Source organism: Leptosomus discolor, chromosome 19 (genome assembly GCF_034619465.1).
Source record: "Leptosomus discolor isolate bLepDis1 chromosome 19, bLepDis1.hap2, whole genome shotgun sequence".
In the NCBI taxonomy this organism is placed as follows: Eukaryota; Metazoa; Chordata; class Aves; order Leptosomiformes; family Leptosomidae; genus Leptosomus; species Leptosomus discolor.
In genome coordinates, this window is record NC_141409.1 from 14056882 (window position 1) to 14199468 (window position 142587).

At 48.9% G+C, this 142587-nt stretch overlaps 1 protein-coding gene across 2 annotated transcripts; it reads left to right on the forward strand.

Annotated features, from left to right (window-relative positions):
• Nucleotides 1-20995: 20995 nt before the first annotated feature.
• On the forward strand, nucleotides 20996-121404 carry LMX1B (LIM homeobox transcription factor 1 beta). 2 transcript variants are annotated; one of them, XM_086475736.1, is made up of 8 exons: nucleotides 20996-21134; nucleotides 21501-21687; nucleotides 112861-113093; nucleotides 116802-116980; nucleotides 117990-118067; nucleotides 118465-118531; nucleotides 119379-119540; nucleotides 121247-121404. In XM_086475736.1, exons 1-8 carry the CDS (start codon nucleotides 20996-20998, stop codon nucleotides 121402-121404), a joined length of 1203 nt encoding a protein of 400 aa, XP_086331862.1. The 2 variants fall into 2 exon arrangements, with proteins under 2 accessions (XP_086331862.1, XP_086331864.1); XM_086475738.1 differs by having other exon boundaries at nucleotides 119379-119519.
• Nucleotides 121405-142587: the final 21183 nt, after the last annotated feature.

Consider the following 142587-nt stretch of genomic DNA (forward strand, 5'->3'; position numbering starts at 1 on the left):
TGTTGCTACGTATTTTATGGCCTTGTATTGCTTTAAGACTGTCTGTCTGTGAAATACATTCCTAAAGAGAACACTGAATAAAAAAAATATGTCTGAAATAGAAATGCATGAGTTACAGAAAAATCCTGTTTTACTACCAGAGGTTTGCAGATTATTGTTTGGGTCTGTTTTCACTTGATTTCACACTATGCAGATTTATTAGGTTACAATTAAATATTGGGGTAAAATAATTCTGCAAATGAGTGATGTACTGTGTTTATAACACAGTGCTCTGTATCTATAGCAATTAGTATGCTACAATTTAAGTATTATATTTAGCTTTCTGCTGAATGCAATCAAACCCAAATTCCAGCATCTTTCACAAAATAAAATCTGTCTACAAAGGGCAATAGAAGTGGCTAACCTTATCTAATTAAAAAATGGACTACAACTTGACACTAATAAGAAACAACCCCAGCTTTTCAAAGTAGAAAATATGTTATTTTCCCAAGCATTAGCACTTCTGAACTTCAGGTAGGATTAGAAGACGTAGCGCCACTAAAAAACTAGGGAAGTGTGTAACAAAAGGGCGTTATTTAGGTTTCAGGTACGCAAGAGGCAGAGTGCCCTGATAGAGACACGTGTGTGGTGTGCTCTTTGTTCAGAGGATGTTATGGCAAGGACGGGCTTTCGTCTTGTATTCCCATCTGCGTTGTCCATCCTGGACCATTTCACCCTGGCCCAGTCTCCTCCACACATCCCTCCTGCACCTCCCGCTCTGGCCCGTCCCGCTGACCCGTGGCGACACCCGAGGTCCTGTGCCATGAGCCGTTCACCCGCTGACCTCCAGCTGAAGCTTCAGCGAGACGGTTCTTGTGCTCTGTGGCGCCTCAGCTCTTGCTGCCATCAGCAGCTTTCAGTGCCAGCCAGGGAAACACTTCACCCTCATTCCTGATGGTGTCGGGAGCCCTTTGCTTTGCAACAGCGCGTTCAGCAAAGCAGGGAGGAGAGCCGGTCCAGCAGCTCACAGCTCTACATTTAAGTTTATGGGTCAGCAAAGGAAATGGGTCTTTGTGTCCTTACCGTGACCAACAGCATCCTTCTTCCCAAACTCACTTTCCTCTGGCTTAGGCCCTTTGCATCTTTGCATATGAATTCCCCCCCCCCAAATTAATTCTGATACCCCGTTTCCTTCCCTCCACACTTGCACAGTGCAGAGGAGCAACCCCACTTCTGCATCGCTTGCCAGCCTGCTCTGCCAGCCCCGCATCCACAGGGGGGCCTGGGACTCCCAGGCCAGGGGTCGGAGCAGGCTGTGGAGCTGTGACAGGATGCGTTATCGATGGTTCACTTAAAACCATCAGAAGTTAGCTGAAAACTGGCAGCTTTCTGAAGCCAGCGCTTCTCCCACATCGTCTTCCATATATATATACATTTCCCATGTTACTGTCTGTTTGCTTCTCAGTCATAACTGAGCCTCTGCTATCATGAACATGTTTTGCTGGGGTTTCCTCCTCAGATGACTCTCTTCTCTTTGTGAGGGGCATCATAGAAATCATTTTAGAGCCTGCATTTTAACTAAGCTTTTGCTTTTACTCCCTTTGGGATACAGGTAAAGAGTCACGTGAGTTAGACTGGCCCTAATTAAATGTCAACATGGGCTAAGGCAGTCTTCCTCCTGGTCCTGTAACTTCTGCTCAGGGGCGGTAACTTCATGCCTGCCCCTTCCCTGCCCCTCCAGACCCATGTAGCTCTAGGCTGTGGCTGGAAAAGGCAGAGGAAGCAGCGTGCAAAACAGATGCTGCCCTGGGTACTACAGAATGCTTTGACTGGGGGCTCCTCAGCACGGTGGGTGCCCAAATGAACGGCCTGTGCCGGAAAAGGGCTTTTGCCAGATGGAGGGAGATTACATTGGCAGAGAAAACCCCATACTTTCGAACTTCAAAGCCCGTTTTGCCAGTTCTGAAAGCTGTTGAAGTCGGTCGCTAGGAAGCGTACCAGAGCGGGGCTGGGTGTGCCCTGTGCCGGCGGAGCAGGCAGGGATGCAGAGCGGTGCCGAGCGCTGGGTCCACCTGGGCTGGGTGGGCCGGGAGGAGCAGCCTCTCCCTGCCAGTCTGCTTTTGTTTGCAGAGTGGCGCTTCACACAGAGCCACAGCGTAGACAATGTGTAAACTGTTGGGAAAGAGGAAAATGATTTTGGGTTGAGCGCTTTGTCTGAACTTTGTCCTTTTCTCAAGCAAAAGAAAATATTATTTCACCCTTTAAAGAGCCACACATAATAAGAGGCAAAATGTCAAGACCAATGTTGATATAAACCCCCAAGGAAAACAAACATCTATGTGGCTTCTCCAAAAGGTCTCACTTCCTCACCCCTCTCCCCTAGTTTAAACAGATTTAGTAACTGAGGAGGAAGGGGGGAGGGAGGGCGGGCTTCTCCTCTGGTCGGTGCTGAAGGTCATCTGCACGGACCCAGCTCTGCAGAGTCCGCGGTGTCAGGTCCAGCCCTGCATGCAGCACCTGGCAGGACGTGTGTCTGGAGTGGTAAAATCTCCGTCTTTCCTGGGAGAAGCCGGGTGCGCGAGGCAGGGAGGGGAGCATGGCGTGGGACAAAGCTGCGGACCCGTTTTACCTCACAGGGCAACACAGGCTCTGCAACAGAAAGTGTCTGTTCTGGCCGGGAGGACGAGTGCTTACCGCTGTGCCCGGCTCCTACAGCGCTGCAAAACGCCCTCGTGGGCGGGAGCCTGCCTCGCCAGAGCAGCTGGGCGCGCCGAAATTGCCACTGTGACCTGTTTGGCTCTGTTGGCTTTTCCAGAGTTACATGGGGTTCGAGCTGTTGGCAATGGCACTGAGCAGTAAAAACTTGATTATACATAGCGTCAGTCTTTCTTGTGTTATCTTTAGAGAGAGGTCTTGTGAAGCGTGGAGCAACTCGGAGGGTGTGCTGCATGTTTATAGAGCAAGTCGCCCTTCTGCTTCCACCAGATATCTTCACAGTTCCTGTTGGTCCCGTCTTTCCCCTTGAGCTCTGCGCTCCTCAGCATCGTGATGCTGCAAAGGGCCTAGTTTTAAATGACATTTGTTCCATTGCTGGGGACAGGTCCAAGCTATTCCAAACCCATTCAGCAGTTAGCCTGGAATATGAAATTCGCAATGACAATGCTGTTACCAGAAAGCACAGGCACAGTGATTCCCACCCACAGCAGCAATAACTGTCACATGGTGCCACACAAAGTACAGAAATTAATAATTAAAAGCTTCAAACAGGCTTGGGAAGAGCTGTGCTATTATGTGCATCAGAAACAGGATAAATCACAAGCAATTCAGAAGTATATTCCCAGGTCCACTCATAACCATCGTGGTATTTGGAGTCCCTTTGGGAGCAATAAATGACAGAGAGTCCATATTATAAAAATAAACATGAACTTAAGTGGCAAGGATTCATTTAAACCAAAAGGGAAAAGACTTTACTACTTACACTATCAGTTTAACATAAGTAGAGCAAGTTTTACCTTGGAGTCTATGCCCAGTGCTAGGAGGAGGGGACCACAGTGGAGGGAAATGGTTGACAGTGTCCGCTTCTCCTTGAAGGTCTTTGCCCCAATAACAGCTATGGCTTTTCTAACTAAGTTCTGCAAAGTATGAGCCCTTCAAGTGCTGTTCCAAAGTGAAAATAAAATGCAAAATGCAGCTGTTTGTGATCCCACTGCACTTTTATTCAGCCTTTTCTTAAATGAATGACCATGCCCCCCCCCTATAAAATACTGGGTGTTTATCACAGGATTATCACAATACTGCCTTTAAAGCCCCAGCTCCAGGAGCCCTCGGGCTATATGGGAGTCCTAGTGCTTATTCTAAAATGTGAGATTCTAGTCCTCACGCTCACAGCTAAGAACTGACAGGGTGACTCGTGGTACTCTGAGAGCAGGAGGCAAACCCAACCATTATTTATTGCTCTTAATGGTTTTAAGCCACCTGAGTGGATTTTAAGAGCCCTATTTGGAAGCTTTTTCTGAATAAGGATTTCCACATTTTGCCCCAAAGTGCTTGTTTGAGTTTCAAGTACGGTGGGCTTTTCCAATCCAACATTCCTTTTTTTTCTTTTTCTCTGTGGTAAAACCAAGCTTAGAATGTCCTGCAGCAGAGACCAACGAAATAATGAGAATCCAGCAATGCCACCAGACCAAATGTGAGATGCTGTCACATCATCTGATCAGTCTGCGCTGGGGGGAGGGCAGCTTGGCTCAGTGGTTAGAGTCTTAGCAGAACGGAGAAGGGACTCAGAAAAGCCAAGAGGCAGAGAGAGTTTGTGAAAGCAGACCTGCATCACAGCCCAGGAAATCACCCAGAGGCTTGAGCTAACAAGCCTTTCCCTGGCCAACCCCCTCGTGACTTAACCCGTCCCGTTCAGGGGGAGCTCTGCCGGGGTGAGAGCTACCAGGTTTGGCCTCGTACACACTCTTCACTATTTCTGCCCACAAACACCGCCCTCTCTCAGATCTTAACTGCATCTCGCCTCTGATGTCAGCTCCTCCTTACAGGCTCCGTTTCAATTAGCTCCCTAAATAAATGCAATTCTGATGTGTGGTCTCATGGTGGGTTATTGAACTGGCTCCAAAATGCTCTTCACCAAGCAGCAGCTAACTTTCCACTGGGTTATCGTACCCTGTAATTCACTTCACACTTCTGATGTAAAAACCCCGCAGGGTGAACATACACAAGCTCTTGTCTTTCACTTGATAGCAGGGGTTTTTTCTAATCTCTTGAAGAATTAACCTTAAAATTATTATCGGTGGAAGACAAAGCACGTCTGGTATGTGCAGCAGAGCTCTGCAACTCTGTGCAATCTGCTGTAGTATCAGTAGATGGAGCTAAGTGAGAAAAGAAAGATTCGAGTGTTTGAGTGTTTCTCCCACGGTGCTGGTTTAGCTCTCGATTTGACCTGATCAGGAAAAAAATCTCTCATTTAGTTCTGATGCTTTGAAAGTAATATAGGGAATAGTTATGTGTAGCTCTGCCAGCATGTTACCCAGTGGAAAACAGTGACTTTTGGAAAAGTAAAGACTTGGAGGCAGCTTTGCCTGAGGGATGAAGTATACAGGGGAAGGGAAAGAGGATAGTTTTGTTATTTTTCTGGGAAGTGGGAGATGAGGAGAGTAGTCTGTGAGGGCAGCAATAGGGTTTTGAGTGCTGAAATATTCGTTCCTCTTCAGTGAGCCCTGGAAAGTTACTCAACTGGGCATTAATAATCCCCACATCTCAGAGGAGGCGCTCTTGATGTGACAAGCCTGGTGTGCAGATTCAGAGAGTAGGTACAGCATCAGTGCTGTCACCCACTGTCACAGGGCTTCCCTGGAGAAGCTGTCCTCTCGACAGCAGCAGGTGCCTGGAAGGTGAAACTCATCTTCTGCAGCGCGCTTGCACAAGCTTGCTATGGGGACGCCCAGTTTGAGCAGACTGAGGTTGATGGACGGTGACGCGACGTTGTCTGACAGTGGACCGCAGGATTCACCAAGCTGCGGAGGGTGGGCAGTGTGCTCAGCAAAGCCCTGTCGCAAAAGGCTTAGGGTGTCGGCACATGGATATGGAAGCTCTTCATACTGCTTGCATCAGTAAAGATGCTCCCACGCCAACTTATACTCCAAAGTCATCCGTCATTTTTGTCATATTTTGTGAAGTCTGATAATTTTTTCCAACCTCGTGATGGTGATTTTATTTGCCTGTCCCTTCTCAGCAACACTGTTGCTTTAGCATATTGACCATATGAAAACCTCAGCCAGGAGCCCAGGAGGAGCCCCTGCTGCTAGCGTGCAAGGCGCACTACAGAGAACACAGGATTAAAAGGCAGGAAAAGTGTGACTGAGCTCCAGGAACTGCAAAGCTTTTCTGTTGCTTCTTTCTCCTACAATATAACAGTAGTAGTCTGTGAGGAGAAAGGATTAGAATCGCTAGAAAAACAGAGGAAATTTGCTTTCTGCACACTGAGTAAACCGTACATCAGTACCTGTGACAGCAAGAGGAAAGACCACATTCACACTGACAGTCAGCCTGCCTCGTTAAGAAAGATGTTGGAACGGTAACATTTTGCCCGAGGCATATTCTAGAGTATGTGCTTACACCAAACCATCTCTGTGCTTGTGGGAAAAAACCTTTACTTACCCACAGAAATGGAAAACCTGTGGAAAAAACCCTCAAGTGCTCCCGAAAGTCTGTTTTCTGTGCAGGATAGTTGCCAAAAGCATTGGCAGTTTCAGAGCTCTGAGGAGGCCGTGCTGCCCCCTCCCAGCCCAGGGCTGCCCTGCCTAGCGTTGCCCGTGCTGCCGGCTCAGCCGCCCCAGAGCTCGGGGCATCAGGGCAGGTGAATGCCCAGGTGAGAGCTTGGCAGAACCACCAGGAGCCTTTGCCCCCGCTGCCCTTGTGCCAGGCAGGACTTGTCCCAGCCCCGGGGGCAGCAGGGTGGCTGGACAGGGCGAGGGCAGAGCGGGAGAGGAGCACCGGCACCTGCGTGCCCCCGAGCAACTCCCTGCAGTGTGTTTAAGGCGCTGTCGTTGCAGCTGGGGTAGTAAAGGACAAAGGAGAGAGTGTTGAACCCTCCCGCAATGCGAAGAAACTGAGAAGATTTCTTTGTTCAACATCTTTATTTTTAGCGCCTGCTGAACGCTGCTCTATGCAGATGCCGTTTATTTTGGAAGGTGCTGCATTCGAGCGGTCAGCAAACACTTCTCTGCATGTTTCCAGGTTCTCGTGAACGTCGTACAGTGAAAGGTGATAAAGAAAGGCAAGATGTACTTTAGAACAGTTCTTTCTGTTTCTGCATTTGGGTTTTTTGCAGCATCCAAAGTTTAAAACCTTACCAGGAATACTTCTTATGTAAAGAACAGAGAAAGAAAAATAGCTTAACGTTATTCCAGGCTTCCTCTGATATTACCTGTCTTCCTCCCTTCCTGAGACAAGGCCAGCACCACGCCACAGGCTGGAGGTCCGAGGGCAGAGGCTGGCAGGCGTGCCTTAATTCTCACACAACACTCTTTCACACCTCTAGTGTACAACCAATGGTACCAACAGATGTGAAAGAGGTGGATCAGATGTTTTGAGGCGGTATAGAGAGCACACGATCTACACAGCTTAATGAATCGTTAAGGCAGGTTTGGGTGGATACTTTGGGCCCTTCGGTTGCAGGCGTTGCGGGGGAGGAGGAGTGCGGCAGCGGGAGGGTGCACACCTGCTCTCTCTTCATGATTCCCTGGGAAGAGCCGAGGCCTCCGGGCAGGCGGCTGAGAAGGGCTGGCCATGCCTTGCTCCTCTTGGCGCCTCTTCTCTGTGGGCTGAAATCATTGCAGAGGCAGAATGAAAAAGTGAGATCTTTTCCTGCAAACAGAGAAAAAGTCTGAACATATTCTATTTCTCTAGAAGTACTCAGAAGGCAAATAAAAAGAGTAGAAGGATGGTTTCAAAAAGCCCTCTAAAACTCCAGCCTTTTTTACAGCCCATTACTGCAAACAAATTATGCCTGTCGTGCTCAAATGTCAGTCAATGCAACTGGCAAACAAACGGATGCTTTACAGTTGTAATTATCCAAATGTTCTACACTCAGCATATAAATATTAAATCCTCATAAATAATGCTGTCACATCTATTTGATTTCAACTGTGTTGTATTGCTGTTAAATGAAACAAACACTATATTTAAATTTATTCCACTTGCAGTTCTATTGTTCAGCTTTATTTTGATTTCTTTTAAAAGACAAAGAGAAAAGCATATCCATCCTATAGAGCAGGCTACAACCAAAATAAATGCACATCAAATAAGTTCATTTAAACAGACATGCTCGTAAAATGTTAACAAGGGACCAAATAATTACAGGAAAAGGCTAAAGTCCAACTCTGTATAGAGTCCAAAGGTCTGATTTTGTCTGTATTTAAGACAGAGATTGAATAAAATATGTGTCAACAGTACAACACCAAGTCTTCTGTCATCAGTGATGCATCCATTTTTTCAAGGCCAATAAACTTTAATGTGCTAGTGGAGCTGCATCCAAATCACATAAAATGTCCTGCCATAGAGCATGTAGAATAGACTAAAATGGGGGTTACACTTCAAAATATTACCCTATAACTTTTTTTTTTCCTTCCCACTTCCATTTTGACACAGGGACTAAGTTGCTTACTACTTTGTGGTGCTTTAGATGTTAGTGCTCCCACTACAGAAGAAAACACACCCTTATTACTTGCAAACCCGTTATCTTAATCCACCTAAAGCAGCCCCCAGGCTATGCTGATCACTTGGGTCCCACCCAGGGTTTCTCAGCAGGCACCTGGTGGACCCTTTGCTCTCCCGTGTCACCTGTGAGGGTCTCGGGTTGCCATCCCCAGAACAAGTAGGGAGAGGGTTGAGGTCTTGAGGAGTGGAGCACTGCAGGATTTAGGTTGCTTGCGCTGCCTTTTGTCCCAGAGCATTAGCAGTGCTGGTTACCAGTGCTGGTTAGCAGTTCTGGTGACCAATGCCGGTTACCAGTGCCAGTTAGCAGTGCTAGTTAGCAGTACCAGTTCATTCTGCTATTTTCTTGTACGTAGGGTATCCTAACGTTAGCGTGGTGGAAGCTTAAGGGCCAAAGAGCTCCTTTGCACTTGAGGCCTCTGAGGTCTCCATAAATGGCCTATTTGCTCTTTATTTCCGTTTCCTTCCCACGGCGAGGGTGAAAGCACTCGCCCCTCAGCAGACCCTCCTTCAGCTGTCCTCCGTGCTCTGCCAGATGCAGGCGGGTATGGGGCCTGGCAGAGGAAGGGAGAGGGCCGGGGTGCCCCCTGCTCATGGCGCGCAGGGGCATGGGGTGCCCAAGGCTGGAAGGGGACAGCGCGTCCTGCTGAGGCCAAGGGCTCTGGCTGGCGCAGGCAGCGGCCACCCCGCGAGCGCAGGCGTGAACGTGGGCTCTGGCTCCGTGGCACGGCACCTGTCTCCTCTCTTGCTCTGCACTGAGCCCGCCTGGGATGCTCGGTGGAGAGACGTTCAGCTCTTCCCTGGCTGCAGGCACATCCCAAGCAACGCTTTACCTCTGAGGTTAGGAGAGGTAAAGCTCTTCTTGTTCTGGCTGCAAAGAAAAACTTACAAATGGGACCAGAAGGTACCCTCTGCTTTAGCGACCAGCAACAGGAATAAAGGGTGGTTTAAGAGCTCATGCTTTTAAACTGCTCTTATGATAGCTTTAAAGCTAAATGGTGGATTTTGAACAGCTTGGCTCAGTGACACCGAGATCAGCTGCCCTTTGTTGATTATTTTATTATTATTATTTAAATAAAGGATGCCAGTGTTCTTGTCTCCACCTGCTGGAGACCTCAGCTGTGTCATGCTGGAGAAATTTGGTTACCATTTTAATTTTCATTCCAAATTACAGATCCAACAGATATTATTTGCACGTAGTAGTGTCTGTAAATATTCTAGGTGTATTGGGGTTGTAGGATGGTGGCCAGAATGTAGATGTTGGCAGATGCCCTTTTTTAAGTATTTCACTGTACTGAAACCAAGGGTGAAATTCAGTCTTTTTTTTTTTTTTTTTTTTTTTTTTTAATGAGATGCCTGTATGATTCTATATCATTTTAGAATATATAAACAAGCTTTAAATTGTTTTCCCTGGGCACTGACAGGATTAGAACAGCAGTTTCAGAGGTGAAAGACCTGTAATTAATACAGCATGCCAATCAAATCCCATCAGTGAAACACGTTTCATTAATATTTGTTTTTTTACTGTTAAGCCACGTTATAAACATTTTAGCAGTTCACATCTGTCTCTCATAGAACAATTGTAGTTGAAATTAAAATGCTATATTTTCCAAGGTAATTATATTTTAGAAGCATACATTCTTGCTGGTGGACATATGATGTTTTCAGCTGTGTACCTCAGAGTGCTGAAAACTGTTTAGCCACCAGTAACAACTGCTTTGTATGTCTTCCACCTGCCAAAAGGAAACAAAATGTTACCCTGAAAATTATTATTCATCTTTACCATGTTTTGCCCTTCATACATCCTGCTCTCTGCCTCTTCCCGCCTTTCCAGCGTTTGAATTCAGGCAGTTGCAGCCCATCCTCGTCCTGCCCTCCTCTCTCCCCTTCGCCTGGAGCCCGGTCCTTGGCAGGGCTGGCCCCCCGTGCCCATGGCAGGCAGAGACAGCGGCAGCAGCGGGGTCCAGAGTCGTCACAGCCATCCCCAGGTGACGGGTCCAGAGATGCTTGAAACCAGCAACAGTGGCAGAGGCTGCTCTGGCGGCAGAGGTGCTTCAGGATTTCCCAGCAAAATGTTAATGCTCTGCAATGTTTCTCCATCTTCTTTGGCGAATTGAGCTTGAAAATTCAAAGTCTTACAGGCTTCGCAACTGCCTTTTCCCACATGAACAGCAGCATTTTAATACTTCTCAATAACTTATATTAATATTTCTTATTAATATCTTATTTTAATATCATATTCTACTAATTAACCACACTTTTTCTTAGCAGCTTTGATTGCAACTCCTTCTTCCCGCACAAAGGCAGGAAAAAGAATATCTAACATAAAAGGTGTCAGAAACAAAATTTTAGAAATACTGCCCGCTGTCCAGCGTATGACGATAGCTTGAAATTGGCTAATCGAGGTTCCTGCTTTCCTTGTGATCTGCTGTGCAATTCCTCCATGCGATAAAGGGATCCTGAATGTGTATGACCCCTAATCCTATCACTTCGCCAACTTTCACGGCTGAGGAAAACAGGACGTGAGAGCCCTTTAACGTGCTGTATTGGCCTCCTGAGTAATCTTATAACCTGTCATATAAAAACCGGTATAACAACACATCAACATACTCAGTCTTCCCCCACTTTTATGAGCAATGGGTTTATTCCTTGACACTAGTAAAAATTAAGACCCGGGCGCTGGAGTGCTATTGGTGTTTAAGCATCCGAGCCTAGGTGTCCGTCCCAGAGGACCCTGGCTCCGCGGCCGCTGAGGGGCTGAGCCCGCTGCCGCAGGCAAGGGCAGCCCGCTGGGGCTGCGGGGGTCCCGCACCGCCGGCCAGGGGCTGCCGCGACCGGGACCCCCGCCGGGAAGGGCGGAGAGCCGGCGCAGGCAGAGGGGCGGCCGCTCTCTCGCCCCCCCCCCCCCCCCCCCCCCGTTCCCTCGCCCCGCGGACCGGCCGCGCTCGGCGCCGCGGAGCCGCGCGGAAGGGCCGAGCGGTGCCGGGGCGTCCCGAGCGGGGCTTCCGAGGGTGCGGGGCGGTGGGGACGCCTTTCCTCTGGCCGCGCCGCCGCAGCCAGAATCACAAACATGAGTGCGTTTATGGATTAGTTTGTGTGACGGGCTTTTGGGGCTGCGTATGTGTGTGCGGCGTGTTTTGTTCCTAAATCGGGCTGAAACAACGCTGCGGGTTGAACAGGAGTTTAACTCTCGCTCGTGTGGACAAGTGGCTGAACTGAGCCGAATTTACGCTGTGAAACTCGCTGCCTTCAAAAGCATAAGATCATCATCGGGGGGGTTGGGGGGTGGGGTGGGGTGGCGTGCTATCCCCCAAGCTTTCAGGTGTCCGAGACTGCAACCGAGTGCATTCACGTCTGCAGGGACCATGGAAAATCAGACTTTGAAGTTCTCCGTCCACTGTCCCAATTATCTGCTTCACAGTCGGTTTTCACCCAGGTTGAAAGGGTGCTCCAATTCTGTGGTAAATGTCCCTGTTTCGGAACACTTTTATCGGATAACCTGGCTGCTCTCGGGGCACACCTTTCCCCGTGTATTGTACAAACATTGAATTTCGGAAATACCCGGGGAATCTCTATGGGAAGAGCAAAACCGAGGCTTGGGCTAGAAAGGGGCGAACCAGCCCCAGCACCCTCGGGCTGCTCTCTCCCGTTTTCCCCATGCGGAGCTACGAGGAATCGAAACGTGCAACAGCGGCAAAACCGGGCACGGCGGCTCCGGCGAAAACGATGTGTATCCCTCATCCTGACCAAAACTAAACCCGCTAAAATAATTAGAGGAGCAAATCTGTAGTGCGGGGAGGAGTGTCAAATTGGCTCATCCGTCATCGTCTAAATGAGGCTGAGGGTGAAAGTGTTTATCGTTCGTGATAACCTTTGAGCCCCGGGATCAGAGGATTTCTTTTAGGAAAACACCTTTATGAGGGATTCCTCTTCTATCCGATGCCATAGCTGGGTTTATATAAACTTACGTTCCGAGATAACTAGAAATAGTAAGCTTTCTGCTTATCGATAATGGGAGAAAGAACCACCGTGTTCCTCCGTGCCTGCCGGTGTCCCAGAGAGGGCAGGAGTGCAGGCAGAGCGGGCAGCGGCGGGAGCACGGCGGGGGCAGCCGGTGCAGCCAGCGCAGCCCCGGTGCTGAGAGATCGGAGCCTCCACGGCTGGGAACCGCCCCCCCCCCGGCTGCTCCGAGACTCGCCTCGCCGGCACCCGGCACGGCAGATAGAAACGCAGACGTGCATGAGAAAGAGAGAGGACAAGAAAATGCTGCCAGAAGAGCGTGCAGCTTCGTGTGCATCTTCAGAGCGATCAGTTGGCATCAGGTGAGAACATGTCATGCCGGGGAATTACACCACGCAAGCACTCTGCGTGACAAGCTGCCAGGCATGTGCGGTAGGGAGCTGGGCGGCAGAAGCCCGTGAGCAAGATGGATTGAAGCGGAGCGAGGCAGGAGCAGCTCCGCAGGGCTGGGGCTCTCGGCGGGTCCTCCCGCCCAGGCTCTCCTGCCTTCGGCTCTTCTCAGGCTTTGCTGAGCGTTATCCCACTGTCTGGGCGGCACGCTTCGGCGTTCTGCATCCCTCTTGTTGGACCGCGTGTGCCGAGAGTCCCGCAGCAAATATTTCCACCCCTGCATTCCTTAATGACAGTGCAATAATCACTAATACAAACCAGAAATGAGCTTTCCGCTCCGCTCTTCAACGGAGTACTCAGCCCGGCGAGGTTAGCAGCACTATTTATTTGCTCGGCGTCTGATAGTTCCCCGTTTTACGTGATCGTTTTCTATTTACAAAGGCGCTCAGGAGAGCCGCAGCAGAGGAGCCCAATCAGATAATGCAGCACAATTACCTACCGACTGCACTTTCTGCTGTTGGTATCTGTGCGCAGAAAGCGATACCGTCTTGCAGGCAAAGCCCTCTCCTCTTTCTCTCCGAACTCTTTGTTTTTCGTTTCTCCCTTCGAGAAGCACCGGGCAGAGCAGCCGCGCTGGGGGGGAGCGGGACTCGATCCATCCCGCACCGCGCCGGGGACGGACCCCAGCTACCGGCGGTCCGCTGGGCCCGGGGCTCCGGGGGCCTCAGGGCAGACCTGTCCGGGGAGAAAGGTCCCCGCCCCGGACCCCTCGGGAGTGGACCCTCGGCCCTGCTGCGCCCCGGCCTCTTGCCAGGAGGGGACTGGCCGGGGCCCAGGCTCCTGCGGGAGGGGATGCTCCGGGGAGCGGAGAGCGAAGGGTCTGGCCCGGTCTCCTCGGGACGGCGGGGCAGGACGGGGGATCCGGAGCACGCTGCCCCGGTGCAGGCTCCCGGCCGAAGCCTGCCCGCGGGTAGCGCGGCGCTGCACCAGCGCGCAAATAGCGCGCCGGCTGAGCGGTGTCTGCACGGCCCCAGGGCAGGGCTGGCTGCTTCCCACGGGCCAAGTCGCGGCCTTGCCTGTCCCACGCACCCGCACCGGCCCCACGCGGGGCTCTGGGTGATCGGGGACGGTCTGGGAGAGGAGAAGCGTCCTGCGGCGGCGGGATCGGCGGGTCGGGCCCCCGCCAACGCGCTGCCCCGCGCTCCCGGCGCAGAGCCGGGCGCGGAGAGGGCTCGGCTGCCAGAGGCGCGGGAGGGCCGCGGGCACAGGCGGGGCTCCCTCTGCGCAGCGGACCCCCGCACCGCCGCCCGGTTTCGATGGGGCCCGGCGCCGTCTTTGCCGCGTTCCGCCGGCTCGGTCCTGCGGGGGAGGCAGGAGAGCGGCTCGGGGCGGCCGCGGTCCGCGCTCCCGTCGGCACGGCGGGGGTAAACGTTAGTCGTAGCCGAAAGGCTGCCCAGCCCCTGTAGGAAACGATTTCTCGTTGTTGGAATTTTGGAGGGGTGTTTTGTTCCTGAAAATCGATTTTTATTTAGATTCCTCGATTAAACGGATAGGAATGGTCCCGCAGCGCGTCGGAAAAGCAGAGAAGCGGCCAGCTCCCTCCCCTCTGACGAGCAAGCCCCCTCCAACGGGAACCCCCTCCCCGCCGGGTGAGCGGCCCCGCCGCCCCCAGCATCCGCACAGGCGCTCCCGCTGTCGCCCCGGCCCGACGGGCTCCAGCGCCGCTCGGCACCGCAGCCCGCGCGCACTGGGAGCCGAGGCTGCTGCTCGGGGGGCGCCGGGACCTGCGGGTGCCGGGATCCTACCGGGCAGCCTGTTGGGGCCGTCCGCACCGGCGGAGCGGGCTCTGGGCGCGGTTCCCGGCGCCGCCCCGCAGCACCGACCTCCCGGCGGCAGTGCCGGCGCCGAGCGCTCGCCGTGCCCGCCGTGCCGGGCCGCTACTGGCGGTCCCTCCTGCCCGGCTAGCGAGGGCCCAGCCCGGCCCGGCGGTCAGTGCCGGCCCAGTGCCCCCGCCCGGGCCGCCCCACGCACCTGCCAGTTCGCGGGAGAAAAAGCGGAAGGTTGGAGGTCGCCTCATCCCTTCCTTTCCCGTTCCTCCGACGCACCGCCCCGTTCACGCCTGAGCGGGAGAGGCGGCTCTCCGGAGCGTGTCTCTGCGGGAGCGCGTCCGGCCCGGCCCGGCTTGCTGGAGCTCCCGGCCTCCGCCCGCGCCCCCGGGGCACCTGTCGTATGGGGTTTCCCAGCCTCCGGGGGCTCCTCGGGGGCTGCGGAATGCCGAGGCCGCGGCGGGAGCCCCGAGGGAGCGGGCGAGAGCGCGGGCGCTTCGGGGCCGGGCGGGCAGCACGGGGAGAGGGCGGGGGGGGGGGGGAGCGCCGCCGCCCCCTCCCGCTGCCGTCCGTCGGGGCCGGTGCGGCGGCCCCGCAGATGAAAGGCTGCGCTCGCAGGCGCGCCCCGCGCTGGCAGGTCCCCCCCGTCCCCCCCCCGCGGGTGCACATGTCAGAGTTCACAGACCTGGCTGCTGCCTTTACAACGCTGAGCTGTAAAAGAGCGGATATTAAACCCGTATAATGGATCCAGCTCCAAGGAGAGGTTAAATTTACCAGTGAAACGAAGGTATTTGCCCTGAACTGGGAAAAGACAGCCCCCCCCCCCCCCCCAGCCCCCCGGGCTGGGAAACCCGCGGAGCCGTCAGAGCCTGGCGGTAAACTCTGCCCCCAGCCCCGCACCTGGCACCGGCCGCCGCGGGGACACATGTGCGCCCCACGCCGCTGCCAGCCAGCCCCGGCCTGCCCCGTCCGCCCTGTCGGGGCCCTGCCCGCGCCGGGAGGGCGAGCCGCGGTGGTGGGGGAGGAGAGCCGGTGGGGAGCGAGAGTGCTTCGGTTTGGGCAGAACTGGACCCGGAGCGGGGGGACCAGGAGAGGGACGGGGCTGCGCTGGTCACACTGGCCGTGCCCGACGCGGGGCCGGGGGAGCGGGGCCGGCGGGGTCAGGGTTGTTCCGGGCAGCGGGAGCCGGGGCTCCCGGTGAACGCCGCCAGCGCAGCCCTCTCCGCGGGCGCGGTCTTTGTGCCCGGCGCCGGGCGAGCCACTGGCCCACGGCGAGAAGGAGGGACAGCGCAGAGCCGTGCCTGTCGCCGCAGGAGGGACCGGGTGGCGCAGCGGCACCGCTCTGGGGCAGCGCAGCCCCGACGAGGCCCTAGTGCCGAGGCCCATCCCGAGGCTCCTTCGGGTGGGCGAGGGGCCCGAGATCTCCAGTCCCCGAGGCCGCACGGCGAGGCGCTCCGCCGGCGGAGGGGGACGCGGAGCCCAAGCCTGTCTGCCGCGCTGCCCTCAAAAATCCACTTAAGAAAGATGAAGGCGCATGCAAATGCGTGGCGCCTCCTTGCTGGTGCCTTTAATCATGGTAAATTGACTCTTGTTCCTCCGGGCCCCCCGAAAATGCACACAGCGCGCACCGCACCGCGGCAGAGCTGGAACTCCCAGCGCGCCGCGCACACACGCGCACCCGCCGCCTTCCCCGGGGCTTTTTGGCGCTGCTCGGAGCGGCTCCGGCACCCCCAGTGATCCCGCTTCCTCAGCACTTTTCCTCCCCAAAAGCTGCCGTGGAGGGAACAGCGCGCAGAGATAGCATCAGGCTGCCTATATCAAAGAGACCCTGCTTAATTAAAATACCGGCTCGGCGTTCGCCGCCTTCCACGCGGCGCGGCCTCCGACCGCGGCCTGCTGGCTCGCTCCCTCCCCGGGAGGGCGCGGGGGTTCCCCGGCTCCCCGGGCGAGGGTCGGGCCCTTTGAAAGGCCGCGCCGGCACCGAGCGCGGCGGGTCCGGGGCGCAGCCCCCGCCGGCTCCAGCCCACCCACCCAGCCGGGCACCTCGGCGGCCTCGCTGCGGTGCGGCCGGCCCCGGGCCCTGGCGCTGGTCTGAGCCCGGCGCGGCCCCGTCACCTGCTCCGTGAGGCGGCCGGGCGAGCAGGGACCCTGCCGTCGTTGGGGCGCAGCCGGTCCGGCGGACGGGCCGGTTCCCGGGGGGCGGCTGCGAGTCGCGGGGAGGCTCCGCGTGGTTCACGGCAGGCGTTTGTTTGCGCTACCGAGCAACAGCCCGATAATTTATTGTTATTGTTATTAGTAACTACACTTTGCAGCTCGCTTACATTTATCCTTCCGAGGGAGGGAGAGCGGGCTGAATCAGTCATCGCCGAGAGCACCCGGCGGCGGCTCTTCCCGGGCAGGAGCCGCTCCGCCGCGGGTCCTGGGCCGGCGGGGCCAGGCGGTGGGCTGTCCCGGCCCGCTGGACTCGGCAGCGGCGGCGGCGGCCCGGGGCAGAGGGCCGTCGGCGCGGAGACACGGCCGCCGGGGACTCGGTCGGAGCCTCGGGCTGCAGAGCCACTCTGGGGGGCGGGGGGGAGCTGCGCGCGTCGCCGGCAAGCGAGGTCGCCCGAGGGACGCCTGCCGGTCTCCGTCCTGGTGGCCGCACCCGCGAGAATCTCGGCCCGTGCCCGCGGTGCAACCGGGCCGGTGCCCCCCGCGCATCCCGAGCACCGCCCGCCGCGGGCCGGTTCCCTGGCAGCGGTGCTTCGGCGTCGGCCGCTGGCGGGCGGGGGGAGGCCGGGACTCCGCGGGGCAGCGAGGCGCAGGGTCCAGCTGCGGGTGGAGAAAAACAGGACAAAGTGAGCTGGTGCCCCCGTGCTGCCTCGCGGGGCACCCCCCGCCGCCGGTGCGCCGCAGACGGAGCCGGGGGCCGGCGGCCACTCACGACGAGGCAGGAGGCCGGTCCGCCCCGTCGGGGGGCGGGCAGCGCCACCGGCTCCCAGAGGGGCAGCACCCGGGACGGCCGGCCCCGCTCCCGCCCGGCCCGGGCCGCCCGGCCCCGCGGGCACCGCTCGCCCCGGCTGACCCCGGCCCTCTCCGGCCCCGCTCCCGGCCCGGCCGCGCCGCGCCCGCGGGAGCCACGGCCGTGCCGCGGCGCGCCGGCAGGGGGCAGGCTGCGCCCGAGGCCCCGCCGCACCGGACAGGCGGGCCGGGCCGGGCCGGGCCGGGGTCAGCCGAGCTGGGCCCGGCCGGACCGGAACCGACCGGGCCGTGCGCGCTGCGCGGTCACCGCCTCCCCCGCCGGGGCTCACCTCCGCACCCGCGGATCCGGCAGCGCACCCCGCGGGGCTGCACGCACTGCGCGGCGGGACCGCGCGCTCCGCACCAACGCAGCAAACACCGCCGCCTGCGGAGCACCCTTGGCGTCCCGCGGGGTGCGGGCACGGTGCCCAGGGCAGCACCCCCGGCACACCGCGGGGACGCCCCCGCCGCAGCCGCTGTACGTCGGTACCGCGTCCGGCGGGGGTGCCCGCTCGCAGGCGCCCTGGAATGCGCGGGCAGAGGCGGTGATGCACACCCGGGCAGGCGGGCAGGACGCACAGACACCCGCGCACCCCGCCGGGACGGCATGCTTACGCGGAGAAAGCGGGGAGTTCCTCTCTTCTCGCGGTCGAACAGCCCCTCGCCGCCCCGAGCGGGCGAACGCGCGGGCACCGAGCGAGGCGGTTCTGTCGCGGACACGTCTGCAGACCCACGGGGGAGGGGGTTCCGCCGCCCACCCTCAGCTGAGCCCCCGCAGCGCCCGGCACACGCCTGCGGGCGCACCGGGCGGGACAGACGGACGAGGAGAAGGGACTGGGGCGTCCCGTCCCGCGGGAGCGGCACCGCCGCCCGCAGCGAGGGTCGGTGCGAGCGCCCGGACCACGGCGGCGGCTTCTCGGACGGGCGCAGCCCGTTGGTACCGATTCCGGTGCTCAGTTCTTCCCTGCCTCGTTTAGGAAACGCGGGATGGTGACTGCCTGCATTTCTTGTTCGACTCGCAAAATTAAAACAAAGCACCTCAAAACAAAAAGGTTTGCCTTGCAAATAAATAGAGAATTAGAACCAAGCCACGGGGAGGTGGGGTTGCGTTAGTCTTGGTTTGGTTTTATTTCTGTGATGGTTTTGCGCGTGGGTGTTTTAATTGTATTTTGTTTTTCGTTAAAAGCACTACATAAACCGAATATAACACCTCATCGAATTGTTCTCGGGGTAAGAGGCAGGGATCGTAATTACCGGTGCAGTGTTCGTACACACACAGGACAAGAAGCAACAAATCTTTAGTGTGATATTTGTGAGTAAAAGCCCACGAACAAAGATTGAATTATTGCTGCGGATGCGAGTTTGGGAGGGTTCCCGCTCCGTGCTCAACTGTCCCGCCGCACAGCGTTTCTTTTCTTTTTCTTTTTTTTTCTTTCTTTTCTTTTTTTTTCTTTCTTTTTTTTTTTCTTTTCTTTTTTTTTTTTTTTTTTTTTTTTTGTTAAACGAGAAGTTATGAAAACTACCGAGGAAAGAGGGGCTCCAATGTTCCTCGCAATTGTAGAAGATAATTTGACGGAAGCCCTGTGTGACGGAGAACACCGAGTCCTTACACGAAAATAGGAAGGGAACATAAAAAATTAATGTAAACTAGAAGCTTTTTCTCCACTGATTGAACTCTGAAATCTAAGCAGCTTTTATCTTGATCTCAGAATTAAATAATCATATATTATTTTTTCAGCATTAGCTACAAAGGTTTTCAGATTTGTACTGTCCAGAATAAAAACCAAACGAGCTCTATTACTGAAAACCCTTTCCAAAATATTTAACTAAAACGTAATGACGAATTCCTTTCAGAGATGTTTCTGTACGAAAACGGCATAAAAAGGCGGCTTTATCTTAAGACCCAGAAAAAGAAGCATTAAGTAATTCAAGTTAACACTTGTCCTGCTTATTAAATATCAATATTTTGGGAGCATTACAAAATAAACTCCCTTCCTTCGGCAGGGTCACAGCATATCACGGGTCACATTAAGAAACTCCGCACGGAATCCTTTCCGGATTTTTATTTCCTCAGATTTAGATTTTTAACGGTATCGGCGAAAAAAACAAAAACGAAAGGAAAGCCCGAGCCGCGGGATTTCAGGCGCTCTCCCCCCGGCAAGGGGAGATCGGTGGGTATAGCTTTTCTCGCTTGGATGAGAATTCTCACGGAACACAAGAGCGCAGCGGGCCCAGACACGGCTGTTTCTGCACGCGCAGGGGGTGTGCAAATCCCCGCATCGCGCACGTACACGCACACGGAGCCTCTCCGCGTTCAAACGCTTTCGCGGTTCAGCGCTCCGAAGCGCAGCGCTCCCCAGCTCCGCGGCGCTCCCGGTAAGCGCTGCCCAGGGAGCGGCGCGGGGCCGCCGCTGATCGCTCCCGGGCCGCCGCCGCGGGAGGGGCCCGCAGCCCTCGGGCTGCTGCTCGGCCCGGGCGGGACGCGCGGGGCCGCCGGCCGCCCCCCCGGGGCCGCGCCGCCACTGCCCGTCGGCCCTGCGGCCGGGTCCCTCCCGCGGGCGGCCCCGCCGCGACGGTGCGGCAGCCGAGGGCGGGCGCGGCGCGACTCCCCGCTCCCCGTCCCGCGTCCCCGCCGGGGCCGGTCGCGCCGCCACCGCCCGCGGGACCAGACCTGTATCCCCGCCGGCTGCCCCGAGGGAGAGTCCCGCCGCCACCTGCCCGGCCGGGGACCCGCGCTGCTACCTACCCCGGGCGGGGCAGGAGCCGGGAGCCGCCGTCGGGCCGGGAGCGGCGCGGCCGGGGCCCCGCTCCGCCACGATCCTCGGCGGCCGCGCTCGCTCTGCGCGCCCCCCCCCCCCCCCCCCGCCCCCGCCCGGGCCCCGGCACCGGCTTCGGGCCCCGGCCCGCGGGGGCGCGCCCCCGGCCCGCGCTGCCTGCGCCCGCCTTGCCGCTCGCCGCCCCGGGGTGCGCGGAGCCCGCCCGCCCCGCGCCCCGGGCGCCGCCGTGCTTCGGGGGCCGCGGGGGCCCGGCGGGGCCAGGGCACTATTTGACGTCGAGGAGACGGATCACCGCGGCGCAGCGATACGGCGCGCACCAATGGAGTTCAAATGTCAGCAAGTTTGAGGAGGGGTGAGGCGCCGGGGGGTGTGTTCCTCCGCCGCGGCCCCTGCTCTAAACGGCGCGGCTCCTCGGGACGCCGCATGGCACATGGGCTGCGGAGCGCCGGGGAAGCCCCGCCGCCCCGCCCGGCCCCGCCGCGCCGCTCCGCCCGGCCCGGCCCGGCCCCGGGAGGGCCCTCCGCGGAGGGCGTGGGGCTCCGGCGCTGCCGGCGAGCAGGTGACACCGCGGGCTGCCCTGCGCCGTGTGCGCGGCATGTGCGCGCCCGTGTAGCGCGGGCTGCCCCCATGGGCAGCGGCGCCGGCTCCTTCCTCTGCCCCCCGTCTCTGGAAGTGCAGGCAGGAAACGCTCCTCATGTCTCCCAGATAAAAATAAAAGCGACTCCCTCCTCCCGGCCGCAGAGTGTCCCCGAGCTCGGCCAGACGCGGGGCTGAGCCGGCCCCGCCGCCCGGCAGCGCCTCGCCCCCCGCCGCCCCGGAGCGCCGGGCCGCGCCGCCGCCCGCCCCATGGATATCGCAACAGGTCCCGAGTCCTTGGAAAGGTGCTTTACGCGGGGCCAGTCGGACTGCTCAAAGATGCTGGACGGTATTAAAATGGAAGACCACCCTCTGCGCTCGGGTCCGGCCACGTTAGGAGTGCTGCTGGGTGAGTTGCCGCTCGCTTCTCGGCCGCGCCGAAGCGGTCCCCGCGCTCCGCTCGGTGCCCGGGGCTGCGCTGTGGCGGGGCCCGGCCGGGCTGCGGCGGGGTGCTGCGGGTTGCTGCGGGCTGCGGCCGCCTCGCCCCGGGCCGCCGGCCGGCGCGGAACTTTCCCACCGACGTTTGCGGGGCGCGGGCTCGGCGGCGGCCGTCGAGCTCGATGTCGCCGAGCGGCGGGGCCGAGCGGGCTGCGCTGCCCGCCGGCGGGGCCGGGGGAGCGGGGCCGGGGTGGGGAGGGGTCGGGCCGGCTCGGGGGAGCGGAGGGCCGGGAGCGGGGCTGGGGCAGGCGTTCACGCCGCTGTCTGCCATCCGCAGGGTCGGAGTGCCAGCACCAGGCCGTCTGCGAGGGCTGCCAGCGGCCCATCTCGGACCGGTTCCTGATGCGGGTGAACGAGTCCTCCTGGCACGAGGAGTGCCTGCAGTGCGCGGCGTGCCAGCAAGCCCTCACCACCAGCTGCTACTTCCGGGACCGAAAGCTCTACTGCAAGCAGGACTACCAACAGTAAGAGCGCGCCGCGGCCCGCGGGGCTCGCCGGGGCAGCCCCGGCCCGGCCGCCGCCGCCTCGGAGCGCGTTTCCGAGCGGGCCGCCGCCCGGAGCTCAGCGGAGCGGGGACATGCCGCGCCGGGGCCCGCGGCTGCGCGGGTGGCGGCCCCGGCGAGCGGGGACCCCGGCTGCGGGTGGGGACGGGCGGGACTGTGGGGACACCGTGAGCCGCGGCGGCCGCCCCGAGCAGAGAGCTGCCCCCCCCGTCCCCGGGCTCCGCGGCGCTCGCACCCGCCGCCGTCCGGGACCCTGCTGCGCCGTCGGAGCGGGGCGGCGGGGCGGCCCGTTTCGGCTCGGCGCGGCCCGTTTCGGCTCGGCGTCGCTGTGCCCGCTCGGCCCGGCCCGGCTCGGCCCGGCCCGGCCCGGCCCGGCCCGCCGCCGCCCGGGCAGCGGCAGGCTGCGCCGCGCCCGCAGCCGCCCCGCGGGGCCCTTCTGCCCGCGGCGAGCCCCGTCCCGCCGCGTCGGCAGCCCCGGGGAGCGGCCCGCCGCCGACCCCGGCCGCGCCTGGGCGCTGAGCCGCCCGCGGAGCGGGGCGGCCGGTGCCCGCTGCCCGGCGGGGCCGTCGGTGCGCTGCCGCGGGCGGGCGCGGCGGGGCGAGCCCGAGTGCGGGGCCGCCGCCGCCCCGCCGAGCCGCCGCCGGGCGCGGAGGGTGCGCAGGCGGGCGCGGCGGTGCGGCGGGGCCCAGCCGCGGGGACTGGCGCCGGCCGTGCCTCCACGGCCGGCCGCGGCAGGAGGAACCCGGCGCTGGCTCCGTCCCTCCCGGCCCGGGCGCTGCCCGCGCTTTATTTTATTTCGGCTTTATCCCCAAATGTCAGGCTTTGTCGGGAGGCGGCCCCCCGCCGCGCCGCGTCCCTGCGCGGAGACAGAGCCCCTGCCCCGCGCCGCGTTTGTCCTCCCCTGCAGAAGCCCACTTCATGCTTGTCACCGAAATTGAGGATCCTTTTTGTGCCGGGAGGGGGGCGAACATGGGCACTTCAATCACTAGGACATAATATGGCTCTGCTAGAAGTCTGGCAACAAACAAAGAACAACAACTATTGGTTTGCATCAACTTTTGTCAGGCATTCAGCAGGCTTCCAGAAAGGCCTGAAGTGGCTTAGTGGCAACAATGTGCATTTCATAGCTACAGCATGAAAATCCATCTCCATGGAAACTGGTAGTAAATGCTAACATGACATGCTGAGTATAAATATTGTTAGGGTTATAACTCTTGTATAAATGGCCCAGATAAATGTCCCCCTGTTTAGGAATTACAACAAAATGTGTTATTTCATACTGCAGCCCTCACCAGCACGCTACCAGAGAGTCTTCCACGGGCCCGGGCGCTTCCCATGAAAATAACCCGGAGCTTTCCCTCCGCTGGGCCGCCGCACTCCTGCCCTCCCCGGGGCCGGGGCTGCTACATGGGCTCTTGTTTTCTCATACCCCTGTGCGGGCAGCATGGCCACGGACTCTGTCTTTTTACTTCTACGCAAAATAAAACGCCCCGTGGCAGCCGTGGTTGTAGATCAATGAAACTTCTGCCTTTGTAGGTAGTGCTACCTTAGGTATTTTTGTTAATTAGGGAAGAATTTAGAATAGTCTTTAGGCTACCCAAAAAAGCAATTTTGGCAATGTAAATATTTACATTAATTACAAACAAACATACCCTCCAAGTCCCATCTTTAGTTTCTGTAAAATAAAGGATCGCGCTTTGAGACTTAAAAAGCGAGGTCGCAGGCTGTCGCTTTGTTAAAAACAAAAATGCTTTTCTGACCGAAAATAGAAATGTCACCGCTTTGGGACTTTCCGTGTTATCAAAGGTGTCCGATTGTATAGGGGGGAAATGGGGTAACCAGGCTGACGAGCAATAAAAAGATATCAACATGTTAGCCTTTGTTGTATCCCAGCACCTAGTGTGACATGACATGGTAACCTGCTGTGTGTGCCCCTACGGACTGACAGCGGCAGCAGCTCATGGAAAGGGGAGGGGAGACACGGTAAATCAAAATTTGTTTTCTCTGAAATTTTATTAGCCCCGAAGAGCAAACACGAAGCTACGCTGATGGCGTTTGTGTGCTTTCCCTGCCTGCTGCCTTTTAGACTCGGAGAGACGCTCTTCCATGACAGCTAGAGCTGTCTGTATGTCTCTATCGTAAAAATGGCTGTGGGTACATGCAGGCAGTACTTGTGAGCAGTGCGATGGGGTGATCGGTTTTATCAGTACGAGTGTGCAGGGAGGAGTGAAGCCACGAGCAAGTTGTGCAAGTCATCGCCAGTGCGCTGGTGCGGCCACCGTCCTGGGCTGTAACGTGCCGGGGTGCCAAGAGCCCCTGCGCTCGGTGAGCCTGCCTTGGGGCAGCGAGGTGGAGCGGTGTCGGTCCGGAGGAACACCGCTGTCAGTCAAACCAGATGCTTTTTGTTGTCCTAAGTCCTACTGACAGATCTCTGGGAAAAAAAAAAAAAAAAGAGGGGGAATAAAGACTACTTAAATATCTTAGTTACTGAAATTTGCTTTAAATAGATTTTTCTGTACATAGTAATGTAATTTAAAGGTCAGATTTCTCCAGAACTCCCAGGACTATAATCAAGTGCTGTGTGTATATCTTTGGAAAACTGGTGTCTCGTCTTTCTAATGAAAGCAAGCTTCTGATGGGTCAGATATCAGACCTTAAACCTTTCACTGGGTCAGGAATGATCGCTGCCCATCCTTGGATGAGGGCATTTCACATTAGGGGGAAGGGAGAAAACATTTTTCTGTTGTTTTTTTTTTTTTTCTTCTTAATAAAAATGTTGGCTGTTTGAAGCTACCCTTATGCTTGGAATGTTAGAATAAATCCTAGGGGAGATGGATTAGTGGCCCAAGCACAGTTTGAAGTAGTCAGAGGTGCCTGATAAACGTAATTTATCACAAAAATATCGTGGGTATGTCAGTGGGACAAGCTGTGAGTGTATTTTAGACTCTTTTTGTACAAGAGATTCAACATTTTTTTGCATGAGTACACCCTGATCTTTTGATTTAATGCAAAGTACTTGTTTTGCTAAAATTTAAGATTTTGAGGGTACATTTCATTGCAAAGTTTTCAAGGGGAGAAAAAATAGAGTAGTACCGTGGCACCAGGGAGGCTGACTCTTGCAAGCCCAAGTCAAACAAGTCTCTTTGATTTTAATGAGAGCTTTGCCAAACTGCAGGGTTGTTGCATGTTTGGAACCTCACCCTTACACTTTTTTTTCTTTAAAAGGAGTTTTCTTTCTGACAAACTGAAACCTTCAGAACGAATGTTTATTAAAAATAGGCAGTTTGCTGTAGTTATATTCCGGTTCTTTGCTTAAATGAATTTATTTATTGTACCACTCGTAACAGTGCTTCCTGCTATAAAACATTAATAATTATAAATATTACATTTCTTTCCCGTTTGTATGTTTTCTTTTTTTTTTTTGTAATTGTGCTTTTCTGGTGTGTTTTCCTCTCACTACTCAGCGTTACGTAACGATTTGCCCTAGTTATTGCTGATATTTAAAAAAGATATGCTGTGGAAAATAACCGTTTCGGGTTACCTATTTCATATGTAAGAAATGCATATAATTTCTGGAAAGATCCATATTCCTAGTCTAGCTTTGGAAATAAAGGCTGTAAAAGAGGTCATTTATTCTAGGGGTGGGATAGCACACAGTCACAGCTGCTATTTTGTAATTTTTCATTAATGCATTCTAAGTTTTACTTTGGGTGGGAAAGCGAAATATTTAGATTTTTGTTAGATTCTCCAAGATATAGGTCAGGCATTGTTTTAGCATCATTGTGGATGCTATTAAAAAAGACTTACGGTGTATTTCTGTTATGTCTTTGCACTGTTTTTCATCTTTGAGTCCTTCTTGTCAGTGACTGGGCTTATTTTTTATGTGCAGTCAGCACGGAGCAGCGTGTGCCTCGCAGGAAGGAAAGAAAACGCTGCGAAGCCTCGTTGCTGTAGGGAAACGTTTCCCACTCCAGATTTTGGAAATTCTTTCACGTGGGTATAATTCTGAGGCTGATGTTTCCCAGCTCAGTTGCATTTTGTATTCAAAATAAGACAAAAGCTTCCTGTTAGTAAACGTCTCTTGTTTGTGTGAATGTTATTTTTCTTCCAGAGAGCGCGAGCTCACGTCTGTGGCAAGCGCAGGCTGTGGAATGTAGGCAGGGTCCGCGGTGCAGGAGGTGACTTGAGCTCCCAGATTCTGCTGGCTGCAGAAGGGGTAATAACTGTTGGCTAACGGGAAGGTTTTATTTGTTTTCAGTGTTATGTTTTTTCTTTTAACTGAGGGGCACCAGACGTGTCGTTACGCTCATCAGTGCGACCGTTCGTCATGGGAACTCGTCAGAACTGTGCGGGCTCTGCTGTCCCCTCCCTTCCCTTCGCCTCTCGTGTCAGACCGGCGCTGGTCCGTGTGCCCGTGGCATTAGAAAACAGCATAAAAACTGGTGGAAGCTTAGAGATGAGGAGTAGCCTAGCACATGCCCAGGACATGGAGTAATGATTAAAGTTATGTCATCCGCTAAAAATGCTTTAAAAGTCGCCGAAATACTCTGGCGTTTTTGCTGAGAATCCAGCCAGCCCTGCGCTATCGGGCACGTCAGCCCGCTGAAAAATCCTCTGCGCGATCGGGCTTTCGTAGCACCTCGAAACAATTCCAGAAGCGGGAGCATTGAGGAAACGTAGCTGTTATTTCTGCCAATGACGTCAGCAGAGTAGCGGCGATCAGGCAGAGCCCCCGCAGGTCCCCCCCGTGTCGCAGGAATCCATCTCCGCGGCAGGCAGGGGGGCTGCGGGGCAGAGATCGGCTCGGGCGATGGAACGGCACCGGCCACGGGCCATGAGCTGGTTCCGAGTTGGGCTGAGTCAGTCCTAGCGGGGAGCTGGAGCGGGACGTGTTTTAGGAATTTGGGGAGACATTTTGGTTTTCTGCTACAATCATGGTAACCTTATTGGACAAAATAATTGCAATGGTAATACGTAATTTGCACTAATCCGTGGTAGAAAATGATAGGGAGGATCTTTTTGCAGTGTAGGCAGTATGCAATTAGATTAATAAGAGGATAATTTATAATACTTAACTACTAACCTGAGGAAAAATTAACCAATAAATGCGAAATACACTGCAAAAGTTTCTTCGCTGGAATACAGAACAAACAGGAACATTTTGTATTCTGTTTAGAAATCACGTCTATTATTTTTTGGCTTAAACTTTTGCACTAGTTCAAAGGCTTACATCACACCTTTTCAACTACGAATAATGTATCATGATAAAATAGCTGGATTATAATGTCTCTTCTCTTAGGCTAATTATGTTATTAGTGTATTTCAGTTGTAAATACGTGCCCCTCTTGCTCGCCTCCGTTGTGGAGCAACCTGTGAAGCTTGGTACATCTCACAGCGCTTGCTGCTCTGGCGAGCCTGGGAGGTGGGAGCATATTTAGTAGCAAGAGGAGGCTGCTTGATGCAGTCAGGTAGCTGGGAAGAAATATTTAGGAGAGAAGGAGTATGCTTTTCATCATGCAGCCGTGTCTTTTATTTTTAATTCCAGACAAAATTCGAATTTACTGTAGATCTGCCACTTCTTGTTGTAGCAGGAGTCGATGTCATTTTGTTTAGCGTTTCCTCCTGCTGGGGCGAAGGGTCCAGCAGCCACAGAGCGTTGCTGGAGCAGAGCCTGCGTCCCTGCACGCTCGGTGCGCCCGTCAGCAGGAGGTTTCAGCGACACGCCAGCACGGGGCCCTCCCGGGGCGCGATGAAACCCCGACTGGGAGCCCCCACGCCGTCGCCTGGCGCTGGAGCGAGCGGCGGCCTCGGGCACCCACCTCCCGCCCCGGCCCACGTGCGCCAAGCACCCCACGACGTCTGCTGACGTGCTCGGTGGGGTGCGTGGGGGCAAGCAGAGGGGTTAGTGAAACGCTTTGTTTTTCTGGTGGCTGGGCGAGGAGCGGGCAAGTACATTTTCTGTCCGGTTGGTTCGCATGATGCTCCTTGCGCTGTTCGGTTCTCGTGGCAGTTTTGGAAGAACGTGGTGTGTAAATATAACAGCAATTTTTCATGATAATAATGTTAGAAAGGGGTTTTCTACTGCTTGGGCCAGCTTGGACCATGCCACGGGTTGCATGAAATGCAGATTCACAAAAAGGCCGTGAATTTTAAACCCCTGCGAGATGGAAAAAGACCGTTACAGGATCCTCTATAAAGGGGGTACTAGGTCAAACGACATACTTGCAGAAAAAACAGGGATAAGTGCTTCTTTTTGCCTACGTTTTTTTTTGCCTGCATGATATGTCATGTTATTGCTCAAGTGAGGTAAGAAAGCAAGCAAGTAAATAAATAAAACTGTGAAGTGAATTGTACCGTAATCTCCAGTAAAGGTAAACAAACCGGGTATTGCTCTTGGATGGTTTAGTGTGGTAGAGAGGGTTTTTTGGCATGATTCGGGGAAGATTGCATTACTCACGAGGCAAAGACTGACTCATACTGAAATGACAGTTTCTTGTTCGTTACAAAATATAAAAACTCAACGTTTGTTCCGAAACAAAGGATAAGGTTAGTTATAGGTAACAGTGTGATGTGAACCCTGACAGCTGAGTCTGGCAGCCAAATCATGAAATGAGAGGAGTTACTCTGGATTTGGATGGGCGCAATTAAGAACAGAAATTTCCTTTCTTTAAGTGAATTGGAGTAAATACATCAAGTGGGCAGGGAGCGATTATCAAATATACACCTTGCGGACTGTGTAATTGTGGTATGCTGTATCTAAAGCTGTGAATTAAAACTGATTTTTCTTTGATAAAAATGTATTAGATTTTTTTTTAGAAAGCAGAGGTGTTTTATGAGTTAAGATGCTTTTAAAAATGTAACAGGGAGATAAGATGGTTTTGCAGCAGTGAGAGCTTTAACAGCACCAGTAGCATTTAGGGGAGGAGACACCACTTCTCTCTGTTAGTAACCAAGTGAAAAAAGCACGTAAACAACTTCATATCCAATTTAAAATGAATGTTGAAGGTAAAGCTGGGCTTCCAAGTTTGAGAATAGGGACCATAAGAGAGAAAAAAATGGTAATACTTGTAAGGTAAAATGAGGTGACTTTTGGTTTTAAATGTAATGCTCTTTGGTGTTTGTAACTGCATGCTAATACAGATCTAAATCTTGCGTACTGTGCTCAGGCAAGTTATTCACTGTTTCTAGATGCCTCTTTAAATTCAATGTAAAATTGAGGCAGATTTTTTTTTTTAAATACTAACCTTACATTCACGTTGAGTTCCTGGACTTGCTGTGGCTGGACTGATACTCCTCAAATGAAGTATCGCCTTACTCTTGTGTTACTGTGGGTACGTCTGCAGTTGCTGTGAGCGGACCTTGGCAAACTTGTCCAATCGCTGTGGCCAGCGTGGTCACCCAGGCCGGAGCCCGCCCCGGCATCCCGGGCGCAGTGAAAATGAGGGCGAGTTGTTGCTGCGAGAGGGGGTGAGGAGGGGACGGGCCGCCTGCTCCCTGGGCCTGAGCAGGCTGTTCCCACAACAGCCGTTTTGCAAAATGGGCTCTGCTTGTTCCCGAACAAATTACTGCATACATATGTTTTCTCCTTTTATACGACCAACACATGCACAGAGTATATATGCTGCCCTTGCCCATTACTGGATGCTAAATGTACCTTACAAGTAGGAAGCACCATGTGTGGCACGTTACGCAGTTTTAATGCAGATTGTGTAGAAGCAAAGCCCTGAAAATGAAGTGCCTTGTATACAACATGAAGCATCCACCGTCTTGAGAAGGCAAAACACTCGTGTCGGTGTTACCAGAGGAACCCAGGGTCTGTTACACCAACTTTTCCAGACTGAGATGGAAATCCAGCAGAACCCACCTGCCTGCTCCTTGTGGCGATGCTCGTGCAGAACAGGGTACTTTACTCACCTTTCAAAAACTATTTGCCTGTGGGCAACTGAACAAGCAGACGTTTGCGAGATTGTATTACAGTAAAGGACTCGTCAGTATGATTAATCCCTGTTTGTTACTTTGTCAGTTTTGAATTTTTTACAGTAATCTTCTTTATAGGTGCAGCAGAACTGCTACGGCCCAAGTTGGTTAAATGCCCTTAATAGCAACAGAAACAAGGAATAACGTATTTCTTGGGAACTTTAAAAGGGCTTATACTCTGATGCTCCTGTAATAAGCCAGTACATTTGCAGAGAACACTTGTTGTGGAGGTCATTTGCTTTGCTTCCAAAACATAATATTTTTTTAACATGCACAAAATTTCCCTTTGCAAGTGTTGACGTGGATTTGTGAACATGCAGTTCCTGGTGACTTCAATGAGAGCCATCCTCGCTCATCAAAGGATAGAATTTGGCTCTTGATTTTACTGCAATCAGTGTATTATTTATAATGCACAAGAGCGCACGTGCACTCTCCCAGTAAGAGCTAATGGAACGTATGCGCACATGCTGAGGACCAAATCCTCCTGGTGGCTGTTAGGAAGTTTACTTTCATGTGTTTGTTCCTGCGTGTAACCTGAATCACCATTCACTGGTTACAAAACCAAACCAAAAAAAGAATAGTAGCATTTTTTTGCCATGGTTACTCCTGTTGCAGGCTATCCCTATCGTAGGAACCAAGCAAATTTGAATTTGCAGAAGAAACCGTTGATACAGTTTTAAAGCGTTGCTAATTACAGCCAGTTACAGCCAGTGGTTGCTACTCGTTCTCTCAGACTGATAGAAACATCATCACTTCTGACAGTTGTTTCTCCTTACAAATTGGGCACTGGTGCATTCCTTGCGTATTAGCGAGGAAGCCCGTTTCTTGTAGAGTGTGGCTGTGGCCAGTGTGACGGGGACAGCGTTTGCTGCCCGGAGGTGGGGCTGGGCAGAGCGCCGGGCACCGGTGCTGCCGCAGCTGGAGCCAGGCTCACCGGGAGCTCCGTGGGGCTGGACCCTTGGGCTGCAGCATGATACCTGCCAAAACTCATTAGTGAGAAAGGTTACAGTTCTCATTAACATCCACTCCACAGAACAGTTGTTTCCAGCCTGTGGGATCCTATCCTTTGACATAATCAGCTTGCCTACAGCCAGCATTTTTCTATCACCTGATAGAGCTGTTCCTGCAGCTTCCCAATGGAAGCAGCTTCTCCAGTTTCTAATTTTTTCTCTCATGTCACAACTTTAATCCAGTTTCATGGGGGGGGATGTGGCTGCACTTGCTGAGGCTTCTTTTGATAGTGCATGTGAAATGAGACAGATATTTAATTCTGTTTATTAACAAGTCACAATAAACCATTATAGGAAATCATGAAACTTAAGACAAAAAATGCACAACGAAATGACCCCAGAAGGAGCTCCCTTCGGTTAGAGGGGAGCTTTGGTACAGTAAGGTCCAGCTGTATGTGACGGTCTGGTAGCCCCAGCGCTGCTCATAACTACTCAGGATCTTCTGCAGATATTTCTTTGTGGTTGATGATCTGTGCTAAGCCATCTCTCGTGCAGCAGCGCCTCAGCTGTTTACCGTAGTGGTGCTGTGCCCTCCGTTCTGCGGTAGACCTTGGCCGGGAGCAGGCCTCCCTGCCCAGCTCCTGAGCCTTGCGTGAGCTTATCAGATGGTCGGGAGCCACAGGAGAGGTACCAGGTGCTGTGGGGAGCTGTGGGAAGGTGGTGAGCAGGGCGGAGCGAGGGTTGGACCAGCTCCCAGGGTCCCACTGCAGCCGCAGAGGCTGGAGCTGGCTGGGCACACAGCCCCGTTTCCACCTCGGTCGCTTCTTCGGGCAGCTGGGGATCCAGGTTACCTGGTCCGTCCTCCTGCCAGGTGGGTGACTTGTTCGGGGTATTGGAGCTGCGCTGGTGCTGCTCATGAGCTCACCCGGGTCACAAGCCATGGGCTGGCTCCTCCTGGCTCTGGTGGGTGAGGGGGGCGAGCTGGGGTTCCCCGCGTGTGTAGGGTGGGGTCACGCAGGTGGGTCTGCCTAGGCATCAGGAGGGTGGCATTTCTGACTTCATTGGGAGAGAAAGAGCAGACCCTCCCTCCTCCTCCTCCTCCTCCTCCTCCTCCTCCTCCTCCTCCTCCTCCTCCTCCTCCTCCTCCTCCTCCTGCCCCACTGTTACTAATGGCGGTGTGCAGGCTGAGCATCCACGCCGGGAAGGTTGGTGGGTACGCGCAGGCTGGAGTCGGAACCTCCCTGTTGCAGTTCGAGGGAGCTGTCGTCAGCTCTGCGGTGCGCGCAGCGGCTGCGAGCGCTGGCAGAGGTTGGCAGCACATTCCTCCCGCAGCAGTCACCAGCGCCGGGAACACTCCCTGCGCAGAGGGGCTGGCGCTGCCAGTTTGTGAGCCCCGGCGGGCGCCTGAGCCGGCAAATCCCTGCTCCCAGGGCTCCCATGAGTAATGCCATTGAAGCCAATTGCCCTGGCGTGCAGTGGCTTGCAGTGTCATGCGAGGTCAGTTTACTTACCTGACAGCGAGTGTCTAGAGAGAGCTTGGCGGGGCCGCGCACTGAACTTTTTGGGGATGGGCTCTTCATAAGCAAAACCCACCCTAAATAGAAGTCACAGTTTAACGTTGTGGGTTGTCTTTGCAGTTGGATCTTGACATGGGCTTCGTCGGATGACAAGGAAAGTTTCACATGTGGAACGTGACCCTGTGGGTCAGCTCCCACTCACACTGGCGTTCGTGAGGAAGTTGTGGTGGGGCCCTACGTGAACGTTAGTACCAGCAGTGAGGCTTTAGGAATCCCTTTCCTTCATGAAGCCTTCTGACAAAGCCAGGCATGTGCTCCTTGCTCCGCTGGTGGCTCTGTGGTCCTCTGCAAGCCACTTGGCTTCTCTGTGCTTGCAACTGCACTGGGGAAATGCAAATACGGTATTTCGAGTGTTTCCCAGTCACATTCTGGTCATTGATAATTAGAGCCCAGACTGAGAAAGGAAGAGGGCAGGGAGGGAAAGAAAGGAACAGGGAGCAAGACCTACCTCTGCAGAGGTCAGTGCAGAGCCAGTCTACCCTAAGTCCCAGTGAATGAGTTTTGCATATTGTGTGCTGCTCTCTTGAAATCTTAAGAGAAAACCTTTTTCTGGAGTGATTCTATTGATGCTAACTTTGTTACATGTCAGTCTGTTTTTTATTACATGCAGACAATCGCACAGACTCAGCATCTCTGCTTTGTAGCGGTGACAGAGGAGACTAATGAAGGCTCAGTGAAATTTGGGGGACCGAAGCTGTTCAGAGGAAGCCCCCCAAGCTGTCCTGCCGGTAGAATTTGCGTTTGCCGCTGAGAAGGGAGCAGTGCAGAGGCTCCAGGGCTGCTGTCAGCCCTGCGGGTGAGGGCGCAGGCCCTGCCGGGCGGGCGGCAGGGTGCCCGGTACCGCCTCGCACCGCTGGGGCTCGGCAGTGGCTGCTGTTAGCCGTGCCCAGCGCACGCGGCCGTGAGAGGACTGGAGCGACCCTGCGTGCGCCTGCGGAGCTCGGGCTAGACGTCCCACGCGGCCCGTCCGGCTGACGCTGCCCCAGCCCCAGGCAGCTCCCGTTGCCGAAAGGAGAGGGTGGGAGCACGGGGGGCAGCTCCCGCTCTGCCGTCGCTGCGGGCAGGCGCGTGCCTCTGCTGGGGGCTCACGTTGTGCTGCCAGGCATCGAGCGGCTCCCGCGCTGCGCCCGCAGGCTCCGGCTGGGCGAGGGTCTGCCCTGCGGTCGGAGGTGCGCACCGACACACACGGGCTCCAGTGCCGTCACCCACCGGTGCTGAGAGCCGGCTGGGAAGCCTCGCTGCGGTGCTGGTGCCTCTGCCCGCCGGGGGCTGGGGGAGGCAGCTCCGACAGCCTCAGCCGCCTGGGCTTTCGTAGCTTATTTGGGTCTCGGGAGGGAGAGCTCCCGTGTTCTGGGCCTCGCTCTGCCCTGGTGGCGATGCTGCTCTTCTAAGGATTCCCTCTCTTGTCAGCCAAACGTGCGGCAGCTTTGCAATATCTGGATATTTTCTCATGTTTATTTACTTGCACACACATATGAGAAATCATTTACTGTGTTACTTCATTTACCAGCATTTTCCCAAGCTGCAAGGAAGCTGTCTGCACATTTTCCTGTGAAAGTCATGAATAGGTGACACTTACAGTGTTGTAGCTGCGTGCTGGTGGTGCTTATTGTGGCATTTGTATGAGTGCTGGTGCTCACAGCAGATACCACAGTGTCCTGCATGTGCCTTTTGGTTTGTGTGTGTGGAAAAAGAAAAGCAAGACTGGTTTTTTACAGGTGAGACACAGTGATGGGAGTACCTGTAGTACAAAAGACGGGTTATTGTTAAGAGCAATTTACGAAATGTTGCAGAAGTACAAATGGAGTAAAACTATTTGAGGGAATAAACGGCATGTGAAATGCTGCAGTGATACTATCTCTACTTGGTATCATGGGTTTGAACCTGCCAGGCTTGGTGGTTGGAGCTGCAACAAACAAGTGATTCAGCTGACAGGAGCAGAAGGCGTTACAACCGGCATCTCCTTTGTTAGTGGAGGAACAGGCGGAATCCCACGGCTGGGGGGGTGCCCTGCTGTAGCCACTGCCCCCTGGGTGCTCCTGGCTGCAGCCTGGCAGGAGCTGCCGTGGGAGGACGTGGCAATGGAGGGGGCAGGGTTTGTATTTCAGCGGCAGCTTTCCATCGTGTCCTGCACTGGGGGCTGCGGGGGCACACGCTGCCTTGGAGGGGTCCCTGAACTCCTGGGTGGGTGGCCTGAGCCGGAGGGAGCTCCCGGGGGGTACATGGCTCCTGCTGGCTTGGTCCTCGGCGTCGTGCTGCCTCGGCCTCGCTACCCGTGCCCGGGCCAGTTCCCCAGCATGGTTTTGTGGGTGTGGAACGAATTAGCCTTGATGGCGCCTGCATTAATTTTATGTGGGAGAATCCCCAGAGACTCCAGGGCAATTACAGGGAGAGCAGCCTTGCCCAGCGTGGCGTCCTCCCCGTCCAGCCACTGCTCCCCGCGGAGGGGACGGGAGGACTCGGTGGGGCAGCGCTGGCGCTCCGGCAGTGCCCGCTCCCTGCGGCCGCCCGCCTGCGGCATCCCCCGCGGCAGAGGCCAGAGCAGGGTGGCCCGTGGTCCCACGAGCCACCGTGCTCCACGGCTGGCCCAGGCTGGGACTGAGCGCTGGGCGGCAGCGGAGCGCGCCGTGCCGATCCGTGCCTCTCGGAAAGGTTGGCGAACGAGCCCAAGGCAAGCAAGCTGTCTTCATTTTGTACATGTCCTATGCATCTTGGTTGTCTAGCGTAATTGAAGCCTGTTCCATTTGTGGCTTTTTTTCTTACTTAAAAATTCAGCTCGTATTTTGGCAGGGGTTTGTCTGAGCGCGTAGCGGATACATTCAATGACAAGAGCTATAACATTCAATTTGTTGGATGCCACAATTAAACCTCAGCTTTTTCACCCAGCCATCTGAAAGCCAATTGCGAGTTGTCACTCAAGCAAGAATACATACAAACAAGGGCAGTCCATAGCCCCGGATCCTAACAATGTGATTTTCATCGCCTGACCAGTCTTTGGGGAGTCTTCAGCTTCCATCTGGAAGTACCTTCAACCCTTTCCGGCTACGGATCTTGAAACAGCTAGAACAGAGAGAAAACCAAAATTACATGGAGTTTATTGCCATTTCAGAAGGAAAAAAGTGTTTGAAAAAGTTTATTCAGGAAGCCAGGGGAAGTTAAGTGGGAGACATTTGCCATTTCATCAGTCTGTTGGTGATAGCCATTCATGTCATAAATGGCTTGTGTCATTTGATGCCAAAAATAACACAATTTTCCTCCCCAAAGGCCTATAGGGTTTTTTTGCAATAAATGTTTATTTGTTAATAATATACTTTAAACAACCCAGTCCTGACCTCAAGTCTCCAAAAGAATCCATCTTCTCTCTGAAAAATCCTACAAAGTTTGTGTAATTTTTTCTGGGAAGGTGTAATTGATGGCGCAGTGAAGGGTAGTGTGTTTGCTTTAACTACTGCAGCTGCGTGGATTAACTGTTTATAAGGGCCTACTGTGCTTTGAATGGCTACTTTCTTAGATTTCAAGCTTTAGTTGACAGCACTTCCTAATGGTTCCTTGGATTTGCTCGAGTCCGATCAGTAAAAATAAATTTCTGTGCTTAGCTCCCCCATTGTTCTTTCCTCATCGCTGCTTTGGAAGCTTTCAAACATTCGGTTGCAGGAGCTGGGTTTCACTGGTTAGCCTGCACCCTGCAGCAGTTCAGATGGGGATGACCAGGACAACTACCAGGCCGGGCTGACCTCGTTCCACATCTCGGGTGGATTTCAGAAAAAATGTAAAGGGAATCTGGGTGCATAGCAAATAACCTGTATGCAAATGTCTTTGACAGGCTTTCTCAACTTAGTAATTGGAGTCTCTGGCATCTAACACAGAACTGGCATGTATGAAATATGTGGGATTAAATATTTGAAAACATAATAGAGGATTTTGTAAATATGCACAGTATAGAAACTGCTGTTTTGAGAGAAAACAGTAAATCAGGTAATTAATTTATATTATGTTGCACCGATTTGAAATTGCCTTCCCAAAAGCTGGAGTTAGATTTCCACTGGCAAAGCGTTTGTGGAATGCCAGGGACATGTGATCAGCAGCCCAGTAATGTAACAATTGTCTTTTCACTAAATCACCAACTACCACTGATTTAACCAATGTTAAATCACATTTTTCAGCTGCTTTGTTCTGCCATCAACCACTCTGATCCTTCTCTCTTACGATTTTTCATGCATACTTTTACTAAAAAAGCAAAGTATTAAGACATTTGTCAGATTTTCTTTGTTAGTCCTAAATGCAAATGTCGTTTTCTTGAAGAACTCTGGAGGACTTATTTTCTTTAAGATCATCTGAGTTGTGGGAGAGAATTACACATCTAATTTCTCAAAGCATTTCAGCTTAAAGTGCTAGTTTGTTCTCACTCAGTCAGGCACTTGGATAAAATAAGGAACAGTATGTGTAAAATGAATGGAATTCATTTTTTCTTTAAACATTTGTGGAGTGAAATTATTTGGATAATATTCACACTCAGGTGCTTTGTGTAAAACTTATTTTAGTGGGACTCTGGCACAAAATGGCGCTAGTCGTTTACAGAGAACATGTTTGTAGTTTATTCATGGTGACAATTACATGATGCTTCGAAAATACAGATTTTGAGAAGCGTAGCTTCTAGCTAGGGCTGTGATCCTGCGTTAGTAAGGGGGTTAATTTTGCTCAGTCTCTTTGGTAGCTGTTTACAAGGTAGAGGGACTACCCCTGCCCCTACAGTTGAAGAACTGGGGGCCTTAGGGTGACTAAACTGTGTGGTGAATGCTCATTTACTTCCCAGAGGCATTTTCTGGGGCAATCTGGGCCATGGCAACCTGAGCAACTCTCCTCTGCCGTGCCAGCAAAGGCTTGGCTAATCTTTGTGTCCATTTTGATTTTTGCAGGACAGACTTCTTGACCTTCAATTTAGCCTTTGTTGGATTAGTCCTGTTAAAGCAAGATCACATCCAAGCTCTCTTTCCCAGACTGAAAATATTTGGAAAATAGCTTTAAAACTTTGCGTGGCTCCCTCCTATCCTGCTGCTTCTGGCACTGCTGGGGAGTTTGAGCCAGACCAAATAGTCCCGCTGCCACTCGGCAGCGGCCGATCCCCGCCGGGCCCCCGGCCGCGGGCAGAGAGCAGCGACTGCCCCGCGCTCACGGCAGCGGGGGCAGCTCATCCCCTCGCCCCCAGCCTGGCCGTTTCTGCGTGCCGGACCGCGGGGTGCGGACAGAGCGGTGCAGGGGAGCGCCTGTGCCGGGCGGCCAACACGTGTACCGTGGCAGTGGGCGATGTTGGGCCACCCACAGGGGTGACGACTTGCCCTTCCCAGTCCATCTGCGAGCATGATGGCCTCCTTTGGCTCAGCGTGGTGGCTGGGGTGTCTTGGGAAGGTTGGGGGTCCACGGCTGAGGACGCGAGTCCTGTGTTTGCCTGGGGGCTGTGTTCGGAGTGCCCGGGGCAGGTGCGTGCATGTGGGTGCCCAGGGACAGCGGCGGTGGAGCCGCCTTTCTGCACCAGGGTCTGGGGTCTTCTGGTCGGGCAGAGGATTCTGTCCTCCTCCTCTCTCCCCAGCAGAGGCGACTGGGCAGACCTCGCGTGTGCCCTCTCAAGCCGTCCTCTCGGCCACGGGAGAGCTTCCGCGCTGCCAGGGCTCCTCTGGTCACCCTGGCCTGTGTGACACAGGCTGGACCTGACGTGCTCCCGGCTGAGCCCACGGCGCAGCACGGCAGGTCCCGGGCGCCGCGGCGGGCACGCAGGGGATGCAGGCGCTGACGCTCCCCAACTCGCCCCTCTGGGCTCTGGTGAAGTTGCTCCTGATTCATTCCCGGCGGCATGCGGTGATTCATGCTATCAGCATCGGCTGCCTGTTTGTGAAACTGAAAAGAAACCACCTGAAATTGGCTGAAAGTGAAGCAGTCACATTACTAAGGCTAATATGGGTTTGCTCCTGTAAGAGGATATTAAAAGTCTCCCTTTGTCGCACAGAGACTGAGCTTTACCATTTTTCAGTCTTTTTGTCGGCTTACTTTGGTATTAAAGCAACTGACATAACATTTAACTTTATCCTTGCGCGTGAGCACTCCTGCTAATTAATTCAGAAACTCTTTTGACCTTCTGTTTAAAAGATCACAACTGATGCTGTGTCTGCACGGACACAACCGTCCTTCAGGATCCGTGGCTGTTCGTGTATTATGAGCATGGCTGCCGCGTAGACGGCTTGCGTCTTTGTGCCGTTTTATTCTTGTAATAGCCACCATTAACAAAGTTAAATGGACAAATGAACAAGAGAAAGAGAAGGAAAGCAAAGGAGCAATTAAATGTAACTTTTCATCATGAAAAGGATTTCACTGGTTTATCTTCTAATAAGATTATGTCACCGACACAAGTACCTAGGAGCCCTTGATTGACAGCCTCCTGTACTTTTATCAGGCAGTGTGACACTAAACCTCGGGGCCTTTTGTCCGATAGAGTGAGCTCACGGAAACTTGCCGTCCTAATCCCCTTATTCATGTCAAGCACAGAAAAGAAGTCCTGATCAGATGGCACCTTACAACAGTGTCACCTCCACCCCCTCGTCACTGGATGGACATGGGACATCTCCTGCTTTGTTCGCTGTCCGCGCCTGGCTCCGGAGCCGAGCTGCTGCCTGCTGTATCGCACGGCCCTGTGCCCGGTTCCTGGGAGCGGGGCTATTGCCCGGGTGTCACGTCCCCTGCCTTGCCCTGCCCGTGCGCTGGCCGTCCTGCCCCCGCCCCGGGGAAGCTGTGCATGCGGTGCAGAAAAATCCCAGGGAGAGGGAAGGAGGATTCGCAGGGTAACTTTTTTTTGTTCGGATTTTCTTTTTGTTTCTCTAAAGAAAGTAAGGCCTCTAAAGGCAGTATTTCCTTTTGCATGGTGTGTGTGAGACCATGTAGTGAAATGTACCACTAAGCTTCCTCAAACCTTCCGTCCAGAAAAAAAGAGTCAATGGAACTAAAAAACCCCTGTCTTTTCAGAAGCAGGGGATCAACATGAAGTGCAAAATGCCGTTGTTGCTCAGTGGTAATTGTTGTCGGGTATAATACTTCCCGAAGCTCAGAACAGATTTTTATGTCCTCCTCAAAGCGTGGGTACCTATAGAATCCGCTCCTAAGTGTCGTAGAAGTCAGCAATTCATCCCAATCGCTGGTATTATAAGTTTCATAGCTCCAGCCCTTTCTGTGTTGCAGGAATTCCTTTGTGCATATCCCTGCGGTAACCTATTTCAACTAGCGGTTCCCTGTGGTGCTTTATTTACTTGTCCAACTGTTTGGAAGTCTGTTAGTCTAAAGATCAGATGCTCTGAAACAAATCTTATTACTTTAACCAGCTCTGCAAATTCTTCTTTCTCCATTTTTATTGACTTCTCTTCAGCTAGAACTAATACACATGCAGCAGGTGGGCAAGTATGTCTCTCAAAGTTTAGCCTCTCAGATTTAACATGAGAAACTATAAATCTTTTTGTTTTCCTTGGAAAATGTGGGAAACCACAGGTATTTGAAGAGTTGCCTCCTCGGTGGATTTGTGAAGTTTATTCTGGTTGCTGTAATTTTTGAAACAGAAGTCTGGGAAATTTTAAAAGAATGCTGCATTCTGGGGAATAGACTAATTATTTTTTTTCTTGTGTTAAGTATTTGTTCAAGCTGTAATCAAAAGCAGGGGAATGGGAAAGTTTCAAGACTTTTTTCCTTTCATCCAGCCTGGCACTACTGGTAGAGATACTGCGTAAAACTTCCTTCAGCTAATCTGCCACAAGCTGGTTCAGTCGGCACTACTCACCAGTCCTAGTTTAGAAGGCGTGTCCAGCTCCTCTGTATTTTTCATCTCTATGCACATTTTAAAAGTAATTTTAGATGTTAAAAGTCAGTGCTAATTAAATGTTTGAAGAAATTATCTTCCAGGAATTCCCCTTTCTCCTCCCCGTCCCCCCACCCAGTCTCCTGGCAACCTCATGCTCCCCAGTTTGAGCACACATCCCATCTCCAGGAGATGCATCTCTCGTGGTACTTCCCCCAGCAGATATCAAAGTCCTTTGCAAAGCGACCTGCCCAGGGTTCCTGCATGCTGGGGCCTGTCCTGGGCGTGCTCATCCCTGGGACACACCGTTTCTTCCCATGTCTTCTGAGGACCGGGCTGCACCAGGAGTTGGGACGGGAGAGTTCTCATGTCTGGGGTGTGCGGAGCAGTTTGCTGCTGCTTCGCCTGGATTTGTTTTTCCACCTTGAGCACCAGTGGCTGCCATCATGCAATGCAAACGAGGGAACATACCCACTGCTTTATTTTAAAAAAAGCAGCAAGCGAAGGAGCCTGCAAGGTAGCGGCTTTCCTTTAGCAGAGCACGTTTGCTTTAAGCACGCAGCTCTGCTTCAGTCTCAGGATCAGTTACTGGGTGTCAGTTCGGCAGCAGTCTCTGCAAAAGGACAGGGCTGGAGGCAGCGAGCTGAAGACAGTGTTAAATACCCAGCTGATCGGTGAGGCTGGTGAAGGAGCCCATAGAACGTCTATAAACTTATAAGGTCGGTTAACTAGTAGGTGAATTGCAGCAGCCAGCGTGATGTCAGGGTGTGCTTGGGGACGAGGTTCAGTAAAACTGTAAACAGCCATTGAAACATCAGACTTTCAAAGAAAGTCTCGCTAAAACGCAAGACCAGGAGTATTTTAACACGTCGGAAATGTGAATGCAAACCAAAGCGATGTGATATGAGGCTGCACGTGTTTCAGAAAAGGTGACTTCAGAAAGCAGCCTGGGATCCCATCGATCTCATGGGTTTAAACTTCAGGGCTCTTCACCGCTCCACTTGGTGCGTAGGAGGCAGCAGCTCCATTGGCCACGGAGCCTGTGTAGGGTGTCCTGCAGTAACAACCAACAGGTCTGTTTTTCGGAGGGACGTGGGCAATGCAGCACGTTCTGCACCTCCAGAGGGAACCCAGCCCTGTCCTCCCAGCGTGCCCTGAAGCTTTACACAACAGCTCCTCAGCTCCTCTCGACGTGCCTTGCCCTTTGCTGAGCAAGAGGGTCAGTAAATGGGGGGAACAGCCATCCACCCACAGCGAATGGTGTTTCTGTGTTAGCAGCACTTGATGCTGAAGTGTTCTCGTTGAAAGAAAAATAACTTTTGTTTGGCCCAAAAAAAAAAAGAAAAAACCTTTGGGGATTGAATTTCAGAGCCTCCCTGCCTTCCTCTCAGCCCCCTCCGAAGGCTGAAATGATTTGTGTGTGAGGGCCTGTGACCCAGGGAGGCATCGAACAGCAGAGAAGGGAAACATTTGGAGTTCAGAGGGACAGTGGGTCTTGGTGACCAGTGTAAGACAATGCAGATGTTTCAGTTCATGAGGTCCCTGATGATGATGAGAAAATGCCGCCAACAGCCTAAAGGCTGGGCTCTTCTCTACAGCCCTTTTTTGTTTTCCTTGGTGTAGTGATGCCGCATCTCACAGGGTTAAGTTTTTAGGATTTGTCATGGAAGAATCTTTGAGGTTTTTGCATTAGGTAGCTCTGACAAGGAGGGTGGGATTTTAATTTCACCCTGGGGAGTCTGTTACAGGCTCTACCCCGTGGGTGTCAGCAGTGGCAGAGGACACCCAGACCAGTGGTGGCAGGGCTGGGCTGTGTGTGCTGCAAGCCCTGGCAGTGGCCCGTGGAGGAGGGTTGTCTGCAGAGGAGCAGAGCCAGAGGAGCAATCGTTTTTAGACAAGAGTCCAACAAAAACTGCATGTCCCATTGCCTTGTCTGATATAAACAGAGATTTCCTGGAAGGAGGACAGATTCTGGGACAAGGAAAGAAAAATACAGGCGGAGGAGAGAAGGAGGAGAAATTGTTCAAGATCCCAATTCAGCAGCAGGGCTGCCAAGCGGCTGTGACACTGACCGCTCGCCACACCGGCTCTCTCTGCCTGGTGCCTGCCTGTCGATCTCGGCGTCCCTGCACTCAGGAGGAGCAGAGAGAGACTACGGGGCAGCACCAGACCCTGCAGATGGGAGCTCTGAGACCCACCCCTGGTGTGTGGATTTGAACCTACATTGCAGCCAGGGCAAAGCATCTCTCAGCATCACGGCCGCCGGGCCAGGGAGTCGTATGAATTTTACACCTCGGCTCTGCTGTGAAAAAGCGTACCCGCATCATAGGCATAACGTACATATGAGCAGCAGGAGAACGGTGTAGGCTGCGGAGTCCAAGTTGGGGACACAACCCCAGTTGTACCTGGTTTAAAGCTTTTTACACGAGAAACAGCAGGTAGTGGTCCTGCTGTGCTTGGGTGCGCGCTGGGGTCTCTGCCGCACAGGGCCCCTGTCCGTACCCCCCCCAGCGCGGGGCTCTGGTCCCCAAGGCCGCGTGGGGCTCAAGGACGGCTCCTGGCCATCGTCCCACGGGGCCATGGCCGTAGCCCCAGGCGGGAAGGGCGGTGGGAAGAAGCCCCCGAGACCGCTCTGCGGCACCGAGGCAGCGCGGGCTGCCAGCACCTCGTGGCCTCGCCAGGCTGTCCCCGCCGCGACTGGAAGTGGCGGTGGGCACCCTTTCCTCGGGGGGCTCCCCGAAGTCGTGGAGGAAAGCCCCGACCGCCGCTGCCGCTGGAGCAGGGTGAGCAGTGGGGCTGGGCATGGGCTCGCTTCACCAGCTCCGCTGCAGCCACCGCCGCACCAGCAAATCCCGAATTACATGTTGGCGGGGAGGAGAGAGGAGGCGAGATTTTAAAATATTGTTTGCTTAAAAAAAAAAAAATTGTCTGTTGGCTTGAGGGAGTGCAGAGGCCGTGCAAGGTCTTCCCGGCATCTGTCGTGCTGGGAGGAGGACGGCTCCCCGCGCCCGCTGCGGGAGGGGGTGAAGAAGGGGCTGCAGCAGAGTCGGCTGGAGCTGCTGCCCTCAGCGCGAGGCCCCAGTGCCCGATCCTGCCCAGCCCCTGGTGCCCGATCCTGCCCAGCCCCTCACCGCGGCTGCGGGCTCGGCTGCGGAGCGCCACGAGCGCCGGGGAGAGGCGGCAGCGGCGGGTTTGCATCTTGGCACCTCTGCGAGGGGGACTCTGGCTGGAGCGACTCCCGTGGACGCTGCCAAGCTGGAGCCTGGCAGAAGAGTGAGAATTTCCTAACTGTGACAAACGCCTGCTGAAAAAATGTGTCTTTATTTACCAGCGGTGCGTTCAATTAGCTGTGTTTTGGAAAAGCTATCTCGTCCCTCTGACGGTCTCCCCTGAGATTTGAACCACCTCTTCTCAGAAAAAGGCTAGAAAATGTTTTGCTTTAAAAAGATTTAGGAACCCCGTGTTTCTGGCGCTCCACTTCGCAACCCAGCTTTGACTTCTGATGCTAACTGACATGGGAATGTTCCTTCCTGGCTGTATATGCTACCGAGAGCGCCTCATAAGTGAAGCTTTTCATTGCCTTTTATATCTGATGGTAAGTTACTGTTTTCTTATCGGGTATGGCTAAAAAATGAAAACCAGAACACGATCCCCAGAGAACGTCTGCCACGAGGGGCTGTAATTAAGAAACCGCTTCCCTGATCTGTTGTGATTTTGGGAAAGGTGACTACCGCCTCGGCGTGATTTCTCACCAGTGAGATGGACACAGCTTTGCTTTGTGATTCTGGCATTCAGAGCTGGGCTTATAATGGAAACTGAGCATGGGCTTTATTATCATTATGGTTGAAAGAGCAGTATGAAGGGCACAACTGAAGTTTTGTAAGCATATGCTGGAACATACACTTAAAATATTAAAGACAAGTTTTCAATAACAATAGTGTTTAGAAACAAATGATCTTGGTTTTCCATTTCTGGGCTGTTCTGTGTGAAGCCAAATGATCGCTGTTCCAGGGATACAGTCTTTCTGCAGCATTGAGTTTGGGGTTTCACACACAAGAGAAGCAAACTGCCTACTTTAAAATGGTGCTGAGCTAGCAACAATGCTTCTGAGTCCAAAACAGCTTCACAAAGTACCATCTCTGGTAATCAGCTGATTTTTTTAGGTCATATGTAAATTAAGAACACATCTGCTTTCCATATGTCCCACATAGACAGCTTACATATGTTTTTTGGATGTATTATCTTAATCATATTTATTGGCCAAAGCAAAAAAATCGAACTTTAAAATATTTTGGATTCATAATATTATAAAACCAACAACTATAAAGCAAATGAGTCATGTACTACACTCCAGTTATAGTGTACAATTACGACGTGTATTTAAGGGCTGTATTTCGTAGGTGGAGCGAAATCTATAGGCAACAATAGTATCTCTCCTGTATTTTTGTCTAACAGAGATCTAAAGAAAAATTAATTACACTTCTTTGACTGATTGTTATTCTGCTGAAGTATGGTTCTAATCCTTATTAACATTCTCTAAAGTCATGCATGAAATATGAGTTTTGCACCACACTCTGTGGCATATGTTTTCTCTTTCCAGCGTATTTTTCAAACTATCTTCAACCCTCACTGCTGTTCATTATTTTAAGATAGGTTTAAAGTTTGCCACAGTCTCAAAACTGATCCAGTACAGAGCGTTGCAAGGGAAAAAAATGACACATCATTCTGCTCATGAACACAAATTGCTTCTGATTATTTAGCTTTGAATGTTCTCCTCATACTGTTTTTATTAAAAGCCCCAGTATATTTACTCTTGATAGTGTCTTCAATTAAGTTAAAAAGAGTCCCTTTTCTATAGCAGTATGTAAAGAAAATAGTTGTTACAACCGCAAAATTACCGAAAAAACCTGGTTCTAGTAAAGTACTACTTCAGTTCAACAACCACAGCACGAAGTTTGCTGTTTTCTTGTAAACTTTCCAACCATTAGATAAACAGTGTCTGTATCTTCACATAGAAAGAAGCACCCTCTCTTTGTTTTCCTGCAGCTCTCTGCAAAATGTGTACTCCATTAATCCATTTATCAATGTGGAAAACTTGTCCGTTCAGATTTGGAGTGACTCTTTTTGACCAGTGGTGAGTAGGTCTTTGCTCCGGGAATGGCTTTGGTAACAAATTGCTGAACGGCTTAGGCAGAGCGCTCTGGTTCTGTTCATTCGCCTCGTGAGCGCAGTTAATTTAGGCTGTGACAAGGGGAAGGAAAGTTGTTACAAGTGGGATCCTGTGACTTCAGCACACATTGCACACAGCCAGGAATGTTTTCCTTTTCCTTTTATAAAATAGTCATTTAGGAAAATGGTCTAAGTTTAGCAGTTTCTGGCGCTTCCACTCTGTTGGCTTCACAATAACTGATTTTTCTTTTGAAAACATTGTCTTTTAGTGCTGTGATGTCACAGCCTAATATTGTACAAAGGCGTAACTGGACTAAACATGTCAGGAACATGTCAGTAACTTTCCATAAATTATTCAGTCTCTTTGGGAAAACCCCTAATTATGTGTTAACTCATTTTCTACTTCAGAGAAGTTTTGTCTTGAACTTCGGAGTCCAATTGCTGGGGAGCTTTTATTTCTTTTTTTGTTTTTTTGGGTTACTGTATTTCTGCTTAAAATTCTTTGTGTGTGAGCTCTGACAGAGAACTGCAAGGGTCTGGCAGAAGCGGGATGGCAGAAATCAAAGAACAGAATTGGCTTTAAACTCCCTTAGAAAAAGTCCTGGAAGCGCGCGGGATGCGAACGTCTCCGCAGAGCCGGGCTCCTTCCTCCGCCTCAAGCAACTGCCGTGCATCCCTGAGCGACTGCTTTGCATGCTCCAGGCTATAAAGCTGTTTGTGCTTTGAAGGCAATGGGGTACGGAGGAAAGGACTGTTTGAAACATGTCACTTTGAACTGTGTTGGAGGGTCCCAGGGAGCTGGCCACCTCCGTCCGCCCCTGTTCCCTCGGAGGTCTGGTTCCAGTCTGCGAGCCCTGGAGCCAGCCCCGTAGTCTGGTCAGGTGGCCCCACTGTGAGATGTCAGGCTGATAAGTGAAAGTAGAGACTTTCGAGGGAAGATCAAGAGTTTACTGCTTGAACTGCATCTCTTGCTCTGTGTAACAGTTCAATATGGCAACAAAAGGGTTTTCCTGCCTGCAGAGACAGATGCTGCCTTTTCAAAATGTTGCTTTAGATTTGAAGCCTCAGCATATGCTGTAATAAAGGCCATCCTGAAACTTCAATGGATTGCATCATGAGGAAATTCAGAGAGGAAGGAGCTTTAGGTGGATCTGCAGGATCTTTTATGAACTAATACCCCCTGAAAAAATGGGCCTATCAAGTAGGGGTCAGTCACGGCTCAGGATCAGTGCTGTCTTGTGTTTTAGCTACGCTAGCATTCCTGCCAGGATGACCGGGATAGGGGATCGGGTGCTGGGATGCTGCTAAAACACCCAAATTGCAGTGGTGTGGGGGGGAAAAAAAAAAAAAAAAGAGAAAATCTTGATCCTGCCTTTCCTGCCTAAAGGGTGCATCATTCCTATTAGCTGGTACGCAGAAGTTATGTAGGTACAGGACAAAGCCACATTTAGCATGTTGCTGTACCAAGAAGTGGGAAATAATTGAATCTTCCTCTCGGAGCGAACCTGTGTGCATATTCTGTATTATGGAGACTCGGCAGGCAGACGTGAGCATACTTCTTCGGCCCTTCTGAGCGTACCTCTTCAGCCCTTTGCATCGCCTTTGCAGTTTTCTCTCTCTTTCTCCTCAGCATCTCTGTTCTTCCAGACAAGCCAATGACTTGCAGCTTAAGATGGCAAGTGACCAGAGGCAGGGGCGTTATTCTGGCTCCCTCCCCGGGGGATGTTAGGGCGGCATTCAGTGTGTCTTGTGAGCAGGGAAGGGTGAGAAACGTTTCCCTTGGCTTTTTATTGGAAAGCTGTTGTTTCCAATGTGGTTTTGCCTGTCCTTTCTGAAACGGCCTAGAAATTAAGCTTTACTTGCAGATGTGTTTGTGAAAAACAAAACAAATAAACTTTTGTTTATTCTTCAAAATTAATCTCACAATGTGCATTTAGTAATGCCATGATGGCTGGGAACAGAAGTTGTCCAAAGCAATGTGTGGATGCAGAGTGCTGTGACTGGTGGTGGATACTAAACAGGGTACAAATGCTGGGGTTAGAATACAGAAAATGTGCAAAAAAATATAGAGAGTAATTTTGATAAGGAGGAGGGGTTACAAAGAGGGATGTTTACTCTGCTTACCTATTATGAATAAATAGGGAACCCTCAGGCCTGCAGAAAGGGTGTAATCAACAGATATGCTACTTGGGTTTGGTAATTTGCTCTGTGACGATTTTGAATGGAGGAAAGGCTGTAAATTTGTTTGTTTTAGTACTGACAGTAGGGAGCAGTACTAAGCTGGCTGCTAGTGAGAGTCACATGGGCTGGAATGAATTCGTGCTTAAAAACACAAGAATTTTTAAAAGAAAAATATTTTGTGCCTGGTATTTGAATTCAGTTTGTGTTATGCTGGGATTTTGTAGAGGTTGGATTTGTAATTTCACATTTTTGCAGCCAAATTTTTGTCTCACAGCAGTGTAAATCTACAATACTTTTACTGAAGCAAGACAAAGCCAGTGTGAAGTTTATGCAGCTTTTTCTAGCCCAGACCTTCCAGAAAAGGGCTGTCAGATGAGTGTGAACTCTCAAGCCCCCAATAAAGATGCTGTTATTAAGTATAAATACAGAGTAGCTTTTAATAGCTGTAATTAACGTGTGCGGTTGTTTTAAATGAATAGAAACTGGTTTTGTGTTTCCATTTTGAAGGCAGGAGATTTGCTTGATTCATTTGAAGAACATAAAAAGTGTGAGAGGCTGTGAGGGTCAGAGCAGGGCAGGTGCTCCGGCAGCAGCGAGGCACAGTGCTCAGGAGAAGATGGTGAGACAGGACGATGGGGGGATGCCGCCCCACGACCTCTCCCAGCTGTTGGGGATTTGTGACTTGGAGATTTCCAGGGTGGGAGATCGAGTCTTTGGAAGCTTTGGACTGTACAGTTTCAATATTTAAATATTTATTCTAAAGGTTGGCTTCAAATCCATTTTTCCATCTCGTACTCATGAAGAACATGCATGCAGGCAGTAGTCTGGGTATGTCTGTTACTGATACAACGTCCCCGGGTGTTGTTCTCTTGCCCCGGCACAGGACCGAGGGGCCGGGGTGGTTTTGGCGGTGGTGGTGCCACAGGGCAGCGTGAGCTGTGCCGCATGGCACTGCGCTTACCAGCCTGGGGGCAGACCGCGGTCCCTGGTCCTTTTTCTGCAGACTCCTCAAACGCAGTTTCTTCTGGAAGAGGCGGGGAGGTCGGGGCAATAAGGCTCGTCACCCTGCCCGCTGCTCACGGCAGGGGGATCCCCGCAGAGCAGCCGCCGCGGAGCCTCTGGTGGAGGTGGATGGTTCGGCCCAACTCGACGCCGAGCCCGAGGCGTGGGGCAGGTCTGGCGGCAGCGCGTTCTCGGCCTACCCGTGCGAGGTGAGGGGCTGCCGCCCCTCGCACCCAGCCCGCTGCCGCCAGGGCCGTCGGGGCTCTGGCTCGCGCCCAGCTGACCGCGCTCCAGCAAGGGGGTGCTCCTCCGCCCGGGCCCTGCGGGGCTCGACGCGGTAGGCATGCCGAGAGCGCACCGCGCACGCTGACAAGATCAGGTTTCGCACAAAATGCAGCGGCAGCCAAAACCTTCTCCTAAAGCGCTGCCAGAGGAGGAGCTGGTGGTGCTTCTCCCTCTCCCCCTTCCTGCCACAGCCTGGAGCGCTCGCGGGAGCCCGCGCCCTGCTCCTCTCGGCAGCCCCGGGAGCAGCGGTGGGCAGCGCTGGGTGGGGACTGGCACCCGCGGGCCTTGGCCGGGCGACTGCCCTCGCTGCTCGTCTGCCCAGATCACACCGGACGCTCGCCCAGCGACTCCTTCTCTGCGCGGTGGAGGGTGGAGATGGGACCTGCCCCAGACGCCTTGTAGCTTGCAGGTGAGAGTGTTCTCCAGGGTGGTGAAAGGTGTGAACCCCCTCGAGGAGGGAGGAGGATTAAACTGACATCTCCCACTTCCTTAACCCACAAACTTGCAGCCCACAATCTCATTTTTGCAGCCCGCGGGTGAAGGCCTCACCGTAGTACCATGCAGTTGAGCCCTAACTGCTTATTGCATTGTTGTAGGATAACGTATCACAGAATACGTTAACTGTGTCCCACGATGGAAGCAGCAATGTCCTGTACGGCCTCAGCACCTGCAAGGACATCTTCACACTCACCAGCGAAGCTGCTCTGCGTGTTTTGTTCTGGGCATCTTGGCGGCCTGTGGCGACTGAGAGCACGGACGGAGCCTGAGCAGTCCGTTTTCACTGTTCTCTTCTCAGGTCCGTGGTGGAACTGGCACCGCTCGGTATGAAGGCAACATCATCTTGGTAGAGGAAGCGTTAATTTGCTGCGTGTTGTGAGAAGGCAGATGCACACGCCCACATGCTTGGGCACGGATGCCTACAGTGGAGAAGGAACGGTAGCCCCGTGTAAAGCTTTTCCCTTCATGAGGGCTGAGGCCATGAGGCTGTGAGGAGGTGATGAGGCAGGCTGGCCTTGTGCAAGCTGGGGGCGACTCTCCACTTGCATCAACACTTACACCGGGACTGCTCCCACGTGTGAGGTGACGGGATGTTGCTGCTGCTTCGGTCCCAGGGCAAACAACTGGCGCACACGTGTGAGCCTGCCAGGCTGATCCCTGCACGATACTGAGCACGAAGGCATTCCTGAGGCTTCCTTGGGACAGGTTCAGTGTCAACCAGCCTCTGTCAGCATTTCCCAAGCTGTTTTACCCCCTGTCCCACTTCCAGGTGAACTTGACTCTTACGCCCCCACTTTTCTCAGCCCGGGCACAGTGCCGTGCTGACATGGCTGTTCCAGCTCCAGGATCTAGTCCAAAGCCCCCAAGCATTCCTTGCATCCTGTCAAGAGGGAGTACCCACAGTTGGAAAGTATTGGCATGTGTGGAAGATACTGGTGCTGTGGCCTGTGTAGCTCCTGGAAGTTGTTCCTCCTGCTGATGCATGCCAGCACCACGCCGGCAGCCTGTTGGGAGAGGTCCTGGTGAGGTGCCCAGGGGACAGCCATCAGCCTCACTGCTTGACCGTGCCTGCTGGCGTCCGTGAGAGCCGTGAGCAGGGCCCTGGCTGTGGACACAGGAGTTGTATCAGTCCAGCCGTGTCTGTGCATCCATGCCGTCCAGCTGGTGCACCCCCTTTCACCGGAGCCCCGTTACGTCCCTGGGCAGTTTTCTCTCTCCGGCTCCTGCTCCAGCACTCAGTGCTGCAGTGGCTGAGGTGCAGGGCACGTGGAGCCCACATAGTCCTCTCACCCTCCTGGTTTTCATAGTTAAATGTCTCTGCGTTTAGAGTCTCCAGACCCAAACATCACCTAGGTATGTGTAAGCACTATGACTAACATCTGTCACATGCTGTTTGCTCTCCCATGTCTTTCCCACAAGGAGAGATATGGCTGCTCTGTGTCCTCTTTTGATGAGGTTCTTGGGCTACTAGCTACACACTCAAAAGAGGCAAGGTTCCTTCCCCCTCTCTTGTTCATTGACATCACCTCTGCCTTATTCACATATGACATGGCCCGGCTACTGACAGAGTGTGAACTGACAACATCTGAGCACTGAGTTCCTCTGGACACAACACACATTAAGTTTTTAACTTAACTGGCCTCTTTTTTTCAAGCCATCAATTGTATTCCATATGCAGAGGCAACTAATAGCTGCATGTACCACATACAAAAGATGTCAGAGAAGGAGCTGATCTTTGCAGGGACTTTAAGCAAGGGATCCAGTAGTGTATCATCACTGCATCTTGGAATTGTCCTGGAGACAATGATCTAGGCCATTTTATTAGTCTTCCCTGAGCCTCTGCTCCTTTTCTGCCAGGAGGCACAGGTGAGGTCTGTAGATCCTCATTATGAGCTTCCCATGCTGCCGACCTCTCCAGAAGCTTGAAAATGGCAGCTTGCCCTCTGGGGTGTTCCCTGGTTGATGTGCTGGGCTGCAGGACTAGAGTGGCTGCAGGCACAGGAGTGGGGCTGCTCTTCACGGTGCCCCAAACTTTTGGACAGATGAATGTGCTCAACTCTAAGAGTGCAGAGAAGTTATTTTTGTGATCAAGTTACAAGCATTTCTTAGGGCCTGTGGGCTTGTAGTTGTTTGGCTACTGTAGTAACAAGGTGGATCATCTGTCCAGACAGCATCAGGCATAGAGCGTTCTCCTTACCTCTGCGTGGGCAAAGGTCAGTTCCACAGCGCGACTGAGGATGCGAGCAGGACTGGTGGAGGAGACGAGCCCTGGGAAGGAGCTGAACTTCGGGCTGGTGTGCAGTGGAACCTCCCAGGAGAACCAGTCTGTGGCACTTCACTCCCCTTGCAGAGAAGGTACCTGTGAATTTCTTGGTGAATCCTTTAGTCTCTGGTGGTCTGTAAATAAGCATAAAATGCATGTTAGTTTTGGCTCAGGTTTCTATTCTCAGATGAATGAATTTGAATGAACTTGTCTTATCTGTGGAATCTCTCTTGGAACTGATGTTTGCAGAGAAGATAAATGTGCTGCTGCCTGCCTGCTTGTCCTGACTTAATCTGTGATGCACTGAGCAGTGTCCTGGGGGGATTAGGGGAGCTGGAAGAGAGCTTGGGATGTCAGGCTGCCAGGACCTGGTGCTGTGACCTGTATTGGTTTCTCCATCAATGATAAGGCTGTGGATGGCATGTTAGCAGTAGAGTGTCACGGTTGCAATGTTATCCAACATGGTTTTTTTGTAGGGAGGCATTATCCATTGCTGTCCTGTTATTGCAACATCCAAATGAAGATACGTACTGGAAAAAAGAAATGATTCCCCATTCGTGTGTAGGGCAGGACAGCATACCTGTCCAGTGCAGCACATACTGCTAGGGAAATCCACCTTCAGACGGTAATGTTTTTCAGGCTGGTTTTAACAAACGTTAAATCAGCTTCGGGTTGACTGGATTCTCTTTCCAGTTCTCTGCACAAGTTTCTGCTTCCAAGAGCTTGTGAAAATCCGAAGTGAGAGCGTGCTGTAAGCTGCAAATGTCAGTAAGTTACATTCGTAAAATGCAAACCGCAAAGATACTATTGGAAGTGTCTTATAATAGGGGTCCTTAACTGTGGACTCAAACTTACTTAGTAACAATGTCCTTAGAGGGGTGCAACATGGTCTCAAAATTTCATTGTCCTATAAATGAAATGTTTTACCAGAGAATTGCTTAAGCATCTTTTAGACTAAGGATTCATTCAAGGTGGAAATAAAATGAACTGAAAATGACTGAGGGGTGAGCAATGAGCAGTCCCCATAGGCCAAATCTCAGTAGGAGAAAACACTTAAAGTTTCTTTAGTGCTGGCAGGTTCAAAAGTCAGGGCTGGTTTCAATTAGCCTGGGAGAGTCTCAGTGATAAACAATTCCTGTGGTCTTGAAGCAAAGGGGCTAGCTGCATGCAGCCGTTCTAACTACTTGAGCTGGCCCTATTCCCTCTGTTCTGGGAGTAACTGTCTCTTTGAATGAAGTATTTGTCATCGTTTGTATATGAATTCTTCTGAGTTTTTGAGAGCAAGGAAAATACAAAGTTTTCTGGTTAAGGCATTTTTGGTCTGAAAATCCCCCAGGGTATCAGCTTAAAATATGCGTGACGTTCATGCAATTTATTTTCTTTAAGGGGCTGGAAAAAGTGAGTGTGTGCAGATGTGTGTGTGTGCACATGTGTGTACGGCTGTGTGATCCCCCAAGTTCTGCCTGAAGGATAAGCCCGTGGGAATGCCTGGTCTGCAGTTGGGCAGAGCCGCAGGTGGAGGAGGGCTGCTGCTGCCTGTGACACACCGTCCCGCAGACGGGCTGGCCTCTTGATCGTACCCTGCTCTGGAAGCCTTCTTCCCTTCTGCCCGTGTTATTTCAAGGGAGGGGACAGGAATTTCAGGTCATTCCAGCTGTGTGTGTGGCATAGGAGCCTATTCAACGCTCCTGGAGCATCTCCACGTTCTGTGGTTGCGCGCCCTGACAAAGCCCATTGTTACAGCTCTTCTGGCAGGCGTGCTCAAGCACTGCAGTGCCGAGATGCATCGTTTCACTGGTGCTCACAGCTCGCAGGCTGTTGAGAAAATACTTTTACGTCCTGTACATGTTATATGGGGGTAAAGTGAGAAGCTGGGATTAGAAATACTATGCCTCTTATTCAAAAAGATCACACCCTCAGTGTGCAGTGCTACCTAGGCAGTAGGAAGGTCATAGTTCATCTGATCATTGCCTTGAGCCTCACTCAGAACCCATGTCAGTCACTTTTTTCCAGGCCTGCCAAGCCTGTGGTGGCTGGATGCGCCTTGGCATGTGCATTTTCAGACCAGGACAACCCTCTTAAAAATTAAAACTAAAATCGATCAACAATATTTCTGCGTTCAGATAATCTTAAAATAAGCTCTGATACCCAACTGTGTCTACCCAACTTTCAGAAACCATGGGGCTGAACATATTTTTCTAGAATCACCATTACAGCATTTCCATTTTAAGAGCATTAAATAGTCCAATCCAGCAAAGAACACCAATAATAGTCTGTAGTCTCTTGTTGGATTTTTGGCGTGTTTTGGAGATAGGTGCTTTGCTTGTAGACTTGAAAAGTCTGAAGTCACATGAAATACTAGTTCTTCGTGATCCTGGATACCTCTATTCACTTATTTACCATTAAAGATTTATGGTAACATGCTTGGGGATAGTTGGAGGATTATGCATAATAATTATAGGCCACCATATGCTCTTGCTCCGTAAAACTTTCATTTCTAGCCAGAATGCTACGAAGCATAAGCTTGCCTCTTCCTTTTGAAAAGGAGATGATATTTTCCCGTAGTATGGCCAGTACAGCAGAACCTATTCACTCAAATCTTGGTGAAAGAAAGAAATTTTTGACAAATATGATTTCTGTGCAACAAAACAAACTGCACAGGATAGTTCGGTAAGCCCCCTTAAATCATGCACGGTACAAATCCTTTAGAGCAGGAGGATCTATTTTTATCATGAGAGTTTCCATAGCAAAAGCTGATTTAACTCCTTAGGGTGAAGTTCACGCCAGTGCGTGTCTCTGTGAAAGATCAAACTCCCTTTAACACATGGATGAGGGACCTGCAGAAATCTTGCATTTGGAGTGGGGAGCAGATGTCCGTACACAAACATCCACACGTGCACTGAGAAACTTTGTTGTAATGATGGTATGGTTCCTTCACCAGCAGTGATGAGATTTCAGAAAACTGTGCTGAGCAAACGCTATGGCAGATCAGCCGCTTTTTGGAGCAGAAGGCCTTGCATGAGACAGCTTAGGAACTTGGGGGGGTGGGGGGGGGGGGGAATTACACAAATTTTGCAGTTCAGCACAGTCTCTGGATGGTGTAAGGATGCAGCTGTCACAGAAGGAAAAAATTTTACAGGGCATAAAACTTCTGGCTTTGCACAGCCGCCGGTCAGTCGAGTGTAGCGTTCCCCAAGATACCCGGTGCCTCCACTGCCCGGCCTACGGTGAGCAGCGAGCGTCTGGTGCCGTTGGCAGGCCATGTGGTACAGACCTCCCGTGGTGCCGCAGTCGGGAGTCCGGTAGCGGGTCGGGCTGCCCTCATGTTCTCCAGAGCGGCCTTTCCCTGGGGAGGAGAACGTGTCCGGGGCTGCGGGACCCAGCGTGTTCCGGGTCAGACCTGCCCGGCCCCCTGTGCACGCAGCAGTCCCGTGTACATGCTGCTCTACGAGGTTTGTGTCCCGGGAAGGCCCTCCGTGTCGCTGAGGGCTCGGGCTGTCTCCGTGGCCGTGAAGGTGACGTCACAGGTGTGACATCATGCTTTCGCAGCCGTGGTGGATGGGCTGGGAGAAGGCGCGCTGGTCAGGGCGGGCTGGAGAGAGTTCTAGCAGCACACGGCTGTACAGACTGGTTCTGGGTCGGGCTGCCGTGCCGTCCCCAGCAGGTGATGGATGTGCTGACCCGGGACTTGCGATACCCGAGCCCTGTTGCCGAATCCATCGCGGACGGGGCTGCGTGCGAGGGAGTGGCGGGGTGACTGCGCCGGCAGGTGTGATTTACGGGGTGCAAACGGAGGCAATGAGGTTCGCGTGGATGTAAATCAGTCAGGATTCGGCTGTCCCTGGCTTCTCCGCGGGTACAGCGGCAGCGAGGCCTGCGTGCCCCGGCGCCCCCGGCCCCGCTGGGGCGGCCGGAGGCCCCTCCCGCGGCCCGGGCCTGCGCTGGGCCGGGCCCGGAGCTCGGAGGCGGGCTGGGCCCCGCGGCAGCCGCGGGCAGGCGGCGGGAGGCCCCGGGGGCGGCCTGGTTGGGCGGCCGCTGGCGGGGACGGGGCCTGAGCCGCCGGAGGGGTACGGCCGTTTTTGAGGAATTCTGGAGCAAATTCTTTCCCAGCAGAGCTGGAGGGGACGGCAGCAGTTAGCCCAGGACTGGGGTGTGCTCACTGCCATTTTTCCTACGAGCTGCGGCAGCCAAATAGATTCTTGGAATCACAATGCCATTCTTTTTTTGTAAGCTTCTTGGTGAAGGCTTCCTGCAGCAGTAAAATGTGCAGATAAGGGTGAGCTGTGGCACTGCCGCAACGTCCGAGTTACTAAAGGATGATAGTAAAAGACTGACCCAGAAAGTCTTGTTTCAGGTGGTGGTTTCTCTCCTTGTCAGTTTTAACACACGTGCTGCCAGTTCCCTCTGAAAGTAGACGCTCATTGAAAATATTTGCTTGAACTCAAAACCCGAAAAATAACAAAAAAAGCTGGGTAGCTTTGTAAACAAATTCAGATCAAAGTTTGTTGTTGGATAAATGCTATACCAGTATAGAAACTGAAAGCTAATACCTCCAGACTGATTCTTGCATCTCTCACTAAGGCAGGGTTTGGCTCTAAACTTTTTTCACGTTGGACTTCTGCTGAAGATTATCTTTACTCTGAAGAAATCCTTTGGAGAGTTCTGATTAAAAACCCTAGCATACAAACTGTGTTTTAAAAAGGAGTTGAGTTCAATGATCTGTAATCAAGCAGGGTTTCCACTGAATTCAGGGTAGGCTACATTCATTTTAAAATGCACAGAATTAATTCCAACTTAAAAAAAATTTGACTTGTCATGTGTAGATAAGAATTCAAAGCAATATGCAAGCTCTGCTGTTCAAATGGCTCGGGGTGTCAGTGTTGAGTTGTTGAGAGTGTATAAATCATATGTATGTGTGATTCTCGGGCTAGTACCTGGGGATTTGCTTGATATGATTATACGCACTGCTCCGCTCACTTAGTTCATTTCACGTCTGCCTCAGGAGCGACCTCGGGAGGCGTTTACATTGATTATTTCCCTCACAACAGCCAATGCTGTTCAAATAAAGCAGACTATGCATAATTAAAGGCATCATTGCCTTCTCACTCAAAATAGTAATGGGGCAGTGGATCTAATTTCCTACTTAACACAGAAAGGCTATGCTTACTAACTATTCCTATGATTATTGTTTACTAAACTCATTTTAATAATGGCCTGTTGTTGGTTTTGTTTTTTTTTTTCTGGAAGGCCCAAGCTGTTCTGCATATACTGTAAGAGCGTGACAGGGCAAACCGCTGATCTGGAGAGCACAGCGTCTCAAAAGATGTGACATCCAGCAGGAATCATGCAGGTTCCCAGCTGAGGATGTACGCTGCAGGCCAGCACTGATGCTGTGTTGCAAGATAATGCACCAATAAAAATTGTCACATATAGAAGAGTCAAAAAAAAAAGTGTGAATGGGAAGTTCCTGTGCTAGAAACACCCAGGGAGGCCCTTCTGCACTTCACCTTTAGGAAGACAAGCAGGAAAGCTTGCTCTGGCACAGCTCGACTTGGCACCCGGCATGCGCCGTGCCGCGTTCTGTCTCCTCACAAGTGCTGCTCTGCGAGGCCGTCCGCACGGAGCCACGAGAAGGCCTCGTTGCAGGAGCACCCTGGGCGCGCTGCATTGTGGGCGCTGTGCTGTCAGCACGCCCCAGCGCAATTACATCCGAGCCTGCTCATGTGGTGGACAGCTGTGGTTTTCTGACAATGCAGTGGTTAGTGTAGAAGACGCCCACTTTCAAAGCCAGCCTTGTATCTGTTTTTCCTGTGGGAGAAGTTTTTAGTACTGCCCCTAGACTCTGGCTTGCATGCTTCAGAGGGCTGTTGTGTTCTTATTTCATTAGCATAATAAAATCTGCACCTCCCAGTTCATTCCCCTGAGAACTGAAGCAAAAGAAAAAAACAACCAGCAGCTCATACGCTGACAACACTTGTGCCACTGAAAGGGAAAGTTGGCTGATGAGGAATGGTTGAAGGATTGTGCTGATGGCACGGAGAAGCAGCTGATCCAGCCTGATGTCAGGCAGAAGCGTGTCGGCTGCGAGCCTTGATCCAGACACCGTGCCCTCGCAGCAGGAAACGGTTACACCACGCAGGGTTCCTGCTCAGGCAAGACTTGCACGTGGTGTCAGGCCCTAAATTATCAGCTCTCCAGAAATAAATTTAGAAAGTTAAGACATTTTGTAAACCGGTCTTCCCATCATCTGGTAGAATTGCTAAGCCCAGGGATCCTTTGTTAAGCTTAAAATCCAGGGAAGTCTGGGGCTAAATTCTGTGTGAATTTACCCAGAGGCGGCAGGCAACAAGCTGAGCTTAGGGACTTGTAGTGAGAAAATGTTTGCTTGTGCATTGTCTTATCTTCAGCTCTTCCTGATCCTTTCCAATGCTGCGTTTTGCTGGTGGGTACTCTGAGGCTGGGCTGGCTTGCATTTGCAGTGCTCACCCCAGTGGGGACACAAATAACGGAGTAACCTTATGGTGACTTGTACATGCTCTTTCATGTTTAAATTGTTCAGATTTTGTGGGAAAGATAGGCATCCACCCAGACAACATCTTGCTTCTGATGAGGAATCTGTATCCTGTAATCCTTGAGAAAAATCTATCAAGCCTCATTACTCTCAGTGAATGAGCACTGGCAGCTTTCCTGGTTCGTACATCTCTACCAAATAAAATGAGGACACTGCTGGATGCTTATTCCCCTCTTGTCTTTTGGCCAGTCCTACCACCTCTGTCCACCAGTCCCTGTCAGAGCTGGTGAGCTGCACCTCCCGGTGCTCTTGGAAGGCCAGGGAACTGCATCAGAGGCACCAGCCTGGTGCCTTCTCCTGCCTTTGCTTCAGAGAACAGTCCACCAGACATCCCTCTGCCTCTGAGCTGATCCCTTGGGATGCTTCCGAAGCACTCCCAGGAGGAACACCCAGGCTGACTGTGTTCACACGGTGGGACACATGGCCAGGCTGCACCCTGCCCGTGTGCGGGGCTGGGTGGCCCAGAGGGGCCAGGCTGGTAGCCCTGCTGCGGGCACCCCAGTGCCCAGATGTGCGTTGTCAGGCTCTGCCCTTGAGGCTCAGGGGTTGTTTTGTCCAGAGCAGAGTCTTTGAGGCGTTTGCCTGGCTCTGGCACTGCTCCGGTGCAGTTTGCCAGCCTGCACCAGGAGCGTTCAGTCCCCAGTTCTGCAAGTACAGAGCAGGGATCGGGTCTGAGCTTCTCTGAATGCAAATGAAATGGAACGCTTTGTGTAAATGGACCAAAAATAAAAAGCCCCGTACCAGTTAGCCTCACGTTTTTCTTAACTCGAGCAAGCTGAGTTAAAACAAAAGCTAGTGATTGTAAGAAACAACTGAACAAACTTCTGTGAAACAAGTCACAAACTCAGTTCGCTCCACGGGCTGTTAAATATCTGACAAACTTCTGGTTAACTTTAGCAAAGACCAACGACAAGAGGGTTATTGCCATTGTAAATTGTATCTAACAGTTTAATAGTTGTAATACCTGGTATGTTCTTTTTAATCATATGTGTCTGGAGTGTTGCAGAACAGAGAAAGCATCTGGATCTATAGCAGCTGAAGTAGAAAGTTGTTTTTCTGTTTACAATATGACCCTCTGCTCATAATAATGTTCTTTAAGTGCATGGTGTGTATCTTGTGTGCGCATAGACTGTATGTTCAGTGTGTGAAAAAGATGTATTTTTGTGTCTGAAAGTTAAGGTTCTAGTGGATTTTTTTTTAAGATTTTTAAGATGAGAAAATATGCAGTAGGCAAAGACATGTTGTTTCCACTGTAAAAGGTCTGGCAAGATGGCTGTGTTATGTTGAAGACGGGAGGCGAGGGCTCTCTGGCAGGGCTGTGTCACATCCCTGCGGACTGGACTTGCTGAATCCGAGCTGCAGCAGCCTATAGCGTTTGCACTCTACAAGTGCCCTGCAGAGAGGGCTCCAAGAACTTCAACTTTCCCAGGCTGCAAGTATATGTCTGTTCAGGTTGTCTCAATTGAGTAGTTTGTGAGCGAGCATATCAGCGTGTGTAGCGGAGTGGAAAGGGGTTGTAGATATGGCCGCACCATTCCTGCATTTGTTTGAGGGACTCACCTTAGCAGCTGCTTTTATGGGTGGGAAACATTAGCTTTAACTGATAGATATGTGGGAGGTAATAAATAGGACTTTGCAGAGTTCTGTGTCATGGTTCTGCTGTTTCTCTGTGCGAGATCAGTTTTGGAATAGGTGGAAAGGGTTCTGCTTGTCTTATTCTGATGAAAAGCGAAAGCCATGGGGTCTAAAGGGAGGGATTGTGTTTTTCAACACAGCTGGAACAAGCCGGGGTAGACCTGCAGGACATGCCAGGCAGGGCACTGAGACAAGTCAAAAAGAATCAGCTAGAAATGAGCTATCAATGAAATAAACTAAAACTTACCTAACCACTGCAGTATACTCTGCCTTCGATGTGGTTGTAGCTCAGCAGTCCAGCGTCCCAGCCCCAGCATGCAGCTTTCCTGTAGAAGACCTGCAGTGGAGAGTTCCGCAGAGCCCGCTGATGTCCCACGGGGAGGGGTTTCATCCTGCGGCCCCTGCGTGCCCCTCACCTCAGGGCACAGCTCTCACCAGACTTCTTCCTGCCTCCTTCTCCCGGATGGAGAGAGGACTTGCTGCAGACCTTGTCCTTGCAAATCCCTTGGCTTGTTGCAAATCCGCCCCCACCCCATACGTGAGGCAGAGCTGAGAGGGAAAGCATTGAAACAGGGCTGTTCTGAGATGGAAACCGAGTAAAATCGTTTGTGTTGGGCGTGCTTTGCTTCCCCCCCTCCTTCATGTGCCACTTTTTGAAAGCATCCCATTTCCAAAACGCAGATCTCTGTTAGAATCGGGAGGACCAAACCTGTTCTCTCTTGCCCATTGCTCATAAAGAAGCTGGTTCTGTGCGTGGTTCTGGGCAGGGTTTTGGGGGCTGGCAGAGTACCCCGTGCAGGGTGCGCTCTACTATTGCAGAAGACGTGGGTGCTGCGTGGGTGGCAGGAGGGTGCAGTCCCCAGGCAGACGTCAGTGCCCGGGCAGTCCCGTGTGGGGAAGGCTGGTACGGTCCTATCAAGGAACTGTCAGAGCTGAGATATCATCTTAATCCCTGTGAAACTATCGGGGGCTTCCAGTAGTTGTCCTGTAAATTAGATGTTTAGGGAGTAGACGTGGCAATGGATGTTTCGGTGAAAACTGGAAACATTGGAGGATTTATCAAAGCAAGTTGCCTCCTGAAGCCCGACTTTATCCCAGCCAGCTGCCAGTGTTCAATCTTGCCAGACTTCTTCCTCTTGCTTCAAAAGGGACCAGGCTAGAAGTATTTTTAATCACAAACAAATGTTTAAGAGATTTATAGGGTGGGGGAGGAAAGCCCCTGTGTCATCTCTCCCTTTCTGTGGATAGGTAGGAGGGAGTCAGTAAGCCCCAGTTCCAGAGTGGGATGACTTTTTCCCCGTTATTATGCATGAGCCACTGGACAATTAGACTCCAGAAAAGGGCCTGGATAGGTGGTTACGTAAATGCTGGCACTTGCAGTTATGATTTTGTGCAGTTGACTCAAAACTAAAAATACTGCGATTGGAAGGTAGAGGGGTCTACGGCTGTCACCCTTTTGCCCCTTGACAGGGATGGAGCTGTGTGATTCTGGCAGGGCACGCGCAGGAGATGGAACTCACAGGGGGCTGTGGACCAGCGATGCGTCAGGCCAGTGGGATGGTCCACAGCCATTTCAGGCTGCTGTTCTTCACCCCCTTGCCAGAAAAGGTTGACGTAGCTTTTTGAAGTGGTTTATGGCAGGACTGCACACTTGCCTTGCTGTGGGCTGTTATTTTCTAGCGGGTAGGCTAACCGTGGCACACTTTCTCGTCTGATACGGAGTATTTTCTCAAACCCAGTGGGAAGCGGTATCTCGTTTTACTGATCATCAGATGTGGCTTGGGATCCTCTCGCAGCGTTCACATGGCTGAGATGCAGAGATACCTCGGCTGACTTTTTGAAAGCACATTGATTGGACAAAGCTTGAGATGTGGTCTGTCGCTTGATCCTTGCTCTGCCTTTCACTACACAGAACTGACCAGAGTATGTCATTTGTCTAAAATTTTAGGACAAACAGTGTCAGCAGTACCTAACCTCAGGGAACTGCTCGTATAGAGTAAGATGTAGTTATTGAGTCTGTGATCTCCTCAGTCCTGAAATTATTCCTGGGATCAAACAAGTGGAATTGACTCATAATAATAAGGGTCCCAGTAGGCCTAAATAGAAATTGGTTTTCTCAGATTCTTGATTTGGGTTGGTGTTAAATACAATCACTGACACATCATTTGTGTCTGCAGATGTTGACACAGTACTCACGAAGACCTGAAACGTGGGTAGTCCGCTGCTCTGTTTGCAGCCACGCTGCTTTGTGCTATCCTAGTTCTCCAGCTCACAAAAGAAAAAAATAACTGAGATTTGTCTTGTCTTGGGCTGACAGTATAGCCAAGTGATTGCCAGTCCAATTTGGCAGTTTTTAATCATTTTATCTCTGTTCTCTTCTCTCTGGGGAGACAGTCAGTGTTTAGCAGTCTGCTCAGAAAGACCTTGGGGCTAGTTTCAGCGGCAGTGGCTCAGAGCTCCGATTATTAGCTCTGCTCTTAGGAGCACACTGCGATCTTTCCCAGGGGAGTGGTGTGAAAAATTAACACAGGCTTAGAGCAGCAGTGCAGCAGCAAGCTATGTAACTGTAATTACTCCATTGATATTCCTCACACAATAACACTGTCATCAGTCATTTACATAAACTTTTTCTCCATGAAGAGGGAATGGCTGCTTATAACCCTATTGGGTGCTTCCAGAGCATGCATTATACATTTTATTTGTTCTAATTTCAGACTCAAGGCCTGTAGGAACAGCGAGAGGAAATGTGCAGTCTTTTTGTTGTTATCTTTTTTCTGTTGCAGCAGTAAGCATGCCACTCTGTGCCCACAGTCGTGTGGGCAGGCTAAAATGTATCTTGACAGGATATTGGGAACCATTTCCAGGATTTGAAATGTTCAATGTAATTTTAAGAAATGCGCCAGTATATTTTAAATATTTTAAACATTTTGGTACCCAAACTCTGTCCCCAGTCTCAGTCATCCTTTCGGTCAGGCCGCGTCCACAAGCAGCAAGTACTGTTCTGCTTGCAGAACTCTTCAGGACACACTGGCTTTTCTTAGATTTCTTTTTCTTCCACAAGCATGTGGGATGGCTCTGTGCCCTCTGCCTGTACCAGGCTCTCCTGTAGCTCCATTTCTCCTGTTGTGACCAGAAAGAATGGATGCGTAAGCCACAGATGAGCTTTTCTGGCAGCAGGTAAACCAAGAGAGTAACAAGAAATAAGTGGTGAATAAAATTCAGAGTTAGCAGCATCCTGCCTTCTGCCAGGGATGCTCGTTCCCTTTGTGTCCCTCTTACAGTATAAAAGCCAGCTACGTCAAGCAACCTCCCCTTCCCCAAGGGCAGGGCCACGCACAGATGAGCGACCGGTGCCCGAGCCAGCAGGCCCTTTCTGGCCTTGCTGCAGCGAGCGGCACGCTCCGCGGCTCCGTGGGTACAGGTGGCCGTCGGGGCATGGGCTGGCCTGGAGCAGCCTCACCCTCTCCCTTCTCGGGGTGTGCGGGATCACGCGGTCACTGCATCACCCCACCCTGCATGAGGAGGGAGAGAGGAGGCAATGGGGCACTTGCTCGCTCCTTAAATGAGTGCCTTGTTAGGGATGACATGTCCCTGTCCTCGCAGGGGAAGTGTTAAACTTTTGTAGATACTGCACTTCCTCTAATTAAAGTCTTTGGAGCCAGATATTCCTGGGGCCAAGGCTAATAACGTATTCAGAAGAATAATAACCCTGTCTGAGCTGCAGCATGTTTATTGATGGCACTGGTACCTGCCGGTGCTGACCGTGTCCTGCCGCCGCTCGGGGCTGCGCAGGCCTGCAGGGCACAGCATCCCATATTGCTGTCACAGGAAAAATTCTGAGCGCTGCAGCAGGACACATCTAGTGGGAAAAAAGGCGCATGATAGTCAAATTTCAGTTGCTGAATATTTAATGAAGCCTGCAGTGTTTATTTGGTTAGCCTGTCGATTTTTATCGTTCTGTCAATAGCTTCTCATATGTGGCACGGTGATGATCTTTAGCAGCCTGTCCCCTGGGAGCCAAAGCGCTAAATGCAATTATGGATTTTATACCGCAATGTGTTTGATATTTCCACTGATCTAATTTGCAGTCTGGTAGTTTATTGTTTGGCATTTTAATGGCGTTCAAATGCTATGGAAAATTTGATTTCTCTTTATAATTCACCCTAACATCATTAATGCTGGTAGCCGAATGGCATGGATTTTAGAGGGCTAAATAATATAGGAAAATCATTTTTTTAATATGGACCAAAACAATCAGAGTTTTAACTAAAAGGAAAACCATGTTCTGCTTTTTCACATTTCCTTTTTGTCACTTTTCATTAAGCATTAAGATTACTTTGAGGAAATGGTAAAACAAATGCTAGACCTTGCCAACGAAATACAAATGCAATATGTCTTCTGATGGAGGCTTCGCTGTAGAGCTCAAAGATCCTCAGGAGTCTTTTGAGAGAGAAACAGACCGAGAACCGTCTATTAAAAAGTCTTATCGAGCTGTTTCTCTCTTCTGTTCCAGACCACTTTTGCTTGATAATTAATCCTCCGTATATTTTTTTTTCCTCTGATGCAGCTGGCAGAAGCCCTGAGCCAACCACTTCGTCAGATGCATCTATTTCACTAGAAAAAAAAAACCCAAACCAAACCTCTAAACCCAACAACAACAACAACAACAAAACCCCAACTCCGAGCCACAGTTTGGTAGCAGTTCTTGGATTTTGGTTTGGGACTGTTGGCACAAAGAAGGGGCACACAGAACTGCATGGCCTAGGTGGCTTGGGGGAGTTAATCGTGGTGTTATTTTACACATCTACAACACTTTTATTGTGCAGTAACTCATGAGTTATGGGTCCTCTGCAATTGCAAAATAAATCCTTTAATTAACCACCTAGTCAGAAACAGTTTAACCTCCTTGGTGTATCTCATAAACTACATTAGCCCCAGATTTATTTAGAATAGCGTTGTGCAAGCGTGATCTATTTACATTAAGAAGTATATGCCCTTTGTTATGTCGAGTATACTGGGGCAAGGAAACACAAATCTATTTTATATGGCTTCATCCCTGGCTTTTAATGCTTTTACTAAGTGTTTCCTAAATAGAAACAAATGCATTTTTCTACTGTTACATGAAAGCAGGCAGGTTGATAACTATTTCGTGTATACAGGTAGCTTTAAGTTTCTGTATTCTTTGCTTCTTGTTAAGGACTGTTTCACAGACAGAAATCTTAGTCTTCTCGTATGTCCAGTGAAGTCAAACTATGCGGTGGCATGTTGACAAGCAACAATTCTCTTTCTCCAATGCTGAAGAGTTTGTTTCTGTCTTTCAACAGAGATGTGAACACAAGGCCAGTCAGTGTAATCAATCTTACAGGCTGCCAAAAATAGAACATGCTTTGTGGTTTATGAGTTTAAGAACATTAAAATGGTTCGAGAGAGTTCCTCTTTTAATGTAACCAAATAGAAAAGCCGACAAAAGTAAGTCATAAAGGAGGCTGAACGAGGTGCCAAAAGCACTAATGAATGGATATAGAACAATCAGCTTCGTGTGTCACAAAACATTTTGGCCATCCTGTTGGGCTGATGGCCAGTTTGCTTTTTGGGTAAGATTCATACCGTCCCACAGATTCTCAGTGCCTCTCCCCAGGATGGTGGTATGGAAGCTCCTGCTGCTTGCACTGTACCTGGCAACGGCAACAAATATCGATGACGTTCGTGACTCATCTCAATTCTTTCCTCCAAATAAATTGTCCTTAAAAAAAAAAAATTTTTTTTTTCTCTGAACTTATTAGATGGCAAGAGCAAGAGCGATCATGTAGAGGAGAAACTGTTAACTGCCCTATTTCCTTCCGTGGGGCAAAAGCCTTTCCCAGGGTCCTCTTTTTGTCTCATACTGGTGTGCAGCGCTGTTGAGTCACAGCAGGGTTGGGCACTTGGTTAGCCAGTGCCAGCAGAGGTGGGAGGGAGGTCACCTGGAGTCAGGGAAATCCTCTGCCAGACCCTTCTGGAAAACCGCTTTCCAGGGAGACCAGTCAGAGACTGGAAGGGATTGGATCATGGGCAGCGATTATTCTTTGGGCATCTTCGGCTGAGCCAAAGCGCAGGTGAGAGCAGCCGCAGGACCTCAGCGGGATGTTGGGGACTGGGACTGCTGAGCACGCTGGGTGCCTTCGGGTCCTGGTTAGTTATTCCTCTGTCTGAGCCGGTGTCCATCGTACGTTTGGGCCCCAGAGTGACCCTGCTTACTTTAAGATCTTCAGCCTGACCCTCAGACAGCAGAATCGCGGGCTCAGCTGGGAGCCCGTCTTCTACAGGAGGGGCCAGAGTGGACTGGGACTGGAACGCGGGAGATGCCACAATGGGTGATCACAGTCCTGCTGCTGTGAAAAAATAAACAAAGCATTTGAAGAATGCTTGGCAATACACAGACTGTGCAGTGGCAATGCTTGCTGGAAATAGGGCAAACCATCACACAGCTGTTATCTCCAGCAAATATATCAAAAAACCTACCGTAGTATTCAGGCTCTGGCCTGTGATGTTTCCAGTTGATGTTTGTGTTTGCAGGAACAAAAGCTAACAGGCTGTCACGAAATTGAGAAACCTAGTTAGCAGGAATTAAAAAAAAAAAGCCACCAAGTTGTGGCGTGCGGCAGGCTAATGGCATAAGGCCTGGCCCTCCAAGTGATCTGTTAGCGGATGATGGATGAATGTGCACCTCACTCGGCAGCGCCACCAGCCTTGCTCCATTCTTGAATATCTGTCAAGATGTTAAGTGGACGACTGCAATCAGCAGTGAAATAAGACCTGTGTAATCTGATGTTCCACTTAGAAAAGAAAACAAAATTCCTACCACCTAATATGAGACTACACCAGTCAACACACAAAGGCCTTTCAAGCAGGCTAGGTATCTGATAAAATCTTTACACCTCATTATCATTTGTAATTTAGAGATAGGGGTACAGCTGTATCTACAAACAGTGCATGATGACATTTCCAGGGATTTCTATCTGTGGCTGTTTCCAGCGAAACAGTGCTTCATTCATACATGTACTTTTACATTCCTTTTGGTGTGTTCTTTTATTTAAACTTTATCTTACTGGGAAGAGTAGGCTGCCAGTTAAAAATGTCCCTTCAGTAAGAACTGATGTAGATCGGCAAAAAAGGCAACCTTCTAGTTCTCCGGAATAGAAGTTTGGGTTTGGTTAATTCCGTTTAGTCAAGTTGTTTGCTGGAAGATGACAAGAAATGGAGAATTTGCTGTCTTTAGATGCAGAAAAGTTCTACCTCTTAGGGAGATAAACAACAGTATGAATGTTAAGTGAAGTGCAGTTTTGAGCAAATACCTTGGACAGGACAGCCCAGAAACAACATCAAGCTTTGTTGCTGTTTAATCTGAGCCTTCCTGATTGCTTTCACTCGCATAGTTTGGATTACAGAGGATATTAGCGGATGCAACTGAATGCACAGCAGTTTGCTGTGAGAAGGCAATCAGCTGTGTAAGCACCTTGACTTCCTCAGCATTGTAATAGAGGTTTGCAGGATGGATGTTGAGGCTGGAGAAAGCACACCTAGAGGATTAACTTGGCGCTTCAGCAGAAAACACTCTGAAGTAGAAATGTTCATACAGCTCAGTCCTGACCAGAACATACCCTTGATGACTTGGTGGTGCTGGGCCAGCTTCCATGCTTGGTTACTCCTGTGCAGACTTTATGGAATACTGCGGAGGAAAAGCCCTCTATACGTGCAGGAGCGTGTCCATGGGTGCAGAGTGCTACTGCACCCTCGCTGCGTGGCTGGGACTGGTGGTGCCCCAGCAGGAGCAAGTGGGCTGCATCTCCTCTTTCGTGTCTGGGCTCCTTTCCAAAGGAGATCACGGTGCAGAGAAGGATGCTTTATTTCCAGGCCTTATCCCAGAAGGCAGCTGGGAAACAGTCAGGGCACAGCCCCACGGAGGCCCAGTGGTGCTCGCCATCCCGCTGCGTAGGCACAGCTTCCATGAGCAGTGCTCTCCTTTGCTCTTGGCATGGTGCTGGGTGCCACGCCTGGCATTTTACACAGACACTGTGACGTGGTTGCTGTCTCTCCTCTGCTGCCCTGGAGTGTGGATGTCACCCTGGTGCTCTGGGACTCACAATCTCATTCTTCAAATGGGTACTTTCCTTTTTCTAGAGCGTATGTCTGGGGAAAACGGGTAGGAGTCACAAAAGTCCTAATCCACTCTCCTCCCAGCCTCCCCGTGCTTTGTGCTGTTAGACCCGAGCTTTGACCTTCTCCTGCAGACGTTGCTCCATGTGAGCGCTGGGAGCCAGGAGGCACTGCTCTGGGAGGAGGTCATGAACGGCTGGCACAAGGTCTGTGAGGGTTCTTGGAAACAGGTCCAGACCACGGCTGCCCATCGGTGGCAGGGGTAGCATCAGAATACACATTGTCCACAAAATTAGAGATACTTTTGTGCTGAGGAGCATCTCGGCAGGGTGGGGTCATGGGGACTGCAGTGGTGTCTGCGTGTTTGTGAGGTTCATGAAGTGACTGCCCACACAGCAGCCACACTGCTGAGCACACAACGGTCACAGCCAAAGAGGTCCTCCTCTCTCACTCTGCATCCAGAGGGATATATCCCGTGGTGACTAGGCAGGTCTCACTGTAGCTGAAGTCAGTCTGAGTTCAGCTGCCAGGGAGGGCACAGGACAGATCCCTCAGCAGCACATGCAAAGGATGCTGAGCACCTTTGTTGGGCTTTATGTTGGGAATTTGTTTTGAAAAACTACATGTAGTTCGATCTATGAAGTTTAATATAATAGCTGAGAAATATTCCAGTAGCAAATCACAGAACGGGTTGGGCTGGAAGGGACCTTAAAGACTGTGTATTTCCACCCCCCTGCCCTGGGCAGGGACACCTCCCACCAGAGCAGGCTGCTCCCAGCCCCATCCAGCCTGGCCTTGAGCACTGCCAGGGAGGGGGCAGCCACGGCTGCTCTGGGCAACCTGTGCCAGTGCCTCACAGCCCTCGCAGTAAAGAATTTCTTCCTAATATCTCATCTAATCTCCCTCTTTCAGTTTGAAGCTGTTACCCCTGTCCTATCACTGCCCTCCCTGATGAAGCATCCCTCCCCACCTTTCCTGTAGCCCCCTTTCAGCACTGGAAGCCGCTCTAAGCTCTCCCCAGCTGAACAACCCCAACTCTCAGCCTGTCTTCATGGGGGAGGCGTGTGTGTATGTATATATAAAACCATAATTTCTAATAATATTAGTGAAACTTTAAGTGGGAAAAAACTCCCTGTAATCGATGAGAGCTCTACTTTTTTCCAGCTGTCTTTACAGCATTTTGCTCCTTTGGTCTCCCAATGTGAGCTGGCTGTGATTTTAGGAATATAGTCATAAATACAAAGGAGAGATTGGAGAACATTTTATGGAATTCTTCCTTGCCAAAGACATTGATTCCAACCTGATTCAAATACTGGAAATTAAGCAGCAATAAAAATGATTATTACTGTTGTTACTATTAGAAATGTTGTGTGATTCTAAAAGGTAAGATCTTAAAGAATAAAGACCCCGATAGCCATGTAGTATTCCTCATCTCCCTTCAGGCTGCAGATACTGCCAAATTCTCCTCTGTGCCTTGTACGAAGAGGCTCAGCCAGGTGCAGTGACCCTTTGTGATACGCCATTTAGCGGAGTCCAGATGTGTTGTGCGTGTTGCATCATGTCACTTGCTGCCCTTGAGTGTCGTGTTTTTAAAATGCTGTGACTGATGTGATCCTGTTTGTTTCTTGAAAGCTGAGAGTGCTGTCTGTGGTGTACAGGTGATGTATCATCTAGCCCTTCTGTAACTTTTTCTTTTCCCCTGTGTCCTAACTTCTGAAAATCAGTGTGACTATCGTAAGACACCGGTGCTACAGCCCTTCTCACTGTGGACGTGCCAATTACTTGCTGTTTTCTTTGTGTGACTGGAATGGACAAGTAGGATCTAAATTTAACTGAAAATAGTGATTGTAATACACATATTGCATTTATTATATAAAAAGAGAGTTCTTGACCCCATAGTTATTTAGGCTGTTGTTATTATTATTGTCATCATAATCTCCGGACAATTTCACTGAGAAAAAAAACAGGAAGGAAGACTGTTTAAAGAGGAAAGGTAAGAAGGAAGAAAGAAGGGAAAGGATGGAGGGCTGGAGCAAGGAGGGAGTACCAGTTAGGTAGGCATAGGTGGGATTAATAAAGAGGTAGACTCTTGGGCACTGATGCAGCAGCTCACTGAAAGGCTGGAGCAGGACTTCGGACGGGACTGCAATCCTGGGAAGGAGGATCAGTTTTATTGCACTAGAAAGCTTATGGTGCTGTGCTGTTACTAGTCTCCCTGCCTAGCACAGTATTTGAAGTCTCAAATACTTCAGCTCTCTGGGCTGAAAATAGTCTGTATGCCATTTCAGGCAGCACAGTACAACGTACCATGAAACCGGTTAATGCTGTAGAAAATTGCTAATGCAACAAAACAGAGCCCCTTGAAAAATCAGCTAACGCATCATTATCCCTTCCTGGGTCCCTTTTGACCCCGTGGACAAGAGCGTCACTTCCCACAGAACAGCTGAGCTCGGAGGCGCTGCTTGGACGCCTGCTGTGGCTGCCTCCCCGGACCCTCCCTGGCACCGCGTGCTGGTGCAGCAGGAAGGAATGCTGGAAGGCTTCTCCTACAGCCATCCGCAAAATGCTGCGTTGGGGATTGCAGCTGTCCAGCAAAGCTCTGTCTAGCGCCCTGGTCAGGGGGAACCCGGAGGAAAAAGGCAGAGGGCTCGTCAATGTTCCCCTTGCCCCCTTGTGCAGGGGCTGCTGCTGCCGGAGGAGGGGTGCAGGGGAGCTGAGAGAGGGTCCTCGGCAGGTGCCGGCATCGCGTGTTCTCTGTGCGGGCGTTCCTTGGCCATTTGGCTGGTGCTGAGGGAGTCAGTCACCCGAGCTACAGCAGTAACAGAAGACTCTGTAGCCAAAGAAGTAATGCACTTCATCGTGTGGTAAATGGTGGAGCTTTATATTGGGTTGGCAAAAATACTGGCGTTGGACTGGGCGCTGGCCTGCAGTGTGACGCTGACTGAGTGCCCAGCTCCCAGCCACTGAGCGGCCAAGTACATTGCGTAGCAAAAGGGAAGGCGGGTTCTATTGCTCCTGTTGTTTGTATTATGGCAGCTTCTGAGGCCTTGCCTAGATCATGATTTAAGTGCTGCCCTGATGCTAAAAGCTTAGGCATGGACCCTTAAACACCTGATGGCTCTGAGTCTCTCTACTTTTAGTAAAACATAGACAAAAAACCCCATATATAAGGTCTCCCTGATTTAGCAATGGGAAGGAATATGACAGTATGCACATCACATAGCTCATAAAGACATAAAAATTAGATTAACAAAGATTACTGAGTAAAGGAACTATATATGTAAATGCAAAAAAAAAAAAAAAAAAAAAGCGTAGTCATAAACATGTTCCAGGCAAAAAATATAGGGACTCCTATAAGAAAAGACAATTACAGAACTTCATACTTGTTGGGAAAGTAAAAGTTCATTGAGACATGTCAGCCTTTCTCAGGGGGACAGGAAAGTTAGAGCAGCAGAATCAACTGCTAGGGTGATTCCATATGTATTTCTATCTGTCTGATAAACTACCTAAGTGGGAACCTAGAGAAATAGAGATGAGGGAGAGATGAGATGTGTGGCTGCAGTTCCCGCTGGTGCTTTAGCTACAGAAGGAGCATAAAAATACTCAAGTTTGGAAGGAGCATAAAAATACTCATACACAGCATTTCTAGAGTAGTGTAAAGGGGCTCCACATCATTGAAAGTCAGGCGACATAAAAGGTGCTTGGGCCTTTCTGAAAGGAGGGGGGGAGCCTGTGGTTGTGTTGATAGACTTAAGCCCCTTCCAGCCTCTCTGCAGCTGGGTAAATCTCCCTAGGATTGGGCTGGCTAACAGAAATATTGGCATTCCTCCGTGCTGGGTGAGTGAGTACAACTGATTCATTTCTTTGCTCTGCAGAGTAATTCTAAGCAGCTTCTTTTTAACTGAAAGGATCAAAGTCCCCAAATGAGAATGTGGTGAACTTGATACTTCTCCACAAGCCCAATAGGCATGGACAATATACATTCTGTAACCGAAACCTTTTGGGGTTTGTGTAATACAATACCCTTTCTGTAACCCCCACCCTTTTCTCCATCCTCGTGACCCTGCTGCAGCTAAGGGACCGGACAGTAGAAAAACATGTCAAGCATGAAAAGCAGCAACTTGAGGGCAAACATGACCCCTCCACTGCTAGTTACTGAACTTCTGAAAGTACGTCAAGCAAGCAGAATCAGCTAAAAAGGGAGGCCAGGGACACCTCATGTTGTGCGAGATGGGAGGTTAGGTCTTTGCTCTTTAGAACTAAAGTGTTTTGTTTTAATCATGGGGAGAGCTGCTGGCTTGGCACTGTGTGAAATAGATTTAGAAATCCTGAGGAAGGAGGAATTTCTCAAAACAGTAAGGAAAACAAAAGTCAGCAACAGGGAAGAATTGGCCAGCATTTTTACAACAGGAAATGTGGAGGATACTGAAAAGAGGGAAATTAATGACACTGGGAGTATGATCCTGTTAGCTGTTATTGTTGACACCTCATCATTTCCAGACTAAAATGCCAGCTAAGGCCATGTTTCACTTGACACTAACTGAGGTCATCTTTGCCTTGCCCAGAGAAAAAGAAACATCAAGCAAGAGATCGAAACTCTGTAATAAAAATGGAGTGCATCAGGAGAAACTCCTTTGTGTTTGGAATTGGATCAGCAGCTACAGCCGGCTGCTGCAAAAACTCTTTGCGTTGATTGCACCAAATATTTTGCTGCATTTTATTTTCTCAGGTAGAATAAATGCTCCATTTGGAGCAGGGGAAAATGCCAGCTATACCTATTTTAAACACAAGTGTAATGTTTTATAGCCCATAGAGGGATAATTACAAAGTACAAAATCACAGATTTTATAGCAGATTTTCCCAGGAGTGCAGTTAGGAAAACAGTATGTGTCATGTAGCCAATTTAGATAATGATTCTGATAAAGATAAACTGAATTGTTTATAATAAGTAATTGGGTCTACAAAGGCCCAAATGACACAGACGGGTACACAAGCTTAGAGGCCCAGAACTGCAGCCCCCGATCATGGGCGTTGGCTCCTGCTTCCCAACTGCCACGCTGCTGCCCAGGCTGCGTTTGGCTTCGATCTGGTGCTGGGGCTGATCTTTGTAACACAGTTGACTTCCTCAGGAATGGTGAAGATTAAAAACAGTTCAAAAGTTTTCCGTTGCTGCGATTCCAAGGGTGGTGGCTCTTGCGAGAGCCTGTGCTGGGAGGAACCGTGCTTACAGGAGGTGAAGCAGCTGATTCCTGTTTGGCAGTTGAACTGGGGGGGACACCCAAAAGCCTGAAGATGGGAGAGAAAAGCCCCAGCTTCCTTGCTTCTAAGGAAGTCCTAGGGCTCGTTCAGAGCTGAACCATGAAGAATACTGGCCTGGTAAATACACAGTGGCACTTTACCACAGGCAGGAGATTACTTGTTGAGTAGATTATCTCTCTTGAGATAAGACAAAATCCTTCAGACTCGAGTGGAGTATCTTGCCTAGCCTATTAGTAGATGACAAGATGCAGTTTGGGCCCAGTAAGCCTCTATCAATCACAAGATGAAGTAAAGCCCTAATTATCATTTAATTGCTTGCCTTTAGCTTGAGCTGCCCTTCTTCACAGCTTTCTGCATCCATTTGAGATTAGGTTGCACTAAAATGAGAACCGTAAAGGGCCGGGCAAAGGTGTGAAATTCCCTGGGTAAGTGAATTAATGGCAGTGTGTCCCTGCTGCTGGGGGGTTTCTGTTCTCTATGAAGACAGAATGAGTGAGGGCAAAGGGACATAATAGGGAATTGGCAGCGATAGCTCTCAGCCATCTATTCACAAAAAAGAATGGCACATAACATGCTGGTTTGGCCAAACTCGAGGGGAACAAAGGAAATACCACTGACAGACATTTGATTTTATGCTAATTTTGTGGAATTATGTTGTGAACTATTTTATTGAATAAGAAAAAGTAGTAGTAATATGTGCAAGTAGGCCTGTGCAGTTGAGTACGAGCTGCAGAATATGAGCATTGGTAACTGTAGTTTTTCTTTTCTATGTTATTCTTCTAGGGCATTTTGAAATGGATTGACATGCAGATTTGGGGTATTTGGGATTTGGTTTGGCTTAGTTTTTAAGGAAGACTTGTTGTTGATCTGTTTTCATGTGCTCTGCATGGCAGGTGTGTTTTCTAAGTAAATTGCAGAAGCAGAACGGTGTTTCTCATGATGAAACTGTAACAGCAGCCCTGACACTGACATTCATCATTAAGACACTTGTCTACACTATGTAACTTTGCAACATCAAATCCAGTTTCAAAGATAATTACAGGCCATTAGTGCCTGACACATGGAGTTTAATAACAGAGTAAATATTGTGGTGATCTTTGGAAATGCATAAATAAATAGATAAATACACAAAACAGAGTTGTCTGGCTTTAAAAATGAGCTCTTAAAAACTGGTATTGCCTGAGAAACAGGCATAGTTGGAACTGGTCACTTAACCTCTTTAGATGAAAGACACAGTTCTGTGAATCCATCATTTTACTAGTCTGCCTGGGAAGCAGGTACTGCTCTTCCTAAGCAGGTACTGCACAGTCCGTGTCTGCAGTGCCCTGTAACAAGGTGAGCTCTGCAGACTTAATACCTGGAGCAGAGGGCCAGCACTTCCATGGTGGTTGGGTTCTAGGAGTTAAGTATTGGGAAGCCTTATGAGTATTTCCAGAAAATAAGCATTACTAGCTTGACAGGTTTTTTTTAAAGTACACCTCTTTTCATTTAAAATAAAAAACCCCTGAGCGTTCCCAGCAATGTAGTTGGGATTCCTTTGTCCTGACACTTCCTCATTTTAATTCCTTTAATTTTAATTCCCCTGCTAGTGACAGTGCTCAGTGCCTTTTACACACATTCATTTATCCACTTACCATCAAGGAGTTCGGAGTCCTTGTCCCTGCCTGAGGACGCCCAGACTCTTACCCGCGTGGTTTCCAAGCCTGTCCTTGGCGGTCGCAGCACGATGGAGGTAGAGCAGATTTTTCTGCTTTAGGTGGGTGTGCTGAGAGATGAGCAGACTTCTTTGACGCAGCAGGATTAGGTTGGAGGCCCGGGGCGTCGCTGGTGGGGCAGTCCAGGGAAGTGCCTTTGCTGACACCAAAGCAGCCCCGCGGGCTCTGGACAGCCCGTGGTGGGGCAGCGAGTCAGGAAGCAGCGGTGCTGCCCTAAGATGATCCTTCGCTTATCTGCCTCAGCAGGTCAAGTGCTTCTCTTAGAACTGACTTCAGGCCACAAAATCCAGGGAGACTTTTGTCGAGTGGATGAGTGCGCACATCACAGCCTGCGCGGGACGCATCTGGGCACTGGGGTAGCCAGCTGCTTAGAGCACTGGAGATGGAGTCTGCCTACCTGCAGGAGCTTTGAGACCAAAACGGCCCTTGTCAAAGTGACTGTGAAAGACAAAGGATGGAACTGAAGTGATCAATATCTGCTAGAGACTTCACTACAGCTTTTTTTTTTTTTCTGTTTTAGAATGTCCAGTTTAACCTAGCAGAGCTTGTTACAGCTATGTTGCTGTATTTCTCAGATGCTTGAGAAAGTTTCCAAGCTGAGACTTTGTATAGATGGATTTAAGCCAATAATAGTTTTTGCAGCCCAGTTATAAATTGTATAAAATTAAGGTTCATAACAGGAGAGCTGCCGTTGCCTTATCCATAACACTGCAATGGTCTGTTAGGCCATTCCTCTAGTTCAGGAATTACAGTAAACAACACCTTAGCTGCTGGTGCTGTACCATATGTACTTATAAATTCTAAGTGTTCCTTCATCACACTTTCTACTGTAGGATCTAAAGTGCTTGACAGCAGGATCAGGAAGAGTGTGAGAGCAGGGCAAGCATGTAATGAAGTGAGTACAACATGGAATAATGCCTCCCTTTCAGTAAATATGGTCCAGGATCCAGATGTCTTATCAATATATTTTAGAAGAGCATGTTCTTCTCCCTTTTTACACTTGGCAAATCCAAAGGAAGTACCAAGAGTTTTCAGGGTGCTCCAATATTAAAAAAAAAAGTACTATCTTTTTCAGTAGCATACTAATCAAGAGGTAGCATTGTCTTAGCAATGTTAAGCATAAGCAGGGCACTGGATGGCTCCAGTTTATTCAGTCCAGTGCTCCCTCTGCAGTCATTAGGGTTTTTAAGTGTCTTGTTGTGTTCAGTTTGACTGCACGGAGATGGTTTGTGGCTTGACAGCATCCTTGGAAAGGGCAGTGATCCTAACGCTGTGTGCTGGGCACTGAAGAGACTCTTAAATTATGGTCAAAACAAGAAATGAGAGTTATGTAGTGACTCTGGCAGGTAAAAATACCAGAAGACTGATGATTATTTCACTTTTAATAGCTCACATAAAATTCTGCTGCTTCTGGGAAAGCAAAGATCAGTCAGCAGTTTTCAGAGTGGTGCACGCAGTCTGCATAGGTCACGCGGGGAGTTTGTGTCCTCTGAGCTTCTACGTGCCCACAGTGTCAGCACACAAAAGCAGGAATTTAGATCACCCCAGTATGCTTTAAGGCCTCCAAGTACATCTCTCTCGTGCTGTGGAAAAGTTTTGCTGTAATGAATCAGAAGTGTATTGCCTCAGCTTTCTAGTCTCACATCCTCTGATCCCTGCAAGCTTTGAAAAACTGAAGTCTTATTATCCCAAAGCACTCACTGCAGGTGCAGCACAGCCCGTCCTGTGTGTGAGCTGCAGTCTGTGTTTAGCCCCTTTGTGTCTCTCACCTTGCCTCAGACGTGGGGAAGTGTGGCTGTTGCACTCAAAATCCTTCTCTGGGGAATCATTTTATCCACACAGCACGAGGCCCTTGGAGAAGCGAGAAAGCCTTGACCGAGCAGTCGAGCCTTCGCTGGGATGTGTAGCAGAAGCTGTGAATCCAAGTGAAACCCCCAAAGCTGCCCACGTGTCCACGGCTTCCCCTGCTCCCTGCCCTGCAGGAGGAGCAGGTGCAGGCGTGCCCTCTGAGCAGGGCGAAGGACCGACCCGCTGGGGTGGGCTCTGCACCAAGGCCTCGCTCCGCCAGCGGGCACCTTCCCCCAGAACAGGCACCGGCATGGCCCGCGGGCGCTGGGACACCAGCTGCTTCAGACCATCAGGCTCAGCTGGGACAGGGTGGGGTTTTGCTGGTGCCATTTTACATTCTGGAAATTACCTTCCACCCTGGCTTCGTGAGCCTTCCCCCGGCGTGCTTCATCGCCAAACGCGCCTGCGCGCCCGGTGGGCTGTGAGGGGTGGGCTGGTCAGGGCGGAATTCTCGTTTGCAGGGCTTGGTGCTCGGTAGTTTTGTTCAGCTCAGGCTTTCTGTGGGTAGGGGTGGATCCAGGAGTGATAAATAAGGGATTAGGATTTTATCCTTCTTGGACTAAGCTGTTTTGCTAGATTTAGGTGTTGTGTAAGTTTTAGGTGCAGACTGGATCAATATTTTAAGAATATTTAGGAAAATTTTAGGTCTATTTAGGGCTTCAGTTAAAAAAGGGATTTATTCTAGCTTTAGCTACAGCATCTCAAGAACTTGTATAATATATTGAGTTTTTACGAACATAAACTGCGTGGCATAGGTCCTTATTACTAATTCAGAATATATTTGTCTTTTAAATGCCCATTGTATTTCAATAACTAATATCCCTTAAAAGATCTTAACATAGATTTTTAAAATAACCATAAAGGGAAAGTAAGGGAGACGTTGTGAAACGGGGTCATTCTACATGCTGGTACACTGGCGTTGCAGGTCTTAATACAGGTGTTGCCAGACCTCCTGCAGCCTGATCGCTGGGGTGCAGGGCCGCCCAGGGAGGTGACTGGCTGTAGGGTGTGCGTTGACATTGCAGATGTATGTTTGTATCTTTTTAGGTGTAAAACAATGGGTTTGCATCTAGTGTGAAAGCCAAAGAATAACGAACGTGACTAGCTAATGGACTGGGTTTTGGAGTAGATTTTGTTCACTTTGCTGGTTCTTGTGGGGAAAATTGCACTTACAAGAGAAAAATGTGATTAGAAATGTAGCTTTGTTTGGTTTGCAGCTGCTATGATGTAAAACTGAAAAACATTTTTAATCTGTCTGTCCATCCATCCCTTGTGCTGTTTTTTCCACTCCAGCTCCTTGAATTTTTTTAATAATTGTTTATTTCTCAGGAATTCTGATGGAAATTTTTCTTAACTCACAGAATTTTTTCAGCTCATCAAAAGTAATTTTTTTCCCCTTGCACCCTGATTTGCTTACAACAGCAACAACAATTTCTCGTACTTTTCCTGAATAATAAAATAAATAGACCGTAATGGTGAATAAGGAGTTTACATTCCCAATGGAAAGAATACATCTGTGGAGATGAGTTTCATTAAACTGTTAACTGAAACAGTGACTTTTAAAATTGATTCCATCTTTGGCCAGTGTAGTCAGTGGTGTCCTGAAGACTGCATTTAGGAAGCATTCTTTATTTAAGACAAGCAAAGAACATAAAAGGAGGCCTCCTCACCCTCTTTTGCTGTCTCTGGGTCAACATCTCAACCTCTTGATTAGATTTGGAACCCACTAATTAGATATAATTCATTACCTGCAAAAATGAGATCAGAAATCAAGAGCTGCTTTTCAGAATAAGGCGATCTTTCCCCTCATCCATCATGGCTCTAAGTAACCAATTTAAAGTCAGACAAATGCATAACCAGCATTATTACCTTGTCATAACTAGTTAGGGAGGAAGACCTGGAATAAGCTGGCATTATAAATGGGTTTTATCGCATTATTTTGCAGTTATTTGTCAGCTACTTTGCTTAAGATAAATGTAGGACAATAATCAGGTTCTAAAACTGAACTGTGGACAAGATTTTTGTTAATTGCAAACCTGCTTCTGATGACAGGACTCTCTGTAGTGGGGCACACTTTAGAAGTTTCTGTGTGGAGAAATTGTGCCGAGCATATCTCCACGTTTGGACTTGAAGGTCTAATAGGCCAAAAAATAGGAAAGGGGTCCGTCCCCTCCTTCCAAAACGCTGTGAAGTCTCACAGCAGTCAGTGGCCCTGCCCGTGGCCCAGTAGGACTGCTGAGCCAAGTGACCGGGGGGAGTTCTTCCACTCTTGGTTGTTCCTAAGGTGTACTGATCTTAATGCAGTCTGCTCTGTGATTCAGGGAAAGAGTCTTGCAACAAGTTAGAAGAGCTGCTCCTGCTTGGGAGGCTGCTCAGAAGTGCAAAGCAGTTCCTAAGGTTGGATTTTGGATAATCACAAATGTCAGTGCTGTGCTTTCTCTCATGGAAAGAAGCACAGGATTAAATCCTGATTGCAGCGAGATCTTATCGTGAAAACAGCTTCAGAGAGTGACTGATGTCTGCAGCTCTCGCTGCAGTCCGTTTCTGGAGGACCATGTTCCCATCCTCCCTGGAGTGGAGGTGGTGGAGGTAGAGCTCAGGGAGCACAGCAAGAGCTGCAGTGCCGCCTTCTCTTGCATAGCTGTGATTTTCCCTATGACTTCAGTAAACCAAGATTTAAATTTGTGTTTGAAAGATGTTGACTGAAGGGAAGGTAAGGGCAAGGTTCTAGCAATATAAATTCCAAACAACTCTCTCAGCTCTACTTACATTTAGACAAGGAGTGACTTCAAATTTAAAATCTTGCTATGGAGAACAGGATCAGGTAAGGAATTACGCAAATGTTTTAATGACCATTGGAAACTACTCTTAAAATTTGGAGACTTCAAATGTGGAGGAAGGTTTCTTCAAGCTTGCCAAGTGAGGCCAGAACACCCAAAGCCATGTTTCCATGAGGTGAGACAGAGAGCTTGAGAGCAGGGAGCTTGTGTTAAGGACTAGTGTTACCCCTTGTTAGGGGAAAAAAAAGTCTTCATATATCTTTTCTTCTGACAGTAAAAATATTCTGGTTTGTATTCTACTGAAGTGTAAAAAGGTACAGCTCTAAAAGCCACGGAATTGCTGCAGCGTGGTTGTGATGGAGAACACCTATTCTGGTGTGGAGGACGTGGAGTTGCTCGACTATGGTGCAGTACTAAAATGCACACCGAAGTCACAAAGTCGGCAGATCTGATTAACAGTAAATCCAGGGTTTTATTACACTCCTTTCCCCGCACCCCACATAGGTAGGTAAGGACAATAGCTTGATTTTGATCTCAGCTGCAGCGCAAGTAAGATTTCAGCTGAAGATATTTACTAAATTATTTATCTTATACAGCACTTCAACTGAAAAACAATTACATGTTTTATGTACCGTTAGCAGAGTACTGTGTAGGTGCATCTCACTACAGAAAAAAATTCTTAAGTAATGTTTACTGTCTGGGGTTCCTTTTGGTTTTCATAAAGCCGCCTCTAGTTGTGTTAATCTAATTGCAACTTAAAGGAAAATGTAGCAGGAATGGGGATGCTTGCAAATGACAGGCTTTTACCACTTGAATTATTCTTCCATCGTCTCAAAGCTTAAGCCATCAGTAGGCAGGGTAGAGAGGGGTTATCTTGCCTTTTTTTTTTTTTTTTAATTTCAGTGAAAATTTCATGCGTTCTGTCAGCTCATGAGTATCGGCGCACTGGTTACGTTCGCTGAGTCTGCTGTAAAGGTGACTGTCGGGTGTCCAGACTCCCATCCTGCTGCAGCCTTTAGGAACACAACAAAAGCAGTGGCCATTCTAATCAGATCCTGCTCTGTGCAGCCTTGTGTTCCTGCTGCTCCCTGTGGCGCTGCTCAGCATGCGTTTGTGTTTCCGAATAAATACATACTGAAAGGCAAAGAAATGGTTCTACCTGATTTTTGCATTCCAGGTTCACTTTAAAGGGCTGATCAAATGGCAGGCTTTAGACAAGTTTTCCTTTTTTTTTTTTTTTTTTCCTGGTTAATGCAGTTTAGGTGGCTGCAGCATGAAAAGACTTGACAAACTGTTAGCATTAATGTACTGAGCATAATGAACACCAACCATACAGCACATGGTGCTTGTCTGCTTATTGGTGAATTTAACTCACTTTAATTGCAGCGTTACTTAACGTGATGGAGATGTAGCCCTCAGAGGGATCATTTGAGGGACGAATAATGTATTTCTGTAAAATTAAAAAAGAAAACCTCAAAGCAAACAACTAGCGGATAGTACTACTAGCTGTAGTAAATTATAGTTTAATAATTATTATCTAGACAGTACTTGGCTTAAGGTTAAAAAAGAGTCACTTCTGGAAAATGGGATAAAAGCTTGCCTGGAGCACAGCCATCGGGACTGTCTTTGCAAGCTATACTGGTGGCGAGACATTCACTGGAGCACCTGGGAATAAATTGAGTCTGCTGGGAGGAGAAAGTATCTACCCTCAGGGCATGTCAATGGAAATAGAAGGTGACAATGAGCCCGAGGTCTGCTTGGCCATATCACATGGGTCTCCTGATTCTATTGAAGGTATTGCACAGCAACCTGCCCTCTGAGCAAATCTGACACCTGGGAGGTTTTCTGTGCGAGTGGGAGGTGTAGGACCTTTACCCTCTAGCACAGAGCTGGTGCCGTAGGCGGTGGGACGCTGGTGGTGTTAGAACCTCCTTATGTCTGTCATTTGTACCCTGAACATTGAATATCTTCCTCATTATTCATCCTACCACACTAGAAACAGCTGGTCTTCAAGGGAAATTACCTAATGAATCAACAATAAGGCTATTGTGTAGGCGTGACATTTCTGATAATAAATTATTGCTTTCAGGAGGTTGACCACACTTGTCAGGGTTTTGTGAGTTACAAATTCAGCTGCCTTGTCTTATGCTGTTTTACATAACTGACAGTGTAAAACCTTGGCATTTGATAGTAAGTTATTCCCTCAACTTCTAGATCTGTATTGTAAAATTTCTTTCTTTCTTCCTTTGTTCAGAATAATCTTTGGGCATTTCCAACCCATACTTTGAAATTATATTTATTTTGAATTTATTATCTTTATTGTGTCATATCTATCTTAGAATTAAATATGAATTTAAATATTTTTTTACTAGAAATGTAAACAGGCTATGAATTTAAAGACTGCATTTTTTACTTCCCTTAGATAAATTGTGTGTTTACATATTTCTTATGTGCTTACACTTGAAGGAGTAGTTTTTCAGAAACCCATGGCAGGAGAAAGATCTAAATGTTCCCTTCCTAGCTTTGCAAAAATATCTGGATGTAACTAATTAATTTAAAAGTGCTTGGCCCATTTGAAGTATGCTTCAAGGACTGATATTTTAAAGCATGCTGCTTTTTTCATATGCAAGTGTTGTTTGCCTTTTACTTGGTGTATACAGGCATGTGACTAGTTAGTGTTTAAAAACAAAAGTCTTTGCTCCCTCTTGGCTGAATGCAAATGATACTGAAATTCAGTCAGTATCTGCAACAAATTGTGTGCTTTATCTCTGTGGAATTCTGTGGAACCAGTTCTTTAGCTTTTAATACTGTAAGTCTTTTCATAAGTAGCCAACAAGTAGAAAAGGACAGCACTTTTGTTTTCTGCCAGATTTCTTCGGGGCAAAAAGCATACTTGCAAATATGAATGAAGTAGGCTAAGGTAAGTCAAGCTGGAAAGGAAGTCGGTATTCTTATGCACGTAGTTGTGGAAGTTTAAAAATGAGATCTAAGGCAGGGAATACGTGTTCAAGCAAGTATACTGGGCTTCAAGCACTCCCAGTGACTATTGTTACACTCATTTCTTTTCACAGTAGTTGATACCTAATGTGTGGACAGTGCTGCTGCTTCTCCTCATACAGAGCGTGTTGTTAATTTAATGCAGTAGGGCCTTTTAAGGCGTTACATAAGGCTCACCCTCACTGAAGCACCAGTGGTTTAATTTTTTTAAAAATAACAATTCAGATTTTCAGCAGGAAGAAATAACCAAAATCCACTGTGTCTAAGAAGTATCTTCTGACACTCCTCCTGAGAACTGGGAAACTAGCTTCGCCCAGTGTTAGCAGGGCGCTCTGAGCTGGCCTGCTGTCTGATGTGGTGCCAGCATCCCTCTGTCCAGTGTTTTCTAGGAAAAGGCCATCTGTAAGTGGAGCAAACCCAATAATTATTGCCTTCAACCTGCCCCCCGTGAGCCCCCTAAAACCAGAAAGTCCCTGGGGAACCTGTGAAGTAAAACGTCCTCCGGGAGGCTGGCACAAACCCTTGAGCGCACTTCAGAGAGGTGCCCGGAGGCAGGACCCTCTGCCGCTGGAAGCGCAGCCACTGCAGGCAGAGCGCTGCCTTGGTTCCTGCTGACCCCCGGCCCTAGAGGTGTTTCTGAAGATGCCTTTTCCAGCCTTCCATAATTTTTGTTTCCTTTGTGTGTTGCCCGCCATGTGAGGCGCTCCCCGGTGCCCTGGGCGCTCGTTCCTCATGGGCCGTAAGGGTGGTCATAGGAGCAGTGTCAGCAGCCATGCCCTCCCCGGGGAGGGATCCAAACCAGTGGAAATCAACAGCCTCTGCTTTTACTTCTCTGTCCCCTCCTTTTCCAGCGTGCAGGGAGTGACCTCCTCCATAGCTGCAGGGCCTTACCCGCGTGCCCTCCAGGGAAAGGCCCTATGGCGCTGCCGGTGGCTCTGCCGCCGCCCACCACAGGCCTCAGCCGCACTGAGGGGGATACGTTTTCACAGGTAAAACAGTCTTTTTCTTTTTCAGTCTGCAGCAGAGCACTGCCCTCCTGGGCACAGCGCCACTTGCCGCGGCTGGGGGTGGCTGGCAGGAGACACAGCACCCTTCTCCCGGGTGCTGGCCTGACACCAGTGGTCACCCCCTTGCCCGCATCTCGCCCCTGCTGCCTGCACGGCCCCTGGGCAGCAGCACCGGCTGCCCCAGCCATCGCCAGAGAGGTGCCCCAAACGCCCCACGGCCGGCGTGCCCTGCCCGTCGCTCCCTCCGGGGAAGCAGCGTCCTGCCGGGCCTCGGCCAGCGCAATCGGGAGACCTTGCCAGGCCACGGCCTTTGTCTGAGGTGGTGGCTCTTCACGTGGAGGACTGTGGTGGTGCGGGTCTGCGGCCTCAGCATTGGGCTTGCCCCCAGCAGCAGCGGTTGATGAGCAGGGTCCCCAGGGGTAAAACCTGCCATCAGTCCCGCCAGGCTGCCTGGTGAGCGAAGGCTGAATGGTGCCGAGGAAGCGGGAGATTCTGTGACCTTGAAGTGTAATATCTTGGCATCGGTTAATTAATTGTGTGTTTGTGTGCTGATGGTGATGAGTTAGCAGTCTACTAACTGGATAATTGTGGACGTGTTCTGTTTATAAAACAATTCCTGTAACCAGGGCCGGCGCGGGCAGCCGAGGGCAGACACCGGTGGGCAGGAGCAGCTCTACAGCCTGAGCCTGGTGTCCTGCTGCTGCCGCCTCTCGAGAGGGCCTTGCTCTCCACCTGGTGCTTTGCTGTGCTGCCTTTCTCCCCCATTCCCCCCATCTCAGTGGCTTGTGGCACCCGGGGGTGGGTGCGTGGGAATGCCTCTGGGGGGCTGTGGCAGCCGCCCCTGTCTGCTGCCAGCGCCGGAGCAAAGCGCCGTTTGGGCATGGATTGGTAACGGCGCGAGCGTGGTCACCACGGTGTGGAAAACAGCGGTGGTGTGCTCGCCAAGTGGCTGCTTTGGTTGGGTTGAAGATCATTGCTAGGGCCCAGTGATTCACATGAGCGCCGCTCAGTCACGATACAGAGAGGAGATGACTGAAAAAAGTAGTTGAAAAATAATTTAAAAACATGTAGCCAAAGGCCGACCCTACACGAATTTTGGGTGGGACCATATTGGCCCAGGAAATTTAGCTAGATGTTAATGATAATCGAGGTCCCCTGGAACCTTTAAATTTTTCTCCACGTTAACGTAATTTCTGGGGGTCTGTTCTTGAAAGCAAGTGCCGGCTGTGCTCTTTCCTTTTTCAGATAATGGAAATTCAGCTGAAGCAAACAAAGGTGTTGTAGTGGTGTCACATTGTCATTCAACTTTCCCCACCAGTCTTCTGATAAAGACATGTTGTATTCAGCAGCATACAGACATAACAGCAGTTCTGTCTCCAAAATCTGGCTTTACAGCGTAAGGCCCGTTGAGTTTCCATGGCAATGGCCACAAATTCCTCCCCAGCTCTTCAAAGTGAAAGACATATTTGTTTTGCTCGCGCAACTTTGTAGCACAAAAGCGCTCTCTCCTTTTTCACGTAACACCTGCTAATCTGCACTTGGTCCCTTTGAAGCCTCCTGCTGATCAGAAATTCAAATACATTTTTGCATGCTAATCTTAGTGGTAATCTAGAGCTTGTGTCTTTCATGTCCTGTCTGTGAAAACAGTTTTCTTTATAAATCACCAGAAATGTTGGCCCTGGTCGCTCTCCATGGGAGGATGAGCCGATAGGGAAATCACGCTGTCAGCAGCTTGGATGTCGATTGTCTCAAGGTGCAGCACAGCTTGGATGGAGCTATCAGATCAGGGCTTTTTAACCACCCCTTCGCCCTTTGTGAAAAGCAGGAGAAAGGAGAGAGAGCGAGAGGAAAAAAGCAGGGGAAGGGCTTCCATCAGCTCCCGGTGAGCACAGCACACGTGTGTGGCTGCCCGGCTGTGCCATGCGATGGGGCTCACGAGGGGCAGAACATGGCACTTGCAGCCCGGGCGCCTTCGGCTCTCGTTTTGCACCCTGTTTCTGTGCAGGTCTGCTCAACAAAGGGGCAAGTGTGGCTGCAAAGCCAAACGAGCGAGCCTTTGCTGGAGTGCTTTTCTGGTCATCTGATGAATAACCACGCAGCCACAGTGCTGAATTCGCAGCCTGTGCTTTCCCCCGCAGCCAAGGCTGCTGCATCCACAGCGCTGCAGTCCTGGGCTGATGCTGCACCGAACGTGGATGTTGGTACTGTGCCTGGTGTGCGAGACGTGGCTGCCCGCGCTGCCCTTCCTCCCTCCTCAGAGCCGCTTTCCTCGGCGCTGGCCTGTGCACAGAGAGGCTGTGAAGGTCTGATGCCCTGTTGGCCTGTGGCTGGAGATGGAGCTGTGGTGCTGCAGGGATGCTTGGTGGTATCTTTGTTTACATCAGTAGTAGAGGATTCAGATGGTTTGCCCTTGGGGTACTCCTGTGTGTCCAGTACTCCTGTGTGTCCATGATCTACCTGTGTCTGCTACAGCACACCGAAACCCCGTGTCCCACGTGTATTCAAGCCCCAAACCCGCTCTCAGTTCGCTTCCCAGTGGTACTGTGCCCAGTGAGTGCCAGTGCTGGCAGCCCAGCGTCAGCTGCAGACGTGCTCACAGTCTGTGCTGTATTACTGCGGCTCTATGTTGTGCTTCAGAGTTTTAAAACAGAAGGGTTTGAGTTTCACTGCAGCTTGGACATAGGCAAACCTCTGTGGCATGGTTATTTTAAATGAGCCGGTCCTCACAGAGCTTTGCCTTGTTTCAAATTATCAGGGTTTTTTCCACTACTTAAAGAAAAAATAAACCTTCATGGTTAATTTCTTAGCTAATAATTCAGTGAATATGTATAGCTTTCCTCTTGGAGGAGATCAACAGTTTACCCACTTTTCCAAGACCCGTTGCATGTTCAGCGCTTGCTGAGGAGCGCAGGAAGACATCCAGTCAAGCCATCGCTCTCCTGGAGCTGCAGCCTGACCCCTCCGACTGCAGAGCTGGGTCAGGCGCCCCAGGAGTGCTCTGCACAGTGCCCAGGGATTTCCATCTGTGGGCTGAGCTGGGCGGCTCTTCCTCCATACTCTGAATTTTATAAAATACTGACTTCCAGAAAAATCTATCTTTATGAAAGCTCACGGTGCATTTCAGGGAGGAATGCATACTTGCCATTTTGTACAGGATCACTAGTAAAATATTTGAACGAGGTTTTTCTGTTCATTGTCTGCTGCATCTTGCTGCTATTCAGACTCTATTCTATTCAAATTCTCCTCCTTTCTTTAGGGAGAAGAGTCTAAGTGCACAAGGGGGCTATGGTTTCTGCGAGCAGATAATATAACCGTGTAATATAAACACAGCAATAATTTCCTTAGGCCCTGTGATCCGTCAGGCATGTTGAGAACAGTTGGCAAAGGTCTGGGGAAGTTCCCAGTGCTACACAGCAGCTACAGATAAGATGCCTTTCTGCCTTGCTCAGCTGCAGGATCCGCACCCCCAGCACTGGAGAGGTCCATCCTGTCGTCTTTCCTGGCAGGGTAAACCTCTGCCTTTGAAGTCATATGCCCACAGCTTTCAGAGCTGACTAATACATCAACATCAGTAATTTACCAAAAAGGGGGGTGGGGGGAGTGAAAGAAAGCTGCAGCATAAATCTCGGTCTGTTTTTTTTCTTTTACTTTAGGTTATATGTCTTTAAAGGAAAAATGCTGACAACATACTTGCTCACAAAAAGCCTTTTGAGCCAATGCCAAGAGTTTGCTCAAAACTGGTAAAAAGTCAGAGCTGGGATCTGAAAGCAGCACTGAATTTCCCTCTACTTCCTTGCTTCATTTTAATGCTCCAGTAGTTGAGGAGATGTTCAGTGTGCCTGCCGCCTTTTGCTTTGAGGCGTGGGTCAGGGCGTGCTTTTGTCTTTTGAAACGGGCAGTCACTGGTGTCTGACTTGGTGAGGATCCGCTGGAGTTCGTGTGTTTGCTTTCTCTGTATCTGTTACTCTTCAGTCTGGCGAGTGTGACTTTAAAACAATATGATTTGGACTGAAATAGTGCAGCCAGGCAACAAGGGGCCTTGTGCCTCCGGGAAGGGCTTTTCCCCTCCACAGAGAGCAGCTTCATGAATGGTAACATCTGCAGACCAACGTGCCTGCGAAGCTCCCTGTCCCCTCGCAGGCAGGGCCAGGTTCATGCCATAGTAACCAGTGCAACCCAAGCAACGGCCGCCTCACCTTAAACATCCTTCTACGTGGCAGAAAGCCTCTGGTTTCTGTGCACTCTCATCTAACGATGGGACGTAGCTGCAGTAATGCTGCTGGGCTTGTTTCGTGTTCAAGACGAGAGGTCCTGGCGGCTAGCTCTGGGTCATCATCAAGATTTCAAGCCTAATAAATCACAGGGAGTAATTTTTTTGATGAGGATTGTGCCTGGCTAAGGGGAGCTGACCCCACACGTTTTTTCTCCTCTCTAGCAATCTTGGTGCCTCCTCTAATACACTGGACGATGACCACTTGTGTCTGCAAGCAGCTATTCATCATTTTGGTCCTCCGACAAGATGTAGTCCCGTGTGTGTATTGCAGCGGCTTTCCACCTGAGCGCTTGCACAGAGGAGCACTGTTGGAAGGGCGGATGGAGGGACCGCTCCAGCTCCCTCCAGAGCCCCAGAGAGTACGTTCATATCCCTGCGTTTGCACGTGGTGACTGAAGCACCTGTCTTACCACAGAAGTATGAACAGCAGCTTGTTGACCTTTACAGACCTTTCCTGATAGCGACTACCCTCCCCTTGAAATGCAGAGAGCTCAGAGCCTTGAATTACTGAGGAGTTTTAAGATGTGAATCCCAGGGAATCTCCTGCCATAATCTCCTCCCTCCCTGAAGCAGGGGAGGCCTGGCCATGAAGGCGCTGTGCTCGCAGAGATGCTCATGTGCTGCTGCAGAACTGTATTCCTTGTTTCCTCAACATTGATTGCCCCTCCAGCATCTACTTCCAGCTACATTACTTGTATGGGGAGGTGCAATGTATTCTTTTCCACTGAAGCTGATGGGTCGAGTCTCATGTCCAAATCTTGATGCTTTAAAAAAGTAGTATGTAAAAAAAAAAAAAAAAAAAATTCCTAGCCTTTTATATTATAGAAATTTGATCTATATGGAATTGCTGGATCCCCACAGTTGTAGTAGTGATAACAACATGCCTTTCATTGCTTCCTGTACTGTATCATGCACTAGTGTTATAGGCATGCTCCCCAAGAGAACGCAGTAAAAGTTCTTCTTAAACCTCAGGGGCTTTTGTGATCTTCTCACTTGCTATTTATAGCTGATTAAGGCTCAATCATGTGATATAATGGTAGTTCCCCCCATGCTATATTGATCCCAGTGGGAACGAAGGGCATTCAGCACCTCACATGATCAGACCCTCACATCCGTGTCTCACTGCTCGTTACAGAATATGAGCAGTAAGACTTGAGCACTCCTGGATTTTCTTATTCAGACTCATTTCGAGCTCCGTCTCAGACTGGAGATTTGCTGAGTAAATAGTCTCAACAATAATCTCAGCCTGATTCCAACTAATTAAATCCTGTACAAACATCCCTCTCTGGGCCAATATAGTGAAAGACAACGAAAACACAGAAAACCAGACATAGCTTTCCTCCAGATTTTGCTCGGCCCTTTAATCCTGTATCTTTTGAAAGATAGTAACGTCCATAAGATGAGGGGTCAGCCTTCCTGCCCTCAGCATCAAGCAGTGGAATTTTTCAATAATGAACAGCTGGGTCACCAGCGACACAAAAGCTGCTGTAATATCCTGTAGGCTTACGGGGCACAACAGAAATCCCAAAGCAAATCATGATGTACACAGAAAGGGACCGTCCTTTTCTATTAAGGAGGCCACTTCAAACCAGTCTCGACACCACCTTTTCTCCAGCTTTTCGGAGGCGAGATTATCCCCTGCGTGTATTTAATCACACATTGGGGGGTGGCTTTGATTGCCTTTTTAGAGTCAGAGAAGTTAAAGAACATAGTTTGAAGGCTCTTATTATCAGCGCTCCGTCCGCGTGCTCTCGGCCAAGAGGTGTTTACAAACAGCCGTTGAGATCGGGGGGAGCAGTAACGCTGCACCGGGCCCAAGGCCGGGGTTTGCACCGGTTTGACAGAGTTGATTGTACTAACCCAGACTCCGAGTAAGTGTGGTGAGAGGGGGAGGTGGGGAGTGTTGCATTTCTGTTTTAATTTTTATGAAACCCCGTGGAATTCATGGCCTCTTCCAGAGAAAGAAAAAGTTACCTTGTAGGGTTTTTCCTAAGTAACCAGTAAAGTAAAAAGTAAACCAGGGTAACATGACCAAAATATAAATACTATAAAAACTTTTTAATGTATCACAAAAGTCAGTCTGAGATATATGCAAGATATGTTGGAGATTCCTGATTAAAAGCAGTTTGTGTCAAGGAAGTTACCACTTGCAACATGTAGAACATCTGACAGTGATTAAATGGAGCTAGCTATTAGATTTTCCTAAAGAAACAATAGTTAAACATATCTCCACAAGTATGAAACACTTTATGTACTGTATCTGGTACACCTCATTTAAATTGACTTAGATGGAACAGACACACTAAGTCTAACTAGTAGGTTATTAAGAATATAAACCTGGTGCCCAAGAATTTACAATCAGTTATATGGGAGGTATCCTGACTTTCCTCCTTCTCCCAGGGCTTTCATTTACTAAGCATATGCTGTAAAGATGTCACATTTACAGCAAGGGACATGTTTAGGATGTTTCTTACAAACAGTTTTAAGTTACATACCTGTAGCAAATGCATCTTGCTATGCTGTAACGTGCTGTATAGAAAGTGTGCCATGGGTTCAGGAAAATGTCTTAAAGGAAGAATGTATGTGTTGAGAAGAACACATTCGTAACTTATTTTTTCAGTTTGCGTGTCAGAGCTTGTGAATTTTTGATAGAAAAATGACAGAAAATTGTTTTCTCAGGGTGACGAGCTTTTCAGCACTGTTAAACCATGTAGAGGTTTGAGAAATATGGTTTAAATTAAACATATCATACTTCTAATTCTGGTGGGTAGCAGAAAGAAGAGCTTGGAGATTCATCCAGCCTGTCGTGTTTGGTAGTTGCAAACGCACTGTGTGTTATAAGTAGTAATCATTTTAAGAGTTCCCTACAAAACGGCTTTTTGTTTCTTTCGCTTTTGGGTCAGGAGGCGTAGTTAGATGGTTACTGCAGGGCTGTACTTGCACTTAGGTGCTCTAATTCATGTTTGTACGTTGCAAGGGAGGAACAGGCAAGTCAGAAGACTTTGAGTTCAGTGTTTCAATCTGCCTTTAATTATGGATTTCCCTACTATTTTGTGAGATGAGTGGGCAGAATTGCTGAAGTGAACGGCTACAGTGCTGTAAGCTCAATCAAAATCACTGTTTCAGAGTGTGGAAATTGTATAAATAGTGTTCATCTGTCTTTTCTGTATGTCCCTTAGATTGAAGGGTTTTTAAAAATAATTGCACTCCCGTCAACAGCCGAAGGAGGTCTGCTTTCTAGGCTGGCTTTTAAAGCCCTAACCTATCTCTCTCATTCTATCTGTACAGGGTCAAGTCAGGAATTGCATTCGGCTCCTCCAGAGCAGAAGAATGCTGAGGGTCAGTGTTTAGTAGGTGCGAAATCATATGAGCGGTCCTCTGGGGGGGCTGAGAGCTAATCTATGGTTAAGTTCAAACTTCTCTAATTTGCATATTGCCAAATCTAATGTAATATTCATGGATAGCTTATCTCACTTTTAGATAATTTAAGATAGAGAAAAATTAAATTGGAAAATATTGCTTCAAAGATGTGAGAGAAAAATTGAAGACAATGTCTTGAGTGCAGGAGACATATTTTGCTGCTTTTTATTTAATTATCTTTTTCAGGTCTATAAAATTGTTTGCTGAGTTACTGCCAGGTAAAATTCTGCCTGTTCAGAGCTTGATCTTTTTAATGGGAATCGGAAACCCACTGAAATTCTGAGGGCTCATGTGGGTCAGCTAGAGGATGGACGTGGAGGCTGTGGCATGTATGCTTCATGGGGTGGCAGTAAAGGCCATGCTATAAGAAATGACAGCTTTAAAGGTAGTTGTTTTTTTGCAGTTGGATTCGGTTGAAATGATTAGGGCTTGAAGCTTTGCCAGGAGTTTGCTCTTAACCGAGAGATCATTACTGCAATTAGGTGATAGTTTTGACCAGCTACATTCCGTGAAATGTCAAATACTGAAGTGTGCATGGGAGCAAAAGAAACCACGGGGCTAAATGGCACTCTTGTACGTGGAGCAGAACACCAAGACCATTTATCCTATTCGGTTTCTGCCATTTGGTAGCTGATGACCAAAGTCAGCTTACGTAGCGAGCAAGAAAGATATCGGAGCTGTAACCCTGCTCTCTGTGTAACTGTCAGAGGGGCACAACTGCGGGCCACGGGAGAAGCGAAGCTGGCCCCGGCGTGGTGGGCTGCTGGTGGGGCAAGCTCCTGCACGGCTGCTCCTCCAGCCCATCCCCAGCTCCCAGCACTACTCTGGAGCACAAAGGTAGCTTTTACTAATTTCTAATGAACTAACAAGTGATAGAAACTTAAGGCGGGTTGTCATCTGGTGTGCACCCGCCTTAGGGTGCCACGCACGGACTTGCACTGAGCTGCTTGCATCTTCATAATGCCCAAATCGGGTGCTCCCCGTTCTGGTTTATGTTCTCTGCCAGTGTCATCCCAAGACTCCTCTGTACGTATGATTGCTGATGGGATTGATGGTACCTTTCATTATACTCTTCTAAATTCAGTAATGTCTGTTAATAAAGGCTCATTTGGAAAGGTGCCCTGTTAATCTGTTCATCCTGTACTCATTCACAGAGACATGAACTTTGCCTGATCAACCCAGGAGTTCTTTACAGGTGACTATTGCACACGATCTTGGTATTTCAACTTCTTTCCAGAGCCTTGTGTTTGGAAAATGCTGATCTCTGCTGTGCTATTGACTACTTGCACAGTCTTTCTCCCAGTTCTGACAGAATTTGGAAATAAAAATGCATGTGTATTTTCCAAATGAGATTGCAACTCCATTGGTTCAACAGACCTGTCATCTCACTTAGATATGTATCTCAGAGTGGCTGATTGGGTTTGTTCTTGGCATTTATATGCCAAATTATTTTGATTGTATTGATTTACTCATATGAAAGCTACAGATTTCATCAAAGCTCATAAATTTAGTCAGTGGTAAAATTTGGTCATTTGCATTAGCAAACACAGGTTTTCAGAGTGTACAACTGTGCGAGGTGTCTTCCTGGCCAAAAGAATTTGCACCTTTTCAGAAAATTCTTGTGTCTTACTGTGAAATGTCCTTAAGGTGAGGAGCTGGAAGGAGGTTCCCTCGACACGTTCAGGAGTTCAAAGTGGGAAGCAATGCCATCAGCAGCTGCTCTGTCTTCAAGTAAAGTAAATGCTCGGGGATCTTTAAATCACCAGCCTCAGTTGTCCTCACGCAGATAATCTCCAAGTTGCCAGTAACTGTTTTCTTGCATGGCCCTACCTCAGTCCTTCACAATTTGGCAACCTTCTCCTCCCAGGTCCCCATCCGATCTTCTTCACTGCTTTTGGTATCTGTCTATGCAGAGGTGGCTCTATACCAGGAATGCTGGCATCATCCCCACCAGAAATTTCTAAGCCTTTCTCTGAGTTGTGTTTCCCTCCCTGTTAAGCACAGATGGTGCTGGGCCAGAGCAGGAGAGGTACTAGACCACCACCCACACAGAGGCATTAAAGGCGCCGCCCTCCAGGCGAGGGGAGAACCAGTGGCAGTGCCCTGGAGAAGACCAGCAGGAGCAAACGCAGCCAGATCAAAGCCAGCCCTGACCTGTCCATTTCCTCGCTGCTGTCAAGTCTCATTTATTTCTTGGTAAGAAAACACGAGCTGGAGTTGCTGAAGGTGGAGGATCTCTCTCACCTGCTAGCTGTACGCAGCAGCGCCTGATGGCTGCTGCAGGCAGGTGCCTGGAAACTGTTCTTCAAAGCCCCTCCAGACCCCTGGGAAATATGATTGTCCCCAAGGGGTGGGTGAAACAGTTCTTGTCACGGGCGGACCACACCAGAGCCATTGGTGGAGCAGGAGTGAAGGGAAGCTGCGTGAGGACTTCGGGGGTCCCATGAGGCTTCACAGGTGCTGTTTCGAAGTGATTAAAAAAGTGCACCACGAAGAAATAAATTCTGTGCCCATTTTTGAATATGCAGATGAGCACGGACCAGGCTGTGCAATTTTTTTAGTGAACTACATGGGTGCAGGAAGGAAGGAGTGGTGAAAAATTGAAGCCTGTGGCTCTGGTGTCTGATTTCTGATCTTGGTCTTTTCCAGGTTTGTTTTTCCCAATACCTGAACTCTTAAAAGACCATTGGGATCCAAACACTGTTCTTTTCACGTTATTGCTGTTATTTGGGTTTGGTAACTTCTGAATGCGCTTCCAAGTTGTGAGAGAGACCCTTGCCTGGGCCAGCAGAGTTGGTTCTGGACTGACATTTTGATCTCTCGAGAGTCTCATTTTCAAATTAAAAAATCCATATGTAGCCTTTTTTTTTCTCTATTGAGCAACAAATAAGTCCAGTCAATAATAAACCAATAAACCAGTGTCATCATGAGACAAAGGATGGTGTGAGCTTTCAACAAGCAATGGTTGGATATTCTTTAGCCAAAAGAAACCGTATTACACTTTCCCAGCATAAAACAGACTCCCGCCAAGGAGACATTAAACAAATGGACTCGTTTGGGGGGGGGCAGGGGGGAGGCTGAAGCTGCCAGCCGTGATCAGATGACAGATAGTTTTGTTAGGAAATAATACCTTTCTCTGATTTCCTGAGAGGTTGAATATAAAGCATAAAACAAGGGACAGTGATGAAATCCAGAAGAATTACCTCTGTGTATTCTGCTGGAAGAGAGTAAACAAGTACCTGTATGCTGCCCAGGTACAACAGGCACTGTTTGGACAGCTGCAGTGCCCATTGAAAGGTGCTGCTTGATAGTGGCTTGGGTGATAATAATGCTGGTTTCATAGAAGGTTCATATAAAATTGTACATCTCTATAGAGATAGCTGTGTTAATAAACCCTACACAGCAGAGGAGCTGAATTTTCTGATGCATACCAACTACTAATGTAAAACATGATCCAGTGAGAATTCCTTGAAAAACTGCATTTACTGCTGCAATAATAGTAAAAGGTCACCTTGGCTCACATTTGCAAAAGGTCAGACGCTAGTGGAGATAACAGCCTGTGCACACAGAGCAAAAGTTGGTAGGTTCGTTGTAGTTCCATGTGCAGCAGCAGCCGAAAACCAATCAGGACTAGACATGGAAAAAAGTTTCTTCAATTTTGACTGATTCTGTGGTGGGAGAGGGATTATTCATATGGTCAGGAATGTCTCTGGGCCTGGTAAAAACTGTCAAAAAAGGCAGAAGTATTTTTAAATTCCCTATTGTGCTGAGTTCCTCTTGTATTTCTGTGTTCTTGAGATGCATTGGGATGAATGCATGGCTTACAAATGGTTAGGCCAGCACAGTTTCATAGAATAGCTTCTTTAATGCGATACGGCACAAGGTATGTAACGCAAAATCTACATATGCACAGTTTCCTGCTTGACTTCTGTAGTATAAATCTCATAGGCATAGGGAATTGTTATCTTCAGTTTGCTGGGAAGTTTTTGGCATTAAATGGTTGGAGTTCAGTTGTTTGCTGCAGTGGATTCTGCATTCTCTAAAGTCCGTTCTGTGGGAATTTGAGAAACGCCTCCCTCACAAGTTGCTGCTCTTCTCCAGCCCCCCGGAGCCCCACCGATAGCTGACAAACCTCAAGCACAAGGATGAAGAAGTGTGTACGGAATACTGCCTCTCCAGCTGTTCAGATGTGCTGAAAATGTAGCAAGCTTATTCTCAACATTGCGATTTTTTGCTTTAAAGAAAATATATTCCTGGAGAGGTCTCCATAATTGAAATGGTCCCAGGAGGAATTAGCATTTCTATACACATAAGCTGTCTCTACACCAGGCCCAGCAGAGGCAGTGAGGAGAGGGGTTGTGGGACCGAGGATCCCATCTAAGAAACTCTTAAGTCATCTTCACCATCTTGCAGTCCAGCTTTTCTAGTTCTTATATAAATTACATATGATCTACTCCAGGGTGGTTGAGGAGAAGTTAATTCAGTTGTGATGGATTTATGTTGTTTTGAATGATTCTGCTGCTGATATTTATTTGTTACAGGGCGCGGTCCAGAGATGCCCAGCAAAGTTTGTAGTGCTTGTCCCTGTGCAGAGGGTAAATGAAGGTCTTTGCCTAATGAATTTATATCCCATTATAAGCAAAGTGCATCCTTCTTTCTCCAAATTATCTGGTATCAGTTAAGAGACACAAGAAATGTCATTTATCTTTGAAAATGAAACGTTAGGACATGTGTCAGGCTCCCAGCTGCTTCAGTGCAAGAAGGCAGCATATATTCATGGCTGGAGTCTGCCCTTAAATCTGATCACATTCTCTGTCGGCCCCTAATTCCATCATGATGACCCTTGCGGTATAAGGTGTAATATAAAGCAGCAACTGACAGTAGTTACTGCAGCTGCCTAAGACCTGACAGGGTTTTACTGAGTACACAAGAGCATTCGGTATCGTTTAGTGTGAGTCTCTGAAGGATGCAGAGTGATCAGCGTTCTTGGAAATGAATGGGCTTTTCATGCTGTTGATTTCATTTCTGGGGATGGACACAGCACTCCCGAAAGCGAGGGATTAATAGTCCTGGCTGGATGTGAGCAGAGTGCAGCCAGCACTTCACACTGACGCTTGAGTCAGTCACTGAAAATAAAGTGTGGGACTTGGGAAGAGGTTTACAAATATTTGACAGAGAGCTACCACTGAAGCTTGGTGCTGTTCTTATTTCTAGGCTACCAGCAGTATCTAGTAAATTTTCCCAGAGAATCGCTGCTGTCCACGACATGGCTTCGACATTGCTCTTTCCTAACCCGCCTGTTCTGCCTAAGATTTACCTTTGCCACTGGGGCAGTTTGATGTTGCTAAGCGAAAAGCGAGTAGTTGTGTCTCCGGCATGTTTGGGGCACTCGCTGCTAGGCAGACACTTCAAATAAGCCTCGGGGGCTGAAATGCCGACCAGGGCTGCTACCTCTGGCATCCAGTTAATTTTTTTGTAGAAAATGCAGCAGAGGCTCCAAGGAGCCATCGCCAAACAGCGAGCGCCGGAGTGCCAAGAGTGAGGGGGGGCTCTTTGTCCGAGCAGCAGCGCGAGCTGTGCGGGCGCCGGGAGCTCCGAGCAGGGGCCTGGGGCCGGGGCGCTGCCGGGGCCGGGCCGGGAGGCCGGGCGGACGCACCGCCCCTGCCCGGGCTGCGGCCTTGGCTGCGGGGCGCAGCTCCAGCCGTACCTGCACCGGCCTCGCCTCGCCCGCCGCCGCCGCACGGCTCGCCCGGCCGCTGCCAGCGGGCGAGCCCGGCCAGCCGCGGGCCTCCGGCGGGCGGTGTCGCAGCCCGTCCGTCCCACGCTGCCCCGGCCCCGGCTCTGCGGGTGCTGCCCCGCGCGGGCCGGTGGCCGCGGGCCGCCCGGCCCTGCTGGCACGGGGAGGCCGCGCCTCGCCGTCCTGGTGGAAGCGGTAGCGGGTACTGACGCAGATCGGCTTCGCCGCCTCAACTTTACAAGGTGTCTAGATGGAATATTGATGGATTTGGGCCTCAGAGTGACTAATTAGCATGCAGGATTCCTCAAAAGGGTTAACGTGGGATCTTTTTAATTGTCAAAAGAGTTTCAGGCTATTAGTGTTGGCATATTCTTCAATAATCTGTTTTATTTTTACCTGCTGGGAGCTTAATTAAAAAACAAAGAGGCTCAATTTAAAGCCCATTACTATGCTAATTTTGTAAGAACTGGGCGGTGATTAAGAAGCTTTAAAAAGAGGAGTTTAGTTTGCTCTAGGGAATGGGTTGGAGGCAGGTTTTATTTCGTTTCATTAGCTAGCTACAATTATTTATAAACTAAATGGAAATGATATTAAAGAGTAATGAAAAAGCCAGCATCTATGTATTATTGAACAGCAGAACTTTTTTTAATTTAGCATCGAAGTGTGCGGAGCCTTTATTACTGCAACTTGCAGTTAACACAGCTAAATGCAGTTGTTAAATATAAGAGGCTTTTTAAATATGCCCATAAATACAGAGCTGTCTGGTTTGCTTTTCCTATAGATCACTGGAGTAAGTTTATAAAGATATCAATGTGACAATAAAGATGAACTACTGTCTCTTTTTTTAAAAAAAAAAAAAAAAAGAGGTTTTATGCAGGAAAATTTCTTAATGGAATAAATTGCCAAGACTTATTTTTTTTACGCTACGTATGTAATGTTCTATAACCCAACGGTGCCACAAACTTTCTACTCTCTTTTGCCTGTCATGCAAGCCCAAAATAATACATGCAATTCCAGCAGTGTGGGGTGTACCTGGGAGGAGCGGCTGTGTCAAATGGACATCCAGAACATGAACGCCAGGCAGATACCAGCGCAGCAAGGGCTAGAGATGTTTCTGAGGATGTGAAAGGGTGGGGGCGAGCAGCACAGCAGGAGAGCCTGGCTCCTGGTTTGGCCACGTGAGTGGGCAGTGGGAGGATGGTGCTGTGGGCACAGGTATGGCCAGGGAGAGGCTGCAAGGCTGGCAAGAGCTCAGGAGAGGGCTCCAAGCCCGGAAAGCAATTTTGAACTGAATCCCCAAAACAAGGGTATCTGTTTGCGGTATCTGTGAGGATGTGGGCAGGGAAATGCGCCCTGTATCTGCCAGAGGAACTGGTAAAACTGGCGTGTGTCTTCCCAGCCGTGGGAGGAGGAGGAGGAGGTGCTGAGCCTGTGCCTGGAGGAGCCACATCTCTGGTGGCACCAGGGCCTTCTACAGAAATAGCACTTTTCTATAAAATGCGTAGCTATTCCACCTCGTCTGGCATGAATGAGATCTGGTTACCCTGGCCCGCCTAGTAGCTAACTTAGCATTTGAATTCGCACTGGAACAGTTGCTCTGGTCTTCTAAAGGAGCAGAAGCTCTGTGACCCAATGGCCAGCCCTGCCGGTCCATGCTGAAACCCTTTGTGTCGCTGCTCCTTTTGGGAAAGCTCTCCTGCTGTGCTGCGGGTGGGAGTGGGAGGAGGCCTGGACCAACCGCCAGACACCAGCATCCGCAAGGCAGAGGGTCTGATGGGGAGGAAGGGTGGCCAGAGGGCCAGCAGCTGGTACCAGCCCATCGTCACGGGCTGCCCAGGGCAGCTGGCATTTAACCTCTGTAAGGGTCCGTGTCAGCCTGGCTGCAGCACGAAGCTCTAGGCATGGGTGGCCAAGCTACCCCAGAGCGTCTTTGCTCCCACAGCAAGGGAACATCTGCACCCGTGTGCCTGGTCTTTAGAAAGCCTGTTCTCTCCAGCACACCCCAGAACAGGCACTCTGCTTTCCTTCCACCCGCAGGAGACCGGAGTGGCCTGGGGCCTCTGTATTTCTTGGCCGTGGGAGCCAAGTCCTGGCCGTGAGACTGGCGTGTGTGCAGGTGTGGGCCATGGGCTGGGTCTCTGACAACGGTGCAGGGAGGATGTTGATGTAGCTCTTGCAGGGAGGAGTTGCATGAGCAGTGGGAGGCTGCAGGCAGCCGCACGAGATAAGCAGGGTTGTGAACGGAGCCACATCAGGGGACTTGGGTAGTGTTGCAGGGATGCAGCAGTGAGGCACCAGCTGCCTGATGCGCTGTCTGTCCCAGCTATGCCCTGCCGCGGTGCCAAGAGCACGGAGCTGAGCAGCAGTGCTGTGCCAGCTGTGCTGGGTTCGTCTGTGCTCCAGAGTTCCCCCAGGTTTGGAGTCCTGCAGGAGACCAGCCCCCAGGGCTGTCCGAACTCTGCAGATCCCTCCCCAGGTGTCAGTGATGCTATCTTATACCTTTCCTCAGCCACACCTGCACATTTTTTCAGTCCTTTATTCCCTGCTGGAACGGGATGTGCTTCTTGTACGTGGTGCTTTGCTGAGGGGGTTGAGCCTGAAACGTGACGTGGGTTTACGAATAGTTTCAGCATTGGACTGGGGATGGGGTGGCAGAGAACTGTCTCTCTCTACTTTAATGCTACGAAAGGGTCCTTTGAGAGTGTAAGAGGGAGTTTTCCATGAAGGGGGCCTCAGGTTTGGCCTCAGTATTTAATTCCACATACAGTGCACTGATCAGCCAGTTGAGATTCACCCAGCTGACTCCTAGACAGGGACACGAGGTGCGTGAGGCCCACCCCAGGCTACCCTGAAGCCAGTGGTGGGGCTGCAGGCGCTGCGTCCCCCTCCGGGTGCGGGCTGTTGCCGGGCAGTCCCAGTTCCTCGAGTCCCGGGGGGCAGTGAACGCGTTTCTGCTCTGTGCCGCTGTGTGTTTGAGAGCGGTGTTTTGGGGCAAGCGCTGCTGCTGTGAGGTTGTGTTAATCGATGGGGCCGGGAAGGCGGCTGTGCGTCCGACGGGCATTGCTGTCCCTCGAGGACGGCCATCAGCAGGGCAGGGGGGGCACCGGGAGGCAGCAGCCCCTCGGCAGCTGCAGCCAGGAGGTAGGTGCAGCTGGAGCCGCCATCCCTGCGCCCACGCCATGCGCAGGCGGGGAGGAGGCCATGCCAGCACCCAAAGCTAGCCCCGGTGTCAGGGGGCACCGTGCCTCTCTACTGCCCCCTCAATTAACCTTTTCTAACGGTCTGTATCGGGGAATGGTGTGAACGGAGAAAGTGTGAACTTCGCTAGGGGGAATCTGTAAGAAGTGGGCTTTTTTCCCCCACTTGTGTGGAACTTTGCAACTGAGAAATGAGGGGCCTGTCGACAACTGAGCCATTTCACCTCTCAAAGCATGACCATTTCTCACTTAAATTTACATTTCTGGGGTCAATATTTTCATGTTTTCTCTGTGTATAGAAAGTGTTCAGTAGGTACCGCTGTCCAAATAAAGACATTCAAGCATAATGTGAGCAAGCAGGGATGTGTAAGAAACCCAGATCATTTGTGCATTTATTTGCTTGAGACCTAATCTACCTCTGATGACAGTAGTAATGGGGCTAGCCCGCTGCAGGAAACAGAAAAGAGCTGGCATTTTCAGAGTGGACTGTATGACAAAATGGGACTATTTTGCTTTCTTCTGATGACTATGAACGCCTTCCAAGTCCAGCATCCAAGAGCAACTCTTTTCCAAACAGAATCTGTGAATTGCCTAGGCACTCTTGAGACTCTTGTCCTGAAGTTTGGGCTTTTTGCTGGTATATATCTGATTACAAGAGGATTTATAACTGCAGAGACATGTTTCATGAGAGATATTGCTGTTGGTTCTCAAACTTATTTTTAATTACATTTTTTATCTTTCTGCCGTTTCATCTTTAATTTTATGACAACTTTATACTTCTCACACCAAAATGGTTAGTGGGGCACCTCTAACTTAAATAGTTGTTGCAGCCAGTAAAGTGATTCTTGATGAAAGAAGTTATGAGAAGGGTCAATACAAGAATTAAAATTACTTAGGTGCCCTGCACATCTGTGACTCAAATATCTATAGAAACCAGCAGGGATTCTGCTCTCCAGGACTTCTGGATCCTGAGTCTGTCATGCAGTACACACAGCGTTCTGGAGCCGTTTAGGCTCTGTCAAATCAAAGTTCAGTGTGTTGCTTCCACAGTCACGCTGGGGAGAAAAGCCTAACGCTGTGAGTCTGCTGTTCCTGTGGGTAACTCGGGGCTGAGCCCAGGCGCAGAGCTGCCTCTTGAGATAAAGGTCATACAGCAGAATAGCTTAAAATCCTCTTTTGGTTCTAAAGGCAAACTGGGCTATCCAGGATCCCTGAGGTCTTAAATGTCCCTTGGCCTTCTTTTGACCCTGTATACACCTTACATTCTTCCTTTAATGATTGACACTCAGTGGGTATGCGCCTTCGGGCATTCTGAAGTTGTAGCTGCTTCTTCATCAAAGCAACTGTTTACAGCTGGTTTGAGTTGGATGCCAATAAACAGTATTCTTTTTGTCTCAAAATAAAAAGCAGCTTAAGTCCCTAATGATAAGGATTTTGTGCTTTGTAGAGGAAAAATTCAGCTAGGTTGGGACAGCCAGCCACTCAGCTTAGCAAGTCAGAGTACTTTATACCTCCAGCTAAACCGCTTTTATCTCCTCAAGTGAGCGGGCTATAGATTCTTATCATTGTGGCAGAAGTGATGAGGGTAACATCTTTAGTTGGAAATCATTGGCAACATGCGGAGAAAGCTTAAGATGTTGTCACACTTTAACTTGGTCCTAATCTGTTCAAAGGCAGTTCATACTTTCTAACTGCACCAGCAGGTAGTGAGAGGGAGTCAAAGACCATCAGGGTGAAGTAGCTCATGCTTTTCTTTGGAGAGTTTATGACTTTCATAAAGCGGGTACAAAGAAACTGCAGCAGTAACAGTTATTGTCTAAATGAAGAGCTTATGTTCACCCAACCATATTTCATTAACTTGTACACCCAAGCTTCTACATTTCCTGCCTGTTTGGTGCAGGGCTAGAAGCAAATCTTAAATATTTTAATGCCCATTGTCAGTGAAATGAGAACAAGAGAAATGTGCAGATCAGCCATGCCCCTGACGTGACCATCTGACGTGCCCACCACCACCAGCAGGTAGCACGGACAAGCGTGTGCTGCAGTGTCCCTATAGCGTTCACAAAATTCCCAGTGCGAGCCGTTTTGTGAATTGTGACGTGTGTGGATGATCCAAGAGCTGGGGCTTCTGTGAGGGAGTAGCAGGAAATAGATTTAGGACCTAGCTCTCGATGGAGCTAAGTGTTTTTAAAGTCATCTGGCTGTGAATGGGGACCCCATCCTGTTCCTCCTGGTGTCAGAGGAGTTCTTCATTTCACTTACTTGAAGCAAGAACTGACAGAGCTTCTCCTCCTTTATGTATCTTTAGCAGATGATCTTAACAACCTCAGAATTGAGCAAACTTCATTCTAGTTTGGCAAATATTCTGTAAAAAAAAAAGTGCTTTGTCAACTTTGTAGAAAGGACAGTACAGTCAGAGCAGGATTTTTTTTTCAGCCAGATATTCAACAAAGAACCTAATTTTTTGAAACATTTATGGAACCCTCAGGAATACCGTGGGATATTTCTGTGCTTTTATAGAACAGTTCCAAGCCATACAAATTTTCTCACCGAAAAAACGAATGCTTTTACTGGTATGATGTGGTGGGGATTTTGTGCCCTTTCTCTCTAACAGGCATCTCTATTTTTTCTCTCTATGTGTGTGTATGTGTATGATATATATACATACACATAACCAAAAGTTAAGTAGTATTTTCCAGCTTTGACCTACTTACAAGTTTTCGTTTAATTAAAAAAAAAAATCTGAAAAAGTTAATAAAATGTTTAGACAAACCTTTCAGTCTTGTGAGCTTAAGGGAATAATCCTCTTTGCATGCCTAATAATGTTGTTGGTGTCTAATGGGATTTCATTTTCACACATGTGGAAGTGTCCTGTGTGATATATGTTCAGCTGCTGGGATAACGTCGAACCTGTGCTAACGTTCCAGGCAAGAGGAGGCCCTGGGCGTGCTGTAGGGCCTTGCTTGTTGACAAGGCTTGTGTACGGGTTTAGAGGGTCTAGTTTCCTAAAGCCTGAATGCAAACACAGATGCTGATAGCTAAGTCTTTAGGACTCTGTCAACCATATTGGGCCTTATAGAAGCTAGGAGATTTTTGTCGTTCCTTATTAATCTGAAAATGCAGTTTATAGAGCAACTGTAGTAATCCTCCATACTAGAATAACTAGGCTGGTCTGCTCGTTAACTTAAAGATGAACCAAATGCCTGTTCATTAACGTAAAAATGGTGAATCAGCTGTTTGGAGTCTTCAAAAAAGCCTGTATTGAGAGCTATTTATTTTCAACTGCAATATTAACAGTAAGTAATTGACATGATGTTAATAAGAGCGACTCGACGTTACAAGAATAAATTGCCATTCCTAGACATTGCAGGACACACCTTTAGCTGCCTGAATTTTGGGGGTTTGGTTTGGGTATTTTTAGTGTTCCTTTTTCTTTTTCATTGGTCCTTTTTACAGAGTATCTGCCAAAACCTCTGATTAAAAACTCTTCTGTCTTACCAGAAGAACAAAGCTTGTGAAAGAAGGACAGTGAGGACAAACTATGTGAGATGACTGGGGGAGAAAAGTTTCATCCATTAAAGGTCAGGCTAATAGAGCATGATTTAGAGCAGAATATAGCAGGGACTTTTGTAAGACAAGCAGGAACTTTTCATGCTCAGATGGGGATTCTTGGGTTAAATTGCTATCTTTGAGTTCTGAACTTGGAAAGGTATTAAAGTGGAATTAAACCTTTACACAATCCGGCTCTTGTGTCATTCAGGATTTTTTTGGGTTCTGTTTAATTGTACATCACAGCAGGGTTCTGAGTGACTGGTGCTCTAAAGAAATGAGGGGTAGGGTTAAGTCTGCAGCCCACTGCTCTCTGCTAATCCTTCTTGTTCCTTGAAGAAGGATTTACTTTTGCTGCCAGCTTGTGAAAGACTTTCCTCCTCCCGAAGAGATTGTTGTGGCTTTCCTGGGGAGGTGTGGTTGCTATAGCAGGGAGTCACGCCTGGGTATTCTCTCAAACCCTACTGAGAATGGGCCAAAAAAGAGCCGAAGAAGAGTAAAACTGGGGATTAAAAAATGGAACAATGGGAGACAGGAAGATAGGAGTGGGAACAAATGGGAATTACAGCACCAAAAATAATGCAAAGTGACAAAAAGAGGAAATAGAAAAATAATAGCTGACAGTCAGACTGAAAAGAGAAGCACTACAAAAGAACAATTTATTTTCAACAGGCAAAGAAAATAAAAGGGTGTCTGGGAAATAAGACGCAGGCCTGTGTTGAGGGCTTTTTGGGTTCATATGCATGAAAGTATACAAAACATTTATGCACCAAGTATACAAAACTTTCTCTGTACCCCCTTCTCAGTTCCACCTTTGCCACAATCTGTTTATTCAAAACAAAATCTTCTTGGGTGTTAAACTGTGTGTTTACTTATTTGCTGTTAAATGATATTTCTAATTGTGTCTATTCCTAGGGACTAAGTGTAGGGTAATTCTGGGCTTTTCATGTAAGATCTTGACATGTAGATCAGTAACAGAAGAAAAGATCCAGCTCTGCTCAAATTCTGTTCTTGAATGCTTTCCAAAGAAATAACTGCCTCCAGGAAAATGCCAGTGGGCACTTGGTTTTGCTGCTGCTTGCTGGAGACAAATTCTTCAGCTCTTACCATGGCAATGCCCTGACCTAAGTACCTGGTCTGGCCCTGCCCCTGCCCGGGCACCACGGGAGCACAGACTGCGCCTCCCTCCGCACCCACCGCAGCTGCGTCGCCCGTCATGCTGACCAGCTCATCACTGTATTGCAAAGAGATCACCTTCAGGATTTTTAGACGCTGTATTTTGCTTCTAAAATTTGCTCTGCAAATCAAATGCAGCCTAATTTTGCAAAGATCCAAACATTTTCACCTCAGTGAAAGAAGCAGAAATTTTTGTTCAGGTTGAAGTTTGTCACATTACAAATAAAATCTAAAAAAGAAGCCAGTCCCACATCTAACAGCAAATCTCTCTGAATGCCTTTCCTGCACCCTACTGCTTTATATATAGGAGAGGCAGAGAGATGTAACAGATGAAACATTTTGTTTATGAAGTGTCTATGTTTTGTTTTATTTCACATGTTTTTGCAATATAGATAACAGATTACACCACAGAGCTTTCATTGCCTTGTGCTATAAAGATACTATAAAGCCTTTCTGGGTATTAATAATAGATTGTGTTGATGAGTTTGGAGAAGCTGGCAATAGACCCCCCACTGTAAAGACATTAACACCACAGGACTAAGGTATCTTTCCCTTGCAAATCAGTTGCTAAATTGGCTGTGCTGATGGGTTTGGGCACAAGCTTTTCTACAGCCTCAGTGCAGCAGGCACAGGAAGTTATTTTGTTTTATACTGGCAAATAATGTTTCTTCCTCTTAATGTTTGTAGTTGGGAGGAAAGGCCCTATGTAAATTCTTTCCCTAAGTCATTTTTGCTAGCCAAGAAATAACTTAGAAATTACATTTGAATTGCTTTGACACATGATAATTTTTTTCTCTAAAAGTGAAGGCCGGGGCAGTGGATCACCGACAGTACAATTTCCCTGCTTATAGGGCCTTTAGGGTGAATTTTCATATAAAAATTACGTTAGAAGAATTTCCCTATGTTGTTGGAGATGTAAATTCAGAGGCAACTGTAAATTCAGTATGCCACTTAGTGAAAAAGAAGGATAAGACGTCTCATCAGACGAGGGAATATTCAGCATACTGGGGACAGGCGGTCCTCGCATGAGCTGGGCTGTGAAATAAGGGCCCCTCTCACACGGAGCACCAGCCGTTTCGCCCACTGGAGATCCGTGAGGCCGTACAGGTAGGAATAAAGACGGATTTACTTTAATATGTGTAAATAACTGAATAAAAATCCAAAGGAAGAGAAACGAAAAAAATGTTGGGTTTTGGTAATGACCCAGCTCGGCAGAGTTGCAGCAGAGGTACAAACTCCTCAACACGTACTATGCTTTTACAGCACTTCAGCATAATTTGAAGCAATACAAAAAGCACAACAGCAGAGGCTCATTTAGCCTTTGTTAAACTCCTAGACAAAAATAACATTATTACCTAAATGTTTGCGCTGCCTAAAAATATAATTCTAACAAAATGGTCATATTTTGTTAATCCATTACGCTTCTTAATTGCAGCCTGGGCTTTATCAATTCAATTGGTGCCCTTAACTTTTATAACAGTTTCTATTCTACAGAACAGATTAGGAGAAAATTGCAGCCATAATCTGTACAGTGCAATTGCCGTGCTATAAAGAGGAATGGGAGTAGCGGAGAAGAGCAATTGGATTCCCAAAGGTGGAGCACAGTAGAGCAATATCAGTGACTTTGTAAATGAAAAATTGTTTTAATTCCCTTCTAACAGCAATAATTCGATTCTTCATAAATTTTTCCATCAAAGTGTTGTAAGGAAAAATGCTGTAAAATAGAACTGCATGGCAGTGATGGAAGACAGTTGAACAAAGTGGTCAATTAGGGGATGAAAATTAAGCAAAGAGAAGAGTCCGTTCTGTCACATTCTGCTTGAAGCAAGAGATTCCTCTGCACTTTACATTTTATGTTTTACTTTATAGTTAAGGAAGACGTAACTTTTTAGGTCATTCTGGCCCCACTTGAGCAAGTTACGTTAGGATGGCAGCTTTGAATTCGGTGTGTCCTTATGCATTCGAGTGAATCCATTCGTTGGGTCTGTTCCGTTTGTCTCAGCATCACGGTTCTGACCCCGGACCCGCCAGCGCACAGAGCGTTGGCTGGTCAGTGAGTGCTGGGCCCGCCCGCGGGCAGGATTGCGAGGTGCCTCAGCTGCAGGAGCTGGGCTTGGGTGCCGGGCGGCTGGGCAGTCCTGCGCCCGGTGGCCCGAGGGCCGCTCGAGAAGGTGCCGAGCAGTCACCTGTCACTGCGTGAGGGGGCAGCTGTCCCAGTCCGTTCCCCTGCCCAACACCTGCCCTGTCAGAGCAGGCGGCAGCCGAGCCCTGTCTTGGTCTGTCGGGAGGGAGCTGGGCACGGCTGGTCTGCACGAAGGTCCCCCTGGAGCGGCCCGTGCTGGTGGGGCGGCTGCGGGGATCCTGCAGGGTCCTGAGCTCTGCTCAAGAGGGGACGTCAGCTCAGTGCCCACAGATGACTTCTTTTTCTTCATTGAAACTGTGTAAAGAGAGAAAATTAACACAGGGCAGGAGACTCTTTGGCAGTTGTCATTTCTGTTGCAGTAGAGGCCAGTGATGGCGCAGCGCCGCCATCCCTCCCGCTAATGGGAACCAAGTCTAAAAATGAGCCAAATCCTGCTCCTACCGAGGCAAATGGGACTTTTCCCTTTTATTCCAGTGGGAAGGAAATCAAACAAAGGGTAAAGCTTTTGTGGGTATGGTTGTGACAGAAGCCATCGTCTGGGTGTGGCCATCCTGTGATGCTGTGGACAGAGCAGTTACGTGAGCTGGTGTGGTGGGTCCGTCTTTGGTGGGCAGAGAGGGTACGTGAGCTTGCGGCTCTGACAGTGTCTGTGGTCCCGCTCCCACCAGCTTCAGAGCAAGATTTCACTTAGTATGGGATAACGTGGTCTCTGTCGTTCCTTTATCCGTTGGGTTGCCTTTGCATGGCAGCACAGCACTTCTCACAAAAATGCAAAACGTTCACAGGAAGGAAAAGTAACTTGGTACCAAGATGTGCCACATCTTGATCTGTGAATCCAAACCCACATCGTGAAGTGCCATTTTACACACAAGTTTTCACCAGGAGTCGGTGTTCTTACTACAGCACCTGTGGATAGAGGGTTAATAAATATTTTCTTTGGTTCTCCCTGAAGAAGAAAAGGTTTCTTTGTTCTAGTTTCTCTCTAAATATTACTTTTTTTTTTTCTAGAAACTTTTAATTTTTGTGCATGTTTTATTACTACTCGGTGAAAGGGAATCAGTTTTCTTTTACTGAAGTTTCAGCTATGAAATTTGCTTTAATAAACTATGTAATTGTTTTTTCTGCAGGAAAAATATTTTAAATGGATTGTTTCTTTTTTTAGGCTTTTTTTTTTTTTTCTTCAAATCATAAAATTATAATATTTCTGTTTTGCTTTAGTGCATTTGAGATGTTTTGAATGTTCAGAATTCAGTGTAACCAAGCAACAGTTTTTCTTTTTTATAAGCACCCATGAGCTGTAAGACACTACAAAGATGTTCAAGTCCTGTGCTGGAAAAAAACCCCATGCATAGTGTTTTCCCCATTCTATGTCCTCTAAAGAAGACAGAAGTATCAAAATTTCTCCCAAAGAACAAGTAACAGATGTCATTCATTAGTAATTTAATTTCTTCTCTTAATAAAACTCAGTTGTGTGAAAAGCATAATGTATTTTACTTCAGCTTTAACATACTTCGTACTGCAGAGTGCCAGGCGAACTCCCAGCTGGCTATGTAGGCACGATAGGGACGTCTCATACAGGCTATTATCAGAAAGAAAAGCGTCAGAGCTAGAGACTATACCTACAACATTTGCAAAAGCTTGTGACCACCATCTTTGCATATTTATTAAATAAAGAAAAGCCAGATATCTGCTGTGGTTTCTTGCAACACGTAATGTCAGAGTAGCACGGAAAGGAAAATGATTTAACGGCTCTGATAGGCAGACAGCAGCATCTGTCCTCTTGCATACATCAAACACGGCTTAATAACTTCCTATTTGCTGCTTCACGGCAGAGGTCCAGTAAATAAGCAACCTGACTGAATTAGTCTATTTTTACACCTCTGTCCTGTACGACAAACCTCTTGAACCACACTTAATACGAACAGCAAATTTCGCACTGCACATGGAGATCTCTCAGCACAGATTAAATTAGTTATAATAAAACAATTAAAATCTATTTGCCCACAGTCAGGAGGAAATGAAGGGCCTGGGTGAGCAATAGAAAGGTAAAGGGTGGGCTGTCAGGACATCAGAAGAGTAAACAGCAGGACCGTGATTCTCTGGAGCATAGCAGGGTCAAACTTACTGCAAGATAACTGCGCGAGAGATAATAAATCAGTAGTACATATTAAACACCAGATGGTTGTGCCCATGCAGGAAGGCACAATGGATCATGTAACTGTGGTTGTTTCTAAGGATTACTGATTCAGCCTGACTTCACAGGGATATCCTAACAAATAAAATCTTTACGGCCTCTTCCGCTGGTGAACATTTTCATCTACTGTTTAAAGACAGGACCACATGTCTTAGCGTTTTCATTGCCCCTGATATATATGCAAAATTAATTTGTGTAGTTCACCCAGTTTTAGCTGGTGAAGATTTTTTTGCCTATCTAGTACTGTAAAGTTGCTTCACAGTGATTATTACAAATACTCAGATGGACAGACAGGCCATTGTTCCAAGCTTTAGCTCGGCTGAATCCCCCAAGTGTTTCGGGCATAGAGGCAAACACACTTAAAAACTCCTAAACCTATTGAGTTGTCTTTCAGAATTGTCCAGGCAACAGAACTTATTTATAAAACTCTTGCAATCATTGATTCAAAACAAGGTTTTCTTGTTCTGCTTTTCTCCTTTGTCCTCTTTGAACAATTTTCTTTGGAATGTTTTCGTTGTGCTTAGGAGTTGGAGATTTCCTGGGGCTTCTAATAAAGGCATTTGATTTCCACTCTCCACATACTTTAACAAGTCCAAGGATTTTGAGGTTTGACATTAACTTAAGAGAGCTGGAGATAGTCAGCCATGGGGGTAAAAAGTCAGAGTTATGCAAATTATTTGTAAAATGTATAGAAAGCGAAAGAAATACTTTTTTAAATGTGGTTGGTGTGGGACAGTGTCTTTGTCTCAGCAGAGAGTATCCGCATGCTCCCCTTCAAATTTATGGCTTTGATTGAAACCTGTAAAGGGGTGATCTGTAAAGTATTCCTGCTATCCTACACTTCTCAACAGGTTTATTACCATTCGTTTATAAAATGAACAGTCTAATGAGCAGTGTTTTAGATCACAGATATCAAAGTCTGGTCATTTGTCAAGATTAGTTTCCTGTTGTGAGGTTGCCTTGTGCAAAAAAAAAAAAAAGCGCATAACCTTGGGTTACTCTTGAGAAGCTAAAAAAATACCTATAAACACTTTATAAGATAGATTTAATGAAGATTTTATAATCTCAGAATTAAATCCAACACAGCGCAGTGTGTGTGAGTGCATGTTACAATGCAGAGAGTACTGAGTATGGAATTTCCTTATGTCGACAGTGGGCAAATTAGAGCTATGAAGTCCATGCAGTATTGTCAGGCCAATTTAACGTTAATTTGAATGAGATAACGCTACATTGATGACAGCGTGATTTGTTATAACTGAAAGACTGCCTTTGGAAACGTTGCTGTGAAAGCGCCATCTTTCTGGCGATAGTCAAATGCCAATAAACAACACGAGGTGTTTTCTATTTATGTGCTAGGCATCTTGTATTTTGGGGAAAAAAAGAAAAAACCCAAACGCGCCTGAAGCGCTGTGGCAGCGAAGGCGCTACTCGGGGGAGCCCCACGCTGCGCAGCACCGGGCTCGGAGGGAAGGGGGGGGATGTGGGAGTCCCGGTCAGAAGAGCTGCGGTGGCGGGGTCGGAGCTCCTTGTCACCGAGTGCACCGGTGTTCCCACCGCCGGGGGCGGGGGCGGGGGCGGGGGCGGGTTGGGAGGTTCGCTGGGAAGGGAGCGGGGGCAGCCACGGCCGCCCCGGGCCGCTCCCCGCTGTCCCCCGCCGGGCCGGGCGCTGGAGCCCGCAGCCCCGCTCAGCGCGGGGACCCCCCGCCGGGGCCTGCCCGGGCCCGGCCGCGGGGCGGCAGCGGCAGGAGCGCGGGCGCCTCCCGAGGTTCCCCCTCGGGCAGCGGCGCCGCCGCGGACGCCGTGACGCGGCAGCGGCCGGAGCCGGTACCGGGCGCGGTGTCGCTGAGGCGCGCGCCGGTCGGCGGTCGGTGGCTCCGCGAGCGGGGCCGGGGGCGCAGCCGGACGCCTCCGCGCCGGGTTTGCTGGTCTCCGGGGTCTGTCGGTGCGCTCCGTCGTGCCCGCAGCCCTCCCGCTGAAGATACGGGCTTCACTCAGCTGAGTCAAATGGGTTTAAGCAGTTAAACAGAAACGACTTTTTTAAGTGCTTAAGGCCTGTTTGCTCTTCTTCTCCCTTTGTGTTTTAATCCTTGCAGATATGTTCGGTGTATAGATAAAAATATTTCCTGCCTAGGGATTTGCCAGCTGAAGCATTGTAAGAAAAACCTTGCAGGCAAACGTGGTGGGCTGTATGAAGTAAGACGGCCTATGTACTAGCAGTGCCCGAGTGTCCTGCGTGGCATCAGCTTCCCTTTAATTGATTTAATTCGTTACGTACCCAAAAAAGAGCCACTCGGTCCGCCTTGCGTGGCTTGTACAAGGCACAGCTGTTCCTCGTGGCTGTGGCCGTGCAGAGGTCCGCACCGCGCCAGCCAGGTTCGTAGCGTAGCTCTCCTTTATTAGATCGAAAGACACAGATGGGGAAACCCCGCGAGTTCTTGGGCGCTCAGCCTCTCTTTGGATGCCGTATGCAAAGGTATTTACATTTTCCTTTTCCTCCTGCCCATTCTGTGACTCCCATCATTTTGCTGAGGAGCTTCTGACTGCCATTTTGGTGTACTTCTCAGCTCAGACAAAATGGAGGCTTTGGAGGAATCAGTAACTGCCAGAGCCTGTGCCTTCTAAAATTGAAGATAATCGCCTTTTTTATAAAAGGTGATAATTTTCAGGATGAAAAAACCCCATCAGCGTACCCCATCCTAAAAGGCAGAGTCTCCTTTTTTTCCCTGTGAACACTTGGGTGCAGTTGTGTTAATTTCATCGCCGAGATGTAAATGTTAATGCATCTTGCGCTTTGATGTATTGCCACAAAAGACACTGAATTTCAAATCACCAAGCCCACTGCGTGACACAGGGACGTAACTTAGCTATTCATCTTTATTTGAAGCAGCCCTCTTCCTAAAAGCTCACTTAAGGAGATTCCCAGTTGCCATTAGAAAAGCAAAATAAAATTAATCTAAATCATTCTATCTTAGAAAATTAATGATGGATGAAGGGGGGGTGTGTGTGTATAGAGGTTTAATAAGAACTAGTCTGGAATACAGTGTGAATTCTAGAGCCTGTGATTATAGTGGTAATTTAGCAGATTGTATCACTGCCTATCTCTGCCAAAGGATATTTCACACCATTTAAAATGCACAGTGCTCCCTTCAGGGACAGGTTGTTCTGGAATAACTCAACATCCGAAGAAAAGCCGTGTTATTTCACTCCTCTCTTTATCAATTGCATGTGTGCGATTGCATGTGTGTGTGTCGTCTTCTCAGCCATAGCACCCGGTTTTCATGCTTGTTTCTGCGTTCGTTTGTCTGCCTCCTCGGAGACAGACAATACCAAAAATGGAAAGTCATGAAATCCATTCAGAATAGGGTTTTAAGTGCTGAAACCAGAGAGCCTGTATAAAACAAAGTGTGAATCGGCCCTTCCTCTAAAAGGTGAATTAAAATAAATTTAGTTTTGAACAAGTTGTCCAAACCCTTGAGAGCACCTTTTTATTTCTCATTGTGAAGAGGAACAGAACAGCGAGATAACGACAAATCTCAGTACTTTTTATCCAGCAAAGGTGATTTGGGAATCTCTAGACCAAAGGGATTGAGATTTGAATAAACTGCATGGCTGTGATGTTTCCAAGAGTAAGGATGCAAGTCTCGCAGTGTGCAAAGACATGAGCCAAGCTGATCTGTAGTTAAATTAGAGAATTTGCTGCATTTGAATTCACACAGTGTATGATCTGACATTCCCTTTGACTTCACTGCCTCTCTTTCTTACAGGCTGTTTGCTGCTAAGTGCAGTGGCTGCATGGAAAAGATCGCCCCGACAGAGTTCGTGATGAGAGCCCTGGAGTGTGTTTACCACTTAAGCTGCTTCTGCTGCTGCGTTTGTGAACGACAGCTGAGGAAAGGGGACGAGTTTGTTCTTAAGGAAGGGCAGTTGCTCTGCAAAAGTGACTATGAAAAAGAGAAAGACTTGTTGAGCTCAGTCAGCCCAGACGACTCAGACTCAGGTGAGCTTTTCCCACACCTGCTCTGACTGGAAAAGCCGCAAGGGTTTGCAGAGCTTTCCTATAGAAAAGTATATTGATTTTCACATCCACTTTATCTATATGCACATGCCACCCATGCAAATTAGCAGGCACAGCTAGAAAAACCCCTACTTGCAGTCTGTTCTCCCTAGCTTGACTCCCTTCCTTAACCTGCTGCTTAGTAAAGAACAAAACCTTTTTGTTTTCGTCAAAGTGTTTTTCTGTAAGATCACAAAATGTGAGTCAGGCTGACTTCAGTTACCTGAGGCCTCCCTCAGTGTGCTGTTTGCCATAGGCGTTCTGCCCACTTCACGTGTTTTTCAGGGGATCTTCTGCACGTACACTTTCAGCACTGAGCTAGGAAAATGGGCAGAGTAGTAATACGATTTTCAAGAGTGTTCTCTCTGCCAATCACAAATGGTAACTTTAAGAAAAACTACAAGTACAACACAGAAGTACTGAGGACAATCTGAAAGAAAGCGAGAAGCGGGTTTGTGCTGCAGCAATAGCCTGTGCAGCGCAGGAAGCCAGGGCAGCTGCCCGCTTGCGAAGCTGCCTGCATGCGCACTCCCGTGAAGGCAGGCAAGAGGGCCCACACGGGAAGAAAACCAAAAAGCAATAACCTGAATGAGGAGTTCAGGGGAGTCTGCCTCCAGATGCCTTCAAGCCAGCTACCGTGCTTGGCTCTCCTGACTTCTGTCCTGACTTCTCCCTGGCAGTATGTCTCCTGTGCTACTAAGGCTCTCGTTTCTGATCATCCCTGTTGCCTACCTGCTGTTCTGTGTCTGAGCCCCATTCTGGCGTCAGCCTAGGGGATCATCTGTGTGTCGACCCAGGGATAGCTGCACTATGATTTGTATGCTATGTACAGTACAGAAGTGAGGCACACAAAGTGCGCCTGTTACAGGTCTCCAGGAGTGTCCTTGAGGAACTCCGCTGTTCCTGATGGATGCAAACTGTTTAGGATCAAGGGCCGACAGACCCGATCTCCTACTAAAATGCACTACTACTAGTCTGCAGCGTGACCTCTCTGTTCAGAGGGCCCTGGGCTTTGAACAGTGTGATTGCAAGAGTCTGCACCACTTGGCCTGAGAGTTAAGGCAGAGGGTCACCGCGCTGTGACCAGAGCTTTTGCCTTCTCCTAAAGAAGAGAGTGGGGCCAGAAAATGTGATAGCAGCTGATGGGTGTCTTCCCTGAGTTCTTCACGATGACGGGGAGGCAGATGCTTCCTTTCCTCCACCCATTTCCTAGTGAAGGTTTTAAAACAGAGTGAGCAAAATTCGCTTGCTGTCTGTCCAGGGCTGGAAACACAGTACTGCACAAGACACATAGTTCACACGCTGAATTTGGGTTTTCCAGTCCAAAACCCAGGGAATCTGGTGGTGGTTACAGAGAGGACTGGCTTTCGTGCTCACAGGCAGTTCCAGGAGAGACGGGATGCCTTCTTCCTGTGCCACATACACTCAAGGAGACTGAAAACCTGCTGCTGCCGCTGTGCCCTGGCTGATCCCAAGACTAGAGACAGTGTGCTCACACATTGCTGCCAGCCGTCGTAATTGCACACTTGTTTCCCAAGAAAATATCCAAGAAAATTGACAATTACCATTCCATTATGTGTACGAATGACATGAATGTTTGTCTCTGGTTTATGGGAAAATGCATTATTCCAATTTAGCTAGGAGCAGTAATTATCCTTAATCTCTAATCCGAGAGCCGTATTCTCCACATTGCTGAAATTTATATTTTCATGTCAAGAACGCTGCAAGACAAAGGTCACTGCTGACTCGGTAGGACGTGCGGGACCGGGGCCTTTCTTGGAGCAGCAGGTTATTTATTGCCCTACTGTATCTGCAGGACCTTGGGTGCTCTCCTCTGTAAATCTCGTGTCACAGGCTTTGGGCTCTTTGTGAATTTGCCCAAGGCACGCGAGTTCCCTGCTTGCCCTTCAGCGTGTCATTCTCATCGCCCACCTCAGCATCCTGCTGTCCCCCTGTCCACGCCCAGACAAACCCCCTGGAAAAGCTGCGTGTGCGGGGCTGTCCCACGCCGCAGCAACGGGCACGGGGATCCTCCTCCCCTGCCTTCCTCACCAGCCGCGCGGGCGCTGGTGGCTGCTGTTTGCTGGCCGGCTGCGTTGGGGATCTGCGTGGGGCACGGGTGGGCTCTCCTTTGGGACCAGATTTTCTGTGTTGTGATCGGCAGAAAGCCACCGCGGTGGCACAAAACGGCCTTGGCTTCAGTTTCATTTGCCCTTGGCACAAGGGGTAGTTTCTTACTCCTGGAGACGCTTTATTTTCCCCTCATTATTTTCTGTTAGCCAAACCCAAACCTGAAAAACAAGCTGACAAATTAAATGGGGTGTTTTGTCTCCTGTTGTCTAACACATTGAAAACACAGATCTCCCAGATGCCTGTGTGAGAGCAAATGATTTCACATAGCCCTGGCTGAGAGTGTGTCCTTCTCCAATCAAATATTTATCCACTGGACACAAAAGTAACTCTCCAGTGAGCAATATTAATCCTCACAAACCTTTCCTTAGAAATGGCATCCTGGAAAGTTAATAATGTCATGGTTATTAAAATGACTGAACTTCTCTTTAATCATTAGGCAAAAGATGCTTATTAAAGTAAAAGGTGATTAGATTGCTAGGTGCGTAATAATCAGACCCTAAGATGAATTAAAGTCTAATTTGTTAATTCCCCAAACGTAATCTTTGAGTATATAAAAATTGCAGTGTGTTTCCTCATGTTGAAGTCCGTATAATAGTATATTAATGTTATATATATTAATGAAGAAAAATCAGTAGTCTGGTGAAATAAAATATGCTGAGTTGAAAAGTTGTTTTTCACAACAAAATTTGTACTCACTCTTCAACCTTTGCCACTGTGATTGAGATTTCCCAGTACAATATACTAACACATGTAATATCACCAGAGGGTAAGAATATTCAGAATATAACTATAGAAAATACAGGTAATTTATTTGGTCTACACAAGCACAGATATACTTGTATGTATTTACCAAGAAAGAGAAATTTGTGCGTGCACATATAGACACATTGTACTGCACAGAGAAAGAACATTGATGTTTTCTGTGGGATACAGAAATGACATGGCAACGATTAGATTAAGTATTATCTCTAGAGCGTCGAAATATTCAGAACAATTACTGGACTCTGCACCGTATTTAGCTAAACAGGCTTCGAGATACCTTTGCAATATTTGCACTTACGCTGTTTTGCTGCCATAGCGGTGTGGGCAGTAGTACCTGCCTGCAGCAATGCTTCAGGAGAAGATGCAGCTCCGCCGTGAAGGGAAGGGTGTGTGCCGGTTGGTGTGGCTGCAGCAGGTGAGCACACGGGGGACCAAGCGATGCTGGAAGGGCTCAAAATCTCCCTGTGCCCCATTCCTGGAAATACTGAAGCGTATTCTGAATTTCCATCCCCTGATCAGTCCCATGCCCTCAATTAAAAGTTTAAACACATGTTTATGCTTTTGTGGCGTTTGATTTAGGCAGTGCACGCAAATCTAAGATAGCATCTTCCTGCCTGCAGTTGCTTTAGGTATTCAGATAAACGTGGGACAATAGTTGAACCTGTGAACTAGTTTGGCAGCTGAAGAGCAGTTCTCGAACACCCTGCTGGCTTGGTGGAACAAGTACCATTTCATATCCTGTTCATTTTTCACCAGTTAAAAGCGATGATGAAGATGGAGATGTTAAGCCCACCAAAGGACAAGTAACCCAAGGAAAAGGAAGTGATGACGGGAAGGACCCGAGAAGACCTAAACGACCAAGGACAATACTTACTACGCAGCAGAGACGAGCATTCAAAGCATCCTTTGAAGTGTCTTCCAAGCCCTGTAGGAAGGTAGGTGCTTCATCAGGGACCTGAAGTCAGCTCTGACACCAGGCCATGGGGGTGACAGGGTCAGGCCGCAGCTCCAGAAAGCCCCCTGTCCCTTCCTGGGAGAGCAGCAGGTGCCTCTGGGTGAATGCAGAGACCAGGCCAGTGTATGGTGATGCTCATCCAAATACCGCCTCAGCCTGGAGCAATCAGCAGCTTGGGACCAACCGGCTCGTTGTCATTCCTGGATGTTCACCCACAGTACGCAGAGCAGCCCCATGACTGGTTCCTGCTGAACAGCAATATTGGGTTCTTATAAAACGTGAAATAGGCCTTGACTGTCAAAGCCCAGGTAAACGAGAGGCTTTTGCGCTTCTCCTTCCCACCACAGGTCTAGTGGGACGGGTGCTCAGCTTTGGTCCCACCACTTCTTCTTCCAGTCTTGTTTTTTTATGAAGCTTAACCCTGCTGTTGGTGGTGTTTATAGCAGCTAGGGAAAGGTGTAACCTGTTGCTTCACGGGTGAATCTGGTGAAAATCAAATCTTTGCGAAAAGCAACCCAAGTAACTGTTTCCTTCTGAGTTTGACTGGAAAAAAATCGAGCTGCATCCTGAAAGCTGTCATTTTTGCAAAAAGTGACGTTCTCCTGCTGACATACAAAATATGTCTTTTGGGTCAGTGCGATGTACCTTTTTGCTGTTTTAAAGTATGAAATTGTACCTCAACAACATGAAAATTGTTTACAGACAAATATGTATCTTTTTGCACAGAACTGTTTTGTGGGTAATATAAAAATCATTGAATGATTTAGTGTCATTTTACACAGCTTAGACTATTTGTTCAGTACTTTTGAAACTGGTAGCAACATGAAGGGCAGAACTTAAACAACTATGCAAAAACATGAGTAATTTTTAAAAGTAATTCTGTATGTGCAGTTTTTATTGTAAGTACAGACATATTCCTTCTAACGTAACTGATTAGTTTTTAAAAAATATATTTAAAAAATCACATCATTAAACATTTCCTCTTGTAGGTCAGAGAAACACTAGCAGCTGAAACAGGACTCAGTGTGCGAGTTGTCCAGGTCTGGTTTCAAAACCAAAGAGCAAAGGTAGGTTGTTTGTCAAGTTCTTAAAAGTAAAATGCAAATTGTCCTCTAACCCAGATTTCTCCCTCCCCCTCGATGTAGTGCATACCACAGAGATCCCAGGGACTGAACTGTATGTATTTTGCGTGCACTGCTGCCTACGTCCATACAAGAAAGGCCACTTTCAAACACAGGCGTTAAGTTGGTGTGCTCAAAGCAGCATGAGGTTGGGAGTAAATTTTGCATGCAAATATGAACTGGAAACTGAAATGTTTTAAGCTTAGAAACAAAGCTGAACTCATAGGGGTGTGTGCATGAGTATAAATGGTCTGTATTAATTGATTCGATGTTTGCAGAGAGTTTTGTAAGGAAACAGAATTCAGAGCTGTGAGATTGTTCTTGTTCTTCCTCTTTTATTCAGATGAAAAAACTAGCACGAAGGCATCAGCAGCAGCAGGAGCAACAAAACTCGCAGCGACTAGGGCAAGGTAGGGGATTTGTGATGAAGGCAAAGAAAGGGGAAAAGAATCTGCAAGGTTTCTTGAAGTGCTGTTCCCTCATAATGTCTGGAGTACAGCCATACGGGGCGTACACAAGTCTGTGGATAACCTGCCGTCGTCAGTGGAAACACGCAGAGGTGCTGTGTCTGGGTGCCCACCCAGGTTATCCCAGAGTTCTCCCATGGGGAAGCCCTGGAGGTGCTTTACACAGAAGCTGTTGCCTCCTTTCTAGAAGAAATATGCTGTATAGAGGCACTTTCTCCAGGAGGCTCACCCCAGGTGGATCCTCCAGTTTGTTTTCTCCTGAAGAAATGGGGACCGTGCTCAGCTGGGCGTCTGCAGGCTCCTTGCTGGCGCGTCAGCATCGCTGCCACAGCCAAGGCACGGGGAGCCCCTCCTGTGCCCCAGCAGCTGGCTGGACCCTGGGGCAGGAGCTGCACAGAGGCACCAGGGTTTGCCCTGCTGCGCCACGGATGCTCTGGAGGTTCTCCAACTCCCAAGGCCTTGCAGCCTCAAATCCTCCTCTTTACGCAGAGCCAGAAAAACTGGTACCAACAGAAGTCAGAGAATAATAGGGCTGTGTCATGCGCAGGGGAGACTTTGGGAAGGTACGGTCCAGCACCCGGGAGCTCCAGAAATGATAGTCAGAAATTACAAGTCTTTCAACTTACTGCTCAGGGTTGTACTCTCAGACAAAATTTGGAGAGCTCCTCTGAATGACAGGACACACCTAGCTGTGTTCGCTCTGCGCTCGGGTTCAGTATTGCCACTGATGCTACTGTCTGCTGCCTCCTTGTTCCTAAGCCGTGACTGTGCCCTCCTGTTTGCTTTGCAGAAGTAATGTCCAACCGAATGGAAGGGATGATGACATCTTACACGCCACTTGCACCACCACAGCAGCAGATTGTAGCAATGGATCAAAGCAGTTATGGCACAGACCCGTTTCAGCAGGGTCTTACCCCTCCACAAATGCCAGGCGACCACATGAACCCTTATGGTAAGGCATGCATCATTCTGCCACATCAGAAATAGCAGGGTTCTTATGCTGGTTCACACACCACAGGTTCAGTAGTTACTTGCTTTTATAATATTTTTTCTAGGATTTGTACCTGGGAATTTGTACTGGTCAGTTTTGTGTGTATGTTTTCATGTACACAGAAGGGGGTAGAAGAGAGCTCATGTCAGGCTCTGGACACCCTTCAGAACGATTTCACGTTGTAATTCTGATAAATGATAAACCAGGCAACATCACCTCTCCAGCTCCACTTTTTTAAACCACTATCCAAGACACTGAAAAGTAATCCAAGACATTGAAAAATAAACCCTACCAAATTCTAGCTCCCTCACAAGTTTTTCTTAGAGGCTTTGGGGAAAAAGTGCCTTCAATAAAGAGAAGTAATCTATTCATTCCAAAATGAGTAAGCACCCCTGTGAGAGCCCTCAGATTGGATGCGTGGATTTGTTAAAGAACAGTTCTTGAGCTACTAAGAGATCTGTCACCACAGGACTTTTCTCCTGCGTAATTTTATTCTCTGCCCAAAATCAAGATGATGGTTTACTTTCACAGTTTCCTGACCATACACCATCAAGTGGATAGGTACACCAAATGCATCACAAGCATTAAATGCCTAATAATTGGTTCTGGACAGTTGCAGTATGGCATTTAAATAAAATTTAAGAGGATTTCTCAGACTGTGATTATTGGCCTTGCTGTAGCCCACAGGGGCCTGTTATGTCAGACTTGTTTCTGCTGGCCAGGAGCACTTCACTGTAGAGGTCCTCGTGCTTATCACTTTCATGAGCACAGCGTGCACAGGCCGACAAGAAATCTGCTTTGGGTCTGTGTTATCCCTTTTCCCACTGAGACAAGTCCATGGTACACACCAGGCAGTTTGGTAAACCCTGTAAGGAGCTGAGGACATCTGCAGTGCCAGTGAGCGTCAGGTGGTGCGTCGTGTTGTTGCTGGGCTTTCTAAGCAAAACGCCTTGAGAGGCAGGTTCTGTGCTCCAAAACGAGTGTGGGAGGAGATGGCGCAAAGCCGATTCAGAGGAGTGCACGAGGAAGATGATTCAGACTAACACTTTCTTAGTGCCCACGGGACTTGAGCTAGGGCTCTTTCTGGCACCTTAAGAGTTGAAGCAAGCTGAAATCTTAGTTGCTAAGAAAAATAAAGGGTGCAGTTCCAAACCAGCCCAGAAAGAGTGAAATTTTCTGAAGTGAAAGCATGTTTGCAACTGTTGCTCACTTGAGGCCAGGGAAGCTGGGTCTCCTCCTGGGCCCTGTCACGTTTGCAGATCTGTCTTTCACCTTGCTGTTGCGGGCGCTCGATGTCTGGTCCCACCTTCCTCGGCTGCCCCGGTGCCCCCGCGAATGCCGGATCCCAGCTCCCGGAGAGCTGGGGACCTGCTCCTCCCCAGCACCGTTTGCTCCCGTCGTCAGCCAAGACTCTCTTTTGTGCTGCTGACTGAAGCGTACGTTAAGTCCTGGCAGGTTTGGTGGCACTGCTGCCAGCTGAGCTCTGCGAATTGGTTGCTAGCCTTCCTCTTTGCAGGTCAGACCCTTAGAGTGAAATTGCGTTAACGTGTGAAAACAAAACCAGGAGCATTGCCTTTTGTGCAGTGCGCAGCGTGTGAGCATCCATGTGTACTGTGTCCTCCTCTGGCTGCACAGAACCCAGCTTAACATATACGTTTCATTTGCAGGAAACGACTCCATTTTTCATGATATCGACAGTGATACCTCTTTAACTAGCTTGAGCGACTGTTTTCTTGCCTCTTCCGAAGTTAACTCCATGCAGGCTAGAGTAGGAAACCCCATTGACAGGCTGTACTCTATGCAGAGCTCGTATTTTGCCTCATGAAAATAAAAGAAAACAAACAGCCGGCGTATATTTAGCCAGTGACTTTTTCCAGTGCAGACTCTACAGCCATATGTTGCCCAGCTCTTCCTTCACAGAGACTCCTGCTGCCTCTGGACTGCAAAGAGCATTTTTAGGAAGACTGTATCTGTGTGCATATATGTGTATGTATGTATATATATATTAATGCCTACCTACATACATACATACATATATAAACAAAACGCATCCACCAGTCCCATACCCCTGATTCCCAGCTTGCACCAGACCACGAGACAAGCACGGAAGGAACAGAAGACCCTGCTCGTCAGCAACCTTTGGTTTGGTTTGGTTTGAGCTCATCGTTGTAAAGGAAATGGAATTTGCGGAAAGCTAGACCTTTTCCTCCTTTCTCTCCTCCTTTCTTTTGGATGTTTAAACTTTTTTTTTTTTAAAGCCACTGATACTGACATCGGTCAACCATATGACAAATAAATCAAAGAAACTGGAGATTCCTCCCTTTTCTTACTGCATGATTCATACTATGTTGTGGATAAATTGCCATTTGAACTGTGAGAAGTTAATGTAAATGTGACGTTCAGCATTTGTTTCCTTTCTACACTTTTTCTACATAACCTAGATCTGCTCATTAGTTTATAGCCCTTATGCGTATGGTACTAAGGAAACTGGTTACAGTAATATTTGTGGAGAAAGCCAGTGATTTCATAATAAGAAACGTCTATGACCCTGGAGAGGAGATGCATGTTAGGGACAGAGGCATTTAGGTTAGTATTGATCTTAAATAATTAAACTAAAGGTGCTTACAAGACAGAGTTTTATTTAATTTTTTTTACGAGTGAGAATAAAACATTTGCATTTGTTTGCAAGTATTGCAGTGCCAAATTTCAAGTCTAGACCACGGTTGGCAAACATGTGTTGTTCATTCTGTTGTGTTTATTTATGTTTTGCATGAGGCATAAATGTGCTATGCTGCATTGTCCATCTGGAATAATTAAGCACTCCTTTAGTTAATTATCTCGCCTCAGCAAGAATCTATGATATACAGTTCTAGCCTGAACCATCAGAAGTCCTGAAATGTGCACCGACTGGGGAAGAAAAAGGATGGACGAGATCACAGTGGGAGGTTTCGATATGTTGAGCTGGAGCCTAACCCAAGTCCTGCAGGTTTCATGCTGACGGGACTCCTGTATTTACAAGAAATACTCCAACTAATCTGTTAGTGCAAATGTAGGAAGAACAAGTACCCAGATTGAAGGGAATGTCCCAGCTGAAGTCTGAAGGTCTCAGATGCTGAAGTTTGAGCATATGTCATATAGGTTTTTGTAGGGCATAAAATATCATAAATAATAATAGTATAGTTATAAATATTCCCTGGTGATAATTATAATGTGGGGAAGCAGACAAGTATGGTCATGGCTCTTAGTGGAGAAAACTTCATGGGGAAAATTTGCCAGGGTAATATCAGTAATTATAGGGTGTGTTCAAAATACAGCTCATGGGGAAAGATTGGCAGGATAGGCACTTTCTTAAATAAATACCTTTAATATATTGACCATAATAGCCGAAAACAAGTCCAAAGTGTTGGTTAATCCGACTCCTCCAGGCTGAGGACTGGGACCCGCACAGCGCTGCCATTGCCTGCGGGGCTCAGCACCTTCTGCAGGAGTGCGGGGTGCTCTGGGACCCCCGTCATGGGGGGCAGGCCAGAGCGGGGCTCCGCAGCCTCAGCACCTGGGGAGGGAGCAGCGCTGGGGGCACCACGGCCTCGCAGAGGGGTTCCTGCTGGGGAGCCCCGCGAGCAGCTGCCCACCCCTTTGCTGATGGAGAAAGGTCCTCCTTGTGTCCCGGAGGGGTGGATGGCGGGGGTCGGGCGGTAGGTCCAAGGAAAAAACGCGATCACGGTCCCCCCGCAGCGTGGAAGTGTGGACCCAGTGTGTTAGAGGTTTCTCGGGCAAGCAAAGTTTTATTTGCGAGATAAGGGCGTGCGTTTTCCCTCTGTGGAGCGAGGAAGGCAGCGGGGGAGAAGGCTGCGTGCGGTGTGGGAGAGCAAAGCGCGGAGCCGGGGCAAACCCCGTGCGGTGGCAGAGCCGCTGTGTGCCGCACACGCAGCCTTCCCGAGGGAAGGGGCTGATGTCTCTGCGAGGATGCGGGGATGACGCTGCCCTCCCTGCAGGTTCCCCTCTCCTCCCTCTGCGGCGGCACCCTGAACTGCGGGCTGCCATGCCCAGGGCGATGGGCCCGATGCACCCCGGTGCTTTTGCTAGCGACCGTCCTCGCTTTCTGACAGGGATGTGGACTTTCAGCTGAGGCTCAAGAGCCTCTGGATCCGTTTTGAAATTGGAAGGATTTTCTTTTCTTAACCATCCACTTCAATTATTTTTCGCTTTCCTTCTGTATCAAAATAAATAACAATTTCCTTTCTCTCTGCATGATAGCAAACATCTATAAAGAACTCAGGTGATCCTCACTGCTTGCAGGGCAGAAGGCAAGCAGATTTCATATGGCACATTATAAACATTTGTCACCACCGATCTCAACGGACTCGTCAAGTTTTCCTCCCCACCCTCCTGCTGTGCTACTTTAGAGTCATAGAAAAGCATCTTCACCATCTTAAACATAGCGGGTTTATAGACTGTACGCATAGGCACAGCCTTGATTCACCCCTCATTACTGACAGGAACAAAATGGCATTTTTAGTGTTTACAGGGACTTCTATGAGAACTATAATGTGACCTACAGTCTGGAGAACTGCCTTGTCCCAACTCTACCTCTCTTCTGGGCTGGATGTTGAAAACCCAATCCATTTCCAAGGAAAGAATCAGATATCCCATTTTATAGCTGAAGTAACCGTAATCTTTTGCTGATTTTTGGATGACTGTTTTCCACCTTTTTTTTTTTTTCTTCTTTTCATTGCATGTACGTACCATTCCTTCTTCCCTTGGTGTGTTGTGTGATGATGCCTTAGCTGTTTGTTCCCCTGTATTCTGCCATCTCTGGTGCCACGTGCACGACACAGCCAAGCCCTCTGGCATGCTTAACGTTTCCTGTGCCACTGTGGGTTGCTGCTGCTCAAGGGAAGGAATGCATAGCCAATGATTTCCAGTGGACCCGTTATATCTGGCAAAGGCCAAAGTTTATTAAAGCAAAATAAATGTCACTTTTTTTTTTTTTGTGGAATGAATTGCCCTACTGGAGTGTGATCATTGTGGTTTTAACCTGGGACCTGCAGTAAAAGATTATGTAGCAACCTCTGACCTTTTTGATTTCTGCTTTACTCTTCTATTGTCAAGGGAACGTCACCGATCAGGTGAAAGTAAAATGTTTAATGGGCTATATCACAGTAATATCTTACACTGAGTCAAATTGATAAACTCTTGCCAAAAATTCTTAGCATCTGGCACTTCCACGGAAACCACAAACAGTGATTGCACATATGGGAGCTTGAAGGCTAGAGGTCATGACAGCAGTTTATTACATGCACCTTACAGTGATCATTTTCCCTAGGAAATTAACCCCTCTCTATATAAACGCATCAAGTGAGCTCTTCATGGTATTTCAATCATGTTCTTTTGGCTAAGCAAGGAATATATGTTAAGCTAAAGTGGTGACAAGATGCAATTAAGTAAAAGGTGATTGATTAGGCTTCAGTGTTTGCTCAATAATGTTTAAAAAAGTTGATTGTGGGATCAGAATGAACTTGCCAGGTACTAGCTTTCGCAGAGGTCTTTGTTGCGCAGTTGCCGGGTCTGTCACAGTGGCACACAGAGATTTCCCAGCATTCAGAAATGGTTCCTGAGCAGCGTCGTCCCCGATGCTGGTGCCGGGCTCTCGTATGGGCAGCAGCACGTTTCCATTGCTCAGCTGACGGTCGAGGGGATGATTCCTACCACGTGCTGCTGTTCTCAGCCCCCCCTTTACCACAGCACCAGGGATTAAACCCTGTGTTGTAGCAGTTAGGGGCTGGTGATAAATGTGTTTCACAGTCGTGACATGGAAGACAATTATGTTGCTGTAAGTAAAGTGTGGTGGCTGCAGTCACCAAGATTGAAAGACCATCCTAGGCATCTTGATCTCCTTTTCTTCTTTAAATTCTATCATCAAAAACATCTGGATGGCTTGGCTCAGTTGCTGCTAACCGTGCCTGAGGTGTGACTCACGTTCGTCTCACAATGGCTGCTGAGTGGATTTTTCAGACCCAGCCTGCACAAGTCGGATGAGAATTGCCGGGTCCTTTGAAGGGGTCGTTGCCACTCTGTCAGCAGCAACTCAGCCACCACGCTGCGCTGTCGTTGCATGGGGAAGGTCCTTCATGCCAGCAAACCTTCCAGGGATGATGTGAACCCACTTACCTCTCCCTACTGTGCTCAGGACTCCCTTCCAGTTTCCTTAAGGATCAGAAGTATATCCCAAGCCACTGCCCCAGGTGCCCCAGGGAACCCGGCTCTGCGATGCTGCTAGGGATGCTGCAAGCTGAGGTTTGCGAGAGCACCTCTTTGAATTGTGTCATAATAATTCTGGTTGTCCCCAAAAGTCACTAGACATTCACAGCAGAATCCAGGAGGAAGGGGAGGGTTCTGACAAGCCTGGAGCTTGATCGCAGCAGTGACAGGACAGAGAGGCTACCAAAGCACGTCAGAGCCGTGGGAGCTGGAGCCGCAGCACCCAGAGTCTCAGGTGCTCAGGATAGCGCTTTGCTCAGTCCTGTGCCCAAGCCACATCGTGCGTGCCCGCGCTGCAGACGCTCCCTGGGTGCGGGTCCGTCTCAAGCCCACCCTCCTCGCCCCAGCGGCACGGGGCGGCAGCCGCTGCACCCACAGCAGCGTGGCCAGGGCTCGAGGCGCCTGGGCTCTCCGGTCAGGGGCGTACTTGGGTGCTTGCTGGCCTCTTGGCAGGCACGTGAAGTCTCTTGGCTTTGGTGGGATTTGAGCATGGTCTGGCTCATTTGAGGCCTGTCTGGATAAACAGCCAACTGTCTGCCCTCCTCAAGGATGCAGCCCAGGTCCCCTTGGTGCTGCACACCCTGTTTCTGCTCAGCAGTGAATGTGAAGGGACTGCCAGATACTTTGCATTGGGAACTCTGTTTTTAAGTGACACCCTATTTTTTAGCTGTGTATGGCTGTATTACTTGTATATTTATATATTCTGTATTTATGTTATCGAAATGTAGTATTTTGTAGCTGTCTGTTACAATTTGTTTAACTTGTAAAAACTATGACTGTGCTCTCTCGTACTTAACCAGCTGCCTTTCACCATAGATTCTTTGCACCCTTCCCTCTGCGTTGCTAACAAACCACCATAATGTATGTAGATGGGATTTTTTTTTTAATTTAATTACTTGTCATTGTTAAATTATTTATTAGTGTTTTTAAATTTCATTTCACTGCATTTTTTTTCCTGCCACCATTGCCTGGCAGCTAAGATACACAAGTTTCTCATACATTATGCTCCTTCCCATGTGAACGTGCGTGCACACACACCCCCATACACACACTCTAAACAAAAGCGGAAAAAGAAAAAAAAAAGAGAGAGATTACACTTCAGTATATTTGTAAATAAAAGCAACCTGTAAACAAAGCGGGATTTTCTTTCAGTTCTTTCTTTGCTTTTGCAGACTGAAAGCGTGTTCTCTGTGTACCGGGGACGGCACCACTGTGCTCTCAGGCAGGAGAACCTGGGCACTGTGACATCGGAGTTTGCCTTGGTCTTTTCAGTGGTGTGGGACAGTAGCCCAGGCTGCTCAGTGCGTACCTTTCTTCCAAGGGGAGACACAGCAGGGGCAATGGCAGCGTCCCCATTCACACTCTTCTTTGGCCTCTGCAGGTTGAGACCTCCTCTGTAGGGATGGGGACAGTCTTTTACACGTCATCATGGCCCTCGGCCATTTTTGCATGGACTAGTTTAGGAGAGGACAAGTCTGTAGAAATTAAAGATGGTGCAGAAAGACCAAGAACCACTCAGACGGAGCTCTGTTGGCACCAAGATGTGTGTCGGGCAGGCGCTTCTTGCTCCTGGCAGCGCCAGGAAGGCTTTCTGTGAAGCACGTGGATGTGACTAGTCAACTGCAATAAACCCGGTGGCATTTTGGGCGTACCTGGGGTCGTGACAAGCCTGGTGCACCACTCGTCTGCCGCTGGCCGCAGGCACAGCTGTAGAAGAAACCAAGGAAATACCTGTTCGTTACAGCAAACACTGTACACCGCCAACACAGCAACTCGCTGGCCCTCTGCTTCACCCGTTAGGTAGCAGAGGGCTGGAGGATGAGCAGTGGTTCGGCTGGTGCATGAAGTGCGGGGGAAGACGGCGGTGCTCACTGCCACTGTCTGCCATGGCACGTCCGAGAGCCAGACCCGCTTGCGGAGGAAAGGGCTGTCTGCTGCTGCTAACAGCAGCGCTCGGGGTGCAGCCTCCGCTGCTCCTGCTGGTTGCCAGGGCTCAGCGCTCCATCAGGGAAAGGCTGATCCGGCGCACCAGAGGTGGGATCCTCACCGGGTGAGACGTGGTCTGGTCCTGTCGGGCCAGCTTCATTGTGAGGCAAGTTAGACACTGTTAATGGGCTTCCTTGAAAGCTTGCCATGAAAACTATTTTTAAGATGAGAATTATGATTGCCGGCTAAAAGCTGTTTTTCACTGACAGAAAGCATATGCTTAGTTTTCCAGAGAAAATTTTTGATTTTTTTGTAGAAATAAAATGTCTCAAATGGAAAATTTCTGACCAAAACCTTCTAGGTTTTCAACAAACTCTGTGAGAAAAGAACATTTTCTGAAAGAGATATTTTTTAAAGGGAAGCAAAGCAGAGCAAATGCAGGTGTGGAAAGTGAACCAGCTCCAGAGCTAGGCAGCCAGATAAGCTGGGCCAAGGTTTTTAACTACTTTTTCTCTGCTTAAGTGACAGAGAAGTGGCCATGTGGTTATTACTTTATTATCTTAGCCGATGCCATTAATCCTTAAGTGAAAAGACATCAGTATTGCTGACTTGGAGAAGCAGCCCAAGAAGAGAGGTGCAGAGCTGTAGGGGAACGAGAGAGCCCAGCCGTCCATCTTGCTGCTGCCCGGCACTCCGGGCCTCTCCTGAGCAGGGCCAGCTCCTTGGGCTGGCGGTGCCAGAGGCCAGGGAGCCAACGCAAACAGCCTGCCTTGGCACGGGAACCGTGCTGCTCTGCTGGCCCTGCCGCAGCGGGTTCAGACGGGAAAACAGAGCGCTAGTGTCCTCGGTGTCTGGGCGCAGAAAGTCCTCGCTGCTGGCAGTTGTTCCTGGTCTGTACAGGCAGCATGGAGGGACCAAGCTAGCGTTAAGCCCTGCCCAAGGACCACGTCCCTGCGGGTCCCCGAGCGTCCCGGGCCTCGCCAGGAGCAGAGCCAGCAGCCCCAGAGTCGCCTCCGTTGGCCGGAGCGGCACGCGCCATGTTGGCGCGCCTCAGGCCTGTCCTCTCCCCGCGCGCTGCTGTGCAGGCTCCTGCTGAAGCTGCACCTGGTACCTCCAGCGTCTGAACCGCAGCGGGTTTGTCTGGAGCGAGAAGCGGGCCCTGTGCCGGAGCCGAGATGGCCGGTCTTCCCGCCTGGCCAGGCGAGGGTTGCGGGTAGCAGACGCATGCTGGGGGTCAGCCCGGGCACTTGCTGGGCACTGTCTGCAGGGCACAGACCGGCACAGACGGCTGCTGGGACCTGTCACAAGCCCAGAGCTTCTGCTCTGCCCAAGCCGCCACCAGCATGGCCCCGGCATGGGCTGACGTGGCGGAAGCCCCAGCAAAATGGCGGGTGGTGGCTGTGGTGATTTCAGAGAGACCTGACAGGGTCTTTCCTGAGGCAGAACACATGCACGGGGCACCACATGCTAAGAGACAAATGTGTATAAGTATTGCCAGCGGATTATAAAGTATTCATCTAGTAATGGCAAATTTGAGACCAATATAAAATGACAGATACATGCTGGTGTCTCTTGGGCCATGTAAACACAAGCATGAACTTCAGCTGAGGTTTGATCCGGTCACATCTGATTACTCATTGCCATTCCCCAGGTCCAGAGACACTACATTTCTTTTCTATGCCTCAGGCATAAAGTCACAATTTCTATTTTTTTTCTTAAAAATCAAAACATACAGTTTTACAGCTAACCTGATGTCACCAAAAGGGGCAGCACTGTTTCCACCCCCCACTGCTGGTCACACCATTTCAGCACAACCTTGGCAGCAGGGTGAGTTAATCTGGCTTGAAAAACAGTCCGTTAAGGACCAAAATGACAGCGTTTTCTCCTGGAATAGCTGCTTGATCTGACTTGTCCTATAAGCACAGGGCTGCAAGAGTCAACGAGAGAAAGGGAATGCACCAGGGAAGTGGAGCTGGGCTGAAGGAACCCCGACTGCCCTTTCCCACGGCAAGCCATGGTTTTATCAGAGGGGGAAGTGGTGCACCCCAGGTGGGGGATGTTTGAGAACCACCTGGTCTTGCTGCTTGCAGTTTGCACATTGTGTGTGCAACGTCATGCAGAGCACAGTATGCCAAGTAGCTCAGTGACATAACGGAAGTCAGTCATAAGTGTTTAAAATTTTTTTTCCCAATATTTAGTTCCTGAGGATACGCACATAACTTCTGAGCATGGATCTCGCTACTGAAAGTCTCTCCAAGGTAAGGGAGGATACATAGCCCTGAGTTTGACCTGAAGGCCTGATCAATAAAGCGTCTTTGTTCCCAGCCAGCACCTTCTTTCCCTTTTGCTGCCCAGGTCCAAATTGCATCATCCTGTCCCCTCCTCATGCTTGTTATTGGTGGAATGTCACTAAGGAAAAATGAATTGCCATTAGCAATTGGTTTCACCTAAGTCAGAGTTAGCTACTCAAATATTCATGCTCTGCATGCATCTAATATTTATGAAGGAAGAATTACTGAGTTGCCCATAGCCATTTCTGAATCTCCCAAAAAAGATAGGTGAAAGGGATCAGCAAAAAAAAAGATGATTAATACATTTGGGGCTTGGTGTTCTGCATTGTTTGTGCTGTGTTTCTCTTTGGTGTCAGCGAGACAGAATGAAGACTGATTTATATGCCACAGCTGTAGCAAACAAAAGAAGAAGCAACCAGGGAAATGGCTAGAGGTAAAAATGCCGGTACAAAGGGCTAAAGGCCTGCACCTGGGTACTGCTTCCCATGCAGTCTACCCCCCTTGGAGCACCTTGTAAAATCAGATTATCTGCTGGACACAGGAGTTCAAACAGCCCTTCAAAAGATTTGTCTTAATAATTGCTGCCTTATCTTAAGTTCTGGTTTTTTATCAGCCAAACTGCTGCTGGGAGGCAGATCCTGAGGATAAGGTGCTGTCACTCTTAATTATTATTACCTCTTATAATGAAAACACATTTGTTCATCCTTCTGTGCACTTGGAAATGGTGTAACTAATCAATGTCTAGTGTTTTATCAATATTTTTAATAACATAAAAGAAACATTATGAGTATGGCCCCCACTGTATAAAATGATTGTACATTAAATGCTATTAAATAAATAGCATACTTGCTTCTCATTTATTTATATTCAAATATAAACCAATTACTCAGTAAGAACAAAACACATTTTTATGTTCTCAGAAAACCATTCTTTCCAGAGAACCAAATTTTGCAGTCAGGATGCTGTGGGGCTATTTTCCGTCACAGAAGCAATACGGTAATTAGCTCCAGAACCAGCAGGTATGTTCTGAAATGAGAGACATGGTAGAGAATGCTATTTCTTTGTTTACTTATGATGGGAAAACAAAACAATTCTCTTTGAAAGCCCACTAATGAATTTGGCCTGTAGTATTTATCAAAGCAACAGCCACGACTTGCATTCTCAAACTGTTTTTTTCCTCATACTTTGAGAACTCCGTGTGCATTACTCAGATGAAGTGAAAGCACACCGTTGGTTGTACCTGTGGAATACCTTAAATTCAGAAACATTCTGCACGTTTCCATCTCCTTGGCCTGCAGCTGCTCACTTAGGTCTGACCGTTCCTGCCGATGGTGGCCCGGGTTGGACTCCCTTGTCATTGCCAGCTCGCCAATGCAGGGCGCTGAGCCCCAGGGTCTTGGCTTCACTGCTTCTGCAGGTCACAGGCTCCTGGAGCATCACACAGTGAGCAAGACGTGATACTACACATGACCAGAGCTACGCGCCAAGCTGCAGAGGAAAGAAAATAATACTGAGCAGAAATTATGCAAAACACAACACGAATTAGAGCAGTGCACATTTTGCTGGCTCTTGAAAGAGTATTTGCTCTTGTCTACCCTCTGGATTTACCCTTTTGCTCTTTTCTACCCTCTGGATTTACATTAACTGATAATCTTTTGACCTTTAGTTAATAAGAGGGCATCACATTCTCTCTTCTTCAGCCAACAAGAGGAAATGGAGTGATATTTTTGTATGGCTTTGGGATGATGCGTCCACAAGGAGCTATGCAGGGGACTAACATGACCTCTGCTCACTCAGAAGTCTTCCTGCCCAGCACTTGTGCCAGCTCACCACTGATTAACTGGTGGTGAGCCATTCCTAGCAGCACCAGATAATGAAGGTTTGATTAGCCCCTGGCATAGTCAGATGATGTCCGAAGGAAAAAACGGATTTTGGAAGACAGGTAGATAAAAACAATGCTTTTATGACAAGCATTTAATAGCTGACACCAAGAGTGACAGGCTGGAGCAGAGCCCAGGAGCCTGGCTCCAGTGTTCAAACCACTCCTGACCTCTGTCAGCAACACACAGATTTTTCTCACTGTCTTGTGCTTGCGTGTCCCTCCCCTTCCAAAAAAAATCTTCCTATATGCTGCGATATTTTACTTCTAAAATGCTTATTCAGAGTTCAAGTTTTTTTGTCAGAGTTGAGCCATTTTGCCATATAAATGACTGTAGACAAAGGCACTGAAGGATTTATTTACAGCTTTCTACCTGAAATACTGTTTCCTGCTTAAACACTCAACCTCCCTTTGGAGCAGCAGGACTATGATAGCCTCATCACAGTTCTTCACAAAACTACTTTTAGCTCTTCTGCTGCTTCACTTCCATGTTCAAGACGTAGTTTTCAGAACCATGAAGAGGCAGTGGCGACCAAGTGAAGTCACAAGGAAGATGATGGTGACCAGGACAATGGAGATCTGAAGTTACCTTCCTCATGCAACGAGGATGCCCTCCGGTCCTCTGAGACAGGACTGAGGAAGGAGCGGCCGCGGGGGCTTTGTGTTGCCTCCTCCCCGCAGCCAGCAATGCACCTTAGCTTTGTACACCTGCCGAAGAGACCGTGCACGGGGACCGTTTGCCACTTCCCCGCCCAGTGAGGCTCGGTGCCGCAGCAGCATCCTTTCAGGCTCCCAGCAGAGGCCCAGACTCACTGGCAGTGGCTGCTGTGGACAAAGCCGGGGGTGGAGGAGAGCATCCCTTCAGGCTACCACAGGAGGCAGAACCAGGGCAGGAGGAGGACTGAGCTTGCAGCTCTTGCAGGCCCAGTGTGCTGCTTCCTGCCCAGAGGAGGGGGGCAGGAGGCAGCACAGTGGTGGGGGCCGGGGGGCACATGCAGGACCCCGGCAGCAGTTGGGATGAGGACAAGGAGGGTGATGGAGGCAGGACGTATAGAGGAGCAGAATCGGCAGTGCATTGATGTCCACCTCTGCACAAGGTGCTTTGGGGAGTGCCTTGGGAAGGACACCCCCTCTGCTTTGTTACCCCGGCTCCAGTCAGATACCGACCCTTTTAGCCATGACCTTCCCTAAACCCAGCCCTGGGGACAGGCCCTGCTTGCCGGTTGGGACAGGGACCTTTCCCCAGGGATAGCGCCAAAGCGCAGGCTGCTGCATGGGCTCTGTGAGGACACGGGTCACAGCGTGTAATGCTTTTCTAAAAGGAAGGTGTTTCACAACGCAGCAGTCTGTATTATTAAAATGAGGAACATGGGATATGAAATGCCTTTTCCTTCTAAACACCCATTCCATAATTGCTGTGCCCTCTCCCCCGAGGGAGCGTGTCTGTGGGTGTTGTGTAATGGTTATTAGCTGCACACCCACAGACAGCCAAGACATGCAGCTCTCCACCACACCTCCCTTGTTACCAACGCGACTTAATCAGGCTTGCTTAATTTGTGCCTTTGTTCAACTGGTTACAAGTAAAGCAGTGTCCAGCAGAACACAATGCGTTGTCCCCGATCAGATTACCAGTGATCCATCCCAGCTGGGGCATTCCCTCACACCTGTGTTGTCAGATTAAGGAGCTGCTGATAAGCCTTGCACAGGAGTCCTGAACCTCCGCATTCCTTGATCTTTCTTTACACCTTAGTACTGTGTGGAAGCCTTTTGCTTTAGGACTGAGAGGAGGACCCAAGTAATTATCCTCCTGATGGCAATAGTCTTTCACACAGGACACAGCAAAGGGACCCTGATGCTTACTGAAGCAGGCAAAATATAAGTGACTAAAAAAAATTAATCACAAAGACCCAGATAACTTCATCTCTTTTTTTTTCACTACTATGAAGAGGGAGAAGCCCCCAAGCTCTGTACACTACGTAGAGAGAAGCGAAAATGTGCTTGAAGCCAGGTTGCCAACAGGCTGGCAGCTCCAAGGATCGCAGAGATGTGGCTTCACACAGGGATGCAGCCTGTATCTGAACCCGTGCACCCAAACAGGGCCATTTCTGCTTAGTTTCTTGCCCTCTGTATCAGCTGACTGAAACAGAAAGCTGGAACCAGTGTCCCAGCCGCGGTTCGTCTGCCTGCCTAACTTCCAAAGGCAAGTCAAAGAATGAGCCCCAGCAGCTGTACTTCATGAATGTTTCTTCCTTCAGTTTGCAGAACACCAGCAAATGCAGCCTGTGTCTGCGTCCCAGTTCACTCCAAACGTTTTTGTAAGTGTTGAATTGGTGCAATTACATGTCTCATTCTTAAAAATATTCCTTTTCTCACTGATACATCAACAGTCAGTTTGCAAAATGCTTAGAAAATGAAAATGCTGGGGAAGTGTGGAATCCGATTGTTTTTAGGACTGAAGCACCAGTGACCTTCCATAGGCTGCAGGTACCCGCGGCTGCTGCAGTGCTGACAGGAGGAGCCCACATCTGCAGCCGAGAGCGGCCAGGCACGCTGCAATTGTCGACGGCTGGAGGGATGCAATCTGCAGCTTGTAAGGCTGCAGCTTGGCACAGAGAGGACCAACTGACTCAAGCTCCTGGTAAATCTGCATTTGAACCGCATTTCTGTGAGACTAATGCATTTTAATGATGTTTGTAGCAGAAATTGGCTGTTTCTTCACTTTTTCTTAATCTCTGAGACTTTTGCGAGGCCTTTCAAGCCTGGAAGATTCCTGCCAGACAACTAGAACACGCATGAAAAAGAACAGACTTTTGAAATCTAATCTTCTCCAGCTTAAAATAGAGGTAGTGCTAGGCTGTTGACAGTAGGTCTCTGAAGACTTTCAATATACTTTTTATTCCATGGCTCTGGCACCACATAGGAAATTAATTCAGCGACAATATTTTCATTAGATTATAACCCAAGTTCTCAATCTTAGGCACATTTGTATGCTTGTAATACATTCTAATTACTTGTAAAGAATAAGTCTGTGTGCTGGTTGGTTTATTGAATATATTAAATTAATGAATAAATAAATTTGTCTCCATGCTGGGAATGCCACTCGACGTCAAAGCTTGCCACAAAAGGAACCAGAAGTGCACTCATTTTCGGTTTTGGTAAACGATATGATTTGTATTGTAGGTGGACTTTTCTGTCTCTCACAAGAGCGATGATTGAGAAAAGCACTTCTTTTTCCCTAAATAACAGAAATCAACTGTGTGAAAAGCCTTTTTCTTTTTTCCTCTTTTTTTCTTTTCTTTTTTTTTTTTTTTTTTTTTAAATGATTGCTCATGATGAATGTAGTCAGGAGAATTGCTCTTTCTGTCTGAGCTCAGCACCTCATGTGTTTTGTCTAGGATGGAGCTCTCAGGACATTCATGCACTCTTCTGCTTTCATGTATTTCTGAGCTATGCAGAGCAGGAATGAAATAGCAGATACGTGAATTAAAATTGTGATACTGGTGGAAAAAAGTGCCAGATTTTAGTATTGTATAGTATCTGCCCATACTATGGGGTTTTCTGTTTACCTTGCTGTATTTCAGCAAAAAAACCCTATTATTTTTAACCTGGAACAAAGTCATCGGAGAATTTTTCTCAAAAGATAGGAAATTCAGTTTTTTTAAGAGAGCTATTGAATTTCCATGGCAGAAGGGACAAGTTTCTGTTTCCCCAATGCAGAACTGTAACAGGCTCATCTTACCCCTCTCTTCATTGGTTTGTTCAGTAATGTGTTGCCTACTGAGTTTTCCTTTCATGGAATAATTTTCTTCTCTGGCCCATAAGAGAAAGATGTGCAGGTCTTAGCATGCAAGGAAGCCGACCTGGTATTCTGGCATCAGAGCCAGCACCGTTCCCCGGAGCAGTAGCTCCCAGAGCGCTTTGGTTTACAGGGAAATACTCCGTGTTTCTCAGAACCATCTCATCCCCTTTGAGTGCCAAATTTTCTGACAAATTGCCTTCCAAACTCCAAAATGCTGCTGGGATCCGGTGACATCAAGAACGACATCTTCAAAAGTGCTTACTGAGAACAGGGAAATGAGCACAAGGGACTTTGCATGGGAAAGATCATTCCTATTGCCTCTCAGAGAAAACATAGGTGAGACTAAAGAGGTAAATGAAAACAGGCTTCTGGTGCTGGAAAGCTGCTCTATCAGGCAACGGGCTTGACGTTAAGAGTGGGGCAGAAAGAATGAAAATTTCTTTTCCAGCCTGTTGAAATAAGACTTAGTGGAACAAACGATGTGGTTTTTTGGTGTTGTTAGGGCTGCAATGCTTTGTTAGAGAACTGTTCACCCATGTGAAAATGCATAACCCTGTCAACCTGCCAAGTGAAACTTTGGGTGATCGGCTGCGTAAGTGCTGGTAGCACAGGATAAAGCTGCCTTTGGCTACTTTCAATTACACGCCCAATTCTTTTAAGACTTCTGAATATTTGGGAAAGGAGAATATGCAGAACTTGTTTGTTTACATCAGATTGTGCTGTGTTTTCAGGTTTCTCAACTGCTTTTGGAGCATGTGAGCACAGCCCTAGCCCTTCCCCTTCCACATACCTGGCAACTTTGTCAATGCAGCAAATGAATCCTCTCCAGGAGAAAGGAGCCGTGTCAGGCTGATGTTGCGCACGGTTTCGTCATTTCAACAAAGTGGAAACCGGAGCAGAGACAGGCATTAAACAGCGAGTGCTTTGCAAAGCAAAGCGTCAGGTACTGGTGCCGCAGCAACAATGATTCAGGCGGCCCCGGGGGCATTACTGGTGTCTGTGCTGGGCTGGGCTGGAGGGAAGTGTCGTAACCGAGGGCAGATCTTAGCCTTTCATCTTTCAGGTGCTGCTGGAAGCGTGGCCAAGCACTGCTGGGCCTGGGTGCTGGGCAGAACAGATAAGAAGTGAACTCGGTTTCTCTCTGCCTCCGTTGAGACAGAACAGCCACCCCAGGGCTGGTGAGGCTCTCGGTTGTCCACTGGGCAGCAGTTCTCCTCCTGTGGGGCTCGTCAGCAGCCTACCTGCCCTGCAAGCATCACTAGGGAGCTTTGGCAGGAAGCTCGAAGCAGCTCACCTTCTTCAGGACTGAAATATTTTTTGTGGATCTGGATGCTTTCAGGATGGCCTGCCTGTGCAAGTAGCTTTTTTCCATGGGTGATTGCGAGTGAGGTCTTTTGGATGAGGAACTCACTGAGGTTGACAGCTTAGTTCCTTTGAATTCCTGTACAGCTTTCTGTTCTGCACCAGGGTGGTGCTGAGCCTGCCCTAATTAGCCCAAATTACTGTACTTAGAAAAAGCACAAATTCATTCTCATGGTACCTTGCTTATCTCTACACAGAGCTACTGCAAAGACATGCCCCTAAAGGCATCACAGTAAATTTCTGGACCTTAATTCACATGTTCAAACTGTTATTCAAACTTGCACACCAAACCTATTACCGCTTTCAGCAATTTTCAGCTTCCATTAAAGAATGCTGTACTGTTCTTTTCTAATCTGCTTAAAACATGCAGCAGCATTCAGATGTTTGAAGGGGACGCTGAAGAGCCAGGACATCAAAACCCACCTCCAGACAGCCAGAACTTAACAGTTCGGAACTGCTACACCCTATGACAAACCCACCCGCATCTGCCAGTCCTTGCTTTTACCCGATACTGCTTTTTCCCTGCATTATTCCACTTACCCGCTCCAAAGGGAACCATTCCACAGGGGTGAGGAACGCTGTGCTGCTCCTGCTAGTGCTACTAATGAAACAATGCCTCAATTAGCTGTCAGATAGGGGTTTCTGAAAGCTGGAGCTGGTATCTGCAAGTCTGGAATATTTATGTTTCTGTACCAAAAGCAACAATTACACCACAGGAAGGAAAACAAACCTCCACAGACTAAGTAGATAAAAACGAACAGGTTTAATCAAAGCAATGGAATAATATCTTATCAATCATCATTATTTTGCTTTGCCAACTTTTACTTTATAATGCTGAAGGAAAATGGATTTTTCATTTTCTAGTGAAAAATCTGACAGACTGGAATGAAGAAACTTTCTGAAGGTTGGGAAAAAAAGTCTTGAATGGTTAGTTCTGAACAAAATGCATATATGAGTGATTAAAGCTTTTACTAATGAAAATACAATGGTAACATTAATATTTTAATATAATTGAAAATTAAATAAAAGGTTTACCTGGCGTGACATTTCTATATAATAATTATTTTATTATTTCTGAAATAAAATTAAGAATATCTGAATAAGACCAATTGTCCCTCAAAACTGCTCTTGCAAAACTATGGTATGTCCCAGCTACCTGGCCTGATTTTCCTGTCTCTTTTCTGCCTCGCAGCCATATAAAAAGCAGTCTCCTTGCTTCACTCTGACAACCTGAGGATTTCTTACACTTTATTTCCTCCAAAATAAAAGATATCCATCTCTTATTTTGCCAAATCAAAGTCTGACGTAGATCCTTATCTGGGGCAGGACGGAGGCTTGAGCCAGTGCCTAGCTTCCGAGGAAACGGTGAGAGGTAGCTTCTCCTTATCCATTGGCTACTCGGGCCCTGCCAGTGACACATTGATGATCTCTGGTGACATTTGGACCCAGGCTTCCCTCGGCGCCGGGCGGATTCAGCAGCAACACCCGCGTGCAGTGGGAGCGGGGCGCGGGGCGGCCACCCTCCCTGTGCCCTGCCCGGGCTTCTGCTCCCAGGAGTCAGGGCCAGCTCAGGACCAGGAGAGGAGCCGAGCAGCGTCACAGAGCCCCAGGCAAACAGGCCAGCACCCTAAAATGGGGCCTCAAAATAGGAACTATGGACAACCCATCTAATACACTGTACAGCAGTCCAAGAATAACATGCAAGGATTTAGAGTGCCATTGTATATCAGGTATAGAAAGAAGGAGAGAAGAATATCTTTAGTGTGTTCTCCTTAGGACTCAGTAAGGAGTTAAGCCCTGCAGCAGCTTCCAGAGAAGTCGTGTCTGCCCACCGCGTGACGGGCTCCCGTCAGACAAGGCACTTACAGGCACTACGATTCAGGGAACAGCACTAATTTTCAGAAAGGCTGCCAAAGAGCATAGGTGGTTATTCCAATCAGATAGAAAGGGCAGGGAAATGTTTAATGAATTAAAAATATTCTTTTGTTGAAAAGAAGTTTATATGTAAGGACTGTATGGGTGGCTAGGGGGAAAAAAAATGGAAGCAGCACGTTTTATCTTTCTGAGCCTGGTACAGCTGTGACATGAACGATGTCTTATATACATGGAAATCAAAAGGTGTTTGTGGCTTTTCTTTTCCAATTTTGCAAGAGAATAAAACAATCTTCCCCTCTATACTTGAGTCTTCACAGCATTTACCTTTCTGACTTGTTATGGCTGCTAAGAGCAGGAAAAATGAGACATGAAGGAAAGCACAAGGTTATGTTAAGCAATGAGCATCGTCACTGAGGTGTGCAGAGTTTACTAACACATCCTGTCTGACAGCAGCAGGCTGAGAAGAACCTGGCTTTGAATGATGCAGAATACAGTTGATTATGAATCTAGGATACACACTGCGATCAACGAAAAGATGAGTGAGATATAAAATAGATGCACGGTGTGTACCTATGTTCATGCAGTGGGAAACGGTTTTCCAGGTAGGGCAGACTTGAAAAAAGCACCCCGTGTGCTCCACCTGTAGGACATCTCGAAACCAGCGTCTCTACAGTTACGCAGCATATTCGAGAAAATGCCTGTGGCAGAGGAAAGACCTGCGTGCTCAGGGAACAGGCAGCATTAACAACAGAATCCACTGCGTCCCTCTGGAAGAAAAACTTCTTACTGGTTTTGTCAGATGCCCAAGTTCCATGCTATGTGGCGAGAAGCTGTTGCACACAGACTGGCATTGACATGGCAGATAACAACACAGCCACTGCTCTTGGTAGCACTTCAGCGTGAGATTTTCATAGGGATTAACTGTTCTTGAACAATTTCTCCAATATATGAGGTAAAAATATTATTTTCTCCCCAATCAGACATGCAGGTCTTTCTTATACAAACACTGTGGGCAGCAAAAGGAAGATCTTGCCCTCCACTTATGCAAAATGCCTTCAATGACCCTGTGGTCGATTCTACGGACACTGATGGAGGGCAGGGCTGTGTTCCACATAGCAGCCTTCTCTCCAGCACTTCAGTCCTGCGAAGCAAAAATCATTGGCACATTCCTGTTCTTGCACAGCTTGGCTTCTGTGTGAGTTCATTCTCCAGATAATTAGCTTGGGAGAATTCAGGGCAAGTCCTTTCCTTCCTGATGGAGGAATAAGAAAGAATATTTATGGCAGCAAGAAGGCTCTGTCTCTAGCAAGCACGGTCCCTCCAGTCAAGACCCTCTTACTGAAGCAGCCACAGACGGAGCAACAAGGGATGAAGCTGTTTGGAAGGTTTTGTTCAACGTGGAAAACAAAATTTGGAGAGCCAAGCTGATACTAGAGACACCACTGCTGGTCTGAACTAGCTCGCTTTCATAGGGCGACTTCTGGCACCACTCTTTTCAGCCTGTGAACATTCTTTGCCTTTCTTCGACGGCTCTTTCCCCTTCCCTCTGACACTCTTCTTTGGCTTTCCTTTCATGTCTCCTGGGAGAAGGGGGTATTTCTGACCTGTTCTGCTCACTTGCAGCCTGAAGTTTGGCAGTTCTTTGCCTAACAACTCTGTCATCCTTACTGATGCTGGAAAACTCAAATTCAGGCAGATGTTTTTTGCAGGTAATTTCAGACAGTAACTCTTACCTCTTCTTGATATCACAAAGAAACCGAAGCATTTGGACTTGGGTGCTCCCTCAGGATACCTACACTTGGGAAGCAAAGCTGTACCAGAGATCTTGTCCTTCTCTAAGCCGCCAGCAGCCATGACTGAACAGGTCCCAAGGTCATAACCAGTGTTGGTGATGTTCTGTCAGGAAACCAATGGGCATTTCTTGCCTCTTTGTTAAAAAGGCTCACATTTTCATCTGTGGTGGCGAGTAAAGATGTCAACTCCCAGACCAGCTGTCTTGTCTGAAACAGGGATTCACAAGTGTCATATTTTCTGTCATTGCTACTTCCAAGTATGGTAGTGCTTGGTTTTTTTGTCATTAACATCCCAATTTTTCATCAGACCTTTGTCCCCTGGCTTGTGCTTCTAAGAATGCATATAAACATAACATATGCGCTCCTCTCTATCAGAGATTTTTATGAATAGCTGCCATAATAAGCTGATACAAATCTCTAAATTTTTCTTGTAATTTGATTTCATGTTGATGTAGGTATCAAAGCTCTAACACATCAAAGCAAATACAGGTAAGCCTGGTTCTTGTTCAAACATCAGAAAACAGCATGTCTCCAGGATAACTCATCTTGGGGGCATCAGACTCATACCTCAAAATCGATGTTCTGACTTGCTGTATGGTCTGGCCTTTGAGTTCTCAACGTCTTTAGCAATATGTGATGAAGTTGCTTGTATTAGTATTACAATGTTGTCAGTAAGAAAGCAGCCTTGGGCTTCTCTGCCCTGCTGGATGGAGCATCCCTGACAAAAGCTGGCTTCCAAAATCCCACCCCTGATCAGACCATATCTGAACTATGTTCCTCACACAGGAACATGTGTTGTACTGTGACACCAAAGTGCTTTTTTGGTGTCTATTGTAGCAGCATGTAGGAGCATCTCGGCACTCTAAGGATGCAACAGAAAGTCTCACGTTGTACCATTAGGGATCTGAGCTGTGATGACTGCTCCTAGATGGTTTTGGCTTGGATAGAGTTAATTTTCTTCGCAGTAGCTAGTATGGGGCTGTGTGTTGGACTTGTGCTGAAAACAACACAGGGATGCTTTAGTTATTGCTGAGCAGGGCTTACACAGAGTCAAGGCTTTTTCTGCTTCTCACCCCACCAGTGAGCAGGCTGGGCGTGCACAAGAGGATGGGAGGGAACACAGCCAGGACAGCTGACCCCAACTGACCAAGGGATATCCCAGACCATATGGCATCATGATGAGCTGGGGGAAGAAGAAGGAAGGGGGGGACATTTGGAGTGATAGCATTTGACTTCCCAAGTCACCTGGAGATGGCTGAACACCTGCCTGCAGTGGGAAGTGGAGAATGAACTCCTTGGTTTGCTGGGGTTAAACCATGACAGGCCTTTTATGAATTCCTTGGTTTGCTTTGCTTGCATGTGCGGCTTTTGCTTTATCTATTAAACTGTCTTTGTCTCAAGTATCAGTTTTCTGAATTTTACTCTTCCAGTTCTCTCCCCCATCCCACCAGGGGGACAGGGAGAGAGTGAGCAGCAGCGTGGGGCTGAGTTGCCAGCTGGGGTTAAACCATGACACGTGTGAAGTGCCTGATCTTTCAAGAAGCATCAGGCTAGCGTCGAAACTGCCGTGTGGATATTCTCCCCCATCATGGACTAACTCGTTCGTCCCTAGACTCTGGTGAAACTTTGAATGGTTTTCAGTCCTAGTTATCTGTGCATTCAGTGCAAGGCCAGGGAAGAACCTAACATTATTCAGACAATGAAAGAGCGCACACTAAGAGCTTGGTTCTTAAAATCATTGTATGGTCAGTGCTTCAGTGAAAATGGACTCCAGCCACACACCCTATCTCCAGACCTCCCCTCCTCTCTTGCTACTTTCAGA

Coding starts and splice junctions, on each gene's coding strand:
- LMX1B (XM_086475736.1), top strand. CDS start 20,996: ATGGATATCGCAACAGGTCCCGAGTCCTTGGAAAGGTGCTTTACGCGG. Junction 21,135..21,500: donor CACGTTAGGAGTGCTGCTGG/GTGAGTTGCCGC, acceptor TGCCATCCGCAG/GGTCGGAGTGCCAGCACCAG. Junction 21,688..112,860: donor TGCAAGCAGGACTACCAACA/GTAAGAGCGCGC, acceptor TCTTTCTTACAG/GCTGTTTGCTGCTAAGTGCA.